Below are 105266 nucleotides of genomic sequence, written 5' to 3' on the forward strand. Positions count from 1 at the left end.
ACTCGCCTGGGCTGGTCCCAGGCATGAAGCAGGACTGGAAATACTCCTCTGCGGCGTCTTGGCGTTTGGAGATGCTGCCTGCCGCCGGCTGTTATCTGACCCTGCGTGCGTAAGCTGCGAGCTAAGAGATGAGCTCAAGAGATGGGACTTCTGCTGAGCTCAAAGTCTATTTTTAGCTTGTCCTCCCCCAAATTTTGTCTCGTTTACGCCCCTGCTGCAGCCCATCTGGTTTCTCAGCTGCCGCTCCCTGGGAGGAGGTGGCCCTTATCGGCGGTGGGGTTTCCTAGGCACGGCCGACCTGGGGAGGATGAGGAGGAACGAACGCCGGCCAAAGGCCCCCGTGAGCTGCTTTGGCACGTGGCGGCACTTCCGAACATCGCGGTGATGCCCTTGGCGATGCGGCCTCACCTCCGGCGCTAAATATTAGTTGCCCCTAAAACAACTCTGTTTCTGTTCTCCCGAGGTCTCACATCTGCCTCAGCCTCCATGTCGCGTCCCGCGCTGTCTTATAAATAAATACGCCGCAGCTACCAGATTTGTTGGTATGAATCCCAGGATTTCTCCCGACATATGTTATTTTCTTCGTAGGAGCCAAAAGCCATAGTAAGCAAACATTTTAACAGGCACTGGAAACATGGGACGTGCGCTTCTTGGTGGCTGACTTATTTGTCTAGCAAGAACCGTAAATTATCAAACTTCAGGGCTTAAGTCGGCCTCTGGGAGTTGGGCTTAGGGAAAAAGCTCTCAATTAGGTGTTTGCTCGCGGAGTTTCTTGCCGTTTCCCCTAAAGCACGTCCTTCTCGGCGAAGACAAGACGGTTCATTAGCGACGCTACGCATCTGGTCACCCCGCTGCTCCTACGACGCGGACGTGCGCTCGGAGACGAGGAGGGGAAAGAAAATGCCCCGGGTTCATCTGAACGCAGACGGAAAGGGAGACCTGGGCGTTACAGGGAAGGGACGTGTTAGCCCGGAGCCCTGGCTGAGGTTAGGGGCTGGGTCTGCCGGCGGCGGTGGGTTTGCTGCCAGGGACGGGTCCGCGGTGGGACGCTCAAAGCGGCCAGATCTGCGGGCGGATCTGCGTCTCTGCGTAGGACGAGTTTGGGGGGAAAAACCCCTCTGTCCTCCCGCGGGTCGCTGCTGCATCGGGGAGCTTTTCCTCTCGAGGGAGGCGGCGGTATTTTCAGCGCTAGCGAGCTACCTGGCGGCAGCAGCGCTGTTATCACCGGATTTAGGGAGCTTTGCCCCTCTGCGTGCTCCGACGCGGGCTCGGTGTCCAGCTCTGCTTCGGGACAGTGGCCCAGTCGGTGCCCTTCCTGCTGCCTCAGTTTCCCCTTTCATCTACACGTCATTTTTCCTGCGTTTAAGTGTAAGCTGCGTGGGGCAGGGACTGTGTCCGGCACAAGCACGTCCCTGCATTAGAGGATCGCTCCCCTTCGCCCGTGGGGAGGGTCCCCTTTAGACCCCCCCATGGCCGGGGGGTGCTTGGTGAGGGGCTTGGGAGGTACCTGGGGAGGAAAGGGTGGATGAGTAGAGAAGGCAACAGCGAGGGGGGAAGAGGGGAGATCTGGCCTAGGGCTGCAGAAGACCCGATTTTGGGGGCCTTTAGGATGCTTTCCTGGTTTTTTAAAAGACCAAGGGGAGGGCAGAAGCGAAAGGCGATGGGAGAAAGGGGGGTTCTTCCCCTCCCGGCAGCTGCCGCGGAGAATCTCACCCTGGGGAGGCAAGTTGGGGTGATCGGAGGAGTTCGGACTTGCAGCCCCCTTTCTCTGCCAACTTGCCCATCGCCAGGGCATCTCCTCGGGTGGGCTTCGTCCCTTCCCCTGCAGCCCCCCGGGAGCAGGAGGGGAGGAGGCGCGGAGAAGCCGGCGGCGTGTGTACAGGGTGATTGTCATGGTTACCTCCCTGACAAAACAAATGGCTCCACTTAATGATGGTCACCCAAACAGCTCCGCAAAGTGTGCGCTCATCAGCCGGCTGCCAGTGGGAAGCTGGGTGCTTGCTCCGGGAAGCCAGAAATCCTCCCCGGCTCCCGGGCAGAGCTTCGCCACAGCGGCACGTGTTGCTGCAGCCGGTTAGGTAAGCCCCCTTCCCCATCCCAGACCCCCGTGGACCACCCAGCGTCGCCGGCAACCCCGGCATCGCCGGCAGCCCCAGCGTCGCCAGCAGCCCCAGCGTCGCTGCCCCACGGAGAGGGCCTGGGGAGGGTCTGGGGGGGACACGAAAGCCACAGGTCGCTGGGGTGGCTGTTGTGCAGCGCTCCCCCCACCCCAAGCCCTGGCGCTTGCTCTCTCTCCCTCCCTTTTTTTTTTTTTCCCCTCTCTCTCCTTATCTCCGTCTCTCTCCGTGTCTTCCAGAGACAAAAGCAGTCTGAAGCCGTGCCTGCTGCCTTCGGGATTTCTTCTGCCCTTCCTGCCCCCCCCCAAGCCCGGCTGCGGGCAGTTGCAGGAGCTGGCAGGAGTGGGGTGAAGTTGCTCCAACCCCCCCATCCCCTTCCTCCTCTTCCTCCTCCTCTCTCTTCTTCCAGGAAAGGTAAGAAAAGCAGTGGCTACTCTCCACTTGCTCCTGCACCTTTTTAGCAGGCTGGGCTGCCCGTGCTCTGCGGGGGGGTGGTGGTGTGTGCGCGGGCTGCTACTCTCCGAGGCTGTGCACAATCTCAGCACAAAGCCGCTCTGTGAAGAGATCCCTGTCATAATATTTCCGCAGGCACAAGCCCACACTTTGCAAGCTGCTGCCTTCCCTGCCTTGCGTTTTCCCAGCTGGATGGTGAGCCCCTGAGCATCCCCCCCCCCCCCCCCTCACCGCCCCGCTTCCCAAAATCGTAACCGACATTAACAGTGACTGTCTTCATCTCCCTGCAGGGAAAGCAAAGGAGGCTGGATGGGGGGGGACGATGCTGGGGGTGACGGGCTTTTGCTCTCTGGGGCGGCCAGGTGGGATATCCCGGCTGTGGACACGCTGGTTTGGGGGAAAGGGGGACTGACCTTGGCAGGGTGAGGGGGACTCTGGGCCCCCCGGTAAGGGTCAAAGCCCCAAGGACCTGGCGTGCATTCGCCGCGCTTGGCTGGGGCAGGACAGGGGGGATGGAGAAGGGCTGTGGCTGCTCCTGGGGCCCGGCGTGTCTCCTTGGCTCCGGATGCGTCCCATGCGTGGGGCTGGCTCCCTGGCAGTTTTAGCCCAGCCAAAGGGTGTCTGGGCTAAAACCCCTCTCTCTGGCTCGGCCCGGAGATCTTCTATGCACCGGCTCAGCTGCAAGCCCAGCGAGGCAGGGGTTAACTAAACCCGTATCAGAAATGCTGTCTGCACAGGGACGTGATTGACGGCTTTAGAAAAGGGGGTTGGGATGTGAATCGCGGTCCTCGAGACCCGGCTCTGGGGCGACATCGGCACCCCGAGAGACCTGCCGAGGGTTTGATTGACAGTCCCCAAAATCTGGCTCTGCCAGGGCTGTCAATCACGGCTCCACCCGGCGCTGCATCGCACCGGGAAGGGGGAGCGCGGCTGCATTTGCTGGGTGCCCCCCAGCAGGGTGCTGGCAGGAGCAGCGTGCTCCCCCCAGTCTCCAGATCCGAGGCCTCGGGGTACCGATGGGATGCCGAGCACCGTCCGGCTCCGATGGGATGCCTGCCTCCGGCCAAAAATCTTTCTCGCCGCTTTGGCAGCGGGGTACCACGTTGTGACCCCGCAGCGGAGCTGCAGCGGCTCTGGGGTCGAAACGCAGCGACTGTTTTGCTGGTTTTCCCGGCAGGTGGGATACCCCGCGCTTGCGTTTTGAGGCGAGGGGAGGCTGGAGACGGGGAGAACGGCTGCCGGAGCTTTCCATGAGAGGTTCCCACCGGTCTGCCACGGTGGATCCGCGTCTCTTCCAGGAGCTGCTGCTGTCAACCAGCAAAGCCTCCCCTCCCTGCCCTGTGCAGGAGGGTGCTGCGTGCAGCTGTTTAGGACACAGTTTGCTCCTACTGCTTCCTAGAAATGTTTCGGGGGGTTGATCCCGGTCCCCTGGCCGGGTCTGAGCCTCGCGCTTTGGGGCAGAGCGGCCGGAGGGGTCCTGCGCGTCTGGTCGAGGTCCATGCAGCCGATGTGGCTCTGGTAGGCGAAGCCAGGGGTCCCCCAGCAGCCGCGCTGCCTCTGCGAAACCGGGGGAAAGACCCAAGCGCGGCTCTGCTTGAGAGCCCCGAAAATTTGGGAAGTGCAGGACTTCTCCTGTCTGGGTTTTGCAAACAGATGGGAGTTTGCTTCCCCGCGGTGGTGGCCCAGCAGCCTCCGGAGATGCTAAGGCAGAGTTGGGGTGCGACAAGCACCCGGCCAGCAGCCGGGGCGGTCGGTCCAGGCTGTACATCTGTACATCTCCGCAAGGCTGTAAGCATCCCCACAAGCCACTGGATGTCAGTGTTGATTGATACAGAAGGAATATTTTACCCAGCTGCAGAAAAACACTCATCCTCCCGGCAGCGTGCATATGACCCAGGTCCGGCCTGGACCTGGAGGTGACATTTCCAACCCGTTTGGGGCTGGTAAGGGATTACAGCAGGGCGATGCAGCCATTCGGCAGCCCAAAAACGCCACCGGCGCAACGTGCGGTACCAGGGCTGGGCTTCACGCGGCTGCGTTCGCGTCTTGGGGGGCAAAAGCAGCTGGGGCTGCCGCCGGACATCTGCCTTTCCAACCCCAGGGCTCGGTGGGGATGTGCCGCGGGCAGCGCGTGGTTTCATCCCGGCTGCCGAGTGCTGGTTTGGGTCTTACTGGCCTCTTGTCAGCTGTGGGTGCCAGGGACCCCGTGGTGGTGGCACTGCTGGCACCCCCAACCTGGTTTTGGGAGCAGAAGCCAGGCTGCGTGCTCGTGTCTACAGCAGTCATGGTTTGCTCCGTTCTTCTGTTCAGTGCGTGAAAATACACCTTAGAAGAGCATTATCCTGCCTCTGTCTTTACTACACGTGCTCAAAAGCCAGATTTTTTGAGGGCACATCGGTGCTTAGAGACGCAGCCGGGCAGCCCTGAGCAGCCACCCAAGCCTTGCACTCCCTTTTCAGGCACAGAAACACCCTTTCCAACCCCGGCCTTTAAAAACGCAGCCCCCAGCCTCGCCCGTGTGTCGGGGCAGGCGCCCGCAGGCAGGTGGAGCGGCTGGCGCAAGCTCGGGGCGAGCCTGCGCGTCGCGGCGCCGGAGCAAAGCCCCGCGCGCTCTGCACGTCACGGGCACCGTCCGCAGGCGTCGGTGCGGCATCAGCGCCTTCCCCGTAAATGGTGCATGGAAATTACCCAGGGGTATAGCCTGGAGCGGGGCGAGCGGGTTGCTAGCGTCGCTTCCTCTTCCGTGGCTGCGAAGAGGAGCAGATTGTCAAGGAAAGAGCGTTTGCAAAGCAAGGGGGGGGGGGGGGGGGAAGAAAAACGTGGCAGCATCCCCGTGTGCCAGGTCCTGCGCGTGGCTGGCCAAGGGATGATTTCTGTCCCCAGCGGCTCTGAGCTGCTGCCCGGCCGATGGGATTAGGGGGGTGTGGGGTATTTTCGGTGACGCAGCATGCTGGCTGAAGGTGTTCGCCGATGGTTTTCCCTTCTCCTCGCGGGATGCCGCACGAGGCCGTGGGTCGGGAGGCATCTGGCCGGGTCCATGGGCTGGCCCCGCGCAGGAGGCAGGGCACGTTTGGTGGCAGTGAGCGGGCACGCTGAGGACGGGGTGGATGCAGGGATGCCCTGTGCAGCAGCGATGCTGCTGGTAATTTTTGGGATGTGGGGTCCTGCCAGCTCCCATCCAGCCCTGCGACCTGGATGGAGACCGCGTGCAGGTCCCGGAGCAGCAAAGGCGGGATGGGGAGCAGCCGGGGAGGGGGGCTTGGTGGCGAGCTCCTGGGGGGGCACAGGAGAGAGATGCCAGCTCTCCCACTGCTCTCCCCCACGCCAGCCTCCCCGCTCTCCCCTTTCCACGCTGCAGTCACTTGATGGCGTTGGCGACACGATCAGTGCCGAGCAGCCCCTGGGCTGTGCTGGCAGCAGCCCGCTGCTTCCCAGCCCCATCCCAAGGGTCTTCGTGGGGGAAGCAGCCGGGAAGAGCCCCCCCGACCCTTCCCTGTCCTTGCGGGGCAGTTTTTGCAGCTGGTGTAGCAGGCAGGGCTGGCGCAGGGCTCCTCTGAGCCGTGCGGGAGCTGCAGGAGAGGTGCAACTCGCCCGGCGTGCTTTATACAGGACGCGGCACGGAGCCCTGCGTCCCACCAAAGGGTGCCTGAGTGCTTGCGCTGGCCTGAGCGACGCAGAAATCCCCGCTGGCAGAGCAGCTCCCGTGGGAGGCACGTCCTAAGCCTCCGCGCAGGAGAGGTGAGGGGCCCGGATCTCGACCGCGGCTCTGCCGTAAGTCACCGCAGCCAAGAGAGCTGCCAGGCTGAAGTCACGCTCCTGGAGGCTGAATTCACCCCTCTGGCAACCCCATAGTGAATCCCCCTTGCACCTAGCTGGTAGAGAGCATCTTCCCCTTGTTATTTCTTGCTTGCTTTCTTCCCCGAGGCGCAATAATCCCCGCTCCTTCTTCCCCGCCTGGCACTTAATCACTTCCCGATATCTTGATGGCCTCTGCCATGTCTCAGCAGCGAGACGACCTTCGTTATCTCGCCCTGTAGCAGCTGAACTCTTGCCGGCTTCTGACTTTACAAGCCCTGTTAGCAGGGCTTGGAGCATCCCGGTGCGTGATGGCCTTCCCCCGGGACTGCCGTGCCGGAGCAGCTGAGCTGGACACCCTCCTGCATCTCCTGACCGTGCCGGGCTGCGTCCCCCGGCCCCCGTGGGCAGCCCCTGGCGCAAGCAGCCTTTGTGGTGGAAGGAGAGCAGGATTCAATCGCGAACGGCTGAGGTTGTTGGCTGGGAATCAGGAGTGTGCCTTGAGATACAGCCCTCATCGCTGCCCTCCATCTTCTCCTCTGCTGTTCTTGTGTTTGCTCGGGTGCCCTGGCCGCTCTCCCCCATCCTGGCCAGCCCCCTTTGCTCCCCCTTGCTCCCCCTTTTTCCTCCCTTAGTGCCATTTTCCTGCCCGAACGCTTGGCGAGCTCGGGGCCTTGACGTCTGCCGTTCGCATCCTCCGTGGCATTTGCATACAAAGGTGGTTTTAATAACGTAGGACTGCTAGGAAGTGAGAAACTGATGTGTTTCACTGCTGCTGGCTCCTCCTGGGCCTTGTAAATCATTGCATAAAGCATTGCAGAGCCAGCCAGGGAGAACTGCTGCCTAGCAACTTCTCCCGATGCCCCAGGGGAGCTGGATGTGGCCCGAGAGCTACCTGAAATGTCTCCTTTGAAACCCTCGGTCTTGGGGGAGATGAGCTGGAACGGAAGAAAACCTGCTTGGGGGGGCGGAAAAAGAGTTGAAATGCAATTGGCAGAAGTAGCCACTTTGCATCTGAATGTCTCCACTGAGCGAAGCGGAGGGATGAGTCAGCCTTTGCAGAAGGGATCTGGAGATGCGGGGCAGCAGAGCCGTGCCACCACCCCGAAACGCAGCCGGGACCCGCTGCCTGCGGGAGGGCAGGGAGGGCGCCAGGCTCTGCCTGCCTGCTCCTCCTTCCCGCGGGCTAAAGGGAAACTCAAGGTCATGGTGTGATCCTGGAGAAACTTGTCAGTTGGGAGGATGATGAGAAGCAGGAGAGCCGGACAAAAAGATGTTAACCCCTTCTGTGCAGACTCAAGCAGTAGGGGGGTGCGGGAGCTGGTGGGATGTGTGAGGCACCACTGCGATGTCGGCCTCTGGGGCTGCCTGTCCCCAGCCGGGCAGGTTTAGCTGGACCTCCTCCCTTGCGCCGGCGGGGATTCGGGGCAAGCGTTTGCCTTGCGTCTTCCCACCAGGCTCTTCTCTCCATCCCCATCTACCTGGCAGGAGGTTGTAGCGAGGGGGGTGTTGGCCTCTTCTCCCAAGTAGCTAGCGATAGGACAAGAGGAAATGGGCTCAAGCTGCGCCAGGGGAGGTTTAGGTTGGATATTAGGAAAAATTTCTTCACGGAAAGAGTGGTCAAGCATTGGAGCAGGCTGCCCAGAGAGGTGGGGGAGTCCCCATCCCTGGAAGTGTTCAAAAAAGGGGCAGAGGTGGCACTGGGGGACATGGTTTAGTGGGCATGGGGGTGTTGGGGTGATGGTTGGGCTGATGGTCTTGGAGATCCTTCCCAACCTTAGTGATTCCTAGTTTTTACTTTCATTAAAAATCATCCAGCCACCAAGCCAGGAAACATGAAATTGCTACTCTGCCCTGAATTGGTTTAGTGGTGGACTTGGTAGTGTGGGTTACTGGTTGGACTGGATGATCTTAAAGCTCTTTTCCAACCTAAACGATTCCATGATTCTGTCTCCACCAGTGGAGCCGTCAAGCCCAGGTCTCGTCCTGCCCTGGGTCAGTCACCTTCCTGTCCTCAGGGCTGCAGAAGCCAAAATGAAGTGATGAGGGCACGCAAGTGTTTTGGGCACTCGCGGCTCCTCATTCATTCTCGCCCTTCCGCCTCTCTCCAGCTCGCTGCAGGTGATCCCAGCATCACCAGCAGACCCCCGGGAAGATGCCAGGGCTGATTAACCGGACGACCCGCTCCCCGCTCCCCCTCTCCACGTCGGAGGTGACGTCGTGCGTCAGCGGCTATGCCTTCGGGATGACAGCCTTGCTCACCTACCGCAACCCAGAAGCTCAGGCTTTTGAAGGCAAGTTTCAGGGGGTGAAGCTCCCAGTGCAAGAGCTACTACGGGAGCTTTAGAGCTGGGGATATCGCAGCGCTGGGTTTCTGTGCACGCCTTAAACCTTTAGATCCTTGCAGGAAGGGTGGCCAAGGGTATCGTGTCCTCCATTGTACCCTCAACAGTCCAGGGCTACAATTTTTGAAGCGTGAAAAATCCCGGGAGCATGCATGGATGTGCCAAGAGGGAGCTGGCCCCTGCGGTCCTGGCTGGTGGTTCCGGGCAAGTGCTTGGTGTTGCTAAAAAAACCTTCTGGCTGGCAGGTCTCTTTGTCTACCCCTTGGATGAGCGCACCGCCGTCGTCGGGTTTGAGGCGGCCGTGTCCCGGCGCGCCGTGACGGTGCAGATCAAAGACAAAGCCAAAATAGATGACGCGTATTTCGACGGCTGCAGCCTGCCCGATGGAAGAGCTCGCGACGGAAGCGGTGAGGGGGTCCGGAGCGTTTTACTGCACGTGGGGAAGAAAACCAGGGGAAGAGGAATAGGGAGGTGGCAGGGGGTGGCTGGCTGTCGTATGCCGTGGCATCGAGGGAGGCTCCTCGAGAAAGGCTGAGCCTTGGGTTGCGGTGCTCGTGTCCTTTCAGTGTCTGCAGAAGCGGCAGTCTCATCCGCTTTGGAAAGCAAAGTCGCTTCTGGACAGCTGAAGGAGTGGTGCAGGGGGCCGGGGCTCGGGCTCTTTAGAGAAACGCTGTTGTGTGCAGTGAGGGCTGGCTTGGGCATTTGATCCAGGGCTGAGGTTGTCGTGGGAGGCCTGGGGAGGAGCGTTTTCCACAGTTGTGACGCCGCGTCTCCCTGCTGTGGTCCTCTCTCTGTGCAGGAAGGATCATGATGGATGAGGACTTGGAGAGGATTGTTTTTGTGGCTAACCTGGGCATGATTCCTCCTCTGGAAAGCGTCTCCATCTTCATCAGCACCTCCTCTGAGCTGCAGACGCTGCCCAGCGGGGCCGTGAGGGTCCTTCTGCCAGCTGTGTGTGTCCCCAGGGTCCCCCAGCCCGGCCTGGAGAATGCCAGCAGCCTTTCCAGCCACCAGCTCCGAACGTATGGAAAACCACGGGATGGGATCTGTCTGGGACTGACCTGGGGGGGATGCAGGACTGGCAGAGCAGAAGCCTGCTGTTGCTGCGGGAGGCTGGAGAGCTGCTGCAGGCTTTACCTCCAGCAGATCTGCAGTTCCTGGGGGGATATAGCATGTGCACTGTGGTGACTGGGGTTCATCGCACCGGCAGGGACAAGCACTACTGTGGATCGGGGAGCTCGGAGCAAGGGAGCAGGTTGTGCCTGGCTCAGCTGCTGGAGAGCGAGGCCACCAACCCCTTCGAGTACGAGTTCAGCTTCCACCTGGAGATCCGGGGGCCGTGCTTGCTGGCAGGTAGGGGTGCCGGGGCTGTCTTGCTGCACCAGGCTGGTTTATCACCTCCTCAAGGCAATGTCCACACTCTTCCCCCTTCTCTGCCCCCCTCAACACGGAGTCTGCTGTGGCAAGTTGACTCTGCTGGCATGGATTTACTGGCACAGCGCCGGTGTTAACGTGGGGTGTGGATACGGCAGGAGCATCGCATAGTCCGCTTGGCTCCTGTCCTCTGCCATCTTGCTATCTCTCCTCCCTTGGTCTCCCCCGTCCTCAGTCCCTAACCGCACCTCGGTTTCCCCGGGCAGGCGTTGAGAGCCCCACGCACGAGATCCGAGCAGACGCCGACCCCTCCGCTCGCTCCGCCAAGAGCATCGTGATCACGCTGGCCAATAAACACACCTTCGACAGACCTGTGGAGATCCTGATCCATCCCAGTGGTAGGTGGGCTCTGCTTCCTCTCTTGCCCCTTCCTGGGACCTTCCCCCCTGGTGCTGGAGACAGCTGGATTAGCTCTGCTTGTGCGAGTATTGCCGGGGGTTAGGCTTGCTAGGAGATAATCCCGGACCCTCTCAAGGTTGCTCGTGCTGCCCACGCTCGGAGGTATTGCTCTGTCTTCGCAGCTGAGGGTGCCTGCATCTCTTGCAAACCTAAAGTTTAGCTAAGGCTGTTCTTCACCCGATTCTCTGCGTTTCCAGAGCCCCACATGCCTCACGTCTTAATGGAAGAAGGTGATATGACGCCTGCAGAGTACGAACGACACCTGAAGGGGAAGAACGATTTCATTAAAGGCACTAAGAAGGACCCCAGCGCTGAGAAAAAGGTGAGAAGCAAAAGCTGCAGGTGTTAGCTGAGGCTTTCCTTCAGGCAGGAGCTGTGCAAGTAAATGATTGCTTCCGTGCTTGCAGTACCAGATGTTACACTGGCCCCGTAAGCTCTGCAGCATCCTCCCTCGGAGAGGGGCTTATGTGGAGGAAGATTCTGCAGCGCTTCGCATAAACTGAGCGTGGAAGAAGCTCTGAGATGGTTATTGTGTGTATAATTAGTACTAGTCTAGCATAGCATAATTAGATAGGTACATTGTTACAGTATTAAGGGTATTATAATTATTGCAATGACATAGAATAAAATATTCTTTTAATTGCTCGGTAAATGTTTACCGTTTCTGGATAGCTGTCAGAGAGAAATAAGTGATGTTACTTGGAATAATGAGCTGAACTGAAGACAAGGTAGGAGAAACTTCTCTTTGTTCTGCTGATCGGCAAATAGAAAAATACCTGCTCTGGGGTTTGTGCCTCGTCTTTCAGCAATTCTGAAGCAGTGAGTGACAGCCTAGCACTTCTGAGCTGCCACATCAGTGTGGCTGGGATCGGCGGGGAGCAGCGGACTGGTCAGAGCCCTCCGCGTTTCCAGGGTGGGCGACTTCACCTGCGTCGCGCGTCGCGCTTGTGTAACCGCAGCCCCGGGCTCGCTGTGTCAGCTCCCTGTTTTACATGCACAGATGTTCTCGTTTGCGACCGGGGACGCTCATTTCCCCTAAAACTCATTCTCCGCCCGTCTAAGCCTGGGCCCCCCGCTTGGCAGACATCCCGAACCTGCTGCGAAGGTGCCTCCCTGTTCTGCTGCGATTTCTCCTTTCACCGGAGACGCGTCAACCCTCTTCTCTTTCCTTGTGCCCTTTGCTTTCTCTTGCGGCGCGCTGCTGGGATCGGGACTGCGCTTGCTCGCATGGCAGGCGTCTCCTTTAATTGTGTTCAGCGTGCGGCAGGTGGAACGAAATGAAACTCCCACGCTAGGGCTCAGATGGCTCTCTAATTATTTCTGTGTCTTTAGCACGTCAAATTATCTGGGTGGGGATCATTCCGGAGCCGTTTCTCTGCAGGAAACCCACCTCTTTGCCCCAGGAGGACTGGGAAGCAACTGCACTGAGAAGGGCAAGAAGCAGAGAAAAAGCCCTGAATATCTGGGGTAGATTATGGGCTGGAATTGCTGCTGCTCAGAGCACGACGCTGGGCACCTCTCGGCTTAAATGAATTAGCCCAGAAATTTCAGCAGTAAATGATAATTAATTCTCATCCCTCAGTTTGTTATGCAAAAAGCTCAGATGCTCATCAGCTAGCAGGGTGGCGGGGATGAACGCACACTGGAATCAACTCTCGGTCGACAAGATCTGATTAGTTTACTGTAATTGGATAACGGGTGAGAGGGAACAGAGCGGAGGGGAGGTGGGGAGAAGAGGCGGCGCGGGCGAGATGCTTGCTTTTCTGGCTGACCTGTAGCAGCAGCTCTGAGGCTGTTTGCTGAAGGCTTGCCTGTAAAATTCACTCTGAAAGCAGTGGGAAATCCAGGTTATGGGCTCATCCCGGTCACGCAGGGATTTTATGTCTTGGGTCCGAGCATCCCAGGGAGTGCTGCGGGTAGGTGCGGGGCCACGGTTCGGTCCTCAGGCAGAGAGGCAGCAAGGATCCCTCTAGTCTGAAATGTGATAAGCATCCGTGCTGGGAAAGATGTTAAACAAAAGAATGTCATACCGCTGGAGGAAAATGGGGATGGAAAAAAGCCCTTCCGGTTCCCAGTGGCTGATTAATTTATACTCCAAAGCGTGCAAGGAGCAGGAGGATGAGCGAGAGCCGGGGTGACAGCGCGGTACTTGTCCCTCTGAACGGGAACCGTCTTTTCACGGGGGTCAGAGAAGCAGCACTCAAGCAGCACAGCCGGAAAAGAAGCCCGAGTGTATGCGTTGATCCGCAGGGACTCTTGAGTTCAGTGAGTTACGTAAAATAAATGTTAGTCGTTAGTTCATAGATCTAGGAATATGACTCACAAGCTGGAGAAAACAAGCCCGGTTATTTGGGGTCTGGTTTACTCCTGCTGAAACCTGCAAGAGACAGCAGCCTTTGAAAGAGGAAAAAAGGCAAGCAAAGCCCCCAGGGACCGAGCTGCTTATTGCGGCGGATGTTTCCACACGGCAGAGCCGGGAACGAAAGGCCACGGGGTTTGCTGAGGTGGGGTCCCGGGGCTCCCTCGAAAGCAGCGATGCGCTGACCCGCTGCAGCCGTGACCGTGAACCCGGGCTGCTTTATATACACACAACAGCAGATTACAAACCCATCGCAAGAGGGTTTTTCCCAGTTTAATTTGATCACGTTTCAAATGAAGATTGATGCTTGAAAGAAAATGAGGCAAAATGCAGAACGCCATCGGAGCTATGTGCAGCAGAGAGACATAGGTCATGTGGGTTCCTGTCGAACGATGTCCTGAGCGACCGGTTCGGCTTTCCAAAGTGTTTCAACCCATACAAAGGAAAACCATAAAAGAAATAGGCAGAAAAAATAGCAGAGGTGGCAGGAATGAATCGAAGCGGTGAATGCGGCTTGCTGAGGGCTGTCTCTCGCACTTCATTATTGAGTGACCGTGGACAAAACCGCCGGTGTGCCTCAGCGTGACGCCAAACTGCGTGAATGAACCACGTTTTCGGGAGGGATCTGATGGAATGTTTGGAGAATCAGTTTTGCAAGGTGCCAGATCTTTTCATTTCTTCTCCAGGCTCTCACCCATGCATGCAGGGGGTCCCTGATTGAGGCTTTCTGCCAGCCTTTGGCTCCTGGGCAAAGCGTGACCGTGGCTGGGAGGAGGCAGGGATCCACGGATCCACTGCACCCACGGAGCAGCTCCGCAGGGGTCACAGACGGAACCTGAGCCGGAGCTCAGGACTTGTCACCACTGAGGCCAGAACAAGCCCATCCCTGCCCACAAAAGGCCACGCGCTTACATCTTTGGGCTCGCTGCTCTGATTCCCCTCGAAGTGAAAAGGGGCAGAAAAATCAACCTCTTGAGCTTTCTCCTTCTTTCTTGCAGACGGAAATCATCAGGAAGCGGCTGAACAAGGACATCCCCCACCACCCCGTCATCATGCTCAACTTCTGCCCCGACTTGAGGACCGTCCAGCCAGAGCTCCAGAAAGCCCAAGGAGAGTTTATCTTCCTCGTAGACCGCAGCAGAAGCATGAGCGGCGTCAACATCAACCGCGTCAAGGTACCGCACGGGGGGGGAAGTGCCTGCGTGCCAACGAGGGATGAATATTAGAGAGTGGTGGGGGTTGTTGAGCGCTGATGAGTGTTCATTATGAGGGGATGGGGGGTAATTATATGCTGTAGCTTTAGTCATCTCAACCGTGTGGCTCGTTAGGTACCTGCAGCGAAGCTGACTCTCCCCGTTCTGTTCCTCTTCCCCTTCTTCCTATCAGCGCATCAAATGCAAAGGTGTTTTCTTTCCCCCTCTTTGATGGCTTGCTCGTCTTCTGCATCCCTCCTCCGGTTCTCCCTGTCTGCAGGAGGGCTCGGGGCGATCGCTGCCTAGGTGGGAAACCTCCAGCGAGCTCCAAGGGACGCTTCAGGGCGAGGTGCTGACCGTGCACTAGGAGACGTTTTGCTGACGGGCACCTCTGTGCACCTGGAGAAGTTGTTTGAACGGGATGCATCCCCTTTTGCAAACACAAATGAGCGCCTGCAGTCTGGTAGAGGATTATGAGAGGTGTGCTGAGACCTCCGGATAAAAAAAGGGGCTGTCGTGATATTTTGTAGGTCTGAGGTTCCCGCGTCAGGTCTGTCTCTCACCCAGCTGCAGGCTCGCCCGTGAGAGTTGGGCTTGGCTCTGTGCCACTGCCCGACGGATCTGGAGAGGTTCCTGCCCTGAGCCCGCTGGGGACCACTGTCCACCAAAGGGGAAATCGCTCTGGCAACTATTTATTTATCGTTATCCCTGCCTAACGGCACTTTGGAGGCCAGGTTGGTGTCCGACGCCTGCCAGCTGGCAGGTCTCGGTGAGAAGCTGCAGTCTCTGGCAAAAACTCTTTTGGAAAGTTTCTGTCTTGATTTTCGGGGCCGGGTAAGCCCCGATAGCTTGATGAATATCGCATCCTCCTGAGCGGGGCATGGGTCTGCGCTGCCCCGTGCATCTTGGTTGAGGGCAGCGAGGGAATTGCAGAGGCAGGCTTCGTCTGAGGGGTTCGGTTGCATCCGGATGTCCGAGAGACTCACCGAGCTGGTGTGTCCCAGGTGTCCTGCTCGCACCCTTTCCTAACACGAGTGCCACCCGGATTTGGACCCAAACGCTCCCCTGGGTACGGCTGCACCCCTTTCTGCAGGACTCGCCGCCCAGGGCGAGCAGCAGGGAGCATCTTCCAGCCCATCTCCTTACCCGTCTGCCTCCAGTTTCCATGGGAACTGCCGGAGGATGGCCACCTCTGGCAACAAGGATCAGGATGCCGGGGAGCCCGAGGACGGCTGCAACAGGTCCTGTGGGATAGGGAGGCCATCCCCTGTCCCTGCATCCACCAAAGGGGCCAGGATATCTCTGAGGCAGTACCCCCTTCCCTCAGCACGTTTCGGAACCTGGGAATCGGGATGCATCTCTGCTCCAGGCAGATTTTTTTTTGCAGCGTGGCTGGGTTTGGGCACCACGGTCCCTGCAGCTTCCGTGGAGGCTGGTTTGTCCCATGGGGATGGGGACCCTGCAGGGACAGAGCCCTTCTCCGAGAGGTCCTGAACTGGGACTTCCATCCGCAGGAGGGCTGTAAAAACAGGAAAAAGGCTGTTCCCCTCCCGGAAAAATATTTCTGGGGAGATATTGGAGATTTCGGAGGAGATACCTCAAGGGAGAAAACCACTGTCTCTCTTTGGAGTCCCCCATCCTTGTTTATGACTTGCAAATATCAGGGCCCGCGTGGCAGGGGCTGTTCTTGGTGGGCTTGGGTGGGTTACGCTTGATGTTCTTTTCCCATCCTGGTGCAGCCGGGGAGAAGAGCCAGGCCCGTGATGGTGCCCACACCGGGCGGGCTCACCGGCAAAACTAGCCTAATAACTGGGAATTGACTTCTCTGGAGGCAAACATCTCTTCTTATTGATCTGCCGTATAGATATTGAGTGCAAGAGGATCAAGATCAATATTTACCACAAGAAGCAATAAATCTTTCCGCTTGCTGAAACAGAAAGCAAGCATCGGTTGCCCACTTTAGGAAGAATATTTGGAAATCTGTTTTTTGGGTTTTTTTTTTTCTTTCCTTGTAATTAGTTCTGAGATGGGATGTCAGTGTTAAGATTTGGAAGAGCCAGCATCCCAGGAGCCATCTGGGAGGCAGCGGTATAAATATATTCCCGTAGGTTTGAGAGAACAGCTTGGTTTAAAGTCCTCTGGAGCCTGTTAAAGGGCAGCCCCGTCCTCGTACGTTATTTGGCTGATTCGCAGTGCTCCGGCTTTGCCTTGCTGCTGAGTCTTGCAGGGGTCGGGCGCCGGGCTGACCTGCCACCCGTCTCCCTGCGGCTCTTCCCAGTTGGGGGGTCTCTGCGTGCAGCTCCAGCACCCACCCTCTGCGCTTCCTCGGTCCTTGCCACCGCCTGTGACAAAGCGAGGAGGCTGCTCTCGCTCGTTCGACCTTGGCAGCTCTTCTCTTGGGGCTGGCTCTAGGGTTTCTGCTGCCCTAGGCAGACTGGCAGGAGTCTGCCTTTCTCAGCGTGTGAACAGAAAGAGCCAAGCCGCTCCTGAACGCTGCCAGCACTTGGCTTTAAATTGGCCTCCCGCTCCTGCCACGCTGATTGCTCCTGCTGCCCCTGCGAGCTCAGGAGCTCCTCGGGCAGCTCCTGCCCCGTCGCTGCTAACGCGAGCTCCGTCCTGGAGCTGTCCGTGGCCATCACGTGTCTGAAGCAATTTGGATTGCGCTTCCCTTATGTAAAGACTAGGAATAGGCAAGTTAGATAACCACCTCTGGTAAAGAAAATAGCTTAAAACTGTCTCTCCCGGTTATTTTAATGGACGCCAGCTATGAATACAAGAGAATTGGGGATGGGGGAGGCTTTTCCTTTTGTGTAACTTTAAGCTGTTTGTTTATTTTCTGCAAGTTTGGACATTGAAATGCGTTGCGTGTCGCACTTCTCAATTTCACACTCTGCTTCTCACCCACTAGCTCCGTGCCGCAGTACCGTATTGCAAGCACAAATTTAATCAGTTAAAAACAAACAGAAAAATTTGTTCAGCTCTTTTTTTTTTTTTTTTTTTTTTCTGAAGGCTCCCCGTTTTCCTCACAGCTTTGGGACCCAAATTTCATTAAGGGACTTTGGACAGAGCAGAGTAATATGCAGTGGTTTCACATGCAGTGCGTGTGAAAGAACCAGTCGTTTTATTATCGAGCGCGTGCAGACAAATGCAGCCGGGAGTAAGGTGTGATGGCGAGGTAGTACCTGGGCAGAGCTTTTACTGGTGAAGCTGGGGCAGCCGGGGAGAGAGCCGGCGTGCCCGATGGCTGCTTGCTTCCACCCCCAGGATGCCCTGTTGGTCATTCTCAAGAGCCTGATGCCAGCGTGCCTCTTCAACGTCATTGGGTTTGGATCCACCTTCAAGACCCTCTTTCCTGCCAGTCAGACCTACTGCGAGGTGGGTGAAGGGGGAGCCACGTTTCCTCGGTGCTCGGAGGGCGCCGGGGCAGGGGCTGACGATTCCGCTGCTCCTTTGGGCAGGAGAGCCTGGCCATCGCCTGCGAGAGCATCAAGAGGATCCGGGCCGATATGGGTGGCACCAACATCTTATCGCCTTTGAAGTGGGTCATTCGGCAGCCCATCCACACCGGCCATCCCCGACTGCTCTTTCTGCTGACGGACGGGGCCGTCGGCAACACGGGGAAGGTGCTGGAGCTGTTGCGAAACCATTCCTGCTCCACCAGGTACGGAGGGCAGCAGGGCTCGCCGCTGCGGGGGCAAAAGCCTGGCCCGGTGGGGGACGTGCTTCTCCTTGAACGTGGCTCCATCGCACAGACGTCCCCGCTTGAGAGATAGAGGCAAGGAGACGTCGCTGGTATGAGCCACGGGAGAACCTCAAAGGGTTTGGAACAGATCCCAGAAGTTCAGATGCTTTTTAAACAATCAAAAGCGGGATAATTGGGCTGCCAACTTCACAGGCTCTTGTCTGATGCTTCCTGCTAGGAGAGATTGACACGCGAACAATCTTCCTTGCTGGGGTTTTTTTTTATTTTTTTTAAAGCACATCTGGGTCTGGCCCCAGCTGCTTCCAGGATGGGGCTGCGCAGAATTGAATATGCTGAAAGAGAGCAATGTAAAAAGCAGCTAATTTGTGCATCCAGCTCCCCAGCCTGGTTCCCCAGCCCTGATGACAGGCTGGTCTGGTTTCTCCTCTGCTTCTTTAAGGGGCATGAAACATAAGGAAAATGTAAGAAAACCTTATTCCTCTTCCACCCCTCAGATTTCAGGGCTTATCAGGGAAGCTGCTCTGTCCTTTTTTTGCGATATGGAGGTCGAACTGCTTCCCAGCTGTATAGGGTAACCCGTCCCTCGCTCTTACAAGGCACGGCGGTGGGCTAAACGCAACCAAAACACAGCCAGGGTTAGCATGTGGGCCCCGGTGACCCTGGAAGGCAGCGCCCAGCGCGCCGCCGCGTCGTGCGTGTGGCCCCTGTCTCAAAAGAAGATCAGAGCCTTATTTAAGAGGGTGTGAGGCTGAGCTAAGATTTGCAGCCAGCTGGGGATTAAAAACCTCTAAGGGCAAAGCCCCTCGTGCAGATGCAGTTTGCTGCTGAAGGCGGTTTCTTCCTCAGCCATCCGCTGCCCTGGCCGAACGCCGTATCCCACCCGTGCTCATCCCTCCCGGCTTCCTAGCGCATCCATCCCCACCAGCGCTCGCTCCTGCCCTCCCTGCCCAGGCTCCAGCTCCGCTCCGGGTTTGCAGCCTTCAGCCAAAACCAAATCCTGACTCATTGAGCTGGGAGTCAGGGGAGCAGCCTCGCCTGGCTGGTTCCTCTTTCCTCGAGAAAAGGTTTATTTTAATTGTGAGCAGAGATAATTACTGGGTCTTTAGTGCTATTGACCACGGACGCTCAGCAGAGAAAAGAGCTGACCTGGCAGCAAAGCAGCTTTGCGTTTGCAGAGGAGGCGAGGGCTGGGGGTCCTGCTGGGGAGCCCCTGAGCGTCTCAGCTGAAGGCTGCTCTTCGGGGAAGGGATCTGAGGTCTGCTGAGAGGAGGGGGCTGGTGGTTCCTGACCCCTCCTGCCAGCCACCTAAAAGAGGAGCTGGTTTCTGTTCCTCCGGACGTGCTGGATAACTGCGTAGCAGTGGGATAAAGCCGGGGCGGGGGGGTCTTCTGCCTGCAGGCAGTGGGTGAGCGGCGTGGGGCCGGGGGTTGGGACGGCTCGTCCCCTGGATCCTGACGCTCCCTGTCCCTTTGCAGGTGCTACAGCTTCGGCATCGGGCCAAACGCCTGCAGGAGACTGGTTCGGGGGCTGGCTGCCGTGTCCAGGGGCATCGCCGAGTTCCTGGCGGAGGGCGAGAGGCTGCAGCCCAAGGTACGGCTGCCCGCTGCCGGCGGACCCCCTCGTAAGGCTCTAACGATGCTCCGGCTGAGCGAGAGGGAGGCCACGGCTCGCGAGCGGGTCTCATTCCCCATCCTGGTGCTGCCTTCCCAACTCCCACGCGGCAGCAGGTGGGTGAGCGGGAGGGGATGAAAGAGCATCTTCATCTCCGGCTGTCAGAGGAGTGGGAGGGTGTGTTTACCCTCTGCGCAGGGATGGGGAGAAGCGATAGCCGCGATGCAGCGGCTTCGGCTTCAAAGTAGCTGCTGCCTCAGACACCGGCGAGGGCAGAGGAGCCGGCATCAAAGCAGCCAATTAGTTTTGAAGTCAGGCTCAGCCCTGGCATTGCTCAGGCGAGAAGTACCCGGGGTTTGAGGGAGACGAAGAGGCTGCGATAGCTTTGCCTATTAAACCAACTTGAAAGCAGAGAAGGGAGCCTCTTCATTTCCACTCTCCCCGCGAAGACTGAGTAAACGGATGCTCCTCAAATACGTAAGAATGGCTCTGTCCCCTGGTGAAAGCACGGTGCCTAGCCCGTCATCCACTGGATGACTGAACCCAGAGAGAATTGGGTCTTTAGCTCCTAAATACCCCTAAAAAGCCGGCTCCTACGTTCTTGATCTCAAAAGGAGGAGTTCGGCAGTCCATCCCTCCGCAGGAACCTGGAGCACACAAAACCCTCTCTAAGACAGAACCAGCATCAGCATTTCTGATGTAAATTAAAAGCAAAGACAGTGAAGGGAGAGGGGTTTTTTTTATAGAGCTATTAATAAAGAGCTTTGCAGGCTGTGCAGCTTGGTGCCTTCAGCAGTCTGAGGCATCAATTAATGGCCTTATAAAACACAGCCTGGTGTGTCTTCCTGAGCCTGTGAAAAAGCAGTGAACAATAGAGAACATTTGAGCTGTTCTGCCTCTAAATCTGGCGTTCGCTTCCCCTGGTGCGCAGGGAAGCTCTTGTAGATGGCTCCCTGGTAGGTTTGTCCATGAGATATTCACGGATATTGGTCTTCTCCACATGTGCAAGTGGCAGAGCATTGCTGATCTCCGGCAGTGGTTTGTGCCAGCAGGGACCTGTACCAGAAATAGCAGTCGGTGCGTGAGTGTCGGGGCTCGGGGCAGGGCCGGGGCTCGGAGAAGTCAAGGTCACCAGCTTTTCCTGGGTGCTGGCAGGGAGCAGGGGATGCTGCCTCGCATCGGAGCAAGATACCTCCCGCAAGCTCTGCGCTGGCAAGAGATCAGCCCCGTGCTTTATCGGTATCTGCTCTGCTACCCTTGGTATAACCATGCCAAGGGGCTGGGGGTGCTGGGAGGGGTATCAGAGCAGCCTAAGAGGCAGCAGGCTCCCATCTAGGGTCAAGAGAGGGTACGGATCAGCCGATGGATTTGTTCGGGGAAATTTTCCCCTTCCCCTGCAACGCACGGCGCGTGCACCGCGGCGCACGCAACATCCACTTGCTGCCCAACCGCTCCCCTTTGCTTTCTGCCTCAGATGATCAAGTTGCTGAAGAAGGCGATGGCGCCGGTCCTGAGTGACGTGTCCGTGGAGTGGGTCTTTCCCGAGAGCACCGAGGTCTTGGTTTCCCCCGTCAGCACCAGTTGCCTCTTCCCCGGTGACCGCCTGGTCGGCTACGGCATCCTCTGCGACACCTCCCCGTACATCTCCAACCCCCGATCTGTGAGTCTGCGCTGCGCTGGCCGGCGGGGCTGCCCCGGGAGCAGGGGGTCTGGGTGTGCACGTGCGCAAGCGGGCGTCCCGGCTCTCCGTGCGTGGTCAGGAGGCGTCTCTCGCTTTCTTGCTCCGCTCTCAAGGGAGACGGCGCGTGAGACGGTGGGGAGAAGTAGGAGCTCAGCGGATAAGGGCGCTGGTGCGCAAGCAGTGGCTCCTCTCGGCCGGGAGGTAGCTAGCGGACGCAGGGCTAGGACCTATGCCCTCTCTCTGCTTTCCCCCAGGACAAGAGGCGACGTTACAGCATGATGCGTTCCCAGGAGTCGGGCAGCTCTGTCTTCTTTCACTCCCAGGAGGAGGGAGCAGGCGTGGAGAGCTGGAACCACTCCAGAGACTCGGAGGGCTGCTGCCCTGCAGAGTGTGCCCCTGAATACCTGGCGGTGGGCAGAGATCCCGAGGGAGAATCGGACACCGACACCGGTCAGATTTTCCTCTGTACAAGCGTGGGTGTGATGCCCCTGTCTTTCTAATCAAGCTTCTGTCACTGCTCTGCCAATTTACTTTTCTGACAAATAAGTCTCTTCAGCTGTATCTCTGCAGAGAGCCGGAGGGGTTTGCAGGAGGGATGACAGATCTCCCGAGGCGTGAGCGAGTCTATTTGGTTTGGATGTTTTACCCAGACCTGTCAGGAAATCAAGGGAAGCTCCAGAGAGCTGGCTTCCTCGGAGATTTTTCAAAGCAGCTCTAGCTTTGGCCACATAATTATTTACAAGCTTCCCAAGCTGCCCTCCAGTATGTGGAGAAGTGAGCAAATGGGTAGCCCAGCTAGACTGTCCCTGCAAAGCAGTCGCTTCCCTGCAAGCCCTGGCGTCGCAGTTTGAGGTCAGGAGAGGGGGAGCGATGGATCCAAAGCCGTGTCACCCCTCACCATCACAGTTGGGCTGGGTGCTTGTGTCAGCAACGCGTGGCGTAGAGCGGCTGGTTGCACCCCGGAGCTGGCTGCATTGCCGTGCAACGAGGAAACCTCTGTTACTCACGGGATGCTCTTCCCTTATATTTAGAGAGGAACTGTGCTGCGCATCCCTTCAACCTTGTCAAAAGCGATGAGAAATCATGTCTTTCCAAATGAAATTTTACTCTTGCTCTGACAGGAGAATGTCTGCGCTAATGAAATTTCATTAGTAAACGCTTTGTCTTCTCCAGGGAGTTTTGGGGAAATGCAGTCAGGCTTTTTCTGGCTGAAAACTGCTCAGACAAAACCTCCCCAACCTGCTCTCCTGACATCCCCAGGAGTTTTGAGTGTAGGCTCTTATTTCCTTTCGTGGTTTTGTTGCTTCGCTTCAAGCAGGGCAGGGCTGAGCGTGGGCCCCTCGGGAGGACCGCAGGGCTGGGCTCCCCGCTGCCCACCCTGGGCCAAGGGTGGATGGCGCTGGCTGGTCCCGCTCGGGAGCAGAGCTGATCCTCTCTCCCGCCATGCAGGAACGGACGTGAAGGCTTCCTCCAGGAGACGGGCTTACAGCACCACCCAAATCGCCGACCACCAGCCTTGCAAGAAGGTGCCCACGGCCAGTGATCCCGGCACCGCTCTGGTGAAAAATCCCCTTCGGAAAACCCACCTGCAGGACCTGCAGCAGGTCAGCCCCGATCCCTGGCAGGTGGATTTCCAGGTACGTTATCCCCGGAGAGGCTTTGCCTGCCGGCGCAAGCCAGCGTGCAGCAGCAGGAAAGTCTCAGGGAAAGAGCCTGGCTCATGCTAGTCCCGATATACATACATATACATATATATGTGGCCGTGCTTTGTGCTGCAGCACGTCACAAACACGTAGGAAACGAGCCAAGCAGGCAGCAGAGTGCCGTCCTGATATCCCATGGCATTGCCTCCGCACGGGAGCCCAGCTTTTCTTTGCGAAATGCCTCCCCCCTTCCTCAGCCTGTGCTTCACCTTGCCGCTCGTCTGATCCCCAGGCTGCCGCTTCCTTTGTATTTCCTTAGAGTCTGGCCACGCGATGCAAACTTCCCGCCTGGCTGTGGCGTGTCTGTGCTCTGCAAGGGAAAAGCAGGGCAGTGTCAAAGCAGATCCCCCGCTGCCCTAGCTGGGACCGCAGCCCGTACGCAGCGGCGGGCTGAGACGTGGACCTGGGTGATGGTACATCTGCTGGGCATGATGCCGACACTGTTATGGCCCCTGCCCGCAGCAGACAGCAGGTGAAATTTGGGAAGCTTTTTAGGCTGATCTGTGGAAGGGTGGGGATGGTTTTCGCCCATCCTCGGCATTGCCAGGATGCTCTGCTCCTGAAAGCAGCATCTGCAGGGCTGGGAGGACCCAGTGGCACTTTTGTTCCCATGGAAACTCAGAGCGGGATGTCTGGGGCTTTCGTTTCTCTTCTGCTGCGGGTTAGAGATCAGCTGGGCGAAGCGGGGCTGGAGGTGAGATGAGGGGGCGAAGGGGAAGAAGGGCCAGGAACGAGACCTCTACCCTCCAGCTGCAGCAGCCAGGGTGGTGAACAGCATCGCTTGACGAAGGGCAGGCAGCGGTAGGTTTTAGGGGTGGGTACCCGTGACCCTGACTGCACCGCAAAGGTCCACAGAGCATCCTCCTGCCCGCAGGATGCTCAGCGTGAAGGCAGGGATGGAAACGACTCCCTTCTGCAGGGCAGTAAACGGTTAACAGCATGAATCCTGGTCTTAATTAATTGCGGCCTGCTTTTGCTATCCCTCGTGCTGCGAGGGTTCCCAGCGGCTCTCCCAGCTCCCGGTCTGGCCTGACATTTTCGGGGGTGTGAATGCCAGCCCTCGGTTCGTCTCCGCGCACACCATGCTGGGAAAGAAAGATCAGCGCTTGTGATGGAGAGCTTAAACCCCCGGCTCCGTTCCTGGCTGCTTCCTCTGGCTGGGAGGGGAGCTTGGGCAGGGGAATAGAATCGTAGAATCATAGAATCGTTTAGGTTGGAAAAGACCTTTAAGATCATCCAGTCCAACCATTAACCTACACTACCAAGCCTACTCTAAGCCAATCAAGGGTAGACTAGACTAAACCATGTCCCCAAGTGCCACCTCTGCCCGTTCTTTGAACACTTTCAGGGATGGGGACTCCCCCACCTCTCTGGGCAGCCTGTTCCAATGCTTGACCACCCTTTCCGTAAAGAAATTTTTCCTAATTTCCAATCTAAACCTCCCCTGGCGCAGCTTGAGGCCATTTCCTCTCGTCCTATCACTAACTACTTGGGAGAAGAGCCCAACACCCCCCTGCCTGCCCCCTCCTGTCAGGCAGTTGTAGGGAGCGATCAGGTCTCCCCTCAGCCTCCTCTTCTCCAGGCTGAACACCCCCAGCTCCCTCAGCCGCTCCCCACCAGCCCTGTGCTCCAGACCCTGCCCCAGCTCCGCTGCCCTTCTCTGGACACGCTCCAGCACCCCAATGTCCTTCTCGTGCTGAGGGGCCCAAAACTGGACACAGCATTCCAGGTGCGGCCTCACCAGCGCCGAGCACAGGGGCACAATCACCTCCCTGCTCCTGCTGGCCACACTGTTCCTGACACAAGCCAGGATGCTGTTGGCCTTCTTGGCCACCTGGGCACACTGCTGGCTCATGTTCAGCCGCTGTCAACCAACGCCCCCAGGTCCTTTTCGGCCAGGCAGCTTTCCAGCCACTCTTCCCCAAGCCTGCAGCGCTGCATGGGGTTGTTGTGCCCCAAGTGCAGGACCCGGCACTTGCCCTTGTTGACCCTCACACAGCTGGCCTCGGCCCATCGGTCCAGCCTGTCCAGGTCCCTCTGCAGGGCCATCCTACCCTCCAGCAGATCGACACTCCCGCCCAACCTGGTGTCACCTGCAAACTTACTGAGGGTGCACTCGATGCCCTCCTCCAGATCATCAGAAGGAGCAGGTTTTGAATGGAAAGGGTCTGGCAGGGGCTTCTGTGACCGGCTTGCTTTTAAATATCTCGATCCTTCCTTGGTAAGTAGCTCCTGGAGCTGCCTGCCTCCCGTTTTTGCTGGTGGTCTCATAAAGCATCAAAAATTAGGTGGTGATGGAGGCCACGTTCTCGCCCGGCACCCAGAGAAAGCATCCTTCCATCCAGCACTGAGTTCCACCACTTTTTACCACTTCTGAACCTTGCTGGGGTTGTGCTAGGAAGATAGGGAGACTTGGGTTGAAGGGGACCTTCCCACAGCCCCGGGGATGGAGACAGAAACAGCCAGAGCTCGGTGTCTGCTAGCCACAGAGGGGGATGTCCATGCGGGATGTGGCACCGGAGATGCTGGGGCGAGGATTCACATCTCCTGAAAGTGGAGAAACAGTCTTGTAAAAAAAAAAAAAAAAAAAAAGAAGATAAAAATTCCCTTCTCCCCATCCCCTGCGCCTCTCTCCTTTCGTTACTAAGCAACTGGTCCTTGATCTTTCTGTCTCTCTTCTTTCCTTTGGTTCCCAAGTCAAGTCATTAAAATGTCTGGAGGGATGGAACTCATATTTCACCTTCTGCCTGTCTGGGGAAGGAGCCCCGGGGCCAGGGTCCCTTGGGGACACCCGGCAGGTCTGCTGGAGGGCTCTTGTCTGGGCACAGATCCCAGCGGGGCTGAGCTGAGAGCGACCTGCGCGTTTGCACGATGGCATCTCATGCCGGGAATCGGGCAGGGAGCAGACGGGGTCAGAAGGGACAGCGCGGGTCCGTGCCGCCGGCTGCAGCCGGCTCCAGCCCTGATGTTTGCTCTGCTCTCAGCCCTCCGCAGCCAGCCCCCGCGTCTCTGCCGCCAGGATCCGCGGCGCGGGCGCCCGGCGGCCGTCCCTGCTGCACCAGAGCTGTGTGTCCTCCTGCCACGACGTCGACTCGCCGCCAGTGCCGGACGGGCCGCAGCAGCCAGCACCGGGAAGGGCTTTGGGACCACTCGATGCCAGTGCGAGCCTGAGGTCTTCGTCGGACAGCCGGAGCCCCGGGGATCTGGGTAACTGGTGTTACTGGGGAGAGAGGGCGGCGCGGCCAGCCTCACCTGTCCGTGCTGTGGTTTCGGTAGCGTTGCATCGCGTTCTGTGCCACCGTGTGAAAGTTAGGAAGTATTAATTATGGTTTCTTGGTGGCAGTGGGGAATTCGGCTCCCGCAGATGTGATTAATTATCCACCTCTCCCCTCTCTGCAGAGTCCGCCCAGCATCCTTCCTTCACGTTCGAAACGGAGACCTCCTCCGACTGGGAGCCCCAGGACTTGGACTTCAGCACTGCCCGCGGCTCCCCGCACTCCCCCCGGACCCTCTGCAAGGCGGTGGTGAAGGGGCTAAGGAACAACGAGCCCGTGCAGTGGGAAGTCACCTTTGATATCCGCCCTCTCTTCCGAGAGCGGGAGAGCCGGGGGGACAGCGACGCAGACCTGTGGAGCGAGACCTTCCACCACCTGGCAGCCAAGTCGGTCATCCGGGACTTCGAGCAGCTTGCCGAGAAGGAGTGTGAAATCGAGCACGGTAACGCGCAGCTCCCGGCCAGCCTGCAAGCTGGCTGTGGGCAGACCCTGGCCAGCCGTGGGGTGGGCTTTCCAGCAGCTTCAGCAGCCTCTCGAGTTAATACAAGGGCAGGCAGTGGTGAAATATTAGGGAATGTCTCACGTAGTTCCCAAATGACAGCCCTCTCCAGCTGCCTTGCGCTTTTCTCCTGCTTCTGCAGCCTCGCTGCACGTTAACGTGCTCGAGCTCGCGCCCCTTTGTGCTCCTCTGCTTCGCACGTCGGGTGACTGATTATTTTTAAGGAGTTAGTCACTTGGAGCTGGGAGGTGGCATCAAACTCAAAGGGTCCAACAGCAGGCACACATCGCTGCTCTGGGCTGCACGTGTCCCTGGGTCTTGTCAAACCTCTCCTCCGTGGAGTGCATCTGTGCATGTAAAACAAGAGCAGAAAAAGCAGGAGGCGGAGTTTAGAGGCATTACAGTCCCTGCGGGGCATGGCGCCCAAGCATGGAGGTGGGTCTGGGAGCTGGGTCCGAGGGGTGAATGGAGCCCGTGGGGCACGTGGACTCTAACCCCGGTGTCTGTCACGTTGGCAGGGTCCGGGCGGCGGTACCAGCTCAACGCCGTCCACACCAGCAAAGCCTGCAACGTCATCAGCAAATACACGGCGTTCATGCCGGTGGACCTGAGCACCAACGCCTACCTGCCCACCGTCGTCGAGTACACCCACACGGGTAACGTGGGGCTGGCGGAGGGGTGAAACGTCGTCCTGAGAGGGAGGGTGTCACCTGGGGAACCTCGCTCAGAGCAAACGCCGTGAAGCCACGGCTCAGTTCAGCACCAGACCTAGACAGCCAAGGCCGTGGCTGAGCCTAACGGCGTGCCTGCCGCTCTCGGTGGCAAGAATCTCTTCCCCATGGCCAGGAAAAAAGGCCTGCTCTTAGGTCTGGATGCCCAGAGGTGACCAAGCTCATCAGTCTGTGGGTTTTGTTGCCATCGTGTGTGGGCCAGTTCCTCTCTCACGCTGGCAATTCCCTTCTCTCGTGCCAAGGAGCAGCATCCAAGCAAGGCAGCCAGAGGAGCCTGAGCTCGGGGAACAGAAGGCATCGCGGCTTTTCCCCTGGACGTCCCCAGTCAGCTTGCGGCCAGAATGGAGACAATGGATTTTACGGCATGAGTAAGATTCCCTGGGATTTTTGTCTCCTTCCTGGTGTTACAGATCTCAGTGGTTTAGTCTATGAAGGGACATCTTCTCCCGTCTTTTTTTTTCTTCTGCCTTCCTCTTTGATCATGGTGCTCACCAGACACGTGTCTGGCTGGAGTCCATCTCCTTAAACGGGGAAGAAGCTGCAATTTACCCTGAAACTCCCAAGTTGCAGGCAGCGGCTGCTGACAATGCTTGGAAGTTAATTGGCAGCCGTAACACAGATAACGTGAGGGATGAAACCGGGTCTAATTAGAGGCAAGGGGATGTGAGACACTTGCTTGTCACCGCATCCTCCGCTAATGAAGACGAGTTGGCTGGGACCTCGTCTGGCATTGTCAGGTCTGCAGCTGAATTAAAATCGCCCCCGATCAGGCTCATTAACCTGATAATGCCGCGGAGAGGGAGAAGAGCCATGCTGCAGCCCGGTGCGGTGGCGGTTTCGGCTGGGCGGCATTGCTGATGCGGTTCCTCCGTTGCAGATGCAGAGGAGAGCAGCCCGTCGCCCTGCAGCACCCCTTCCTCCTCTAGCTGGGAGCGCTGCGGTCTCCCCGAAGGTAGGGCGAAGAGCTGGCGGTGCTTGCCAGGGTGCAGGTGCATGGAGACCGTGACCTGGGCTCTTCACCAAATCCTTCTGCTGAGTTTTGGGGGTTTTTATAAAAACCTATGACCTAAAATTAGGCCTGTGAGCACAAGACCCGACTCTTTCTGGGGTGCAGAGGACAGAGCCTGATGGGGCCTTTGGTATATATTTCCCCCGGCTTCATTTTTGAGAGGTGTGGGAATTTCATTATCCATGTAGGAACAATGAGGCAAAGGGAGGGGAAGGATTTTGCCAAAGACTCAGCAGCAGAACAAGCCACCCCATGTCCCAGCACGTAGACTCCGCTCCCTTTCGCTCTCCTGTTTTTATCCTCGTTTTATCTCCTCGTTTTATCCCCAGCTTTGTGTTTCTTCCCAGGGCCGTTACAGAGCCTGTCTGCTTCCTCTGCACAAGCCCAAAAATCCATCGAGAGCCTCTTTGCTGCTAGGTATGGGCCAGCTCGACCTTCCTCTGACCTTAGCAGATGTCCTGCACCTCCGTGGGTCCGATGCAGACACAAGCGAGGGGGAGAGGAGGGACACGCTGGGGTTAGCGGCCGGGGCTGGGACCGAGCGTGATGCCAGTGTCTGGGGAGCAGGGGTGGTTTTTGGAGGCGAGGGTGGCCATCAGGAGGGGCACCAAGGTGATGGCCACCTTTTTGTCGTCCTCCTGCAGGCTGACCCTCAATAAAACCAGGCTGCTGACTCGAGCTGCCAAAGGGTTCATGAGTAAATCTCCAAGCAGAGTGAGCGAAGCCAGCTCCGAGGGCGACAACGAGAACATAGACTACCTTCCCCTGGTGAGCAGCTCGTTCCCGGGTCTTGCCGGGGTTGCACGGTCACTGCGGGGGAGCAGAGGGCAGGAGGATCCCCCGGGATCCTGCCTCTTGCTGTCTCTGATGGCCATGTCCGATGGTCTGCTCAGGGGTGGAGAGCTGCTCCATCCATGCACGCCTGTTCCCTGAACTTCCCAGAAGCGGTTGGTATCTCAGAGCTTCTCTGTGTGCCCACCGTTCCTTGCAGGCGTCTCTGCAGCTGGCCTGCGGTGCCTTTCTCATGAACTCGGCCTTCTGCGACGCTGTCAACATCCCCATGGAGAAGCTGAAGTGGACATCCCCCTTCGCCTGCCACCGCCTGGCCCTCAGCCCCTCCAGCTCCTACAGCACCAAGAAGGCCAGTCCCTCCGGGGAGCAGAAAAGCCTCGGCTCCGGCCGGCAGCTCCTGGTTCCCGAAGGCACGCACGGGAAGAGTCCCACCGGCAGAGACGTCGCTCTGGGTGCGGTGCCGGAGGCACCCGGCAGCCACGCGGAAGACGCCAGCCGCCTTCGCCACTTCTCAGGCAGCGCAGTGGAAAGCATCTCCAGAGCCCTGAAAGCCGAGAAGGAACTCTCTCCGCCGGCCATCACCATCCGCCGCTTCTCCTCCCCGGAGAGCGCGCCGGCCTCGGCCGAGTGGCAAGCTGACAGCGGCCGGGGCTCGGAGTCGGACGGCTCCGAGGTCCAGGCGTTGCTCTTTGACATTGAGTTGCAGCAGCAGACGGAGCCGGAGGGGATGCTGTGGGCCACGGCGGTGGCCCTGGCCTGGCTGGAGCACAGCTCGGCTTCCTACTTCATCGAGTGGGAGCTGGTGGCCGCCAAGGCCAGCCTGTGGCTGAGCGAACAGGACTTCCCGGAGGGATACAGCCTGGCCACGGTGAAAGCCGCAGCCCAGCAGCTCTTTGTCCTGCTCCGGCACTGGGATGAAAACCTGGAGTTCAACCTGCTGTGCTACAACCCCAGCAGCGTGTAAGGAGGACGAGGAGAGAGGCTTGGGCAGCTTACCGAGGGTGCAGGAGCAGGGACCTGTCCTCAAGGAAACACCTCCAAGGAGCTCAGTTCCTCTGCTGCAGGGACCGTGCGTGTTTATTAGAGCAAGCCCTGCAAACGGAAGCAGCCCGGGCAAAATCCTGCGCTCAGCGGTTGGTATTTTGCCCTGGGAGGGTACCTGCCGGCTGCCCGCAGTAGGATGCTATTTATTTTTAACTGGAGCAGCACCTCCAGCTACAGCACTTCCCTCTGATCCTGGTTTCTTCTGGTTCCCAGCCCTGTTCCCAGAGCAGGTCTCCCCGATGCCTGCTTGGCTCGCCCTGCCCTCGCTTGGCTGCCTCTTCCCAACCCCAAATCTCTGCCAAGCCCCCGCTGCCGTCCCCCAGCCCCGAGTCGCTGCTCTGCCTGGCTTCTGCCACCTCACACGTCTTTTGCCGAAGGTGAACGCCTGACAGCATGCCCGTCTCATGGACCAAAGGAAATCCAGGCTGGGGATTGACCATCCGAAGAGCAATCCCGCTGTCGCGTCCGATGCTGCCTTGCCTCGACCCAGTGACGCACCGACAAGCCAGGCCAGTCGGAGGCTGGGACCAAAGCCCGTCGCATCCAGGCAGCGCCGGGCTCCCCTGCATCAAAATACCGGAAGAATTTTATTCCCTGCCAAAACACTGCATCCTTCCTTCTCCCCACGCGCCTCCCGTGCACTGATCTGTTGGCTCTGAACCGCAGGGCCCTGCCTTTGAATCCGACGGCTTGGAGGCTTGCTCTTTTTAAGGATGCCGGACCCTCTACGCCCCGCCGAGCTGGTGGGCTTGCACGGAGGCCCCCGCAGCACCCATCCCGCGAGCCGTGGCCAGACCCGCCCTTGCCTCAACCCCCTTGAAAGGAAGAGAGGGGAAGGGCCCCCCCAAACCCCGGGGCGACACGGAGCCATCGCTCTCCCCAGCTCCGCTTCTTGCGTTCGTGCCGCTTAAAGCCAAGAGGCGGCCGGACACAAATCGCGTCCCTGGACCCGCCGTGGGTACCACGGCTGCACGGGAGCCCGGGCGAGTCGCTCTCCGTGGCGGGCAGCTTCCACCGTGGTGCAGCAAAGTCCCATCGCCGGCTCCAGCCAGTGATACCGAGGCGATTGCCAGCAGCTTCGTTATCCGCCGTAATCTATAGCAGATCGAGGGCACCGGAGATGCCGTGAGGACTGCGGCTTCCAGAAGCTGATGGGAAGAAGAGGAGACAGGGAGGAGAAGCTGGGAGTGGAAATTTTTCAACCAAAAGCTCACTTGTTACTAGAAGTCAGTGGCGTTCCCAGGGAGGGAGTACAGAGTCTGGATTTTGGGGGTTTTAATTCATTGTTTTCATCTTCATTTTTCTGCTGGAGAAAGGTCCCAGTTCTGGTTGGATTTAGACATTGTCTGGGGGCTTAGAAAAATCAAAGGAAACGCAGTTGATTCGCGGGCATAGGGGTTTTGGCTCCTCCGCTGAGGAGGGATGGGTAAGAAGGGGAGCGTGAGTGCAAGAGCTGAAAACTGTCCAGCTGCAGAGAGTTGGGAAACGGGGGAAACTGGGAACGTGGGAAAGGGTGTTTCCTCCTTAGACAAAGCATCTTTTCTTTGAAACCTTCCCATGGAGGAAAGCATCCCTTCCACTCCCTAGAAAAGCGTTGTGAGCAGGAATCTGCTTTGGACAAAATCTTGTGGGTTTTTTTCTGAGCAGAGCTGGTAGAGATCGGGAGTATTTTAGCTCACGAGCAAAATCTACCTCTTGTTTTCTGCCTTTCTTCAGCTCCCTGCCCACCGTGACCCCCTCTGGTCCCCGTGACTTTACCAGAGCAGGGTTTATTCTTGAGACATCTGCGTCTCCGCCCTCCTGGGGTTACTAGTGAGCTGGTTTCTGATCCCTCGGTTCTCCCAAAAGACCCAGGCTGACTCCTAGGAGCTGCCCAGCGCCCTGTTAATCCAGACCCATCAGCAAAACGAGCGTGTCCCCCCCACTTTGGGGGCTCCTGGAGTCAGCGGGTCCCTCGTTCTGCATTCAGGGGTGAGTGCGCAGCACCGGTGCAGCCCTTCCTACGTCCCCGTTCAGCAAAGGAGAAGGGGATGAAGCGGGTGACCCCGTTTCGGAGCCCGTCGCTGCTCTCACCGCTGCTCTCGCTTCTCCAGCCCCGACCTGCGCCGTGCACGCTGCCGGCGCCTCTGCCCAGCTGCTGGGGCCGGCTCGGCATCGGAGGATGCTCCAGGACGGTCCGTGCCGGGACACGAAGGGGGTGAGTTTCCTTAAACCTGCCGCCTGGGACCCCGGCAGGCGTGGGGACGCTCGCCATCGCCGCCCTGCACCCAAGGAGCCGGGTGCCCTCCCCCCCGGGCCTCCCAATTCGCTCTCTGCTGACTCGGGCATCGAGCTCGGTGCCCGGCCCCGGCGGCCTTGGACCCTGCCCGGTGGCCCTCAGGACGGGCTTTCCTGCAGGATCCGTCCGGCGGCAGCTCCACGGATCAAGTGCCTATGGAGGGAATCGCACGCCGTCGCCTCCGGCGTGGCGGCAATGCCCGTGGAGCCCATCGGAAACCCGTTGCCTTTCGCTCCCTCCCTTGGCATGTAGCAGCCTTGCCGTGTTTCAGCAGGTTTCTGTTTTGTGTCCGTGTGTCTGGCGGGGCAGACGGGAGGGAAACCGGCGCCAGGAACCACGAGCATCCCTCCGCTCTCTGCCCCTGGTGTCACTTCCCCGGGCTCCCAGCGTGGCGATGCTCCGCGGCGCCGCGGGTTTGCCGGCCGGGTGCCTTGGTGCGGTCGCGTTCTCTGTCGTGGAAGCGTTGTCCCAGTAAATCACAGCCTGCTTGACTGCCTGGTGCGAGTCCTTTGTTTCGGGGTGGGTTTCCCCGGGGCTGTGCCTGCCCTCTTCCCCAGGGGCACCCCAGCTGGCTGGAGCATTGCGTGGGCTGGCCAAAAAAAAATCCCATCCTCCTCCTGTGCGCGAGTTACGATCTGCATTTCAGAGGGGAAGGAGCTTCCATCGGGTTCTGGGGAGTTGTGTGTTTGCAATCCCCAAATGGCACAGCGCTTTGTAAGCTGATGGAGCCGGGGTTTTAAAAACCAGGGGCAGTCGGTTTTAGTTCTTCTGTGAGGCAGAGAAGAGGAGCAGAGAAATCCTGCTACCGTCTCTATCTCTGGTGTCAGGGCTTTCAGCATTTACCCTGTCACCCGGGCCCGTGGAAGGATGCCAAAGTCGTCCTGCCTTCATCCTACACCTTCCTTAACCAGTGGTGTTATTACAGGTATTAAGAAAGCAGCCATCGTGTTTTCCAGCCCAAAGCAGGAGGCAGGAGCTATGTTGTCCCTTATTTTCCTCTTGGCAAGCAAGGACCCGCTCCCATGCCTTCCTGCCTTTGGTGCCCTATCTATATATACATATATTTAAAAAAAAATAGGTAGTTATGGCCCCGTTTGTCCCCTCTGGACCAGAGCAAAGGGGCTTGCTGTTTCCATCTCATCCCCCCACCTCCGCCAGCCCCCCGTCTGTGCCTGCCGGGGAAGGGCACTGGGGCAGGGCTTGGCGATTCCTTTCTCATCCTCTTTCCCTTCCCAAATTCTCCGCCCTGCCCCAGCACCGCCCACCTTTGCTGCACCCTTGGCAAAGCCGCGCGGATGGAAAACGCTGCTTTGCCCATCACCTTGCCCCGGACCGAGCCGCTGGGACCCACCAACGTGCTAAAAAAGCGCCCGGCTGTGCCTGCCCGCTGCGCCGCGGCAGCTCTGATTTAGTAGCTGGCCTTCGGTTGTCTTAATTGGGCCGCTAACGAGAGCAGGGCTGGCTGCTAGGAGAGGCCGGGAAGTGCCGTCTTCTCCGGGGACGGAGCGGGCGTCCCCGGGAGCGGGGACGGGTCCCTGCAGCATCTCTGGAGGGTGCCCCTCAGCATCCCCCTTTGCATCCAAGGGGATTTTCACCCAGTCAAGTCTCCGTCTTAAGCAAGGGTGCTCCGATGCTGTTGCCAGGGTGACCGCAAGTGCCTTATTAAGAGAAATTAGTTTGGATACAGTTGTCAGCCGTAGCTTAACAAATAAGCCCCTTTACGCCGTGTAAATAAATATTTGCACGCAGCGTCCGCGCGGGGAGGGAGAGTCAAATTGGGGCAACCCTGGTGCAGAACTGCACCCCTGGAGCTGCCAGTGTGGGTCCCAGGGGGGTTACGGTGGATGGTGGGACCCCGCAGAGACCCCCTCCGTGTTCCCACGCGCCGCAGCGGGGCGATTTCGCCGCCACACATCCCTGCCAGGGCCAGGGCTCCTCCTCCGCAGGGGCTCGTTAGCCCGCAGCCGAAGGAGCCTTTCCTTACTTTGAAGGGTTATGAAACCTGCGGGAGAGGGGGTGGACGGGAGAGCTTAAAAAAGAGCCGTCGTGTCGTCTTCCCCCCCGCTCCTTCCCCAGCGCCAACCCAGCCGTCGCCTGCCGAAAAGGGCTGGCGACGTGCCGGCAGCCACTCAAGCACAGATTGCGCCTCTGCCCCCGTCCGCCCGCCAACCCGCCGCCGACGGGCGATGCCGCGGGACGGAGAACTTTGCTGGAAAAGGAGCTTTTTAACAGCGTTCGCCGCGCTTCGTTTGTGTGTGTGTGTGTGTCCCCCCTCCGTTGCTGCCGAGGAGAGGACGGGGCAGAGGCCACGCTGCAGCCGCAGCCCCCCGAGAGCATCCGCAAAGCGGGCCGGGGCTGCTCCGGATGCTTTTTGCTCCTGATCTCTCCAAACGCAGCGGAGCAACATCTATCTGCGATGCTCGGGAGGGGGTCAGCAGCCACCCAAACAAGCCCTCACCCCCCAAAACCCAGACCAGGGAGCAGCGTGGGGTTGCCTTCTGTTAACTACAAAATCATTTTTGCTTCGGGGATGGTTTTTCCCGAGTGATTTTTCCCCATCCCAGGGCCCGGGCACGTCGGCGGGGGATGCGGCCGGTTGGTGCCGTGGGTTTCATCGCTCCCGAAATAGAGCTCAGGGGCAGCTTTTGGGTGTCGGAGGCATCTGAGCGAAGTCATGTGGATGTTATGCAAGACTTGATGATGGGTTGTAAACAGCTATTAAAGTGATTGACAGGCCCAGGACGAAGTATTGGGGGGGGAGAAGGGGAAAGATGAGTAATAATGATTAAAATAATTAGCAAATCGAGACGTTCCATACATTAGGGGAAAGCTTTGTGAGGACAGAGGAAGGCACGGTGAAGAAATCGTGCTCGAGCGCTCCCCCGGGCAGGGGGCTGGGAGGACGCCGGGGCAGATACTGAGCACGTAAAGTTCGGAAAAAGGGGTTTTTTTCCAAGCCTCCAGGTGCCGGGAGGGCTCTGCTCTCTCAAAAACCGCTAAAAAGCAATTCCAGCGGAAAATTTGGCAGATTTGGGTGCACCGAGCGCCGCTGGGTCCCGGCACCCCCCAAAGCCAGGGGCTGAGCAGCCCGACGAGAGCGACCCCGAGTTAATTAGGAGAAACAAGCAGATTACGGGGAAGACAGCTTCTATTTATATATAAATACTCCAGTAATCAGCAGCGAAGGGCAAGGGAAATCCAATAGAAATAACGTGGCTGTTTAAGAAGCTTTTTGAGCAAAATGTTACAACAGTCGGCTGCGTTTGCCTGGCTCTATCTCCGCGTCCCAGAAATTGAGGAAAAAAACCAGTGACCCTAAGCACAAGGAAGGGGAAGGGATTTCCAGAGCTTCTGCCCATCGGATAAGGGGAAACGAGGGGTCCCGGGAGCCCCTAAATGCAGACGCCACTGCTGCAGCTCAGCACCCACCAGCAGCTCGCTTGCACCCCAAATTCCCAAGCTTTGCACCCAAAATCAGCCGGCCCCACGCCTTGCAGCCCCGCCCAGCGCACCGCGGGGCTAATGTAGAAATAATATAAAACCCACGTGGCTGTATATGATTAAATTTTTTTACTGGATATGTTTATTAGTGGTAATCAACCGCTCCAGTGCTCGCCCTGGGGCTGGGAGCTCTTCAAGCACCTGGGGTTTGGGTCCTTTTGGGTTGGTTGCCCCCCTCCCATGCTCACACCCGGCACAGCTGCAGTGAGTTTTTGTAATTTATTGATCCTGAAGGCAACGTAAGGCGTGAGGCTGAGGTGCGAGGGGTGTCAGAGGAGGGGTGGGTGCAAGCCTGGGGTGCCTGACCCTGCCAGCCAAGCCAGGGCTTTGCTTTTGGGGGGGGGGGGGGAGCTGCAGCCCTAATGGTGCCATTCCCACGCCATTCCCGTGCGACAGGAGGATGGAAATTTGTTCCTTCGTGCTGCAAGGAGCTGGTGTCATCGCCCAAGGGGCCACCGGTGTCTGTTTTGGTTCTGGGGGTCCCTACCGTTTTGCAGTGTTCATTTTGGGGGTTGCATTTATACTGGGAGAATTGGCCCCCTCAGTGCAATTTTTTTTTTTTTTTTCTAGTTTTTAATTTTTCGCGCCACCTGCGAAGCCGCCTCTGCTGGGAGAAGCGCGGGTGGGATGCACGCGTGAGCACGAGTCCTGCGCGCGCCCGTCCCCTCCACGCGCAGCCTCTCTGGAGATCCCTTTAGCCGTTAAAAAATCAATAAATCTCTCGAACGCACAGATATTGCATTGCAGAAGTTCAAGAAGCTACGCTAGAGGCCTGTGAGCTTCCCCTCCCTGCTTGTTAAATGAAGGCCTTTCTCAGCTTTTTTTATTGCTGCTGTTAACCCTTTCCGTGCGCAAGGCAGGAGTTTACGTGGGTTTGTGGGGTGGGAAGGTGTCCGGGGGGTAAAACTGTGCGTCAGCCCCAAGGCCGTGGGGCACAGCCCCTGGGAATTGCGATCAGCCGGGCTGTAAATCCCATGGAAGAGGCTGGCTGGGGCTGCAGCTCCTCGCAGCCCTCTCCCGCCGCGTGCTTTGCACAAGCCGATGCCGAAGCGCCACGATGGGTAGCAACCCATGTTTTGGTTGCATAAGGAGGGTGAGCGTCCCCGAGCAAAATTACGGGGGGTTTTGGCTAACACGCATCCCTGGGTTGCTGCTGGGAGCCTGGTTTTAAATGGGAGCCTGGTTTTACATGTGTATCCCTCCCGGGGTGAGGGCTGGGAGCCAAAGGCTGCTGCTTGCCCGCGCCTGTGCTGCTCCGCAGCGGCTCCCTGGGAGTGGGTGCTGCTGCTCCCAGCCTGCCTGAGCCCCGCACACTGTTTCCCTGTCACACATCCCTTCCTGCTTGCTTAAAAGTCTTTTTAAAAAAAAAAAAAAAAAAAAAAATAGCCTTCCCTTGGGGATGCCCTCAGTCCCAGGGCTGGAGGCGTAGGCAGGTGAGTGGTGGGTGCCATGGGGCTGCTGTGCCTGCTGCTCGCTGGCTTTGGGGTTTTTAGCAGCCTTTCTCCCGGGCGTGAGCCGTGGCAGGTTGAATTCCTCCTTTTTTTTTTTTTTTTCGGGTCCCCCCAGCAAGGATGGGGAAGGGCCGGGGTCAGTCACGCTGCAGGGGGTCACGCCGCCGCATTTAGGGACGGCTCCGGCTGCGCCTGCTGCGGCACCCGCGGGGCTCAGGCCGTGGGACCCATCCTGCAGCACGGCTTCGGGGCCGCGGTCCCTGCTCGTTTTTCCTTCTCTTCTTGGGGCTGCGCGCGCTGCCGCGGCTTATGCCAGCGCCGGGAGCCCTGTGCGGCACGGCCGCGGGGGCCCGGGAGCATCCGTGTGCCCCCCTGGGCTCTCCCTCCTGCCCGCACCCTCGCTGGGCGCGTGTTTTTCTGGCACCCAGGGCTTTGGGGGGGTCTTGCGGCTGTTTGCTCCTGCCGCTGTGCTGAGCGGCGTTGGCGTGCAGGGGCGATGGGATGGGGGGGGCACCGCCCCGAAACCCCGATGGGGCTGGGCTGGGGGGTGTCGCTGGGCTGCAGCCTCAGCCTCCCCTCGCTCCTGGTGCCCCGAGGTGCGAAGATGTTCTTTTGTTGGGCTTTTTTTTTAATTAAACCCCGTTGTTTTGCTGTGCTAGGCGTCCTTTCGAGCCCCCTCCTCGCCCCCGCTTCCCCAGCACCCGCGGCCAATTTGGGGCTGAACCCATCGCTATGGAAACCGGCTGAGGATGCTGCCGGGGTCTCATCCTGCTCACGGCACGGGGTGCCTCGCCCCCCGCCTTTCCCCAACCTGCGGCGCGGGGACGGTCGCGTTGACCTGGGCGACGAGGCCGGGGGTTAACCCGGCTGGGAGAATCCCGGGAAGTGAAACCCCGTGGGTGGCTAAACCCGGCGCGCAGCTCGGCTCTGCGCCGTGCTAGATCCTGCACGCCGCTCCACCCAGCGTGTGGCCCTTCTTTGCTGCAAGGGGCGCTTTTTTTTTCCCCCCCTCCCGTGCATTTATCCAGATCAGGTGAAGATCACCCCGGGGCAGCTTTCCGAAGGCACCTCCTCCAAAATAAACCCTGTTTCGTGCTGTTTTCCATCCCGCTGGGTTATGGGATGCTGTGGCTTGGGGATTGCACCCAGCAGGGAGCTGAGCCTTGTCCCAGCTCCACCAGCACCCCCCACCCCTCGCAGCACGGGTGTCCCCCGCATGGGGCTTCACCCCACCATCTCAGCCGGCCCCAGGCAGGGTCTCTGCTCCGTATCCGCTTCCTCGCCCCATGACCGAGGGGAATTAGTCGGTGCTTCAGGTTTAAAACGATGCTAAGCTGAGGAAATGCCAATTAATTAGAGCTAGGTGGAAAATCCTAAGGGCTTCCTTGCAGTGGCATCAGAGAGAACCTCTCGTGTGCGTGTGTCCCTCCAAAAATATACATTTTTAAAAGCCCCTTTAAGTGCTCCCAGGCCTGGCTTTTGCAGATGCCGGCGTGTCCAGCCCCGTCGCTGTGGCACTGTCGGGGATTTGGGGATGCCGGAGGGGGTTCGGACAGCCTGCTGCGGCCCGAGCCCCGCTGCGTGCCTCGGAGTCACGGCGTATTTGTTTGTGTTGGTGCGGGTTTGGAGCAAAAACGGGAAACAGAGCTGCAGGGCGGGGGGCGAGGGGGGGGAAACACAATGTGCGCCGGCTGCCCGCGCCTGCCGGGCTGACTCAGAGCTGGATCAGCCCCATCTCGGCACCCAGCGCCGTGACTCACCGCCGGGTATTTTGGGGTGTTAAATCACATGGCCTGCTTGGGGGGTTATTTTTGTGCTTCGGTTATTTTGCTTTATTTTTCTTTTGTCCCCTACCCTGGGAAGGGGCTGATGTTCCGTGCCGTGCACGCGAGGCTCCGGGGACCCTGGGAGATGGATGCTCCCCCTTTTCCACGCCCGCTCATCAGCGGTGACCCCATGGGAAAGGGCGAGCGGGGTGGCAGGGTGCCTGAGGGCACCCAGGGAGACCCAGGCCTTCAGAGCAAAGGGCTGGTACGGGTGTCATGCATGCACCTCTGCAAAAAATAATATATTTGAATAATTGCAAGGCTGTAGCGTGGAGGGCAGCCCGAATTCCTGCGGTTTCCTTCGTATCCCCTATGCCGCGTCGCTGGCAGGAGGCCGGGCGATGTTGCAGGCGCATCCTGCTGAAACCCAGGGGAGAAACTGTCGCGGGAAATCTCCAGCAGGAAATCTGCCTGTGCCAATGGGGCTGAAGCCACGGTCCCTTCGGAAGTAAACCTGCTCCCTCCCTTCGGAAGTAAACCTGCTCCTGCGTGGCCCTACCCGTGGCTGCAGTCCCTCCGGGGCGTACCTGCTCTGCCGTGGGCTCATTCTGCGGCCACGTGCTTTGGGGTGCTCCAGCCCGACCGCAGGCACAGCCACAGACGCTTCGAGGTCTGCCTTCTCCAGCGCGGGCTCATCCTTGGGCCGCAATCCCTTCGGAGATTTTTTTGAGACGTACCTGCTCTGGCATGGCCTGACCCAGGCCCACGGACGTTTTGGGGGTGTCCTGCTCCTTGCGTGGACTCATCGACGGGTGGCAGTCCCTTCGACTCCAGTTCACGCTGGATCTCCAGCCTGTCCGGAGCAGCGGCGATGCCCCGGCCGTCTGCCAGCCCAGACGCGTGGCCCTTGCTGTTATCAAAGCGCTCCCGGGTGCGGCAGAGTCAGATAAGCGGGACAGCAGCGAAAGCAAAAAAAAAAAAAAAAGCCACTAACAAGCACTGGGCTCTAATGTAAAGGAAGCGAGCCCCGTGGCGAGAACGGGAGCCTGGCGATTAATAGGATTTACAGCCGTTATTGCTGTTTAGCATCTGGCGCGTTTCGGTCAAACCTGCCGTTGTCCGGAGCCCCGTGCTGGGCGCTGAAAAGGGCTGCCACGCTTTGACGCCAGCCGGCAGCTCGGCCCCACGCTCGCTCCCCGCCGGTGGGATGGGGAGAGAATCGGGAGGGTAAAAACGAGAACTCGTGGGTTGAGATAAAGGCAGTTGAATAGGTGAAACAAAAGCCATGCAAGCGAAGCAAAGCAAGGAATTGGTTCCCCGCTTCCCACGGGCAGGCGGGTGCTCAGCCATCTCCAGGAAAGCCGGGCTCCATCGCGCGTAACGGTGACTTGGGAAGACAAACGCCATCGCTCCGAACGTCCCCCGCTTCCTCCTTCTTCCCCCAGCTTAATGTGCCGAGCGTGACGTCGTATGGCAGGGATGTCCCTGGGGCCAGCTGTCCCGGCCGCGTCCCCTCCCAGCTCCTTGTGCCCCCCAGCCTGCTCGCTGCTGGGGTGGGCTGAGAGGCAGAAACGGCCTTGGCTCCGTGTCAGCACTGCTCAGCAGGAACAAAAACATCCCTGTGCTATCAGCACAAACCCAAAACACAGCCCAGTGCTGGCTACTGGGAAATGAGCTCTGTCCCAGCCCAAACCAGCATAGGCTGGGACCCGGGGCAGCGGCGATCCGTGCCTGCCCGCTGCGGGTGTAAAAATGCTCCGGGGGTTGCACAAACATGAGGCTGTGCCGGCATCCCCACCCCCAAACAAAAAATAATACCCCCTCCAACCTTGAATATCTAACTGGGAAAACACTGGCAGGGTTGCAAAGCCTGGTGCTCTGCTCGGGCTTGGTTTTTATTTCGGCATCTGCAGCTGCATTTAGCTCCAAGTGAAACTTTTCTCTTTTTTTTTTTTTTTTTGTGAGGTGTCTCCCACTTGTTATTGTAATGCAACAGTTTGACACCTTGAGCAATGTATAAATTAAGATGTCTGATGTTTCGCTTAGTCCTCTTCAGTGGGAGCCGCTGTTTATAATATCCTAGAAATTTTAACTGCAGGCAAAAAGAAAAGCAGCAGCCTGGGGAGGCAGGCAGCTCTGCTTTCAGGCTCCCTGAGGCGGGCAGCAGGAGGGATTTGGGTTTGGTTTGGGTTTGGTTTTTTTTTTGCTGGATGCTCCCAAGGTGGGAAATGCCGCATCCTGGGAGCGGCTGCTGGACCCCTCCAAAACCCACCTGGAGAGCCCAGCTCCTCCGAGCGCTGGCCCGGGAGCGAAGCCGCGCGTGGGGCAGCGTTTCCCCGTCCTCTGGAGTTGTTTAGCTCGGAGGGGGATGCCCAAAAATCCTGCTAGCGCTCACCGGGGGCCTGGCCTTGTGCGGATTTGGGGTGAGCGGTGCTTTCCCCGTCGCCCGTGGGGTGCGCGGGGCAGGGGTGCACTGGCGGTACCGATGGGGCTTGGGGGTGAGCCCTTCGCTGCCCTCAATTTTGCTGCTTCTCTGCATTATATTCTTTTTTTTTTTTTTTTTTTTCCCCCAGTTTTAGCCTTTTGGGTACTAATGTGGTGTCCAAATGTCCCGAGCGAATAAATCCGGCGGGATCACAGAGCCTCAGTGGCCTCTAGTGGCTGTGGGACAACGAGCCCAGGGATGGGGGACCCGCGTCCCCCCCCAAATCCCCCAAACAAGCACCGGGTCAGGTCCATGCCGCGAGAAGCCCTCCTCCCCCGGCGAAACCCGAAGGCGTAGCGAAACGAAGCAAAAAAAGAAGCCCCAAGGCCACGTTTGATGGGGGAGCGCCGGGCAGGAGGGTGCTGCACCCTTGGCCAGCCCCATTGCCATCGCCCGGCAGGGATGGGCACGGAGTCAAGGAAAAACTGGTTTTTTTCCTCAATCCTGTGTTAAAAAAGGGGGGTAAAAAAAAAAAAAAAAAAAAAAAAAAAAAAAAAGGGAGTTTTTCTGCAGGGCAAAATTTCCTTCACGTTTTCATCTGGTTTCCATTCTGCTAAAGCGTATTTTACGTTGGTAACGCCGCGATGTAAAACGTGAACGCCGCGCCGTCGAAAACGGTAGCGGTCTGGAGCGAGTGGACCAGAAGGGGTTTGATACCGTTAAAATGACCGCGCTCTCATCTCCGCCACCGAAGGGCACTAAAACTGCCCCCTCCCGAGTAATTGTGAGTTTTTAAAATTTTTTTTAACAAGAAAAGAGGAAGAACCCCAATTTCTTCCCCAAAGCTGCGGCGTTTGGGGGCAGGATGGAGCATCCCCGCCCTGGGCACGCTGCTCGGCAGCCCCTGTCCCTCCTCGCTCCCCCCACGATAAAGAAATCGCTTTGCAGGGGAGCGCTGGCCTAGTTTAACGTGCCCTAGTTTTGGTGGAAGAAAAAAAAAAAAAAAAGGGGAAAAAAAAAAAAAAAAGAATATTTATTTTGGGCGGTTGCTACATGGGCGTCCTTTTGGGTGGGGGGAGTGATTTGGGGGGGTTCGCCCGCTCCCCCGTGCTTTGCTTCGCCCTGGCTGCAACCCACTGCCCTCGATTTTGGGGGTGATTGTTTTTTCCGTGGGAACCGCGCCGGTGATTGGGAAATGAGCCCCAAAATGGGCACCCATTGCACCGAGCCCCCCCGGGGGGTTTGGGCGATGCAAAGGGCTGGCGCCGCAACTGCTGCGGGGATTTAAAGCCCGCAGAAAATGAGCGGCTTTAGAGAGGGATAAAAATACCCCCACGCACCCCGGCTCTTGGGCGTAAGGGGCCGGGGCTGGCTTTGCTGGGGGAGCAGCAAGTGTTTTCGCACCTTCCCCCGGCGCCAAAATCCTCGGGAAAATGGGATTAAAGCGCGTCTTTGGGCGCAGCAGTGGGATTTTGCAAGCGCTCTGGGTGCCGCCGGGACCTTTGCACCTCGCTCATCCCTCCAGCACCCTGCTTCTTCCAAAGGTGCCGAGTTTCCTTCGGTAAATAAACCTGCAAATGGCTCATTTTATTTTATTTTTTTCCTCCTTTTTTTTTTTTTTTTTTTTTTTTCCCACCACTGCCAAAACAAGCAGCCCATATGGGCCAGGGTTGGGTGGGTTTTTTTTGCAGTTTCCATGGGGATTTGGCGCTGGAGCTGCTGGGTGCCAAATCCCCAGGGTTGTTTGGGTTTTTTTTTTTTGTTTTTTTTTTTTCCCTTTTTCCTCCGGTCCCCGTAACCGGAGCGCGGCGGTGGCACCAGGCTCCCTGCCCGGCATCTCCCGGCCAAGGTCACCGGGTTGCCTGCGTTGGGCCATCTGCTAAATAATGCATGCAATAAGCTCCTGCCCCGTGGCCGGCTTAATCCTTAAATCCTCCTCCGGAATATCATCTCCTGGCGATGCGTGGCCGGGGGATCCCCGGCTCGGCCACGTCTTGTCCCCCCCCGCCCTGCAGCCCCCTCTCCTCGCCCCTCCATCCCGCGTGCCCCCCGGGAGCGAGCTCGCCGGCGCCGGGCTCTCCTGCTCCATTATTTATGCGCGGCGCATGAAAGATGCATGCGAAAGAGCGGTTTATAATTGAGCAGAACCTCCTCTTCTTTCAGCTCCCTTCCCCCTCAGGCTTTCTCCGCTTCAGCCCCGGCTTCTCCCAGGTGTGGAGGGATTTTTGGGGGGGGCGGCTCCTGGGGTCATGCGTGGACCCCAGCCCCGGAGCACCCGCTTTTGGGGAATTTGGGTGCTCAGCAATTATTTTTTTGTTTTTGATGCATGGGAGGAAGTGGGCGGCTGGGTCCGGCAGACCCATAGACCAGGTTTTCACGCCAAGCGCAAAAAAAAAAAAATTAGGGTTTTTTTGGTAAACCTAATTAACCAGAGGCCGCATCCAGCCCATGGCTATGGGTGCTGTGAGCCCGGGGCGCTCCGCTCTTCCGCGGGATGCGTCTGCGCTCCCCAAAGCCATGGGCTTGCACCCAGGTGCTGGTTGGGGCACAAAAGCGTTTAGTTTTTGGGGAAAAAAAACCTCCTGCGAGCCCATGTGGTGCTTTGCGGGTGCAGCGCGTCAGCCGGAATAGAAAATCCTGGGGCCAAGGGGTGGGTGAGCTGAACCCGCCGCGGGGAAAAAAATGGAAATAATTGGGGAGTTTTCAAGGGAGCGCTTCGGCGAATCTCCCCGTCCCAGCCTGGACCCGTGAGAGCCCGCGTGGGTTAAAAACGCAGAAATAAATAGCGAAGGGGCTGAGGAGGGGAGCGCGGCGCGGACGCTTGCAGCCTTGGCACCCCAAAAATGGGGGGGTTTGGGCAGCGCCCGCGCCCGGTCCCACCCCGAATTAACCGATCCACCCCCCCCGGGCCGTCGCGCCCGGCGGCACGCCGCTTTTAGCGCAAAATGTGATTTTATTTGCAATAAAACCCCGTCCCGGGGACCCGTTTCCCGTGGCGTGAGTTCCCCCGGCACGAAGGCTGGCTCGCGCCCTCGGCTCCCGTTAACGCCGCCCGCTCCCGGGCGATCATTAAGGACGGCGGTCGCAGGGATCGGGCTGGGGTTTGGCGGGGCGGGATGAAAAATCCCCATTTTCCGCAGGCTTTCCCAGCAGCGAAAGGGACGGACGCCTTGTTGGGTCCCCGGCTCCATCCCCCGCGGCCGCTTTCGGGACCTCGCGTCGAATTTTGCTATGAAATCTGTGCCCCGGCGGCGTTTTTGATCGAAAAAAAAAAAAAAAAATCCCATCAATAAATATTAATTATAATGAATTATTCAGGGCACAGCACGACCCCGGTGGCAGGGGGTCTGTGCCGGAGAGCAGCGAGGTTTTCCTGGGTTATTTTTGGGATTATTTAGGCGGACGGGGAGGGATGCTCGCGGCGCTGGGCCCCGGCAGCACGCGGGAAAGCACGGCAGATCCGCTTTTTTTTTTTTTTTTTTTTTTTTTTTTTTCCGTTTTGTTTCGTTTTCCTTTTTATTTGGACATTGCAGAAATAGCCCTGTGTAGTGGATAAAAGTGCAACATACACAATATTTAAGAAAAGGAGGAAAGAAAACCTGCCTTGAGGTCTGTCAGTCAGAGTCGCAAACAGAAACAAGAAACCGAGCCCTCACGCAAGAGGCGCTTTTTTTTTTTTTTCTCCTTTTTTTTTTTTTTTTAATGCACGTCATGCAAAATAGTTAAAAAGAAAGATTAGAAAAGAGAAGTCAAAGAAAACCCCACGAGAGATCGACCGAGCCCTAGAAAGAGCAGAAAGCCCCGAGCGCTGCTCGACTCGGGGAGGGGATCGCTGCCCTCCGGCATCTCCAAGTGTTTGGCACTCTTGTGATTACATTAGATATTTTTTTTTTTATATATATATATATTTTTTAATACAGTCTATTAAAGAGAGGAAACTGCCACAATATAAGAAAAAAAATAAAATAAAATAACCAAGATCACCCACACTACAGACTGCATGGTAGTTAGAAAAGCCGAGCGTCCCCCCCGCCCCCCCCCGTACATATAAAATCTGTCCCCTTGCTCACAGCAACCAAGAAATACAAGCTTTAAAAAATAAACCAGCGATTCTTCCTCTAGGCCCTTCCTTTATAAAAGTTTTGTTTTTCGCCCTCGAGAACCTTAAAACGCGACTAAAATGAAATATATATATATATTTTTTTTTTTTATATCATTTTCCAACATCCAAAGACATCAACATTAAAAAAAAAAAAAAAAAAATCGTAAGGAAGGGGATAGCGTGGTACATCCAAGTGCACAGATTCATTTTTGCAAGATTAAATAATGTAAACAAGGTGCCCGCCGGGAACAGCCCTGGCCGGGGGGAGACCCCAGGGGCCGCCCCCCCCCATCTTTCGCTGCCCCCTTCTCCTCTCCCCCCCGGTCTCGCGCGGCGCAGGGTTCACCGGACCGAGAAAACGAAATCCCGAGTAATTCCGAGCCGCGGCACGCCGCCTCCGTTCATCCCTCGCGGCGGCGGGTTGGGGCGCGGGTTTTGGGAGCGGGTGATTATTTTTCCCGAATTTTTTTTTTCTTTCTTTCCCCCGAATTGATTTTTTTTTTTTTTTTTTTTCTTTTTTTTTTAATTCGTCGCTGGGCTTTGTCTCGCTCGCCGCCTTCCCCTCCGCGCGTCTCCCGGAGGGCAGGACGTGCTGCGGTGCGCTGGGGGTTGCCGGCTGGCGAGGACGGCTCTCCAAGTGCTTGCTCGGCGCGGTCGCTGCGGTGTTGCGGGGCTTTTTTATTAATTTTTTTTTTTTTTTTTTCTTTTTTGCTGATAACCTGTGCCGTTGTAAACCGAACCCCCTCCCCGGCCCCCCGGCTTCAGCCGAGCATCCCCGGGGAGGCTTTAAACCCCGGGAGGGGCCTTTTCCGCGAGATTTTGCAGCACATCATCAATTCTATCATCTTCAATAACCACTGGAAAGCAGAAAAAAAAAAAAAAAAAAAAATCCAAACCTTAACCGCGATGAATAGGCTGCCGCCGTGCTCCCCTCGCCCAAGGTCACCCCGGGGTGGTGGGCACCCGGGGCTGGGTTTGGGGGGGTCCCCGCAGCCCTGGTGCGGCCGGCGGCACAGCCGGCGCGGTGCCCCAGAGGGCAACCGGGACCCGGCGCAGGATGCCCGGCACCCCGCGGGGTACCCGGTGCGCCGCGTCCCGGCCCTGGGGAGGGTGCCCGGTACCCTACGCCCCGGCACGGTGCCCGGTGCCCCATCCCGGGGGAAGGTACCTGCGCCCCGGCAAAGTGCCTGGGGACCGTGCCCTGTCCCCAAGGATGGTCCCTGCTGCCCTGCGCCTGGGGGATCGCTCCCAGGGCACCATCCCCTTGTCCCCAAGGACGGTCCCTGCTGCCCTACGTCCTGGGGATCGCTCCCAGGGCACCATCCCCTTGTCCCCAAGGATGGTCCCTGCTGCCCTACGCCCTGGGGATCGCTCCCAGGGCACCATCCCCTTGTCCCCATGGAAGGTCCCTGCTGCCCTACGTCCTGGGGATCACTCCCAGGGCACCATCCCCTTGTCCCCAAGGATGGTCCCTGCTGCCCTGCGCCCGGGGGATCGTTCCCAGGGCACCATCCCCTTGTCCCCAAGGAAGGTCCCTGCTGCCCTACGTCCTGGGGATGGTCCCCAGAGCATGACGCCCTGTCCCCGGGGAAGGTCCCCGCAGCCCTGCGCCCTGGCAAAGTGCCCGGGGTGTGACGCCCTGTCCCCGGGGAAGGTCCCTGGGGATGGTCCCTAGGGCATGATGCCCTGTCCCCGGGGAAGATCCCTGCTGCCCTACACCCTGGGGATGGTGCCCAGGGCACGGTGCCTTGTCCCCAAGGAAGGTCCCTGCTGCCCTACACCCTGGGGATGGTCCCTAGGGCACGATGCCCTGTCCCCAAGGAAGGTCCCTGCTGCCCTACACCCTGGGGATGGTGCCCAGGGCGCGATGCCCTGTCCCAAGGTAAGGTCCCTCCCGCCCTACCTTCCGGCACAGTCCCCAAGGCGCGACGCCCTGTCCCCAGGGAAGGTCCCTGCAGCCCAACACCCCGGGGAAGGTCCCTGGGGATGTTCCCCAGGGCGCGATGCCCTGTCCCAAGGCCAGGTCCTGGGGGATGGTCCCCAGGGCACGATGCCCTGTCCCAAGGTAAGCTCCCGGGGGATGGTCCCTGGGGGGTGATACCCTGTCCCAAGGAAGGTCCCGGGGGGATGGTCCCGGGGGGTGATGCCCTGTCCCCAGGGAAGGTCCCCGCAGCCCAGCACCCCGGGGAAGGTCCCTGGGCCACCGCCGCCCCGGGGGGGGGGGGATGCTCCCCGCTGCCCCGCACCCCGGGAAGGCTCCCGGCGCCCCATCCCCGGGGCAGCTCCCGCTCCCCCCGGCACCCACCTCTCTTGCTGCGGCCGATCTGCCCCAGCTTGGGCGGCCGCTTGCCCTGCCCGCCGGCGAGGAGGCCGTCGGGGCCGCGGAGGCGGACGGGGAAGGGCAGCTGCCCCACGGCCGCGTCCCCCGCCAGCTGCCCCTCGCCGTAGGGCGGCCCCTCCGACATGGGGGCGGCGGGGGGGGCCCCGCCGCCGCCGCCGCCCCCCGACAGCCTCCCGGGGCGCGGGGCCCGCGGGCCCGGGGCAGCGGCGCAGCGGGGCGGGGGGCGGGGGGCGGCCGCCCCGTCACATCCCGGCCCGGCCCGGCGCTGCTGGCGGCTCCGCGGCTGCGGCGGCGGCTCCGGCGGCGGCGGCGATAGAGGAGCGGGGGGCGGGACCGGGCGGGGACGGGGCGGCCGCGGCACGGCCCCCGGCAGCGGCACCGCCCCCGGCGGGCTGCCCCACCGACACCACCCCCCCCCCCCAAAATCACCCCGGGGAACCCCGGGGCTGCCCCACCGGGGTGCCCCAGAGCATCCCCGGGGACCCCCGAGCTGCCCCGCAGCATCCCCGGGGTGCCCCAGAGCATCCCCGGGGACCCCCGAGCTGCCCCGAGGACCCCCGAGCTGCCGAACAGCAACCCCCGGCGAACCTAGGCTGCCCCACAGCATCGCCGGGGAGCTCCGAGCTGCCCCACAGCATCCCCGGGGTGCCCTGCAGTATCCCTGGGGAGCTCCGAGCTGCCCCACAGCATCGCCAGGGTGCCCTGCAGTATCCCCAAGGAGCCCGGAGCTGCCCCGCAGCAACACCCAGCGAACCTAGGCTGCTCCAGAGCATCCCTGAGGAGCCCGGAGCTGCCCCACAGCATCCCCGGGGAGCCCCGAGCTGCCCCGCAGCCACTCCTGGGGAGCCCAGAGCTGCCCCATAGCCACCTCTGGGGACCCCCGAGCTGCCCCGCAGCAACCCCCAGCGAACCTAGGCTGCTCCAGAGCATCCCTGGGGAGCCGGAGCTGCCCCACAGCATCCCCGGGGTGCCCTACAGTATCCCCAAGGAGCCCGGAGCTGCCCCGCAGCAATACCCGGGGTGCCCTGCAGTATCCCTGGGGAGCTCCGAGCTGCCCCACAGCATCGCCAGGGTGCCCCGCAGTATCCCCAAGGAGCCCGGAGCTGCCTCGCAGCAACACCTGGCGAACCTAGGCTGCTCCAGAGCATCCCTGAGGAGCCCGGAGCTGCCCCACAGCATCCCCGGGGAGCCCAGAGCTGCCCCATAGCCACCTCTGGGGAGCCCGGAGCTGCCCCATAGCCGCCTCTGGGGAGCCCAGAGCTGCCCCACAGCATTCCTGGGGGGCACGGAGCTGCCCCACAGCCGCTTTTGGGGAGCCCGGAGCTGCCCCAGAGCATCCCCAGGGTGCCCTGCAGTATCTCCAGGGAGCCCGGAGCTGACCCACAGCACCCCTGAGGAGCCCGGAGCTGCCCCATAGCCACTCCTGGGGAGCCCAGCACCTGTCCCCAGGGAGCACGGGCTCAGCCCCACGTCTGCCCCACAGAGCCCAGCAGAAATGCGCTGTCGCGGGGCCCGTGGCGCTTTGTGGGGGGCTGCAGGGCAGGCAGTCGGTCTGGGCGCGCTTGGCTGTCGGTCCCCAGGACGCATCCCTGCACAAGCCTTTCCTGGGAGACTGCCGGAGGGCTTTTGGGTCGGTTTTCCCCGCAGCGTTGCCGCGGCAGCGTGGGTCATTGCCCAACCAAGTCAGCCAGCCTGGCCAAGGGGCGATGGGAGGGCTGGGGCTATCGTTTTGGGGAAGGCCACAGCAGTGGGGGGCGGGTTCAGGCACCCCCGGTGCATCCCCTGCAAAAGCAGAGCGGGGGGCACGGTGGGGCCAGCAGGAAAAAAAAATAAAAACCATTTGCGCAAGGCTGAGTTACAACATCTCCGCCAGCGGATTTCTCCGGACGCGGGAGCCCGGCTCGTTTCGGAGCCAAGCGGGACGGGGGCACGGGACGGCCAGGGCACCCTGCGAGGCCGCGCACGCTGCCCCGGGGCTGCTCCCATCTCCAAACCCCTCGTCTGCCGAAATCCTCGGCACCGGGAGCCGCGCGAGCCCCTCTCCTGCGCACCCCCGCACACCCCCGAGCTGTCAGCTCCTTACGTAAGGTTGCCTCTCCGCCCGAGATATCACGGGGGAAAGCTTGGAAACAGGAGGCAAAAGGTAACGGGGAAAGCACAGCCCCCCCAAAAGCGTATTTTTAGTCTTCGCGTGATGGCTCCGTTCCCCGGGGTGGGGGGGGGGGGGAACCACGCCGAGGCTTGAGGCCGCATCCTGCACCGCTCTGCCTGGGGGGGGGCAGCTGCCCCGCTGTCCCCGTCGAGGGGAACAAGGATTTTTGGGGTGGTTGGTCCCCAGGAAAGCGCAGCCGGGGAGGGAAAGGCAAAGCCTTGAGAGGGTACAGGGAGCTGTAATGGCCAACAACAACAAAAAGGCTCTGAATAATGATTTTGTACAGCAGAAAATTGCTTTTAAGAAAAAGAGTCGGGGTCTCAGCCGGTCCGGACCTTAAATCCACGCTGGCGGGAAGACGGCAGCGTTGGCTGCGTGATTCGGCAGAGCCTCGGGGAAAGCCCTGCGTGTTTCTTATTTTTTTTTTTTCCCACCATGCACTTTGAGCCGCTGGTAAGAGGAGCTTTTATTTTCTGATTAGCACCAGAAGGGCACGAAGGGCAAGGCAGGGCGATAACCGCGGGGAGAGGAGGGACGCCTCCGCCAGCGCGCCGGATTCGGGTTTTTCCCGCTGGGATTTTGGCTTCTCCCGCTGGAATCCTGGCTTTCCCCGCGGGCGGGCAGGGCGCAGGCAGGCAGCCTCGCTGCGCAGGCAGCCACCGCCATCCACAGCCGGCGGGGTGGGCTGGATGCGGCCCTTCCCGGTGCTGGGGCTGCCCAAGGCCCCGCTCCTCCGGAAAAACGAAGCCGGTGATTTTGTGCCGTGCAACCGCCGGCTGCTGCCCGGCCAGCCTAGTTAACGTTTAACGAGGAAATAACGCATTTCCTGGTTAAATTCACCGGTTTTCTTGGCAGTCGATGGAAAATTAATTCTTTTCAAACGCGTCGGGGCATGGGGAACCCCCGAGCGAGGGGGTGCCGGCGGCTCTGCCTGCCCGCGGGCATCGCGCGGAGCGTGGGGTGTCCCCCAATAAATCCTGGGGGTTGCTTCAGTCCCGGGATTTTTGACTGTTCCCACTCCAGGCTCCCAAAACAGGGGCTCCCCCCTGCGTTTCTCTAATTGAAAACTCAGTGCCCTCCGTGGCAAACGTTAATTGAAGCGTCGCTTTGGGTCCGTTAACCCTCTCAGGTGCATGATTTATGGCAAAACAGGGGAGTCGGGGAAGGGAATTTTCCTTTTCTGGGTGAAAATTTGGGGTTTGGGGACCCGCCTGTGTTACAGACAAGGAGGCAGCGGTGTCAGATTCAGCGCAGAGGGACGGGATCCCCGTGCCCCCTTACCCCAACCTCCGTCACCGCTTGGGGCGATTTACGTTCCTCCGGCATTTATCAGCGCAGCGAAATGATCGAAAACGCTCAGGAAATGATCCAAAACAAAGACACTTTTCATCCTCTTTTATTATTTTACATCCCATTTTCTATCCCAGCTCAAGCCAAAGCGCAGAAATGGGCCGCAGGGTTTTCCCCTCCCCTCCCCGGCGCAGTACAGTCACCAACCAGATTTTGCGGATGATCCGTAAACGGCCACGCAAACCCCGGGGGTCTGACCCTTTACAGAAGAGCTTGAAGCTGCATCTCCCAGCCCAGCGTCACGCTCTTTGCGAGGACTCCTCGTCTCCCACCCCCGAAAACCTCCCAAGCGCGCTCCGAGCCCCGACCGGCTGGCCCGTCGCCTTTTCAGACCCAGCTCCGCGCCTCAGTCGAAGCACCTGGCTCACTCGAGCTCCCTCCCCTTCCCCAAAATCAACCACCCAAGCAGCGAGGCGAGGGAACCCCTTTGCGAGAGGCAGCTTTAACGCCAAAAGCTTCCCCCCGCGGCCGTGGAAATTTTAACTGTTGTACAAGGGAACCACCCTGGAGATGGTCTGCCTGCAGATCGGGCACCTTTTGGGCTCGGGCAGAGCCCGGTAGCACTCGCCGCAGGAGCAAACATGCCCACACTCCAGGAAGACGCAGGATTTGGTGTTGCTCAAGCAGACGACGCAGGCGTTTTTGAGTGTCTCTCCGCCCTCCGTGTTCATTTCGCGCATCAGGCGTTCCTGGGCCTGCCGGAATTCATCCTGCATCTGCTTGAGGTGCCGCCTCTCCCGGTGATGCCGGTATTGCTTCCGTAGGATGAAGAAGAGGATGGCGCAGGTGGCAAAACCGAAAACGACGGTCAGGATTTTCCAGAACCGGACGTTAGATTCTTGTTTCTGCAGCAAGGAGTCGAAATCCACGCCGCTCAGGTAGTAGGGCATGCGCTGCTTCGGGGGCTGCAGCTTGATCGTGGCATTATCCAGGACCAGCTCGCCCACCCCCGTCAGCGCCGCGCCCACCTTCAGCATCTGCTCCGTCTCCTGAATGCCCTTCGGGCGCTCCCCGCTGATGTAGTGGCCGATGACGTCGGTGAAGGACTGGACGGAGGGATGAAATTTCTCGTACACCGTCTCCAGGCTGAGCTCGGTGGCCTCCAGCGGCTTCATTACCCTGACGGCGACGCCGGCGCCTTCCTCCTGAGGGACCAGCTCGAAGGGGGTGGTGTTGGTTCGCTGGTGGATGATCTTCTCGTAGTCATTCCTGGGGAAGGAGAAGGGGATAAAGTAAACGTGAGCGTTGGCGCTTCCCCCGAGGCTGGCAGGGAAACACCGCGTGGGCCGACCTGACGGTTTTGGGTACCGCCGGCTGTCGTCCGCCCCGAGCAAAGTTTATCTGGGTGGGATTCGCTGGAGAGCGGCGCTTCTCCCCTCGTGGCACTGTCCGGGTGCGTGCAAGGCCCTCCGCCTTTGCCTCGGCTCTTCCGCTGTCCCCGCAGAAGCAGCCTGGGCTTCCTCCGTCACCGGGAGAGCGCTGCGGCCCACCTAATTCCCCCTCATCATCCCCGCGGCATTCCCGGCTGCCAGAAACCGCCCCGCCAGGAGAAGCACTTCCCTGGAAGTGTTCAAAAAATGGGCAGGCGTGGCACTTTGGGACATGGTTTAGTGGGCACGGGGGTGTTGGGTTGATGGTTGGACTGATGATCTTAGAGGGCCTTTCCAACCTTAGTGATTCCTAGTTTTTACTTTCATTAAAAAATAATCCAGCCAGCAAGCCAGGAAATACGAAATTGCTGCTCTCCCCTGAATTGGTTTAGTGGTGGACTTGGCATTGTGAGGTTCATGGTTGGACTGGGTGAACTTAAAGGGCTTTTCCAACCTAAACGATTCGATGATTCTATAAGCGCCGCTTGTTGCACCCGCAAATTTGATAAGCGTTATCCGATTAGCCAAGGCTCGGACAGCATCGCCGCGCTCTCGTTTCAGCAGCAATCAGGGGCCAGGCTGCTCTCGGGACCGTCCTCAGGTCCCCTGGGTGCGGGTATTGCCCGAATCCAACCCAATTCCTGTTTTGAAGGTGTCGTTTTGCTTGGGAAATGCCGTCCTGTGGCCACCGCCACAATGACAACGTGGGGCTGCTGATAAACGCTCCGCCCACCTTGGGTTGGTTATTGTGCGCTCATTGCCAACAGCCCCTGTGTGAACCCCGAAAGCCCTGAAAATGGCCAAACGTGCCCCGTTTTGGCAGCTGTAACGGGGCTGCTGTGGGGTCTGGGGCACCTTGGTCGCTTTGGCCACGCCTGAAGCCGTTTCAGCGTGTCAAGCCCTCCGAGGGCACCTCAGGCGGCCGGAAAGCCGGGCACTCGTGGGCGCTGGGCACGTACCAGAGGTGGGTTGTTCGGTTCCACACCATCTTATGCTCCTGCAGTGTCAGCCTCTGAATGACGCCCTTGCAGTTCTCCACAAACTGGCTGCTCAGGGTCTCCTTAACGGACCGCACCACGCCTGAAACACAAAGCCGAAGTGCGTGTGAGGTGCTCGTTAATTTTCTGCTCTGTTTCTTATTGTGTACAGCAAGTACAAGTGGCATCTGAACAAGCCGGTGGGGCTGCAGAGCCGGGGGCTCGGGTTTTGAGCCCTCAGGAGAGTCAGTGGCCGGCTGGCAGGGGGGAGATGAGCTGGTGGGAGCACGATGGCAGGGCTGGGGATGACCCCCCTGGCAAGGGGGTGCTTGGGGAAGAGTGTCTGGAAAGCTGCCTGGCCAAAAAGGACCTGGGGGTGTTGGTCGACAGCGGCTGAACATGACCCAGCAGTGTGCCCAGGTGGCCAAGAAGGACAACAGCATCCTAGCTTGTGTCAGGAATAGTGTGGCCAGCAGGAGCAGGGAGGTGATTGTGCCCCTGTGCTCGGCGCTGGTGAGGCCGCACCTGGAATGCTGTGCCCAGTTTTGGGCCCCTCAGCACAAGAAGGACATTGGGGTGCTGGAGCGTGTCCAGAGAAGGGCAACGGAGCTGGGGCAGGGTCTGGAGCACAGGGCTGGTGGGGAGCGGCTGAGGGAGCTGGGGGTGTTCAGCCTGGAGAAGAGGAGGCTGAGGGGAGACCTTATCGCTCTCTGCAGCTGCCTGACAGGAGGGTGGAGTGAGGTGGGTGTTGGCCTCTTCTCCCAAGTAACTACCCATAGGATGAGAGGAAATGGCCTCAAGTTGCACCAGGGGAGGTTTAGGTTGGATATTAGGAAAAATTTCTTCATGGAAAGAGTGGTCAAGCATTGGAACAGGCTGCCCAGAGAGGTGGGGGAGTCCCCATCCCTGGAGGGGTGCAAAAAACGGGCAGAGGTGGCACTTGGGGACATGGTTTAGTGGGCATGGGGGTGTTGGGGTGATGGTTGGGCTGATGATCTTAGAGATCCTGTCCAACCTTAGTGACACCTAGTTTTTACTTTCATTAAAAAATAATCCAGCCAGCAAGCCAGGAAACATGAAATTACTACTCTACCCTGAACTGGTTTAGCGGTGGACTTGGCAGTGTGAGGTTAATGGTTGGACTGGGTGATCTTAAAGCTCTTCTCCAACCCCAACGATTCCATGGTTCTGTGATGCTCCCCCGCCGCCCCCGCTCCGGGCCCTGCCCCTACCTTCGATGACCGCGTAGGGGACGCAGCGCCCCGGCGCCTCCAGCAGCACCGCCCGCAGCTCCCCGTCCAGCCGGACCCTCCTGGCGCCCTGCGGGGAGGAAACGCGAGGCCGCGGCTCAGCCGACGGGACCAGGCCGCGGGGCCGGGAGGACCAGGCCGCGGGGCCGGGCCGGGGCCTGTGCGCGCCTCCCGGGGCAACTTCGCACCCACCTGGAGGCCGCGGGCGACGCGGGCCTTCTGCCGGTACACGGAGTAGAGCAGGGCGGTGAGGGCAGCGCTGGCGGCCAGCAGCACGGCCTGCGCTGCCGAGGGCCGCCCGCCGCCCTCCATGGCCGCGCCGTTACCGCGGCAACCGGCCGCCGGCGCCCGGTGATGACGTCACCCGCGACGCTCTGGCGGGCGGCGCCGCCACCATAGAGACGGGGTCCGCCAGGGCCGCCGCTCCGGGCCTGGTGGGTTTTTTTTTTGGTGAGGGGGGGGGACGGACACGGCACGAAAGGCCCTGAGCCCCCCCCAAGGGGTTGTTGGGGGGCTCGGGGGAGCCCAAATCCCAGCCCCACAGCGCCTGGGGGCGGGGAGCGGGCCGGATCCCGGCCCCGCAGGCCCTTGGAGGGGGGTAAATCCCATCCCCGGGGCCTTGGGGGGGCGGGAAAGGTCCGAGCCCCCCCATGGGGATTTGGGGGGGGGGGGGGGGCTAAAGCCTGGCCCTACAAGGCCTTGGGGGGGATTAGCCCAAATCCCAGCCGTCCCTCAGGGTATCAATAGCGGGGCCCAAATCCTAAAGCTCCCCTAAAGGGCCCTGGGGTGGGGGGCAGCCGAAATCCCAGCCCCCTGCAGAGCTTGGGGTGTGTGGGGGGGTCAGGCCGAAGCCCGTGTGTGTCCCCCCCCGGGCTGGGGAGGGGGGCTCTGCCCAAACCCCAGCCCTGTAGCACCTTGGGGGGGTGTGTGGGAGGTGTTTGCGCAGCACCCCACGGCCCCAAAGGGCCCCCCCCGGTGCGGGGGCATGGCTCAGCGCAGGGCACAGCCCCCAGCTCCATTTTGTAGGGGTCCCTCTCTCACACCCCTCACAGGGCCGCAGCCGGGCTGGGCAGCCCTGTGCTGGGGCGGGGGGGGGGACAAGACCCTGCTCCCCCCCCCCCCCCCCCCCGCCAATCCCTTTGCCATTGCTTATTCTGGGAAAGCAGCAAAAAGGGGAGCAAAAAAAAAGCGACTTTTGGTAAATTGTTGATGTTCGGGGCCTTGGCGCTGCTTTTGGGGTGGGGAGTGGGGGATTCAGGCAAGCCCCGCTCTCTGCCAGGGGTCTGAGGGGCCAAATCCCCATCGCAGCCTCCCCGCTGCCCCCCCCCCCACGCCCAGCTCTATATTTAAAAAACCGAGTTGCCATGGCTACGCGGAGCAGCTCTCGCCAGCCCTCGGTGCCGCAGGGAGGGTGCAGAAAGCGCCGGGGACCCCGCAGCCCCCCGCCCCAACCCTGGCTTGGCTTCCCTTGCCAGGGGTAAATTTGGTATAAATCCCCCCAAACTGCCTCGGTGCCTGGCTTAACTCTTCCTCTCCCGTTGGCCAGGGAGACACAGGCGCCGTTACGCTGCAGAAAACATTAACTTTATTATGGAGGCACGAGAGCGGGTTCATGTGCGGGGGCCGGGGGGGGTCCCCGGGGTGCAAACCCACCCCCTCGGGGGGTCTTCCTTGCGAACGAAGCCGCCGTCGCCTCCGGATCTGTCCCCGAGGAGGGTCCGACGGCGGCTTGGGGTGGCAGGGAGGGCACCTCGTCCCCGAAACGGGGCGACCCTGTCGCTGTCGCTCAGCAGGCCAGGGGCCGGGGGCCGCACAGGCTGCAGCCCCGCATCTCCCTGGCCAGCCGCAGCACGGCGGCGGGACCACCGTCCCCCCGGGGTGCTCCCGGGGTGCTGAAGGCCTCCTCCTCCTCCTCCTCCAGGATGGAGCTGAGGCGGGGGGCAGAGCGGGCCCTCTCGGCGGGCGGGCGGTAGGGACATTTGGCGTTGAGCAGCCTGCGGAGGGGGACCAAGGGGACGATGGCGTCGCCCAGGAGCTGCTGCTGGACGTGGCGGAAATCGTTCTGCCTTTTGAGGCGCTTGAACTCGTTGAAGGCGGAGGCGGAGGTCTGGTAGAGGAGCAGGGCCATGGCGCGCGCCTTGTCGGCTTTGGAGACCAGGACGGCGTGGCAGCGCAGAACCACCGCCTTGTTCTTCACCTGGTGCCGGTAAACCCAGGCGAAGACCTTGGGGTGCCGGCGGTCGGCGGCGCAGTAGGTGATGCGGTGCAGGAGGTACGCGTGGCCCGGCCGGCGGGCTCCCTTCTCGCAGGGGGTCATACGGATGCCTTGGGGTCCCAACGTCAGCTTCATCTTGGCCCCGCCGGCCCCCGCGTCGCTCTTAGCCCAGATCTTGCCCACCGCCTCCTCCGTGCAGCCCTCGCCCTTGGCGTGCAGGGTGACGGCGTTGCCCAGGTACCGCACCGTGTACGTCGGGTCCTCCTTGTTCAGCTCCACTTTCTGGCGTTTGCCGCGGAAAACGCTGCCCAGCCGCTCGAGCGGGCAGTCGGGCAGGAGGTCCGGGCAGGAGCGCAGGAAACCGGCCAGCAACGCGGCGTAGCTCAGCCCCGGCCCCAGGCTCTTGCCTTTGCACTTACGTTCGTTTTCCACCAGCACGAACTTGCTCCGGCGCCAGGGCAGCATCTCCGCTCGGCCGAGGGGCCCCCCCGGCCGCCCCGCACGCCTCCGCTAACCCCGGCCCCGCCGCGACGGCCCACGCCGAAACCCCTCGCGAGCAGACGGACCCCCCCGCCCTGGCCCCCAAAGCTGGCTTGGTGGGGGGGGGGGTGCCCCAAACCCCAAAGCTGGCTTGGGGGGTGTCCCCGCACCCCCCCACCCAGGGGGGATGCCCCTACCCCGGCGTGGTGGGATGCAGCTGCCGTATCCGATGCCGTCTGCCCACGGAGGATGCGGAGCTGCTTGGCCGAGGAGCTGCCGCGCTCCGGCTGCCGCCTGCGCCTGCTGCGGGAGCGGCGGCGGCTGCGGGGATGCAGCTCTCCGTGGGCTGCTCCACCTCCCCGCGACGCCGTCGTGCTCGGGCAGGGAAATAAAGATGCTGGGAAAATAAAAGACACCCCCCCCTCACCATGCAACGGCCAGACCCCCAGCACCAAAGCCCACCCGCGTGGGGGGAAATTAGGGCAGGATCTGGGGGGATGATTTTTGGGAGGGTCGGACGTCAGCTCCTGGCCCGGGCATGAGGAAAGAGGTTTTTTTTTCCCCAAACCTGAGCGTTGCACGAGGGGGTGCACCGGGGTTTGCAGATCCTGCAGGTCTGCTGGCATTTTTTGCTCCAGAAACCCCGTTTTTCCCCATTATTTCCAAGCCAGCCAGGTCCTCCCTCTCGGGCTGAGCTTTTGGCTTTTAACCTGTTGCTTTTAACTCTGACAGAGGCCCTGGGATGGCTTCTCTCTGGGGAAAACGAAATGCCATTTCTGAGCAGCACAGCCTGGGGGGGGCGGATTTTTGGGGAGCGCTGCGGGGTGCCTGCGAGATTTCAGCCCCGTAGTGGAGTCTGAGGCTGTTCAGGATTCAGCTCCTTCGGCTCAAACCCTCATTTCCACTTCTTTTTTTTTTACCACCTGGGGCTTTTTGTGGGTGCAGCGAGGAGACCCCCGGGCTCAGGGACCCACAAGGATGCTCTGGCTGCCTTGGGATTGAAAAACAGGGAGGAGAAAGGGGTAAAATAACAGTGTGTGCCCCCAGTTTTAGTCCATTTGGGGAGGAAAACCTGAGCGGGGTGTTGCAGGGAGCGGGAAACCATTTCCCAGCAGCTTCCCAGCTTTTCTACGGTTCGAGCAAAGTAACTGCAACCTTAAAATAGCTGCTTTGCAGGCAGGCAGCACTGGCCCCGCTCCTCTCGCTGCTGCGGCCTTGGCAGCCTAAGTTTTTGCAGCCAAAATCGTAAAAAAATGCATGAGTGTTTGTGGTTTTCGGCTTTGCTGCTGCTGCTCGGGGTGTGCGGTTTGCTCCCGGCGCGCAGATGGTTTCGGGGAGGTGGCCAGCCTCGCTCGCTTGTCGTTTCTGTTCTCACCCTCATCGACAGAGGTGAGGACTCTTTATTTAATTGCTCGGCGTCCATGTCGACAGGGCAGGTTTAAACCCTCCCCGAAAGCTCGTTTATTTATAGATCCCACATTATTTAGGACGGGGGTCCCCCTGCTCAGATCTGCTCCCGTGGTGCCTCCCACCAGCTGCCCTGGGGCTGGTTTTGTCTCCCAGGTTTTGGGGGGATCGTGCCACGTACTGGGGTGGGGGGCACGGGAGCATCTGCGGCTCATTTTAGATGGGAAAACAACCAGGAGTTGCACTTTGAAAGCTGAAAAAAAGGGCTCTGAGCTGATTCAGGGCTGCCAAGTCCCTCCTCTAGCTATTGCCTTCACTGACTGGCCTTGCAAGTAGCTAACTGTTGTCATTAGGTTCCAGGGTGAACAAGCACCTGCACAGTGTGAGGAAGGGGAATCGCCAGGTTATCCCCTGGGATAATACCAATCTCAGTGTCCCGGCTTTGATTTCTTGGTGTGCCTGCGGTCCTCTCGCTGCCCCGCGCTCCGTTCTCAGCTCCCGGCGTTTGCCCCACATCCGAGAGGCTGCTGCCGATTCGGGTGCCGCGTCCCAGCCTGTCGTGGCTTGTCAGCAGCGAGCCAGCACCAAGATTTGCTGGCAAAACCGGCGGGTAAGGTCAAAATCCTCCCCAAATCCAGCAAACTGGACCAGTGATAGATTAATGGGGGCCGTGACACCTGTCCTTGCAGGCAGAAAATGGGGTGTTTAGCTCCTCCAGCAAAGGGAAAAAAAGAGATATCTTTAATTAAAGAGCAATTTGCTGATCGGCCTGGCATCCCAGGAGCCCTTTACCCCACACGGGCTGATTCCCACGAACGCCAGCTGAACCGAATTTGGGCTCGAGCGGCACGAGAGCATCCTGAATCGGGCTTTTATCGCCTCTGCCTTCAGCCAGCTTTCCCTGCTGCCTGGCAGCCGGTAGTTAAAAGACCTGGGAAATTGTGTGTGTGAGAGATTATTTTTTTCCTCTTTTTATTCAAATGAATTTATTTCTTTTGATCTCACTGATCAGGAGCTGTTGTTCCTCCCCTCCAGGAGCGATTTAATGACATTTTCCCCATGGAGCCACATAACCAGTTTTCAACTGGGAAGGGGAAGAAAAAAAAAAAAAAAAACACCGAGGCGGTGACAGAAGAATGCCCCGCCAGGATAGAAAAAGGAGGAAGTAAAATAAAAAAAAGAGAGAAATGGGAAAAAGTGAGACAGCAGGAAGGGAAGGGCCGTGGGACTCCCCAAACCCGATGCCTTGGGGGTCAGGGCTGCCCCCGGGGTTGCTTCCCCGGGATTTGGCTGTACGCCGAGGCGTTATCCCGGCGGGGCCGGCCAGCCTATTTTGCAGGCGAGGAAATATTTAACCGTGGCGTCAGCGGGCAGGGCAGGCGAGCGCAGGCATGGAGGGTGTCGGGCAGCGTCCGGTCCCCGTTGCCCCCCAGGGCGAGCACCTGCAGCTCCTGCTGCGCCGCTGCCGGGAGGCCAAAAATTGCGCCTATTGCCCCTACAGCCGCTTCCCGGTGGGTGCCGCGCTGCTCACCGCCGGCGGGGAGATCTTCTCCGGTAAGCTGGGGCCCCGCGATCCCCTCCTCCTTGGGTTTTGGGGTCCGTGTCCCCCCCCGGCAACCCTTTGGCCACGCGTGAGGTTGCAGGGTGGTCGGCACAGGGTGCTGGTCCCGTCCCCTCTCCCCGGCCGCCTCTTGGCAGCCGCCATCCCGGAGCGAGCCAAAGATGGTGGCGGATGGGACGATACGGGAAATAAATAGGGGAAGTGGCGAACGCGTTGGCAAGAGGCCGGGATCGGGCGGCGCGCACGGAAAATGGCTTTTGTTTGCACATTCCCCCCCACCCCGCCCTCCAAAAAAAAAAAAAAAAAAATCACCTGGAGGGAAGCTGATGGGATTCGGGGTGGCTGAGGGAGTACCGGGGGGCTTCCCTGCAGGGTGCAACGTGGAGAACGCCTGCTACAGCCTGGGGGTGTGTGCCGAGCGCACCGCCATCCAAAAAGCCATCTCCGAGGGGCACACCAGCTTCAGGGCCATGGCCATCGCCAGGTAAGGGCGCGGCGGGAGCCGGCGCGGCGAGGGACCGAGGGACGGGACGGGGGGGCAGCGGGAAGACCCCCGCCGCGCCCGAGGGGCAGCTTCTGCTGCAGCAGCCCGGGCGCTTTTTGGGGGGGAGAGGCAGGTTTCTGCATGGGTTTTTTGGAGGAATTGGGGGGGAAAATCTGCTTTGGCTCCATATTTATTGGTGCGTGAAGGTATTCTGCAGGGGGGTGTGTGTCCCCTCCCTCCCTCCGACAGCAAGACTGAGCTCTGTGCCCTTCTCCTTTCGGCAGTGACATGGGGGACCACTTCATCACGCCCTGTGGTGCCTGCAGACAAGTGATGAGAGAGGTGACGGCTCGCGCGGGGACCCCGCGTCCCCCGACCCCCGGCATTACCCCCTGACCCCCGGCATCTCCCCCCAAAACACCTGGAGGTGGAAAGCAGGGGGGTTGCAACCCCCCAGCCCCAGGGCCAGCTCCGGGCTCCTGAAATTGCACGATCCGCTGGGAAAGGGGTATTCTTCCCTGCGTCCGGTGGTAATTCATTAACTCGCCCTCCCCAGGGGGTTTTATTCCTCCTGGGAGCTGCTGGGTGCAGAGTTCGCCCCCAGAGCTGTCGCCCCGGCTTTGCCGAGCCCAAAAACGGGGGGGTTTCCTGCAAAAGCCGAGCTCCGTGGGGAGCCCATCCCGCTCTCGCCTCCCTCCTTCCCGCAGGCACCCCGGCACCCGCAGCCCCTTTCTGGGTGGTTAACGGGATGCGGGGCGCGGCTCGAAGGCCGGATTCGGCAGGTTCGGAGGCACCGGGGCTCACCCTGGGAGGGCAAAAATGCAGAATCTGAGCCCCAAATACCCCCCCGGGGCAGGTGATGCTGAAAAGCCGCCCCAACGTACATGCAATAGAGGGGGATGCTCCCCGTGAACAACAACAAAAAAGGATTATTTGAGTAATTTGAGGAAGAAGGTTTTGCATCGGGCACTTCTCCCCCCTCTTCTCCTCCAGTTCGGCACGGACTGGGACATCTACCTGACCAAGGCGGACGGCACCTACATCATCAAGAGGCTGGAGGAGCTGCTGCCGCTCTCCTTTGGCCCCGAGGACCTGAAGAAGGTGTGAGCAGCACGGCCGCCGCCGGCCTTTGCCCTTCAGCGGCACGGGAGGATGGTTTTCCCCAATGTTCCTGGTGTGTGAGCGGCTTTTTGGGGACGATGCAATGGGAAATGCGTTTCTAGTGTTAAGTTACCCGTTCCTCTTGCTCATCTTCTGATTCAGCGCTGATTCGCGGATGCCGGCCCCACCTCGCCCCGGGGAAATGGCGAAATCAAATTGTAGAAATTTCCTGTTATTAGGAAAAAAGTGTCCAGATATCGCTGTAGTCGAGGGGGAAGTTCAGAGGCGGAGAAGGGTTTGGTGCACGGCTCGGGCTCTGGCTTGTTGGTACAGAAACCACTCCCAAATAATGCAAAACCATTGCTTGGGAAAAATGCTGAATTCTTCAGCATTAAATGAGAAGCAAAAAAGGAAAGGCTCCATCAACCCCAGCAGTTATTGACAAGCCAGTTCGGATGAGGCGATTTGCCGGAACTGGACAGTTACCATGCTCAGCGCGTCCTTTGCTCGTTCCTCTCCGGCTTGTTTGCTTTGCTTTTATTCCGTTTGTGGCGATGAAGAGGGAGAGGAGTTTTTGAGGGCTGCTTCTGGAGGGCTTTCTGTCTCCAGAGTCACGCCGTTTGCTGCCTGTAGTATCAATTTAATTACGCACAATGAAAAATGAATGCGTTACCTTTCCCAAGCAGCGTTGGGCTGGGTGTTACTGCTTATGCCCAAGCGAAATAAAAGCAGTGCTGGGTCATCTCCTGCAGTTGCAGAAAATGATGAAGCACAGCGAACGGGAAGCTGGGGCCCCGGGGCTGCCGGAGGGCTGCGTAGGCAGGACACGACCAGGACACTGCATGGCCCAGAGCGTGGCCCGGCCAGCGCTGCCCATGCAGCTGGAGCCCTCCTATCCTCCCGGGCCATGCCCAGCGGCATCTGGGGCCGTGCCCTGCATCGCACCGGGCCGTGCCCTGCTCTGCAACGTGCCGTGCGCTCGCCTGCATCCTGGCCGTGCACGAGTCGCGCCCAAGTTAGTGCTCCGCTGGTGCCCTGCCCCATGCCCCGCCGTGCCGTAGTCTGTGCCCTGCCCCATGCCCCGCCGTGCCCCAGGCACGCCCAGCCGTGGCCTGCTCTGTGCCCTGCGTTGCGCAGGGCTGTACCTTGGCTGCTCTCGGCACCGTGCCCTGCCGTACGCCCGGCTGCGCCTTGGCCGTGGCACGAGCCATGCCCAGGGCTGTGCCGTGCTGGTGCCGTGCTCCTTGCCCTGCCGTGCACCGGGCCGTGCCTTGGCTGTGCACAAGCCATGCCCTGCACTGCATGGGGCCATGCCCTGCACTGCCGGGGCAGCGCCCAGCTGTGCACCAGGCCCTGCCCTGCATTGCACGGGCTGTGTCCAGCTGCGTCCCGGGCTCTGCTGTGCATTGCACCAGGCTGTGCCCCGCATTGCACTGGGCCGTTCGCTGGCCGTGCACCGGCCTGTGCCCTGCTCCGGACTGGGCTGTGCCCAGCCGTGCACCAGGCTCTGCTGTGCACTGTACCGGGCCTTGCCCTGCATTGCACTGCACTGTGCCCTGCACTGTACCAGGCCATTCCCTGGCCATGCACCAGGCTCAGCCATGCATCGCACTGGGTCATGCCATGCTCTGGACAAGGCCGTGCCCAGCTGTGCACTGGGCCCTGCCCTGCATTGCCCTGGGCTGTGCCTTGGCCGTGCAGAAGCCATGCCCTGCACTGCATGGGACCATGCCCTGCACTGCCGGGGCTGTGCCCAGCAGTGTCCCAGGCTGTGCCCAGCTGTGCACCGGGCTGTGCCGTGCACTGTACTGGGCCTTGCCCTGCACTGTTCCGCGCCGTTCCCTGGCCGTGCACCAGGCTCTGCGGTGCACTGCACTGGGCTGTGCCCTGCATCGCCCCAGGCCAGGCCGTGCCCTGCCCTGCACCAGGCCATTCCCTGGCCGTGCACCGGGCTCTGCCATGCACTGCACCGGGCCATGCCCTGGCCGTGCACAAGCCATGCTCTGCACTGCACCGGGCCGTGCCCTGCATTGCCCTGGGCCATTCCCTGGCCATGCACAGGCCATGCCCTGCACTGCACCGAGCTGTACCCTGCATTGCCTGGGCTGTGCCTTTGCTGTGCACAAGCCATGCCCTGCACTGCACCGGGCCGTGCCCTGCATTGCCCTGGGCCATGCCCTGGCCGTGCACAAGCCATGCCCTGCACTGCACTGGGCCGTACCCTGCATTGCCCGGGCTGTGCCTTTGCTGTGCACAAGCCATGCCCTGCTCTGCACCGGGCTGTACCCTGCATTGCCTTGGGCTGTGCCTTGGCCGTGCACAAGCCATGCCCTGCACTGCACCGGGCTGTACCCTGCATTGCTTGGGCTGTGCCTTTGCTGTGCACAAGCCATGCCCTGCACTGCACCGGGCTGTACCCTGCATTGCTTGGGCTGTGCCTTGGCCGTGCACAAGCCATGCCCTGCACTGCACCGGGCTGTACCCTGCATTGCTTGGGCTGTGCCTTGGCCGTGCACAAGCCATGCCCTGCACTGCACTGGGCCGTGCCCTGCATTGCCCTGGGCCATGCCCTGGCCGTGCACAAGCCACGCTCTGCCCTGCCCTGCACTGCACCGGGCTCTGCCCTGCACCGCCCCGGGCGCGCCGCCTCGTGCCCGCCGCGCCCCGGCGGGAAAGGAGCGGGGGGGGCGTGGCGGCGCGCGGGTGACGAGTGATTCCCCGCCGAGGCCCCGCCCTCTTCCCCCGATGGCCCCGCCCCCTGCCCCGGAGTCCCCGCCCCCTGCCCCGGAGTCCCCGCCCCCTGCCCCGCGGCCCCGCCCCCTGCCCCGGCGGCCATGGCGCTGCGGCTGCTGCTGGCCCGGGCCCTGCGCCTGCTGCCGCGCTGCCGCCCCGGCCCCCCGCGCCCCGGCCCCCGGCCCGACCCCCGGCCCGACCCCCGGCCCGGCCCCCGGCCCGCCCCGCCGCCCTCGCCATGGCGGCCCTGGCTGTCCTGGCTGCCCGCCGCCCGCCGCCTCCTGCGGGCCCCGGCCGGCGGGTTGGTGGCCCTGGCGCGGCGGGGCGGCGGCGGGGCCTGCCTGGCGCTGGCGCTGGCGCTGGGGCTGGTGGAGCCGCGCCTGGAGGAGCAGCGACGGGCCGAGGCGGCGTGCCGCCACATCCAGGTGCGGCGGGGCCTGGGGGGCTGCGCAGGGACCCCCGGGCCTCCCGCCGGGGAGCCCCTCAGAGACCCCCCATGAAGGAGGGGTTGGGGGTCCGTGCTGTGGGGAGCCCCTCAGAGACCCCCTATGGAGGGGAGGGGGGTCCTCGCTGTGGGGGGCCGCTCAGAGACCCCCCATGGAGGGGAGGGGGGGGTCCGTGCTGTGGGGAGCCCTTCAGAGGGCCCCTATGGAGGGGAGGGGGGTCCTCGCTGTGGGGAGCCCCTCAGAGACCCCCCCATGGAGGGGAGGGGGGTCCTCGCTGTGGGGGGCCCCTCAGAGACCCCCCATGGAGGGGAGGGGGGCCCTCGCTGTGGGGGGCCGCTCAGAGACCCCCCCATGGAGGGGAGGGGGGTCCTCGCTGTGGGGGGCCCCTCAGAGGCCCCCCCTGAAGGGAAGGAGAGGGGGATCCTCGCTGTGGGGAGCCCCTTAGAGACCCCCCATGGAGGGGAGGGGGGTCCTTGCTGTGGGGAGCCCCTCAGAGACCCCCCATGGAGGGGAGGGGGTTCCTTGCTGTGGGGGGCCCCTTGGAGACCCCCCATGGAGGGGAGGGGGGTCCGTGCTGTGGGGAGCCCCTCAGGGACCCCCCATGAAGGGGAGGGGGGGTCCGTGCTGTGGGGAGCCCCTCAGGGACCCCCCCATGGAGGGGAGGGGGGTCCTCGCTGTGGGGAGCCCCTCAGAGACCCCCCATGGAGGGGAGGGGAGGGGGGTCCTCTCTGTGGGGAGCCCCTCAGAGACCCCCCCATGAAGGAGGGGTTGGGGGTCCTTGCTGTGGGGAGCCCCTCAGAGACCCCCCATGAAGGGGAGGGGGGTCCTCACTGTGGGGAGCCCTTCAGAGACCCCCCATGGAGGGGAGGGGAGGGCGGTCCTCGCTGTGGGGAGCCCCTCAGAGACCCCCCCGAAGGGAAGGAGAGGGGGATCCTCACTGTGGGGAGCCCCTCAGAGACCCCCCATGGAGGGGAGGGGGGTCCTTGCTGTGGGGAGCCCCTCAGAGACCCCCCATGAAGGAGGGGTTGGGGGTCCTCGCTGTGGGGAGCCCCTCAGAGACCCCCCATGGAGGGGAGGGGGGGGTCCGTGCTGTGGGGAGCCCTTCAGAGGCCCCGTATGGAGGGGAGGGGGGGTCCTCGCTGTGGGGATCCCCTCAGAGACCCCCCATGGAGGGAAGGGGGGGGTCCGTGCTGTGGGGAGCCCCTCAGAGACCCCTCATGAAGGAGGGGAGGGGGGTTCCTTGCTGTGGGGAGCCCCTCATGAAGGCGAGGGGGGTCTTTGCTGTGGGGAGCCCCTCAGACACCCCCCGTGAGGGGGTTTCCTTGCTGTGGGGAGCCCCTCAGACCCCCCATGAAGGGAAGGGGGGGGTCCTCGCTGTGGGGAGCCCCTCAGGGACCCCCCATGAAGGGGAGGGGGGGTCCGTGCTGTGGGGAGCCCCTCAGAGACCCCTCATGAGGGGGTTTCCTTGCTGTGGGGAGCCCCTCAGTCCCTGACCCCCAAAAAGGGAGGGGGCCGGGGCCCTGGTGATGGGGGTTTTGTGTCCCCGGCGGCTGGCGTCGAGCCCCCGGCTCCGTCCCCCGTCCCTGAGACGGCCGGGCAGCCTGCGAGGCTGGGCCAGGCCGTGCTGGCAGGGCACCGGGGACGGGCGCTGCTGAACATATTTCCTGGGTAAAAATAGCCCACGGTGTGCAGGGCCAGCTGTCGCCTGCCCCGCTAGCCGGCAGACCAACACATTGCCACGGAGGTTCTGCCTTCCCCTGAAGTTTCTCAGGATGCTTTCTCCCCCCTGCCCTCGCTGCGTAGTTAAATTTGCTGTGCTTCCCCCTTCCGCCGTCCCTGAATCCGCGTCCCTTTGGCGGCCACCGGCACGTCGGGCTTGTAGATGACAGCGAAGCGCGCTGGTTTGTGTCGGTCCCGGTGACAGCTTGGCACCGCCAGACCCGTACGCTCACGAATGCTGTGGTTGAAGTCCGGAACAGCCCTCCCGTGCTTTGTTTTCTCGCGTCTCTTTTGATTTCCTCCCCCAGTTTTCTCCTGTCACCAATTCTTCCTCGACCCTCATACCTGGCTGCCAGAAAAGCTCAGGGCATTGTTTTTCCATCTGTTGTTGCTCTTAATGGCTTTTCTTTTAAATGCTATTTGCCTGGTTTATTTATGGAGAGGGAGAAAAGTGTAATAGCGCATCTCTTTTTAGAAGTATTGGGTTAGACTTGTCTTTACAAAACATATTTACGTTCTGGATTAGCCAGTGACTCCCCATTCCTCTACAGCACCCTCGGAAAGGGCACCTTTGGTAAAGACTGTTTTCAGGGTAATGTGTTTCAGACAAAAAATATATGGTCTGCAAATTATTTTCCCCATGGTTACCGTGATTTGAGCCGTAATAGTTAGAGTCTGATGGTGGCTTTCTGGTTGGACCAACCCAACGGGATGCGTAATACCGCTTAAAGAGTAAGGGAGTTCTCCTTCGTTGGGAAGCCTTGAATAACCAAGCGGGTTTTTTTTATCGTTGTCTTTTCTTATTCCTTTCAGACTGTGTTTGTTGGAAAGAACAAGCCACAGAAAGATCCCCTGAGCTCCTTCCGCTGGCAGGGCTTCAAGCTGGAAGAATATCGCATTGGCCAACCCATCGGGAAGGGCTGCAGCGCCGCTGTGTACGAAGCAGCTATTTCTTTCTGTCGCGATCGTCGGGAGCGTGCGGAGAGCAGCCGTCTGGCAGGGCCGGGGCCGGCCGTGCAGCGGGATCGTAGCTCGGCTTCGCAGGCGGCTGAAGAGGAGTCTGTAGAGAAACACCAACCGCAAGCGGCTTTTCCGTTAGCTATCAAAATGATGTGGAACATTTCGGTAAGGAGTCGGTTCTTAATCTCCTTGTCTGTCAGTGGGAAAGTCTGGCTGAAAGGTTGAACACTTGAGTGTGTCAAGCGCTAATTATGTAGTGCACGGCGAGCGTGTCGAAACAGAGCTGTTCATAGGTGACATCGGCGACGTCAATTGGTAGCGAGCAGTCCCGGAGCAAGGTAAGGAGCATTCATCGTTCTTCTGGAATCGGCATCGGGAGCTGCTGGTGGTGGAGTTGTTGGTTATGGAGGTGATGTTTCTGGAAGAAAAGCTCTTCTGAAGCTGGCTGTAATGGCAAGGTGTAAGAAATGGGAAGCCACTGCTGCCGGTGCTTTAGGAATCGGTGTCCTTGTAGGCGTCAGGATAGAAGTAGATTTTCTTCTGCCAGGGGCGGCCGAGGTGCAAGTCAGCGGTCGCAGGGGTGGGGCAGGGACCCTGCGTGCTGGCTCCCCTTGCCGTGAAGCGAACGGGCGAGATCTGCCCTAGCGTTTCCCAGCCCGGTGACTCTTTGGCGATCCACCCGCTCCGCGTGGCTATTCCACATTTAAAAAAAATCCACGTGGCTTTTCCCCTTGAAAACGTTTTGTGGCACTTGATGTGACAAGAGAGTCTTCCAAAATGCCAACAACGTCCAAAACCCCTTGGGCTCCAGAAATACCCTGGCATTTAGCTGTGGGCTTTTCCAGTCAGGTTTTGAAGTTGAAAGTGAGTGTAAACGTATAGCTCAGAGTGCTAGGACGCATTTGAAGAGACAAATGGATTTCTTTCTGCAAGAAAAGGCCTTGCCACGTCCCTTGGTAAATTCTTTAGGTAGTTAATTGCCCTCCCTCATTTTCAAAGTAGAGAAGGGAGTCCCTTTGATCGTGTCTCAGTTGATCTAACTCCAGACGCAGTGCCAGCGTCAGGATTATCCCCTCTCGGTCTGTATTGAGCCTGGAGGATTTTGGAGCTTAAATCAACGTGGCGTGTAATTGCTGTTGCAGGCTGGTTCGTCAAGTGAAGCCATCCTCGACGCTATGGGCCGAGAGCTTGTGCCAGCCACGGGGGTTGCCTTAGCCGGAGAGTACGGAGCTGTCTCTGGCCGCAGGTACGGTCACGATGGAAATGGCGGCGGTTCTCAAACGGCGACGCGCTCATTTTATCCATCGATCAATTTTGCGGCACGTCTGTACTGTTAAGCAGATGGCCAGAGGTTTCTGGAATAGTTTCTGAAAGTAGATAAAAACAAAGCCTTGGGATTATTAATGGCTCGGGAGGCGTGCGCGGATGTTTTGTCTAAACGACGGAGCCTTCAGAAGTGCCGCACGCCTCCAACATCACGCAGGGACGGGCTGCTGGCTGCCTTGGGGATTTTTCTCCGGCATGCTTTTCTCTGGCGCAGGTAGGAAACCAGAGAGCCATCCCGCCGTTCAGACAGTGATTTAAGATGGTCCCCTTTACTCTGAGGGGCAGATCGTGGCAGGGCTTGTTGGCGTGCGGGGAATCCCCGCAGCTAGGCTGTGCCGGCTTGGATGGCGTCGTCGAAAGGGTACGCCGATAATTAGGGACCCATCCATCCTGCCAGCGGTCCGATGGCTGACCGTGCCCCGACACTGCCATGCCCCATGTCTTTCTTTCCCCTTGTGTAAAATGCTTTGATACCTGGATAAATTGTTAAAAGCTAGGAGGAGCTAATTAGGAATCATTTAAATGTGCGTCACGGTGCTTTTTATTTACAAAAATAGACGCCTACCGTCGGTAACAGTCTGACTGTATTAAACGTCAAACGATTTGACTGTGTTACAATTTGACTGTATTATTTTAGAACTGGTTTGGCTGTAAAATGGGTGCCGGGCAGGGAGGCGGAAACTGTTCTAGTGCAGGGAAACCGGTGAGAAAGAAAATGGAAAATGACTCCGTTCCCACTCTTTTGCCCGAGTGGAAAATGAGCGAACAGCATGAAGGTGGAAAATCGCACGGCAGCTTGTAAATTATCTCGAGTTAGCTACATTTTTGTTAAAAAATGGGTCTTTCTGTTCAATTTGAAACAATGGAGTCCGCAGTTCAGATTGTCTGATTTAAATTTCAAATACATCTCGGCCGCCAATACAAATGAATAATGAATGCTGTGTGGCATGTCGCTAGCTGAGAATGCAACAGAGCAGCCGAAGGGATATTTGACATTCAGGGGATGAGAGGGAGAGAGATCTGGTTTGCGGATACAGAGAGGTAACCTGCCTTTCATTGCAGTCAGTGCTTCCTGCCTGTGCCATGAAATAGAGCCTCTAAATCCATACGCCTAGTGTGAAGTTGACCTTTATTTTATGTCTAACAAAGTAATCGTGTTTGGGTTTTTTTTTCCTCTAAAGCTGTCGTCGTCGTTCTTTTTGAACCGAGAAGCAGCCTGTGACTGGCTCCGCCTTTGTTAGCAGCACGGAAGGGCTAGTAGGGTTTGAATAAAATTCAAGGCTGCACGTTAAGTGTAAGGGTTTCCAGCAAAGCTTCGTTTGCAGCGCGGGTAAAGCACCGGTATTTCCTGTTCGGCCATCGGATATAGGGAAATCCAGTTACAGCGCAGTCCTCCTAGCAGCCACAGGTCGAGTCTCGGTCTGCGTACATTCCGCCGGTGTATCAGCAGACGGCACCGCCTCGATGACGGTTCAGGAAGCGCCGGGGTAGATTTTTGAACTCCCGAGGAAGTGCCGGGACCTGCCCGCCGCCGCGGTGGATCGGCTCAGGCTGTGGGTGCTCTGCATCGGCGTGGGGAGCGCTGGGCTGAGGCGCTGGTTAGGGAGTTGGTGTGAGGGCAGGGAGGTTGCTGCCACTGTTCTTCTGAACCGAGTGGCTGCTAGGGTGTGAACGTTTGAATATTTGCTTCACGTGCAGTCCTGTAATCTCTACCGGGCAGTCTTAATGCTCTCTCTAATAACGTTTTTGCTGCAGAATAAACGTGCTTTGGAACCCTTTGGTGGGGAGGACGGGCTGTACTGATGAAAAGTAATTCCAGATAGAACAGAGACATGCCGGTGATAAATCAGAACTGAGCGGGAGATTGATGTAATCTGTGGTATCTATACTTTTCCACAGAAAAACGGTCCTTGGGAAGAAGAAGTTGCAACCTCATCCGAATATAATCCGGGTGATCCGAGCGTTCACATCCTCCGTCCCTTTGCTGCCCGGAGCCTTCGCAGACTATCCCGACGTTCTTCCGTTAAGCCTGAATCCCAGAGGGATTGGTCACAGCCGCACGCTCTTCTTGGTGATGAAGAAGTAGGTAGAGAGAAGCTTGTTAACGCGACTCGGGCTTTTCATGAGACTGCCCAGCGGGGCTGCGTATTCTGCTGCTGCACGGGTCCTTGCAAAGTTTTGGCCTGGGCTGCTGCCAAAAAGCGGAGTACGCTCTTGGAAGCGCCGCCTAAGAACTGTTCCAAGTCCTTGAGGTTTTAATTCTAGCTCGACAATGAAGACAAGCCGTTCTTTTTTAATGATTACCCCAAATTAAAATAAGAAATGTGGAGCTCGTCCCCGTTTGTCTGCCCTTCTAAGTCTGAACTTCACCCCTAGTCTGAATGCGCCGCTAGAGACGGAGTAGAATCGGTAATGAGATTTATTAGTGCTCGGTGTCTCTGGCTTTCTCGGTTGGGTTTTGGTTTTGAATTTGGTTTTGAATTGCTGTGGCACTGACATAAAAGCACCTTCTGTTTCCCACTCTTTTGTTCTGCCTGCATCTGGAGAAGTGCTCTGTCTTCTCTGTATTTCAAGAATGTGTTCTTTCTCCTGATGAGCACACCACCTCCTTTTGCTTGTACGATCTGCATTAATAACGTGCCTCCTCTTCCATGCAAAATATAACACCGGGACATAAAAACCTGTAAGAATGACCACTGTGTCCCCGGAGCCCCTCGCCATGCTGTTGAAGAGGCTTCTTTTGTTCGCAGTTGTTGAACTCGGGCAAGAACGCCGAAAATTCAGCGGCGGGCGGTGTTGCAGAACGGGGGATTTGAGAACAGCAGACAGAGGCGCGGTGTTGGGTTGAGGCTGGGAGGTGGGAAGGCGTCGCGGAGGTCGGGAAGGATTTGGCATGTACGAGTGTGCGGTATCCCCAGGCAGACAGCACTGAGGTTGAACCGCAAGCGAGAAGCTTCCGGGATGCTAATTCGAGGTTTTCCTTGTTCTGACTAGTTATCCGTGCACCCTGCGCCAGTATCTGAGGGAGAGCAGTCCGGACGTTTGTCTCTCCACGATGATGATTTTACAGCTTTTGGAAGGCGTGGATCATCTCGTTCGACACGGAATAGCGCACAGAGACCTGAAGTCTGACAACGTCTTGGTTGAATTTGATTCTGGTACGTAGATCGCTGAGTATGAATGCCAATTAGGTCACGCACAGAAGCGATGCAGTCATGTAGGTATTCGGCGAAGTCCTACCCAGGCGTGCGCTGGGGGGAGAAACGAGCATCAAACTCTTTGAAGAATCTCAGGTTTAGGTTTTAGCTTACTGCTTGCTGTCACTGCCACGCTGGGGAAGTCCTTTATCCTGTCTGTGCCTCAGGTTTGGGATCATTGAAAGGGACTCAAAAGGAGCGTTGCGCCGTAATCAGACGGAGAGACGCGGAGTATTGCGAGGCGATGCGTTGCGTGAGCCCAGCGAATGTTGGCTGGAGCAGACGGGCATATAATAACGTTGCATTGGTGATGCTGGAGGTGCCTTTGCTTCAGGCTCTTGGCTCTGTCATCTCCCAGTAGCCAAATAGCACAGGGCGGTTCCTAAAATCCCACCTCATGGTCAGGTTACTACTGCTGCACGCTGGGATGAGGAAGTATCGATTGGAAGGCAAGGGAACTGACAGCGTTAAAGCCAAAAGCAGCGTTTTCATCGTCTTGGTTCTCCCGTCAGCCTCTCTAACTGAGATTTTAATTACCTGAGCTCTTTTTCTGCGTGATCGAGATTCGAATGGGCAGGAAACAATAGCAGGCAGCCAGATCTGTGTAATTAAAGGGCTTGGTACAGCAGCCGTGGAAGGTTTTCAGTGATACTGATGCCATCCTTCTCTTCTTGAAGGAAAAGCTGCTCTGGAGCTATGCTGAATGCGGTTAGGGATGATCAAAAGCATCGATTTTTCCATATTGGAGTCTGGAGAAGTAATGATTCTACTTTCCAATGTTTGACTTGTCATCAGGACAAGAACTATTAACTAATGCAAAGTTTCTCCAGCCTTTTGCTATAGCTAAGTATATATCTATATATATATATCTATTTGCTATAGCTAAGTATGTATGTATATGGCAATAGCTTTTGCTATAGATAAAAACAAAGGGAAAATAAAAAAGAATATATTCCTCCATCACGGATGAGTCTCTAACCTTACATGTCCTCAATTTCACGGTATCCGCGGCATTTTGTGAGACGCACGTTCCGTGGGGGAGCGCTAAGGTTCTCTAAAGAGGAAATGGAATAACAAGTTTTGTTTTAATAAAAGCGGTATTTCGCCCAATAATACAGAGCAGAAGTGGGAAGACAGCGTGTGGTTGTGCTGATTTCTGGGGGTTTGGAGCTTGTTCCTGAAGAGCGTCGGGGGTGTCCGTGTGAGGTGGTGTCTGACAGAGCCAGGTACTCCCGAATGGAACGCTAACTCTGCTTGCCCCGTGTCGTTTGCAGCCGGCTGCCCCTGGCTGGTGATCACCGACTTCGGTTGCTGTTTGGCAGATGAAAACGTCGGCTTGAGACTGCCTTTCACCAGCTCTTACGTGGATCGGGGTGGCAACGGCTGTCTTATGGCACCCGAGGTAAATCCCCCTGCGGTAACGGTTTGTCTTGCTGGTTGTCTGCTTGTCCCGCTGTCGGGGCTCAAAGTTCCAGCCCCAGCTGTGGTGCGGGCTGTGACAGGAACTTGAAAAAGGGTGGGATTAGGTCTAAAAGCAGCGGAGGGCATGCGTGTGCATCCCTTTGCCGCGATTTGTCCCTGAGCCTTCCCCCACGTGCTCAGGCCGATGCTTGCTTATGCATTCTCTGCTGGCGTGTGTTCGCAGTAATCCCTGCTGAAAGCCTCCGCGATCCGACCGCTCGTTTCCTACCCGTTCATGCTTACTGACATAACTCAGTCATGCAAGGCGGTAACCTGTAGCTGGTTACTGCGTAACTAATCTCACCCTATGCTCCGTCACCGAGAGCCATGTCCCATAAAGCGGCGTAGGAGGTCCACGTTCTGACTTGAGTTATGCTTGCTAAACCTCTCTGTGTTAACAAAAAAAGTCCTCTTCAGACCTGTGCGGAGCAGTTGTCAAACAGACACCTTGAGCACTGAAAGGTGGAACGTAATCAGTCAGTGTTACGAGGCAGAATTTCCCACAGAAAGTCTGCTCTTCGGTCTTTTCTCGGGCCCCTTTCTAGGTAGCTATTAAAGAAGCTTATGCAGCAGTCCTTGTGTTGCGACAGTAGTTTTTGGATGAAGTTCAAGGTGGTGGGGAAATTATTTACAGTTCCTGTTTTTTTATTTCTCCGATGATAACCGTAATAAAAGCGAAGACACCCTTAACTGTCCACTTGGCCTGGAGCACTTTTCCTTGCACTGCTTAAGACTTGCTCGTCTGCATGCCCCGTCTACCTAAAATCCCAGAGTGAAACGGCCCTCAGGGCTCCGCGAACGCCGCGCAGGGGCAACGGTGAAAGCCTAGGCACAGTGCCCAGGCTCATCCCGGTGTCCTGGTGCGCTGAGCCGTGCCTAGAGCACGCCAAAAGGGAAGTTTTACACCAGAGATTTAGGTGAAACCTAGCTTTGGTGTCAGTCTCTCTCAGTTTATTACAGTGGAAATGCCGACTCAACTCTTGAAATTTAGTTTTAGCACAAAGCCCACGCTAGAGCTGTTTATTTGAACATCCCCGTCTCTCTGGCAGGTGATCACAGCGTCGCCTGGTCCAGGCACGGTGATCAACTACAGTAAAGCCGACGCTTGGGCTGTTGGAGCGATCGCCTATGAAATCCTTGGCCTGGCCAATCCTTTCTACGGCCATGGGGACTCGACGCTGGAAAGCAGAAGTTACCGTGAAGACCAGCTGCCAAGCCTGCCCGATCGCGTGCCCCTTGAGGTGAAGCAAGTGGTAAAGATGCTACTTCAGCGGGATCCCGACAAGGTAAGGAAGCGGTGCCTTGAAGAAGTCGTCTGAGCAGCCCTCGGGGTATCGTTTGTAGACCGTTTCTCCCCGGAGGGCTCCGCGTGCAGGACTGTGTATCAGGAATAGCGTGGCCAGCAGGAGCAGGGAGGTGATTGTCCCCCTGTACTCGGCGCTGGTGAGGCTGCACCTGGAATGCTGTGTCCAGTTTTGGGCCCCTCAGTACGAGAAGGACATTGGGGTGCTGGAGCGTGTCCAGAGAAGGGCAGCGGAGCTGGGGCAGGGTCTGGAGCACAGGGCTGGTGGGGAGCGGCTGAGGGAGCTGGGGGTGTTCAGCCTGGAGAAGAGGAGGCTGAGGGGAGACCTGATCGCTCTCTACAACTGCCTGAAAGGAGGTTGTAGTGAGGGGGGTGTTGGGCTCTTCTCCCAAGTAGTTAGCGATAGGACGAGAGGAAATGGGCTCAAGCTGCGCCAGGGGAGGTTTAGATTGGATATTAGGAAAAATTTCTTTACGGAAAGGGTGGTCAAGCATTGGAACAGGCTGCCCAGAGAGGTGGTGGAGTCCCCATCCCTGGAGGGGTTCAAAAAATGGGCAGAGGTGGCACTTGGGGACATGGTTTAGTCTAGTCTACCCTTGATTGGCTTAGAGTAGACTTGGTAGTGTAGGTTAATGGTTGGACTGGATGATCTTAAAGGTCTTTTCCAACCTAAACGATTCTATGATTCTATGACTGCAATCCAGATATCGTTCCAGCCTAGGTAACGATCGAAGGCAAGCAAAAGGGCTTTGCTGAAGTACAGCGCGGCCTCTCACATGCGGCACCAAATAGTTTCAGGGATTTCAGCGGACGCTTGTGTCAGGGACTGGCCCTTGAATCGGGGGGGTTGCGTGCAGTTGCCTGATAATAAATAGTCACAAAGGGCTTTTTAATTCACAGGGACCTCCTGGTGCCTTAGAGGAGGCCTGGGGGACTTTGGGCAGCGTAGATGCTACATGCTAGCGATGTGACAGGATTGCGGCAGGGTCAGCTCATCTTCCCTCTCCTTCCTTTTGCAGAGATTGTCTGCTAGAGTTGCTGCTAACGTGCTTCACCTGAGCCTCTGGGGTGAAAGCGTTCTAGCGTCCAAGACCCTGAAACCCGACCAGATGATCACCTGGCTTCTCTGCCAGGCTGCGGCCGCTTTGCTCATGGACGGGCTGGTGGATAAAAGCCGGGTAGAAACCAAAATGAAGATGTGCTTTTTGGCGAACCTCGAGTATGAAGACCTCTGGGCAGCAATGCTCCTGCTGCTGGCCTGGAGAAGCCGGTCTGGGTGAAGGCTACCATCTGGGACGCGACCGTGCGATAGATAAATGGCACTTTCGAAAGGCACATAGGAATCTTTTCTGTCTGCCGGGAATCCTGTAGCGCTTTAGGGAACAAAACTGCAGGCCTGTGTCGAAGAGGTTGAGTTTCTCTCTAGGAAGTGTTAGCGCACGCTGCTTTTCTTTGGCTGCTAGAGGAAATGCCCTTGCTTCGTTAGTCTCTCGGTGAGGGTTTGCGGACCTTGCGGGTGTGCTGAGGTACGTGGTTGGTTTTGCTCACGTTTGGGAATTTGTAATTGACTTCTAAGTTGTGCGCTGAGTGAAGCAAGTTCCCTTGCAGAAGCGGGAGTGTGTGGGAGGAGGCACTGTCTAGCTGCTCTTTACACGGAAGCATCACGGATTTAAACAAGAATACGCCGAGAAAGCTGAGCTGACAAAGGGATGTGCAATCTTTCTTTTCTTTGGGAAACCGGCGGTGGTCTTAAGATGATATTCCTCTGCAGCCACAGACGTATTTTGCTATAAAATAACAGCCTCAAAGCCTCCTAGTGCGGTGCCGACTGGTGAGCGTCAGGAGCTGCTCGCTTCTTACAATACCACACCGCTACGTATCTAGCTAGTTGCACGCAAAATGGCGCAAGTACAACGAACCCCAAACCTGCTTATTTCTTTCTTGTATTTGTGCAGTGAGCGCTGCCGCAGAGTCCGAGGCCGAGTCAAACTGCGTCCAGTTAGGGGTAATACCGCAACCGAAATAGGGCTGAGCAGCAGTGCCTGCCTAAAGACGTTCATGTGATGCTCTTCCGTTTTACCTACCTGTTTTTTTCTGTTTAACAGTGAAGTAATATCCTTTGGTCGGGGAGGATAGGAGACATCGATGTTTGAACAACCACCCTCGTGTTTATGGAAACGTGGTTCGATGTCATGTCTGTCATTGTGTTTAGAGGAACTTGGGGAGAGAGTTATGCTTGTTGCACAATAAATTGAAGATTAAGCTCTGCTGCTGAGTGGGTTCTCTAAATCTAGTTCGCCTCCGTTCGTGGGATCCAGGCTTTAGGCTGCGGAGGCCCGGTTCAGCGGTGTCGTTCCAGTGCCGTCTCTGGAACACATTATTTTATTCCCCCAAGGGGAGTTTCCCGAAGAGGAACGGACCTTGCCTCGTGAATGTGCCCGTTTCGTACTCCCCTGAGCGGCAAATCGCTGGCTGCTCCTGCGCTTCCCAGGTCGATGACATGGTGTGTCAAGCGGCTGATCTCCCTGAGCAAATCGTCACGCGGTAACGTGCCGTCAAGGTCTCGCGCGCTGAAACGGCGTCTAGGTCAGCAGCAGTGCCAAAGTACCTGCGGGGGAACGGCCCCGCGCATTTTGCCCGTGAAGGCAGCACGCTGCTGGGGCTGTACAGGAGGCTCAGCAAAGAGCACAGAGCCTGGGAAATCACGGAAAATGAGCTCGCTGGGCGACAGGTTGCAGAAAAAGAACTTTTTAATCTTGGTCTGACCCTAACCGAAGCCGCTGCTGCTTTTTTCTTAGGTACTGAGTTCTTGCGGCGCATTTTTAGCTGGGATGGCCGCCTCCAATTTCTGTGTGCGCTCTCCTGTGAGCTCTGTGCCCCTGTATCTAGCGGCGAGGCCGGTTCCCTGCGCGCTGTCTCTGGAGCTTTTTTGGAGGGTAAATACTGTTGCTTTTTTGGTAGGTCGCCGCTCCGACCTCTCTCTCTGTTGTTCTGCTGTTCCTCTGAGCCAGCAAGAGCTGGTTGGCTCAGCAAGGCGCAGCTCCGCTTGTTGACATGCCGGGTCTTTCCTTGTCCCTGCAGTGCCGGGCACGGAATACACACGTATTCCGTATCCAAACCAAGTGTATGGAGAGCAGGCTTTCTGCTGTGAACATATGCTGGGTGGTTTTTTTTTTTTTCCCCCCCTTGATTTTCCTCCCAGGTCCAATCGCTACACGAGTAGGGAGCAGAATTAGGACCCAGAGCCATCTGATTTTGAGCGTGTCCTAGTAGGCCAACCAGGGTTTGATCTGTGCGGGTTAACTCCAGACACTGGAAACCTGCTTCCCCTGGAAATTGTCTCATTTCATCTCTTTGTCCTCAAAAAGGGCCTAAAACGCTTGTCCCGCAGCACGGCCTCTGGTTCTTAAATCCCTATGGTTGCGTCTCCTTTGCTTGCGTGTTGTCTGTCTATGGTTCTGCTGAGGTTAGACCTTTTTTTGTTTTCTTGCACTGCCTGCCTTTTGTTAATGAGACGTTTTTATGATTCTTCAGCATTCCGGGTGCTTTTGTAAAGTGCCGTTTAAAAGTGCATGCTGTTAATGCAACAAATGCTGCCTTACTTTCTGCAAATGCCCGAGGGGAGCAAAACCGGAGCGTTTCCCGGCGCTTCCCTCTTGCCCTGTTGCGCTAATCCCGACGCTCGAGCTGAAGCCCCTTGCCGCCGCGTTTGTTCCCGGTGTTTGCCGGGAAGCAGGCCGTGCCGTGGGGAAAGGGGGCGGCCGGGAGGGGGAACGCGAGGCCCGAGCCGAATCTCTGCCCTTGCCCCGAGGAGCGGGGTGTCCGGCCGCACTTTGAACCGCGGGGAGGGCGGAGGGAGGGATGACGGAGGCGGCTGGCTCCCTGCCCGGCTGCGGCGCTCCAGCCGAGACGGGACAGCCTCCGCGCTGCCCGTCGCTCCGCTCCGTGGGGGTCGGAGCCCGTGGGGCAGGATGAAGCGCCTGCTCCGGGCCGGCTGCAGCCAGCTCCTGGCCCGGGAAGCCGGGCTCCGCGCTCGCGAGCTGTCGGCGGCTGCTGCTGCGACCACCCCGCGCCGTGGCCCCTGGCCCCTGGCTTTTCTGGCCGCCTCCGGCTCCTCGCCCGGGGCGTCCGCGGGGCATGGGGCTCCTTGCCGCCGGGGCTCACAGTTCAACGTGCCCCCCAGTGCCCTGTTCGTGGCCCGGCCCGTGGGGGTCTGCTCCATGATGAAACTGCCCGTTCAGGCGTCGGCGGAGGGACTGGACGCAGCTTTTGTCGGCGTCCCTCTAGACACGGGCACATCCAACCGGCCGGGAGCCAGGTAAGGGCTAGCCACGGTGCCGGGGAGCCCGGTGCTTCGCTCCGGCCGGCATGCGCGGCTCTCCTCCCGTGGGAGGAGCGCTGGATGCGCGGTGCCGGCAGCGGGAACTGCCCGGCAGCTTTTCCCTTGCCGTGCTCTCTCCCCAGGTTCGGTCCACGGCAGATCCGGGCCGAGTCGGCGATGGTGAGGAGGTACAACGCCAGCACCGGGGCAGCGCCTTTCGACTCCCTGCGGGTAGCTGACATCGGGGACGTGAACGTGAACCTCTACAACCTGCCCGACAGCTGCCGCCTCATCCGAGAGTCCTACCGAAAGATAGTGGCCTCCGGCTGCGTGCCCCTCACCCTGGGTAAGGACCCCGCATCTCCCTGCCCTGCCACCGCGTCCCTGCGCGTCCGAGCTCCCGCTCCTCCTCCCCTCCTTCAGGCTGAACGTGGGAGAAGGTGAGCGATGATTCTGTCCCCTGCACGGGGTGTTGTGCTCCATCGGGGGGGAATTGGCAGGCTCTCTGCTGAAATTGCCACCGTCAGCGATGCCTCTTGCGTCAAAAATGAGGAGGCCGGGTCAGCCAAGAGACTGTTGCAGTGCTTGCCTAGCCAGCACAGCCCGAAGCTCAACCGTAAATAGAGTTTGCAATGCGCTTTTTGTGTCCTGTTGAGCGGGGACCCAAAGCCAGAGTGGTTTGCGTCCCTCTGGAAAGCTTCGAGCTTGAGCGAGGGCCCGGCAGCGTGCTGCTTCACATGAGGCGCCATTTGGGCGCGCGTTCACGTTCCCAGCCGTCGTGGCTTGGCATGGCTGCAGGAAGCGAGGGTATAGAGTAACGAGGGGCAAATTCTCAGTTACAGCGTCCTCAGGAGTGACTCAAGCACTTATAAGCCCGGTCGAGGGTCCCGCTCCACGGGCTGCCCCAGCCAGCAGAGTCTGGACCACGTCTGGTCTTCCCATTTTTCCGAGGAGGGGAGAGAGGAAGCAACCTGCACCCGGGAGCCTCGGGTTTCTTTCAGGAACAAAGCCCTGGGGTGTATAAACAAGTGCAGGATGACTGCAAGGGGAGAAAAAACCACCTGGGAACAAACAAACTGAGCGCTGAGCCCCTCTTGCGGCGCGTTACACCCTCTTCCCTGTCCTGTTGCAGGTGGAGATCACACCATAACGTACCCCATCCTGCAGGCCGTGGCAGAAAAGTAAGTTGCTGACCTGGAGGCGTACGGTAAGGACGTGGGAAGGAGCCTTGGGGAAGCTCCTGGTTTGCTGTCCGTGGCGTAGGCAGGGCCGTCGCCCACGGGATGGGGACTAGCGTGGCCACCCTGTCTCGACCAGGCACGGTCCCGTGGGACTGGTGCACGTGGATGCTCACACCGACACCGGAGACGCAGCCCTGGGAGAGAAGATCTGCCACGGGACCCCGTTCCGGCGCTGCGTGGAGGAAGGGCTGCTGGACTGCAGCCGCGTGGTCCAGGTCGGCATCCGAGGCTCCTCCTACGAGCCCGATCCTTACAAGTACTGCCGGGACCAGGTAAGCTCAGCCGCAGGCACCTGCCGAGCGCTGCTTGCTTTCCCCACCATTAATATTCCCTTAGCTTCAGCAGGAAAAGGAAGTCTCTTCCGCATCTTGTCCCATGCCAGCGGCTTGGCCCGCCGGACAAGTGCTCCCGGCGCACGGAGCCGTTAGCTGAGTGGAGAATAAGAAAGTGGGGGCGAGCGGAGGGTGCCTCAAGGCGCGCCTCTGCGGCTTGGCCCTGGGATGAGGATTTATCCCGGCAGAAATCCCCCGTGGGCAGGGAACGCTCCGCTTTGCCCGCCGTTCCCTGAGCGCGTCTTGCCTGCGTGTCTGCGCGCCCGCAGGGTTTCCGGGTGGTGCCGGCTGAGGAGTGCTGGAGGAAGTCCCTGGTGCCGCTGATGAGGGAGGTGAGGGAGCAGATGGGGCACAAGCCGGTGTATATCAGTTTCGATATCGACGGACTAGACCCCGCATACGCCCCGGGCACTGGGACGCCGGAGATAGCCGGGCTCACGCCCGCGCAGGTAAGGGGGACGCGGCTTCGTTTCCCAGCAGGAAGGGGGTGCTTTTGCTCCCGTTAAAGGAGGTCGTGCCGCCAGCGCGGCAAAGCAAAAGGTTAGGGAGACCGGGGAGCATTTCGTAGCGGTGGGGAGGAAAGGAAACGTTGAAGTGATGTGATTTGGTCCGTATAGGCTGGGTTTCCTTAGCTGCACAAGGGGAAAGCAGAGCCCCGACCGCTCTGCTAGGTCAGATGTGTTTCTTGATCCCAAATCTGTTTTCTTCTTAGGCTTTGGAGATCATTCGTGGCTGCAAAGGCCTGAACGTAGTGGGATGCGACCTTGTAGAAGTTGCTCCGATGTACGATGTCTCCGGTGAGTCTAAAGACGGTTGAGAGCAAGACGTGTGCCTGGCCGGGGCGGCTGCCCGCCGTGGGTGAAGGCGGTCGGGCATTCATGGCTCGTGGTTTTTTTTTTTTTTTTTTAATCTCCCCCTTTTTGCCTTTTCTCAGGTAACACAGCCCTCCTGGGGGCAAACCTGCTCTTCGAGATGCTCTGCGTCCTCCCCGGAGTGAAGACAGCGTGAGCGCAGCTCCCGCCTGCCCCAGGGGCGACGCGGCTCCGACCTCCGCCGAGGCTTTCCCTGTCCTGTTCCCCTCGCCCGGTTGCAGCGAACGTGGGCTTTGCAGTAAGGAATAAATGCCATTTGCTGCTAGAAAAGGTAATTTCAAGCTGAGAAACTGTAGGGAGCAAATGGGTTCGAACAGCCCGTTTCCTGGGAAAGGTAAAGATGAGGCTAATGGCGCTTCGCCTCTGCTTTCGCAGCTGGAATCGCTCGCCTGGCTCACGGGGGCTCATGGCAAAGCTGTCGCTGCTGAAAGGTTTCTCCCATTAAGACACAGCAGCGGGACAATGAGTGTGGAGGGAGGGAGGGCAGCCGAAGGCGGCCTGGGGCTCGTTCTGAGAGGAGGGGGAGATGTGGCTGAATTTCCTGCGGGGGGATAACGAGGCGACTCCTATGGCAGAGGCGGTTTAATTGCCCCTGGAATTGCCGAGCTGACGCGGAGGCGCGGTCGGTTTGTACATGGAAACACAGAGCCACCTCATCGCACATTAAAATAGTTTATTTTGGTTGCGAATCTGTAATCGTCTTAAAACAAATTGACATCAGTGCCTGTTCACACATACAAAAAAAAAAAAACCCAAAAAAACCAAACAAAAATAAAAAAGACAAGTTTGCCAAATAAGTTAATCCCCCCCCGCCCCGGTATCAAAAGTGCAAAATATGTACCTAGTTTTCAGTCCTACTTCTCGGGCTGCGTTAGTGTACAAGTTCCTGGCAGGCTTTGGGCGATGGGCAGAGCGGAGGCAGGCAGCCGCAGACGGCTGCTGCCCACCACGCTCGCTACAGGGAGGAATTTTTGGTACAACCTTTAGACCGGGGGCCCGTATCCCTTCGCTTCAGCTTCCGAGTGGTGCGCGATCGCTCGGATTTCACTCGAGGGCTGCGCTAGGACTGGATTTCCTCAATCTTTGGGTTACCGACCACCACGTGCGTAACTGAAGCGCAAGCGCGTTCCGCTGATGATGCGTTACGATACAGGATATGGGTCGAGCGCCGCTGGAGGCGGCGGGTTAGAAAATTATCGGGGGGTGATGGCTCACGACTGCTGGGCGAGGGCGGACAGACCTCGGGCATAAGCGGCCTCCGACCACGCTCTTCTACAAGAAAGCAAGCACCCGCTGCTCCACGACGGACACCAAAGCTAAGCGAGGGGTTTAGAACGGTTCAGTGTTTGCTTCAGCCCATGAAAGAAGGGTTTTTTTCCATAAAACGGCGACACAAGCAGAGTTAGTCTGACCTGGTTAAAAGCAGCGAAGGGTGGAGTTAGGGCTAAACAGGAGCTGTGCTCCCGTCCAGCCATGGCCGGCAAGGGTGGACCGCTGCAAGCACTCCTTAGACACAGCTCCATCTAAAAGGAGAGGCTACCTGTGCTAAACAGACAATTAAAACCAGGATTCCAGCGGGCGTGCGGCACACGAGCTGCACTTTGAAGGCCGTAAGGCCTTCTTAACTTGGGGCAGGGCTGAATTCCCCTGCTGTAGCACAACTAGGCACTTTTTTTTTTTTTTTAATGTGTCAAGGGTTTTCTCCTGGTTTCTGACCAGTTGAAGAGCCAGCAGAGACCCAGACAGTATTCTTTTCTGCTTTTGCAAACTTTTAAGAAGGTATGTGGAGCCTTCTGCTGGGCTACGACCTTATTCTAGCCACGTCCTGCCTGGCAAGCTGCGGGAAAAACACGAGCTCCGGCGATTGCTCCGGCCAAATGAAAATGAAGTCTAGCGGCATCAGGCCAACGTTTCGCTCCCGCTCTATTTCAGCGGTACGTGTGCGCCTCAGAGCTCTCTGGCAGGGAGAAGCCCTTGCCTTCCTGCATTCCCTCTACTCTGGTGCCTCATCCATGCAGCAGCACGAGCTCAGGCTCCGCTGAGCTAAAATTAAGTAACCTCACGTAGGGTCAGTTGGTAGCATCGCAGCCTTTATTTGGAAGTACGTGATACACGGCGTTGGAGATACCTGCGGCGGTCGAAGCACGCCGATCTGCTCCCAGGGCGGGGAGGAATGCAGCAAGCCGAGGGGTTGGGAGCAACTAGTTCGTGTAGGCAGTAAAATGACTTGAGCATTCCCGGATTTCGTACGGCAGATAGCTCGGAGATTGGCATAGTTATTCCTACTAACCGGCTGCTCCGCTAAGATGGTAACTAAGGCGGCAAGGGCCCAAGTGAGCTTTTAATTAACGGCATGAGCTCATCCAAGCGCTCTACCGACAGGTTCGGAGCCCTATGGCAACGGCCGCCCCGCTCAGCCCCCCGTGCTTTGGCAGTGCCGTAGCCCAAGGCTGACTCGGTGCCGCGCAGAGCAGGCGCAGCGAGCCCCAGCCCAGGCGACGGAGTCTGCCCCGGCGCAGCGAGAAGGAAGCATGAGCCCCGCAGGATTTGGGTCCCGGCCGCAAAGAGAAACGCCGCTGCTTCACTTTATCGCTTGAGGAGCGGAAGGCGGCCGGGAGCCTGCCGCTCGCCTTCCCTCCGCCTTACGAAGGCCACCCGTTCCCTGCCGCGGTGTTGGAAGCGGCTGCTGGAGCGCTGCTAGAGCAAAGCAATAAACCAAACCCTGCGCTTTACAACTGCTCTAGCTTCACACGGACCTACGAGTTCAAAAAGACCAAAAAAAAAAAAACAAAACCCCAATGCGAACAAACGAAAAAAACAACCAAGGCAGCAGCCTGCGTGTTGAGAAACAAAGGTTTGCGGCAAGAAGGAAACGGGCGAGAGGCTGAAACCGAGCATCTTAAACCCACACCTAAACCAAAAGGAGTTTCACACGTAAGCGGCGGTCTGAAGATACAGCACTTCTGGGGCAACGTTTCAAGAATACAATCATTGAAGAATTAGGTTCCTTGCTAGAAAGAAAGGTTGGCTTGTACTACAGATGTGAGGGTGTTTGAAAGGAGCCCGCACCGACTCCCTAGCAGCTAGGTAGAGTTTCTTTTACACATCTACTGGCTCATAGCAGCTCACGCCTACAATCTGAGGACACGGTTAAAGTTATGGCTCTAGGATACATCGTCTAAAATCGACAGAAGCAGAAAGGCCTCGGGGAAAAAAAAATCAATGTGACATTTAAATGGCTCAACACCTTTATGGTGTTTACAGCCGTGCAAAACCCCCTCCCTCCCCGGTTACGGTTTAGCCGGTGAAGCTGCACGTGGAACTACGACATGAGGAGCCGGGAACATGCAGATCGCCTACTAGCCTGCACCACGGGCGAGTCCCAGCTACGGGTTTGCTACGAGGGAGATGCTCCCGACCGTACTCTAGATCACTTACCACGGGGAAAGGCGCTAAGTACGACCGCCTGGTGGGAGGAGGGGCAGGGCCCGGGCGGGTCTGCAGGGTCTCGCCAGTGTTACACCATGCACCACGGGCTAAGCACACGGGGAAGGGGAGAGAGAACCACGACCCGACCACGTCGCCGGCCGCGTTCGGTCTGGACCGAGTCGCCGCGGCAGAGAAGTCATGGGATTTTTTTTTTTTTTTTTTTTTCTTCGACCGAGGTAAAATGAGAGATGGAACGGGGCGGGCGACTTGGGAAGCGGATGCGGCAGGACAAGAAGGGAAGAACGGACTTCTCGGCTCTTCGGCAGCGTGGCCTCCGAACGCACGAAGGAGTCGGCGGAGGGAATTTCGGCGCGCTTGGCTGCGCTCTCGGGCTCTGGACATGGGGAGGTATTTTCTAGTCGCCGGCCCTAGGAGAGTTCATCTAAAACCTAAGGTCCGTTCGTCACGCTTGTTTGTGTATTCTGGAAAGAGCTGTCCCTTGTCATCTTCATAAAAAGTTTGTCCGTTAGAATCTCTTTAAAACCCCTCAGTCTAGCGCGGGCCACGAGGGGATATAGAACCTCTGTAAGGAGCCCTCTAGAAGGCGTTCCATCCAAAAGGACAATTTGTGCAATTTGTTTTTAATGGACCTAGATCCTGGGCTGCAGGAGGATTTCCCTTTGGCTTCCGCGTGTAGCGAGGAATCGTAATCCTCGCACGATCCCAGGGTTCCCCCCTCGTCCCCCGATCTGTGAGGCTTAAAGAGGCAGAAGTATTTCTTGTGGCCGTTCAGAGCCAGGACGTAGCCTGTGTAGTCGCGCTCGAGGAAATGCTTGTCGTACTGGTTCGGGATGGGGGCCGCATCCTGCGCGAACTCTAACAGGTACTCCAGCCATTCTCGGTGCTTGTCCAGGCTGAGGAAGGAGAAATGAAGAGAGCTGCTCCTGGGGGAAGAGCAGAGGAGAAGCAGGATTAGCACGTCTCTCGAGTCAGGCCGGATTCCTACCGGACAGGTCAGCGTTTGTAAACGAGGGCGGGCGCAGAGCTGTGTCACCGCAGCTCCTTTTTTAACCCAGTTCAGCGCAGGCGACCATTTCCTAGCGCGCAGCGCTGTCGCACTCTCCGTTTGTTGAAACGCGGGTACAGCCAAAGCAGTGGCAGCGCCAGACCTGCCCGGCCGCCTTCACCAAGTACGGCCGGGAAAGGCCGCTCGGTTTTCGGTGGCTCGTCGCTGCTATTGAGCGCAGAGGCCGCTTTGCTCGCTGGAAGCATTCGCTCCTGGCAGTCGAGCCGACGCCGCTCCTGAGTTGTCATCAGAGCGGCGTTACGCGAGTTGTTAACGCAGTAAGAGAAACCCGGGAGAGAGCCCCGGCCTACCCTGTGAACGTGTAGACTTCCAGGGCAAACTTCTGGAGGAGGACGGTCTTGGTCGAGTTGGACAGGATCAAGACCACGTTCATGTGACCCGGCCTCAGGCGTACCAAGTTGCTGTTGTAGTTGATGTCCGTTAGCTCGGTCACCTCGACGAAGCCCTTCTTGGGAATCCTGCCGCAACAAAACGGTGGCCGGGTGAAAGGGGAATGAGGGACTGGGAGTGACCAAGGGCGGAGAAACCGTGAACTCGTTCCCTGCCTCCTTACACTGCACCCTGTAGCTAAAGTCAGTTTAATCGGTGCAGCGGCCAGATTTGGATCTGTCTCAACAAGTCAGACCTTTACCTTTCCCCCAAGGATGTCGTCTGCGCAGAACTCGCTGGGAATCGCTTAATAATTAAGTTTGCGTGCCCCTGTCTTTGCTGGCCCGCATCCTGGCTAACCACCGCCCCTGCTCGCCTCGCCGTGCCCGCGCCACCCCGCGCAACGACCGCGCCGTGCCCGCGCGACTCTGGCACGTCCCTGCCGTCCACCTAACGTGCTCTGCGTAACGCTCCCTGTGCGACGCTTCGGCAGGAAACATTTCTGGAGAAATTAGAGAGGGAACCTGTTACTCTCTTTGCTGAAGCTCGCATCGTTCTTCCCGGTCTTTGCGGCGGTTTCTTCTTTCTCAGAGGGAGGAGAGTCCCTTGTATCGCTCGAATCGCTGCAAAGGAAGATTATTTTTTGTGTGTGTGTGTTTTTAAGGCACCAGATTGGATCGAGGTGCCATTGGCTGGCTCGTTAGATCCCCTAGGACATTTTGGCATGCACTCACCTGAAAGCCTGAACAATAACGGTGCCAAAGAGAATGAAGAGCGCAGAGAAGAGCAGGGACAGCAGCGGCATCATTTCTCGCCTGAGGGGAAGATTTGCAAACAGCAATCAGGTCTGTGAGTCGTCGGTTTCTGCTCGAATTTCGGTTCCTCTCTACCCCAAGTAAGACCGTGCAGTTTTCCCCAGAAACTCGGCTCGTTTCCCAAGTGATTGAGATTTTGAGCACTGTCCTGCTCCCACCCAAAAGGAGGAGAACAAAAATGGATCCGTTTTAAAATAAGGTGATGGGGAAGTGGTGAGAAACAACGGGATGCGTGTTTTCAGGAGCGTAACGTCCCCGCTCAGCCTGAAGGCCGAAGTACCCGGTACCAGAGGCAGAAGCTAACGTTGCTGTGGCGTCAGCGCTCCTCACCTAAATCTCCAGAAAATACAGGCACCTACGTGTTTTGATACGTTCTCAATTCCTGTCAATAAGAACCTGGTTCTACTATGCATCTGAACAAGGTAATGGCCATCCTGCTCCCGATCGAGCCTCATTAACACCCAATCCGTACCAGTTACTATGAAACAAGCTGTCCCAGCAGTCCGAGATATAGTCCAGCATGGAGTAGAGCCATCGGATCAGGAACATCTGTTTAAAAAGAAAAAAAAAAAAATAGAAAAAAGCAAATGACAAACCCGCTATCTGGGACCCTGACAGGGCTCCCAGCCCTTGAACAGAGAACCCTGGGCCGAATCAGCTTTGGAGCACGCCACGAGCTTCCTTCCATGAGCGAGAAAAACTTTTAGAGCCTTGCCTTGGTATTTGGAAATACAACTAATGCCCGTGAATGACCGCAACGGGACTGTCCAAAAAGGGAACACGGTTGTTAGGCAGCCAGAAAGGCCGTGTGCTTACGGGAGCGAGTTCGTCGTTCAAGTCTGCCAGGACAGTCTCTGAAGAGAGAAGGCCGGGGTCTGTCCTCAGCTGCTCCAGGAGATCCAGGAGGATGAAGTTGTCCTCTTTGCTGCCTTGCCAGACCTCCTCCAGGGTTCTATAGCCGATCTTCCCCGCGTTATTGCGTCTCTCCAAAATGACCACCTGGACGAGCCAATAACATCGCAAATGTCAGAGGGGAAGGTCCTTTCTCCTAGACAGACGTTATGCTTCAAATCACTGCCCAGCATTAGGTGGCAGATCAGGGTATAGCATCCTACGTAAAGTGACGTGCATTAGAATGACAGATGAAAAGAAGAAGGGGTAAAGAAAAAACAAAAAAAGGAAACCCTCACAGCTGATTTTCCCCGATACTTCTCCTCATCCATCAGCAAGGCGTCCGCAAATTCCGGCTGCCGGTCGTTATAGATGTGCACAAACTTCAGCGTGTCTTTTGTGTTGGCCACGGCAAAAGTCAAAAATGCCTCATAAGCTTCGGCAAAGTTATCGCCTTCTCCGGTAAGTAAGACCACACAGTGCCTAGGCAACACAATGAGACGGAGGATTAAGAGCCATTCTGGAGGCGAGAGGAAACGACCACCCCCTTTCCGCTAGCCAGAAGGATCCTGAAGAGCCAGAAACCTATCGGACAGCGCGGATACCCAGCGTGACCCAAAGCACTCGTTTCCCTTCACCCTCAGAATCAAACACCAGGTGACTTTAGGAGCTGCCCCAGAGCCTTGGGGAGCAAAACAGGGGGGCACGTTGCCTGCGGAGTCTTACTTTCGCTGACGGTGAGACTTCTTCACGGGACACAGCTCCTGGAACAGCCTCTGGCTGGTGAGTCTGGCCACCATGAGGAACTTATTCTGGGAAAGGAAGTCGTCAATGAGCTGCTTCTTCATCTCTCGTGCCTGGTGAGGACAAAGAAAGCGGAGGTCAGAACTGAGCAGGATGAGGAGAGGAAAAACTGTTGCGACGTCGTTGTCTGAAGCCCAGGGAAGGCTGCTGGCCATCATGGTCCTTGCTGAAATCACCCGAGACATTTTGAGGCCCCGAGACCGAGAAGCTACCTGCAGCCCCCCTCCTCGAAAGGTCAGACGCCGTTGTTGAAGCCTACCGAGCTTCCTCCCTCCTAATGGTCGCTCTCTGCTGAAGCCCGAGTTTCTGCTGAGAACAAACGCTCTCTACTCTGAAACGCGCCACCGACCAACCTCTCATCGCAAGCTCGGTCAGAAAACCTCAGTGTCCGTTTCACGTAAGCTGTCAGAGAGGGCTCTGAGCGATACCTGCACAACGTCAGCGGGCCTGTCGATGTGCTCCTTGAAGATCATCATGGTGGGAGTGTAGATGTTGATGTTGTACTGACTGGACAGCTCTTCAGCGCCTCGGAGTCCGACGTACACGTAGCCGAAGGACAAGTAATCTCGGTATGCAAAGGCAGTCAGCTGGAGGGGAAGAAAGCACCGGCGCGTGTTTACATTAGAGAGCAAACAACATTTTCTCCCCTGAGTGCCTGCAGTGACCTTGCTTCGAGAACACCTCCCGCCATTTAAATGTCATTGGGCGTGCGCCGCAAGAGGTAAAAGCCCTTCCTCCCCGTGCCGAACCGCAGTTTGCGTTCTCTTACTCATCGTACAGGGAGCCTCGATGGATCCACAGCTTTATTTTACCACCTGACATTTTGTGGGGTAGCGGGGGTTTCTTAGGAAAGGGGCTTTCTGGTAACCCAAATTAGACGTGCTGCAAAATTCTCTCGTTACCAATAAAGGCGAGTGCGCGCCTCCATTGCCGCTACATCCAAAACCCGCCCAGCACCTTCGCATTCGCTAAGGGTACTGCCGTGGCAGGACAGGGAGACAACCTGCCGATGAAGTCGGTCACCTGGCCGTGCCCTTTTCAACTGACGCAAATCAACCTGTTCTCTTAGAATAGCATTTAGAGGTGCCGACCCACCTCTGCTCGCAGCAATACCGCCTTTTCTTTTGCAACAGCTGGATTTATTAGTGAGTCAACAACGCAGCGACAGAAATCCTATTACCTTGTATAATAACGGCACTGCTGGCATATGATCAAATAGAAGGACGTGGGGCTTGTTTTCTTTCTTCCAGTTGGAGAGAAAGCGGATGTAGTTTTTATCTGTAATCTTTAAATAGGATCAGCATGTTAGTTTAACCTCGGAGCCGTTAGACACACGCAACGCTGGACGATCGGGTGTCCGCATGAGAACCGAGTCAGGAAAAGCTGCTCGGGTGTTACAGAAAGCGGACCGTGGGTTTGTCTTTCCAACAGGTGTGCCTGATCTGTGCTTTTTTGATGGAGGAAATAACTCTGAACCATCCGTCTCGACCCCCACCCGCCCTCTTAGTTATCGCATCCTCTGTCGATGCTGTTCCCAGTCGACGCTGGTGCCCCTTTCGGTCTCACAACTGTTCATTGGGGTCCTATGCTTTATATCTAGTGGGAAGCCAGGGGTTAATGGGCACCTGTGAGCTCCATCAAACCCACTCCATTTCAGCAGCAGTACCTCTTTGACCTAGAGGAAGGAGATAAAAGGGGGGGATCACAGCTCGTTGAGGGGCCCGCAGGTGGAGGAGAGCTGCCTGCTAGCTCTGGTTTTGCAGAATGCCTGGCTGTGGGAGGCGAAACGGCTGCTGTAGCTGCGGAAAGGGACAGCGGACCCCACTTTTGGGGTGTGAACTCCAACGCCCAGCGGGTCAAGAGGCCATTGGGAAGGGTGACCCTCGCCGAAGACCCCGAGGGAAAACGAGGTGAGGTGAGCAAGGCTCCGGGACGGGAAGAGCGCCGTGGGGGCTGACCGGGCCACGTCGCGCCGACGGGGGAGGTGGGTGCTTGAGGACGCTGCCAAAAATAACCGAGCAGGGCCAAAATGCAGGAATTTTTTTATCTAGTAGGAGGTTTTACCTATAACTTTGACAGGGTTCGTGCTGCCGGCTCCAGTTTCAAAGGTCCGAATCAAAACTGGACGAGAGAAACGATGGGTCTGTGTGTGGGTGAGTTTTAGCAGACAATGCCTACAAGTTAGGGAGTGGTCCTTAATTTGCTGGATGAAACCCCAAGAAAGGAGAAGGGAAATGACATCCAGCAGGCAGGCAGGGCACGATTGCAGATTCCTAGCCTAGGGGTGGCTTTCGTGCAGCTCTGGCAGCCATGGGGAATTTACAACTGGGGGAGCAGCGGGCACGCAAAGTTGCCGGTGTAACCGCATTGTAGCGGGGTCAGCCCATTTGCCGGGAGAAGCGTTACGGAGCAGCTGCGTTGCGCGATCGCTTCTGACAGCTCCCGGGTTTGTAGCTGTAACGACAGCTCTCAACCCGCCTCGCTTCACCAGCCTCGGTCGGATCCTCTCGCGCTCGTGACGCAGATTAGCTCGGGGACTGAATTAAACAGATTAGCCACCGAAACAGCTAAGGAGATGAATATCCAGACAGATTGTGAGAAGCGGTGCGTGACACTCTCACTAGAGCGTACCTTTTCCACGAGATTCCCCGGCAGAAGGTTCTCCACGAATTGCCGCAGGTTTTCTCGAACGACAGCGTTGTGGAAGAAGGTTATTTTCCCGTTAATGAGCCCTAGTAGGGACGGTGTGCTGTGCGCACCTAGGTGATGGGCGAGGCGCCTTTCGTACCCGGCGTGGACAACTCCGATTCCCACTCCTGAAAAAGGAGAGCGGGTTCACGTGAAAGATCATCGATGACCCAAAATGCACAGTAAAAAATTGAGGTTGAAATCCTGTGCCCTGGCCTGGCATCCTGCTCAGGAGTTAGGAGGGATTATTGCATGACTAACTCTGTACTTTCCTCCTTTCCCAATCCCTGGAAAACTGTATTTAAAACTCACAGATTTTTCTAGGGGTGGGGGGGGAGAGAGAGAGAGAGAGAGAGAACACTTTGTCCTCTCTTGTTCTGCCTGCTGGTATTTCACATGCTACATGAAAACCTCAAGGAGAAAAATCTTAGTAAGTGGGAACCGCCCTGCCTTTGTCTCCTGCTGTCTGTCGAGTGTGTGTTTTTCCAGAAGCACGTGCAGGGAAAATATCTGCAGGGAAAACAAGGAAGCCGGGGCTGGCGGGGCGAGTACAAAATACCTCCTTGGCATCCAAATGTGGTCAGTAAGTCTCAAAACTTCGCTGTACGGTAGTGGCCCTAAAGTCGAGGGGCTGATGTTTGCGCAGGGATGTTTGCTTACCTGAGCCATCCGAGTGCAGGACGAAGAGCGACACGGCACTTAGGCCGGTGGCCTGAACCCGTGGCAGTGCAATTGGCCCTCGGCCACGCCGTCGTTTATTAGCACCGGTACTGGACTAAGCCACCGGCCGTACGGTCAGGAGAAAAGGCATCTTGCCCTTGTGAGCTATGGGACTAGTTTTTTCCCGTTTCTAACAACATGTAGCCTCACCGATTAGGATGTTAGTAATGCTCGGGAAAGCACTAGGATAAATCCCCCGAGGAAATCTACAGGTTAAACTCAGTCCTCGGAAGCCGAAGGCAATTGCCGCGGCCTCACGGGGCGAGGGACGCGTGCCTGGCCTAAGTGGCTTCATCCTTACCCAGCGCCTCCAATTCCTGAGCGACTTCCTTCCACACGGGCTCGATGTGGATGCAGCTGAAACACCAGTCTGAGGTTATTTTAATGAGGTAAGGTTTCTTGAAACTGTCCGGCACGATTTCGTTGATATAATGGGAAAAATGGAGCAAATACTTCTCGTCGGAGGTGTCGCGCCTCTCGGAATTAAAGGGGAAATGGAAGAAGGACTCGTCAAAATAGAAGCCTTCGTGGAAGTGGTGGAACTGGCGATGCTGGTGCTGAGAGTAGCCCTGGCTTTCCCCGGCATCTCCGTAGCGATCAAAGTGTGCCCTCTTTTCCTCATTGGAGAGAATCTGGGAAGCAGAGGATAGAAGAACGGTCACCTGAAACCATGATGGGGAACTGCCCTGACAATAACCCCTTAGTAAACAACTGCAGCTGCCTAAGGACGGGCTACAAGGGAACGCGCAGTCTTTGCTGCGCGGCGCAGGGATAAGTATTCCGGAAAAGGGAGCACTCGCATTGCCTCCAGGCTCGCCGTGGTAAATAAGGGTAAAAAAACCCCAAAGCCCAAAGAAAAGGAGCCTGTAAATCCAGACTGCTGTACCCATTTCTGCTGCCGATTTGCTCCCCGAGCCCAAACGTCACCCTCAGCACAGCGCGGCTTTTGCCGGCATCTGCTTGAACGCCAAGGGTTTCTCTCGGCGCATCGGAAAGCACCGTAAGTTTTACGAAGCGGAGAGAAACTGAGTTTTTCGGCTGGGAGATGAGGATTGGCTTTATTTCTGTGGGCTCGGCTCGCTTGCCACGGAAGCATCGGGTCAGCCACCGCAGAGCGGGGCAGCCGCCTTCGAGAGCCGCGCCCGAGCGGCGTGCAAATACTACTTATGCAAAGAATAATTTGAAGCGACTCAAGCGCTGTCAGTGATTACCATTGCTTACATCACCCCCAAAATACTTATATGCACGTGCGACACGGACGAGCCAGCCGGCCAGCTGCACGGGGCTCGGCAAATACCCGCTTCTCCCTCATTTGAGGGTTTTTAGCCAGAACGGGGCAGGCCCGCGGTGGAGGAAACCGTTCTCGTCGGCAGCGTCCGCCTCCACAGGGTCGAGCACCTTTCCTGTGCAGGCGTGCGCAGAAAAAGCACAAAGCCACGTACAGACAAGTAAGGCCACTTAACTTCTAATGACAGCAGGAGTTTAGCGAGAAGAGCGCGTTACCTCGTAGGCCTTGCTAATCTGGATGAATTTGTCTTCTGCTCCCGGGTCCTTGTTTTTGTCAGGGTGCCTACAAGGCGGAACCGGAGGAGAAAGGGGGTCAGCGGTTCGCCGGGGGGGCACAGGGAGCCAGCCGTCGGCCTCCGTTCGGAGGAGAGCAGGATGCGGTTAGGGTGTGCGGCAGCATCCCCTGAGGCCAAGATCAGATTTTACACCTGGCATGTGCTCTCCCTACCCAAACCCCGTCCCAAAACGCAGCACCGGGGTGTGTGGCGGGTGCCCGCAGACCCATCCCTCCGGCCGATCCATCGCCGACAGCCTGAGCCCAGACCGAGGGAGCGTGTACCTTTCCTACCCACTACAGCGACGCGTCCCTCAGCTGCTGCCCTACATACCTACCGCGCTCCTCCTGCAAAATACCTCCCGTCGCAGCCCTCGGGGATGTCTCGGGCAAAAGTATGCGGGCTCTAAAAGCTCCGGGTGAGGCTATTTCCCGAGGCAAGGCCTCGAGCCCGCTCCTTGGCGCGCACCGCTGTGGATCCAACGCGTCTCCCTGCGGCACGGGGGTCGAGTCGCCCTCGGGCATCGACGTATCGACCTGAGAGCCAGGTGCTGGCATATTAAAGGTTCCCAGTTGACTCGGGGAGAACTTTTCTCCCCGCTGTAGCCAGGATCTGGGAGGGTTTTATGGCAGGGAGTGCTAGCGTGACGGTGTCGGCTTGGTTTTAGGATGACTCTTGGCCTGCGAGGAAGACCCGCGTTCCTCTCCGGGCCTCGGCTGGCGCGGACAGCGGGGTGAGGGGGCCAATGGCCCCTCGCAGCAGCCCTGCCCGCTCCTCCAAGCGCAGCGGCCTAGCTCTGTCAACCGAGGGGACGCGAAACGACGCCGTGTGTCTGCGCGTCCGTCTGTCCGTCCCGCCCCGGTGCTGGGGGGCGGGGATCAGAGCCCGGGGGAGCGGAGGGCGGGCACGTACCATTCCCGGGCGAGCCGCTTGTAGGCCTTCTTGATGTCGGCCTGGCTGGAGCTCCGGCCGACCCCCAGGACGCGGTACGGGTCGAAATCCCCCGCCGCGGCCTGCGCTCCCAGGGCGGCCAGCAGCAGCAGGGCGGCGGCGCAGGCCAGGCCCGCCCGCCCCAGCTCCATGGCTGCGGGGGACGGGGCTCGGCGCTGCGGGGAGCGGCGAGGGCCGCGGCCGGGCCGCCCTCAGCCACCCTGCGCCGCCGCTTCCGGCGCGCCCGCCCCGCCGGCCGGAAGCGGCGCCGTCTCCATGGAGACGGCGCCGCTTCCGGCCGGCGGGGCGGGCGCCATGGAGGAGGCGCAGCGCCGGGCCCTGCGGCGCGGGCGGGCGCGGCTGGTGGCGGCGCTGCGGGTGGCGCCGCTCTGGGAGCCGCTGGAGGAGCGCGGCCTCTTCAGCCGGCCCATGCTGGAGGAGCTGCAGGTGGGGCGGGCCCCGGGGGAGGGTCTTCTGCGTGCCCTCGGCCCCGGGGAGGGGCCACGGGAGGGTCTTCTGTGTCCCCTCGGGCCTGGGGCGTGCCCAAAGGGGGGCCCCGTGTCCCCTCAGCCCCGGGGACAGAGTAAGGGGTGGCCCCCTTGGCCCCTCAGGCTTGGGGAGGAGCCCGAGGGAGGGCTCTGTGTCCCCTCAGCCCCGGGGATGGGCCCAGGGGTGGCCCCCGTGTCCCCTCAGCCCCGGGACAGAGTAAAGGGTGGCCCCCGTGTCCCCTCAGCCCCGGGGATGGGTCCGGGGGTGGCCCCCGTGTCCCCTCAGCCCCGGGGACAGAGTAAGGGGTGGCCCCCGTGGCCCCTCAGGCTTGGGGAGGAGCCCGAGGGAGGGCTCTGTGTCCCCTCAGCCCCGGGGATGGGCCCAGGGGTGGCCCCCGTGTCCCCTCAGCCCCGGGACAGAGTAAAGGGTGGCCCCCGTGTCCCCTCAGCCCCGGGGATGGGTCCGGGGGTGGCCCCCGTGTCCCCTCAGCCCCGGGGACAGAGTAAGGGGTGGCCCCCGTGGCCCCTCAGGCTTGGGGAGGAGCCCGAGGGAGGGCTCTGTGTCCCCTCAGCCCCGGGGATGGGCCCAGGGGTGGCCCCCGTGTCCCCTCAGCCCCGGGGATGGGTCCGGGGGTGGCCCCCGTGTCCCCTCAGCCCCGGGGACAGAGTAAGGGGTGGCCCCCGTGTCCCCTCAGCCCCGGGGACGGGCCAGGGGGTGGCCCCCGTGTCCCCTCAGCCCTGGGCGTGTGCTCAAAGGAGGGCCCCGTGTCCCCTCAGCCCCGGGGAGGGGCCACGGGAGGGTCTTCTGTGTCCCCTCAGGCCTGGGGACGTGCCCAAAGGAGGGCCCCGTGTCCTCTCAGCCCCGGGGACAGAGTAAGGGGTGGCCCCCGTGTCCCCTCAGCCCCGGGGGATAGGCCTGGGGGTGGCCCCTGTGTCCCCTCAGGCCTGGGGGCGTGCCCAAAGGAGGGCCCCGTGTCCCCTCAGCCCCGGGGACAGGGCAGGGGGTGGCCCCCGTGGCCCCCTCAGCCCCGGGGATGGGCCACGGGAGGGTCTTCTGTCCCCCTCAGCCCCGGGGAGGGGGCCGAGGGAGGGTCCCCTGTCCCCTTAGTCCCGAGGATGCGCCCAGGTGTGTCCCCTGTGTCCTCTCAGCCCCGGGGACAGGGCAGAGGATGGCCCCAGTGTCCCCTCAGCCCCAGGAATGTGCCCAAGGGAGGGTCTTCTGTCCCCCTCAGCCCCGGGGATGGGCCAGGGGGTGGCCCCCATGTTCCCTCAGGCCTGGGAGCAGCCCCGGGGGTGTCCCCCATGTCCCCTTAGCTCTGGGGACATGCCCGAGGGAGGGCCCCGGTGACAGGGCATGGGATGGTCCTGGTGTCCCCTCAGCCCTGGGGATGTGCACGGGGGTGTCCCCCCTGTCCCCTCAGCCCTGGGGACTTGCCCGAGGGAGGGTCTTCTGTCCCCCTCAGCCCTGGGGATGGGTCCAGGGGTGGCCACTGTGTCCCCTCAGCCCTGTGACAGGCCCAGGGGATGACCCCTGTGTCCCCTCAGCCCCGGTGACAGGCTGGGGGGTGGCCCCTGTGTCCCCTCAGCCCTGTGACAGGCCCGAGGGAAGGCCCCGGGTCCCCTCATTCTTGGTGACAGGCCTGGAGGGTGTCCCCTGCCCCTCCCCACCTCCAGCCCTGTGTGTAAGAGGTGTAAGATCCCCCCATCTCCTTGTCCCTTCTTGTCCCCTGCCCCAGTTTCTCCTGGGGCCCCCATCCCAGGCCGGTGCCAGGCTTAAGGGGCTGCCGTTTCCCCTCTCTGTTACTGGTGACAGGCCCAGGGGTGTCTTAGCTCGTCCCACGTGCTGGTGACAGGCTGGGGGATGCCTGTTCGTCCCCTGGGGAGGGGCTGGGGGTGCTCCCCCTCCCTCCGAGCCCTACGGTGGGCTGCAGCCGCCTGTCCCGGCAGAGGCGGCAGGGCGTCCTGGTTGGAGTGGGGTCTGGGCCGGCGTTCGGGTGGCTGCCGGGGGTGTCTGTGACTGCGTCCGCTGTGTCTCGGTCTTGTTCGCCCCGTGGAGAGGTGCTCGACGCAGATCCCCGCGTTGCCCCTCTCTGGGTGCTGGTTGGAAGGGCTGGCTGGGCCGAACACCTTGGCTCGGAGCAAAGACATGTTGTCCTGGGCTTTCCTCCTCTGCAGAGCGCCGGCAGCCGAGGAGAGCAAGCCCGGCAGCTGCTCATCGACCTGGAGACTCGAGGGAAACAGGCTTTTCCTATATTCCTCTCGATCCTGCGGGACACCGGGCAAGGCGACCTCGCGGACATGCTGGTCAAGGAGTGCGAGTGGTTGCCGGCGCCGACGCAGCTGGTGGACCTGAGGCCTGTTGAGCTGGAGTTACGTGGAGAAAAGCATAATAAAAGTAAGTATTCAGGGTGTGGTTGTTTTCTGGGCAAACAGCATGGCTCATCGAGAGAGGCGACTATGCAGAGCCATTGGGAGAACGTCGTGCTTTCCGGCAGCGGAAGCTTTTAAGCTCCAGCTGCGTGCCCGTGGCGTTAGGAGCTTTGTTCTCTGTATTTTTGCATGTGGCCTCTGTGGTACTTTGGGGAAAAATTATTTTCCTTTGTCCTTGCTGTCTTGCGCTCCACTGAATCTGTGGGCAGATCCAGCTCGTGCGGTCGTGAGGAGAAACTTTAGGTTGTTGAACCCCAAAAAGGTGAAAAGCGACGCGACATCGTATCGCGGCCTCGCAGCAGGGTGGCTGCGACAGGGGCTGTCGGTGCAGGTCCTTCTGGGGACCCCGGCTCGATTACCTGAGGTGTGAAATCAGAAAGGGGAAGAGGTGAGACCTGACTGTCCTGTGTCGTTACAGATGCGAACTTCCCTGAACGTTTGTCCATCCCGGTCCCAGCTGAGAGCGAAAGACCTCGAACGCCTCCCGCGCCAGGCCGGGGTAAGCTGCATCCCAGGCTGCTCCAGAGAGCCAGGGTGCCAAATGCTTGTTTGCGGCATGCGGCGGGGCGGGAAGAGGGAATCGGTACGTGTAGCCGATGTGCCGTGGGCGACAGGGCAGGATCGACTTTAATTCCAGGAAGAGGAATGGGTATAACGTCTCGTTGCGGGGCACAGAGAGCTAAATACCCTGTCTCTGTTGTGCATTGCAGGTTCGGCTGTTGACAAGAGGAACCGCAATCTGGTTAGTATTTGGTTGGGCCAAACGTGTGCCCTGTTAAGCAAAGGCTCGTGGGTGGCTACCGGGAAATAGCCCTGGGACAGCCCGGCGTCGCTTCTTGTTATTGGAGCGGTCGCTCAGAGGCCGACGCCGGTCTGACGGGGCCAACGAGCTCAGTGGAGGTCGATCCTTAGCCAGCTCCTCTGGATTGCCGAGGCTGCCGCGCCAATAACATAGCGTAGAGCTAAAGGTTGTGCTTCAACGGTTTCCAGTAAGGCAGCTGGTAATTTCCTAAGGCGCTGACTCACGTGTTACCTGCGCAGCGGCCTTTAGACTTTGTAATCGTAGCGTTGAGAAACAGGAACTAGGAAAACAACAAGGAACACGTGCAGCACGCTTGGGCGACGCGCGGGGAAGCGAGCATTGTGAATATGGCAGCGTGCGTGTCTGGAGTCGCCTCCTGACGGCCTGCGGGTATCTGGCGCAGAGGGAGCAGTTTGGCCGTGTATGCGCCAGGCTTGTAGCTGTATTGCTGCAGGCATTTGGGTAGCCCTCCTAAAATTCCTGCGGTGCCGTCATCGGTGGTCAAGCTGAGCTCCTGGGAGATTTATCTCCCAGATTTATCTCTCGGCTCCTTGCGTGGGCTCTTGTGGTGAGGTTTGGCGGCGATGCCTAGAAAAACTCCTGGAAACTTCAACTTGCCGTCGGAGACGCTGCAGGTAAAGAAGCGGACGGTTTTCCGCAAAGGCAGTCCTCGATTTGGCAGGTTGCTTTGTGCTCCCCAGCTGCTGATAATGATGCACATGCGCGCAGAGAACAGTCGCTCTTCTCCATCCCTGGGCCCGGAGAAAAGAGAAAGCTGTCAAACGAGCTACTTTAAGGACTCCCGTTCCTCGTCGGCATCGCGTCCTGCTGGATTAGCCAGCAAGAGCTCTGATTAAGAGGGTGGTTAATTGTGCCGTGTGCCTGCCAGGTTTACGAGCTGAAAGCGGACCCGTGTGGACGCTGCCTGATCCTCAACAACGTCAACTTCAGCAGAGCCTCGAATCTGTCCACTCGCGTCGGCTCCAACGTGGACTGCGAGAAGCTGGAGAAGCGCTTCAAGGCTTTGCGCTTCGACGTCCTGACTCGGCAGGATCTCAAAGCTCAGGTGAGGCCGGCCGCATCCAGCTAACGCGAGAGGCGAGCCCCTGGCAGCGACGGCAGCATGTTACGGGACATACCCCCATGTCGGCAGCGCGCCAAAAGCCCCGGCCTGCGCCACGCAGTGAAATAATGAACCGCTGACGTCCTCTTATTTTGTTGTCGTGCTGCAATCGCAGAAGGAGAAAGGAGCTCGCACGCTTTCACTTTTCCGCCTGCACTGTGATTCCTGGTCGTGATTTGTTTTGGAAATCGGTGAGGCTGTGTGTCTGTGACAGCTCTGACAGCCTCTGTGTTGCGTGCAGCTGGGGGTGCGATTTGCCCCTCTGTTTGGGCCTCGGCCGTTACCTCGAAGCGGCGGGGGGGGAGCTCGATCGTCCGGAGTGGCCGCCGAAAGTAAGCCGAGGTTCTCTGTTCACCCGCTGGTCCCTTATCGGCAGCGGCGTGTTTTGGCAGATAAATCCCGCAGAAGCGCGTTTCGGTTTACGTCGCCACGTTGTAAAGAACGCGGCGAGAAGAGAAATGTCTGTAATTAAAGCAGCCGATGTTAAATAAGGGCTGAACCGCTGAAATACGTGTTGTCCACCGACAGCGTTTCGCTGCCTGCACGTGGGGCGCGCGTTATCCCGCGGTGGTGAGATTGACTGGATCCTTCCGAGCAGCGTGGCTGTGGTAGACCAATAAGAGCAGGGCCTGGCAGTCATCTGCGGCCGAGGTACGATTTGAAAAACTCTGACCGTGACGTTTTCTACATAGGAAATGATTTCAGAGCTGCAGACGCTGGCAGAGCAGGACCACAGCGCCTTGGACTGCTGCGTCGTGGTGATCCTTTCCCACGGCTGCCAGGTGGGTTTGTCGCGCCTCTCCCTTTGCTCGTTAGCCTGATCGCCTGCAGGGGAAGGGGCGCATTCCCTGTCATGGCCCTTTGGCCATCGCAGGACATTGCAAAGAGTTATGCTCTTGTACCTGGGTTAAAGGAAACGGGAGCTTCTCCAGCGTAGTCTGATCCGGCGTCGCCCGCGGACGAGCGTTCTGCGTCTCGGAAGTTGGGGTGCATGACTCAGAACCGAACGATGGGCGCAGAGCGGAGGGAGGCGGCGCTAACCCTCATTCTGTGCTTATGTAGTCCGTCCTGTTTCTTCAGCCCGGATGCCATTAGTAGTAAAGCCTATTTATCGCAAGTCAGAGGTCTCGAAGGATGAGGAGAGGGGACCGAGTGTTAGGGACACGGTGTGTATATTAGTACGTGCGCGTTGACCCAGAGGATGAAGAACCCTGTCGCTGGAGGAGGCGGGATAGGCCTTGGATGAGAAGAGGAGTTGGATTGCTGGGGTTTAGCGTGTTTTGAATAGCTCCTGGGCATCCCTTCGCCCCGATGCAGCGTGCGCATCTGCACGAACACAAGGAAGCGAGATTTGTTCTGGTAGCTTTGGGCTGCAAAGCACCCGGTCGGAAATGGGCTCCCTCGGAACGGGCCTCGCCTTCCGCGTTACTAGCTGCTGGATTTTCCTCTTGCAGACGAGCCATATTCAGTTTCCCGGAGGCATTTACGGAACGGATGGCAAACCCATTCCAGTAGAAACGATTGTGAACTACTTCAATGGGTCCCATTGTCCGAGTTTGAGAGGAAAACCCAAACTTTTCTTCATCCAGGCCTGTGGCGGAGGTGAATCTTTGTCTGAGCTCCCAAAGCGAATCGGCTGTCGGGCATGAGCGGGCTTCAGCGATGTGGTTAGACTCGGGCTTCTCGTTCCTTTGTTGCTCATTGCCCATTTCTCCGGCTGTCTTTTCTTACTCTCGGCCACGTATTCTTCCTGCTAGCACGGGTCGAGTCTAAGGGCTCAGACCCGAGCCTCTCGTGGGAGGGCGGTACCGATTTCCCCGGGCTGCAACGGTTTGACCGCTCTGGAGGGAGACGCGGGAAGGAGGGGAGTAATTGCAGCACACGGCCGGGCAGCGCTCCGGGCCTTGGGCCGTGAGGTGGGCAGGGAAGCGCGGGGCGAGGGCGTTTGCGTGAATCGCCCGACGGCTCCGACTCGGCGGGCACAGCCGAAGAGCCAAAACCCTTCGTTTTGTTGGAGGGCCTTTATTTATTTATTGATGTATTTATTTATCCCTTCGTCTTTTCTTCACGGAGGATGTACGGTTGTTGAGTGCTTGGGCAGGATGAATTTCAGGGATCATCGTCTCGCCCCTTTTTGCAGAACAAAGAGATCCAGGCTTCGTAGTGGATTGTGATTCACCTGGCGACGAAGCTCCCGGAGGTTCTTTAGAGTCGGACGCGACTCCTTTCCGGGCTCCGGTGGGTAACGTGGATGAGCCGGACGCTGTAGCCAGTTTGCCCACACCCAGCGACATCTTGGTCTCCTACTCAACTTTCCCAGGTGACGTAGCCCCTGCAAATCCTTTCCTGGGTACAGGGGAAGTAGCCAAAAAGTGGGAGCTTCGTGGCCAAAGGCAGGGGCGGTTAGGGGCAACTGGCTCCGCCGGAGATGGCACCCAGGGAGCGGCAGTAACTTGGTGAGATGAGAAGGCTGGCTTTAGCGGTAACGTTCTCATTCTTTCTCTGAAGGTTTTGTCTCCTGGAGGGAGGCGTCGAGGGGCTCGTGGTACGTGGAGACGCTGGACAGCGTGCTGGAGCAATATGCCCGTTCAGAAGACCTGCTGAACTTGTTATTGCAGGTAAATGTCTTTTTTTTTTCCCTGCTTTTTGTAGTCGTGATGAAGGAAATAGTCAGAGCTGCAGTCAGTCGGGGTGTGGAGGCGTACATTTAAAAAAGGAATGACCGTATTGAGCGCTCAGTTTAAGGCTAGGCTAATGGCAGGTACCGTGGAGAGGTCTAATTACAACGTAAGCATCTGGCCTCCCTCTGCCAAAAATCACCTCCAGGTTTCTCTAGTGAGAAGTAATCCTGAACCTACAGGCTTTAATCTCTGCCAAGGAAATGGCTAAAAAATTGCCCGGCTTGTCCCACCCTCAAAAGTCCGGGACACGGGGCACCGTCAGAAGCATGCCTCTGCGTGTCCGGGCGGATCACACTCTTCAGGAAGAGCCACTGGCTCTCTGGCACCTGGAGATCTCCACGGGCGCGCTCTCTTTTTGGGTTTTGCATCTTCCTGAGCTCCCGTGACACCATGGTGAGTCTCAAGGAGTGTCTCGCCCTTGGGCGGATGATGCCGGAGTTTGCATTCACACATCCCGGTGAGCGAGGAGTGCAACGCGCCGGGAACATGTGCCTTGTGTGCCCCATCAACTAGGGAGAGAGGACCTACTTTCGTTTTTTTGTCGCTTTCCCAATGTCGCGGTGCTGCTTTGGCGTGCGGCAGCATGGCAGCTGTTCATTTCAAGGGAGCAGTGCGAGACCCTCTCCCCGTCGGTTGGCATTCAGCGCCAGGAAAGGCACCTTGGGGAAATGACGGGCGTGCCTGGCAGAAAATGGGTGGAAAGGGAATTTGCTTTTAAGTAAAGGGCCAACGGGAAAGAGGGAGTTGTGGCTCACGCGGAGAAGCGCCCGCCGGAGGCAGCGGCAGCTGGGATGGCCGGGTGTTCTCGCCAGGTCGCGTTCCCTCAAGTCCCCTTTGTTTTTGCTGGCCAAAAGATCTCGCGTTAGGAGGCTGCCCGCTCTTCCGCCCCGCAGTCCCGCTCCCCGTCCTTATCGCCGCGCTTCTGGCGAGATGTCGCGCCCCGACGCGCGGGTCGGGAAAGCGTCCCGCGCCTCGACCGCTCTCCTTCCGTTCTCAGGTGGCCAACACCGTCTCCGCCAAGGAGGGGAGGTACAAGCAGATCCCGGGCTGTTTCAACTTTCTCCGCAAAAAATTCTTCTTCGCGTGCAAATGACGTGCGGGCTCCGAGCTCGCAGAGGAGAGCTCCCCTAGCTCGCTGCGACGTGGCCGTGCTCGGCCTCCAAGTATCGGTTTTCGGCAATCGCGACATTCGTGTCCTTTGCTGCCCGGATAACCGAGTGATGGAATTGAGGTCTGCTGCTTAAGCAGACTGGAATGGGTTTTGCAATCAATAGTTCTCATTTTCAATAAAATGCAATCGAAATGGAAAAAAATCTTTTGTCGTATTCCCTCGTCCGTTCTATCTCGTGGATGCCATTTCGGTGTCTCCAGAAGGCTTCTCTGAAATGGGAGAAGCAAGAAACAACTTGCCTGAGCAATTTTTTAGCCGCCCGCCGCTACTGGTAGCGTTTCTGACGCGGCTGCGGCAGCGTACGAAGGCAGCTCGCGTCCTTTCCAGCGGTCGATCGGATGGGAGTTACAGCAGGAAACCGATGAGGATTCCTCCGCATCTCAGAGCCCGGTTCAAGCACTCGACCTCATGAGCCGCTGCAGGTAGCTGTGGTGATGGTTTTGGGTCCGAAACCCTGAACGTATGGGCGATTTTTGGGGGAAAGAGTCCTTGGAGACCAAGGAGCCACCCTTGGGAGGGAGGGGAAGCGTTGGCGAGTGGCCGCGCTCGCTGTGCAGAGCCAGGAGCGGGCGGAGAGCCGCATGTGCGGCTGCACGGCCCGGCCCGGCGTCATCGCACGGAGCGTTCTACGCTCTCGGGAAAGCGCGTGAGGGTTTCGGCACCGCAACGGCAGATCGTGCCGCGTCCCTTCGCTGCGGCGGGGGGCGAGGAATGCTCGCGGGTGGGATGCTTGAGGGTTCGCAGGGAAGCCGTGCATTGCCGATCTGCCTCTGCAGTCGCTAAGTATTTCCACGCTCCTTTTTTTTGGGGAGCATTTGAGGTGCTTTGAGGCAGTTCAGCGCCGCCGGTAGAGCGATTCTCAGCCCGGGGTTTGGGATTAACTATTTTTTGAAGGGTGCTGAGGCTTGAGCAATGGCAAAGGAGCTGCGAACTTGAAAGTAGTAAATAAAATAAAGGGGGGTGGGGGTGTCTTCTTGTGCTTTGCCATGGGAATTTGGAACTGGGGATGAG

At 58.7% G+C, this 105266-nt stretch overlaps 9 protein-coding genes across 10 annotated transcripts; 5 read left to right on the forward strand and 4 right to left on the reverse strand.

Annotated features, from left to right (window-relative positions):
- Positions 1–1892: 1892 nt before the first annotated feature.
- Positions 1893–30063, forward strand: VWA5B1 (von Willebrand factor A domain containing 5B1). Its single transcript, XM_075721618.1, has 25 exons — positions 1893–2078; positions 2357–2520; positions 2700–2765; positions 6960–6967; positions 8497–8659; positions 8956–9117; positions 9510–9732; positions 9921–10063; positions 10351–10482; positions 10741–10865; positions 13901–14077; positions 17360–17470; positions 17554–17756; positions 19274–19388; positions 20884–21069; positions 21345–21540; positions 22540–22727; positions 25778–26000; positions 26193–26510; positions 27086–27223; positions 27541–27666; positions 28176–28250; positions 28655–28724; positions 28952–29075; positions 29299–30063. The coding sequence occupies exons 5-25, from the start codon at positions 8521–8523 to the stop codon at positions 30061–30063; spliced, it is 3939 nt and encodes a 1312-aa protein (XP_075577733.1). The 5' UTR covers positions 1893–2078; positions 2357–2520; positions 2700–2765; positions 6960–6967; positions 8497–8520.
- A 16389-nt stretch (positions 30064–46452) lies between these two features.
- CAMK2N1 (calcium/calmodulin dependent protein kinase II inhibitor 1) lies at positions 46453–48131 on the reverse strand. The gene is made up of 2 exons (XM_075721687.1): positions 47972–48131; positions 46453–46523 (listed from the first exon to the last, which is right to left on the reverse strand). Exons 1-2 carry the CDS (start codon positions 48129–48131, stop codon positions 46453–46455), a joined length of 231 nt encoding a protein of 76 aa, XP_075577802.1.
- Positions 48132–51694: 3563 nt separating this feature from the next.
- MUL1 (mitochondrial E3 ubiquitin protein ligase 1) lies at positions 51695–55418 on the reverse strand. The gene is made up of 4 exons (XM_075721542.1): positions 55299–55418; positions 55089–55176; positions 53839–53959; positions 51695–52718 (listed from the first exon to the last, which is right to left on the reverse strand). Exons 1-4 carry the CDS (start codon positions 55416–55418, stop codon positions 51989–51991), a joined length of 1059 nt encoding a protein of 352 aa, XP_075577657.1. The 3' UTR covers positions 51695–51988.
- On the forward strand, positions 53871–62969 carry CDA (cytidine deaminase). Its single transcript, XM_075721543.1, is given in 6 exon segments — positions 53871–53900; positions 60511–60589; positions 60592–60762; positions 61142–61253; positions 61538–61595; positions 62247–62969. Coding segments are annotated over 6 exon segments (564 nt in total). The 3' UTR covers positions 62361–62969.
- FAM43B (family with sequence similarity 43 member B) lies at positions 56893–57786 on the reverse strand. The gene has a single exon (XM_075721624.1). The coding sequence runs from the start codon at positions 57784–57786 to the stop codon at positions 56893–56895; it is 894 nt and encodes a 297-aa protein (XP_075577739.1).
- A 2219-nt stretch (positions 62970–65188) lies between the features above and the next one.
- Positions 65189–77527, forward strand: PINK1 (PTEN induced kinase 1). Its single transcript, XM_075721536.1, has 8 exons — positions 65189–65512; positions 68066–68377; positions 69355–69458; positions 71438–71620; positions 72533–72696; positions 74010–74137; positions 75246–75482; positions 76519–77527. Exons 1-8 carry the CDS (start codon positions 65189–65191, stop codon positions 76777–76779), a joined length of 1713 nt encoding a protein of 570 aa, XP_075577651.1. The 3' UTR covers positions 76780–77527.
- A 1943-nt stretch (positions 77528–79470) lies between these two features.
- AGMAT (agmatinase (putative)) lies at positions 79471–82514 on the forward strand. Its single transcript, XM_075721689.1, has 8 exons — positions 79471–79817; positions 79964–80166; positions 80953–81001; positions 81138–81333; positions 81663–81842; positions 82106–82190; positions 82328–82397; positions 82481–82514. The coding sequence occupies exons 1-8, from the start codon at positions 79471–79473 to the stop codon at positions 82512–82514; spliced, it is 1164 nt and encodes a 387-aa protein (XP_075577804.1).
- A 3399-nt stretch (positions 82515–85913) lies between these two features.
- Positions 85914–95712, reverse strand: DNAJC16 (DnaJ heat shock protein family (Hsp40) member C16). 2 transcript variants are annotated; one of them, XM_075721529.1, is made up of 14 exons: positions 95543–95712; positions 94572–94638; positions 93370–93700; positions 92292–92476; positions 90841–90945; positions 90089–90247; positions 89583–89713; positions 89156–89339; positions 88782–88964; positions 88438–88514; positions 87885–87965; positions 87675–87773; positions 87072–87239; positions 85914–86638 (listed from the first exon to the last, which is right to left on the reverse strand). In XM_075721529.1, exons 1-14 carry the CDS (start codon positions 95710–95712, stop codon positions 86242–86244), a joined length of 2337 nt encoding a protein of 778 aa, XP_075577644.1. In that variant the 3' UTR covers positions 85914–86241. The 2 variants fall into 2 exon arrangements, with proteins under 2 accessions (XP_075577644.1, XP_075577645.1); XM_075721530.1 differs by lacking the exons at positions 94572–94638; positions 95543–95712 and adding an exon at positions 94968–94988.
- A 163-nt stretch (positions 95713–95875) lies between these two features.
- CASP9 (caspase 9) lies at positions 95876–104335 on the forward strand. The gene is made up of 10 exons (XM_075721567.1): positions 95876–96007; positions 98224–98443; positions 98897–98977; positions 99189–99220; positions 100170–100346; positions 101096–101185; positions 101858–102005; positions 102544–102723; positions 102912–103021; positions 104082–104335. The coding sequence occupies exons 1-10, from the start codon at positions 95876–95878 to the stop codon at positions 104175–104177; spliced, it is 1266 nt and encodes a 421-aa protein (XP_075577682.1). The 3' UTR covers positions 104178–104335.
- Positions 104336–105266: the final 931 nt, after the last annotated feature.

Source organism: Pelecanus crispus, chromosome 15 (genome assembly GCF_030463565.1).
Source record: "Pelecanus crispus isolate bPelCri1 chromosome 15, bPelCri1.pri, whole genome shotgun sequence".
Lineage (NCBI taxonomy): Eukaryota > Metazoa > Chordata > Aves > Pelecaniformes > Pelecanidae > Pelecanus > Pelecanus crispus.

Excerpts from the sequence above, each read along its gene's own strand:
- VWA5B1 (XM_075721618.1), top strand. The coding sequence starts at position 8,521 with ATGCCAGGGCTGATTAACCGGACGACCCGCTCCCCGCTCCCCCTCTCC. Across the intron at positions 10,483-10,740 it reads GATCCTGATCCATCCCAGTG|AGCCCCACATGCCTCACGTC; the intron begins GTAGGTGGGCTC and ends CTGCGTTTCCAG. Across the intron at positions 27,667-28,175 it reads CAATGGATTTTACGGCATGA|ATGCAGAGGAGAGCAGCCCG; the intron begins GTAAGATTCCCT and ends CCTCCGTTGCAG.
- CAMK2N1 (XM_075721687.1), bottom strand. The coding sequence starts at position 48,131 with ATGTCGGAGGGGCCGCCCTACGGCGAGGGGCAGCTGGCGGGGGACGCG. Across the intron at positions 46,524-47,971 it reads GATCGGCCGCAGCAAGAGAG|TGGTTATTGAAGATGATAGA; the intron begins GTGGGTGCCGGG and ends TCTGCTTTCCAG.
- MUL1 (XM_075721542.1), bottom strand. The coding sequence starts at position 55,418 with ATGGAGGGCGGCGGGCGGCCCTCGGCAGCGCAGGCCGTGCTGCTGGCC. Across the intron at positions 55,177-55,298 it reads GCGTCGCCCGCGGCCTCCAG|GGCGCCAGGAGGGTCCGGCT; the intron begins GTGGGTGCGAAG and ends TCCTCCCCGCAG. Across the intron at positions 52,719-53,838 it reads AACCGAACAACCCACCTCTG|GAATGACTACGAGAAGATCA; the intron begins GTACGTGCCCAG and ends CTCCTTCCCCAG.
- FAM43B (XM_075721624.1), bottom strand. The coding sequence starts at position 57,786 with ATGCTGCCCTGGCGCCGGAGCAAGTTCGTGCTGGTGGAAAACGAACGT.
- PINK1 (XM_075721536.1), top strand. The coding sequence starts at position 65,189 with ATGGCGCTGCGGCTGCTGCTGGCCCGGGCCCTGCGCCTGCTGCCGCGC. Across the intron at positions 65,513-68,065 it reads CGGCGTGCCGCCACATCCAG|ACTGTGTTTGTTGGAAAGAA; the intron begins GTGCGGCGGGGC and ends TATTCCTTTCAG. Across the intron at positions 71,621-72,532 it reads CTCTTCTTGGTGATGAAGAA|TTATCCGTGCACCCTGCGCC; the intron begins GTAGGTAGAGAG and ends TGTTCTGACTAG.
- AGMAT (XM_075721689.1), top strand. The coding sequence starts at position 79,471 with ATGAAGCGCCTGCTCCGGGCCGGCTGCAGCCAGCTCCTGGCCCGGGAA. Across the intron at positions 79,818-79,963 it reads TCCAACCGGCCGGGAGCCAG|GTTCGGTCCACGGCAGATCC; the intron begins GTAAGGGCTAGC and ends CTCTCTCCCCAG. Across the intron at positions 81,334-81,662 it reads ACAAGTACTGCCGGGACCAG|GGTTTCCGGGTGGTGCCGGC; the intron begins GTAAGCTCAGCC and ends GCGCGCCCGCAG.
- DNAJC16 (XM_075721529.1), bottom strand. The coding sequence starts at position 95,712 with ATGGAGCTGGGGCGGGCGGGCCTGGCCTGCGCCGCCGCCCTGCTGCTG. Across the intron at positions 92,477-93,369 it reads TCAGGAATTGGAGGCGCTGG|GAGTGGGAATCGGAGTTGTC; the intron begins GTAAGGATGAAG and ends CTCCTTTTTCAG. Across the intron at positions 88,515-88,781 it reads TGAACGACGAACTCGCTCCC|ATGTTCCTGATCCGATGGCT; the intron begins GTAAGCACACGG and ends CTTTTTAAACAG.
- CASP9 (XM_075721567.1), top strand. The coding sequence starts at position 95,876 with ATGGAGGAGGCGCAGCGCCGGGCCCTGCGGCGCGGGCGGGCGCGGCTG. Across the intron at positions 98,444-98,896 it reads TGGAGAAAAGCATAATAAAA|ATGCGAACTTCCCTGAACGT; the intron begins GTAAGTATTCAG and ends GTGTCGTTACAG. Across the intron at positions 100,347-101,095 it reads GGCAGGATCTCAAAGCTCAG|GAAATGATTTCAGAGCTGCA; the intron begins GTGAGGCCGGCC and ends TTTTCTACATAG.